This window comes from Quercus suber, unplaced genomic scaffold, assembly GCF_002906115.3.
Source record: "Quercus suber isolate HL8 unplaced genomic scaffold, Cork oak 2.0 scaffold_516, whole genome shotgun sequence".
Lineage (NCBI taxonomy): Eukaryota > Viridiplantae > Streptophyta > Magnoliopsida > Fagales > Fagaceae > Quercus > Quercus suber.
In genome coordinates, this window is record NW_027069965.1 from 137,347 (window position 1) to 280,870 (window position 143,524).

Consider the following 143,524-nt stretch of genomic DNA (forward strand, 5'->3'; position numbering starts at 1 on the left):
ACTATATATGCTGGTTTTGTATTATGTTAGGGTTGGTGATGTAAGCTTACTCAAAGTGATATTTATAAGCCAACTAGTGTTTATTACACACTATTATACACATAATACACATAAGCTGCAATTTTAAGAGAAATTTGATTATTTGTACACTTAATTGTGTGCACCAATAATTTGCACATACATACACTCATGATTGGTAATGAGATAAACTCGAAAGATTCCCTAGTCTCACATGCATAATTTGCACATACATACACTCTTTAATTTGCTTCTACCGTTAGAAAGTGAATACAAATTAATGTCTAATTTTTAAATGACAATATATAAATTGGCGTTGGTAGAGCCAAATGACATTGACGTTTTACATTCAATAATAATTTATCAGTTGCAAAAATATTATATATTCGATAATACAATAATTAAAACCGAACCTTTTTCCTTTTTAAGAAGCCATAATTAAGTGCCACTTTCATAATAAAATTCAAACTTTTTTGACTGATTGTGTTTTAATTTGCTTCTAAGGTTGAAAGTGGACACAAATCAACCTCTGCAATATAAATGAAAATAATTTGGTGTTGGTAGACCCAAATGACGATCAGACGATCAATGATTCATCAACTCGATGATAGTACAGCTAAATGATATAGCACTTCTGTTTTTGTTTCTCAACCCTATTAATAGTGGTTTTATCATTGAACTGAATTTGAGTTGGCATTTATTGGATAAATTATTTATATGGCGGTAAGTCGGTAACCTCTCCAAACTCTACGGTATTCTTTGCCTTGTAGTTCTGTTCATGCATTATGTTATAATTCCTATTTTAATAATATTCTATAGACTTTAAAAAAAAATAATAATAAAAACCTCAATATTTGTAAAATAAATGTTAAATGTTTAGTCATACTCTAACTAAAACCGAGAGAAATGGACAACAGAACAAATGTTCCTATCAACGGGAATTTGTTAATATACGTGTGAAACCCACGTGTCAATGAGACAATAGGCGCATGTGCCTGTCTCGCTCAAGATTTTTTTCATCTGAAAGAGTCTCTAAGTTCAAAACTGCATAAGCCAAGAGCCACACCACGTGTGGATCGTCAATGCACTTATGCACAGCCAGAGAAGACAAAAGCGTATGGACAACAAAAATCATGTCTCTCTCCCTACCCTCGAATATGCACCTACCCCATGAGGTATTTCAGAACTTAGCTAAATTACTAGACAAGTCTTTCAAGAACCCACAAAAGATCTGAAAAGAAAGAAAGATTGAAGTATTCAATTAGGCAAACCTAAAAATAACCAGGAATGCCATATTGAATAAGGGACCAAAAATCATAGCAAAATGATCAAAAGAGTACCAGATGAAAGAATTACGTCGTGCACTTCCATACAAAACAAAACTACAGAACTCAAACAGATCAAACACTGTCAAAAGTGTAACTAAAATTTCTGAACTCTGAAGATAAGTTTATAGATTGTTGGTTTAACTATACTGAATGAAAGTACAAAGGCTACTTTAATAGAATAAGAAAATAGTGAGCAAAATAAATAAACTCATTCCAAACGAAACAAATTAGGAATAGAAAGACTAATACACGTAGCAAAACATTAAGATAATTCATACATAGTTTATTTAAAGAGAGTGTCATACATAACAACACCAAAAACAGCTTGACATTCTAGGAAAGACTAGATAGGGAGTCACACAGAACGTTAGAAAACATTAAACAACTGAAACCAGTGCAAAGGAATGGATAATCCACTGCCTAAAATAACACTAACTCGATCAAGAATCTTACTAGTTTCCCCACAACTTTTGTGAGGATCTTCTTCTTCCTAATATTCACCAGGGTAAGATGATCAGCTATTGGGTTCCCGAAATTATAAGAAAATGCTAGTTCTGCTTGGAGTGTCTTAGGCACACGGACTTCACCGATATATTTGTCCGGGAAACAGTGAGTTTTCCGGCAAGACTTGAGCTTAACAACCAGAGCGTAGTGGTTCTCCTGGGCCTTGGTGATGTCGATGTGGAACGTAATAACTTTGAAGCTCCATGTGGGGTTTGAACCATCTACGAATATTGATGATGATAACTCCCTTGGAGAACGGAGGTTCTTTTTGATGTCCCAAAGGTAAACCACTGCTTAAGGTTTCATTTTTGTAACATGATTTACGTATGGCAACCCGTGGGCTGACTCAATCTCAACTTCTAAAGTCCTGTAACGGCAAGCCATAAGGTATAGCTTTTGGAGGGACTGGCTTGGGTGAGTGAATGTGTAACTGTGTAAGCACTGTATACGCTGGTTTTGTATTATGTTAGAGATAAGAGAGGGCGATGTAAGGCTTACTCATATTTATGGGCAATGTTTCTTTTACACGCTGTGTTTTACACTTGGTTTTTCACACGGTATACAAGGGTTTTTACTCGTTTTCGGTTCGTTTTTGCCGAGATTCTGTGTCTCACAGGTGGGCCTCTCATGTGAGAGCGCTGGGGGTACAAGAGCACATGGCGAAGTTAAAATTGTGAGAGTGCTTTGGTGACTGAGTTAATAGCCCCATACTGTCAGTGTGTAATAAATAGTCCGAAATACAGATAAATGTGTTCATTCCTTTCAGTTAGAACATCATAAATTTAATAAATGGACCTTATCAAGAATGTAAAGAAAAAAAATATAATTCTCCATATTTCGAGAATATTTAAGAATTATAGGTATTAATGCCCCTTTAACGATCCAAAATTATATATATATATATAGTGTATATATATATATATAGTGTGTATATATATATATATATATATTTTTTTTTTTGGGTAATGATAATTAAGTTTGAATTGTAATAATAATATAAATCTTATACGAAGCCTAAAGAAATGTTTATAACACAAAAAATGTACAATATTTTTATATTTCCCAATAAAATATTCATGCAAGAGTCAGCAAGACCGGAACCTTTGTTTGAGAGGTTCATTGACATGTCTTGAACCACTAAGCTACAAGCTTTAGTTGGTGAAGGATGTAAAATTATTATTAAATTTAAATAGAATTTAAGAATCAGAATTATTGAAAAATTACATAACAAATTATCCATTAAAATAAGTAAATTTTCATATTACTTTGTATGAAGAAATATATATTAACATTTATCATTTTGTTTTATCACGTCTCCTAAGTTTGTGCACACTTACAACCAAAACAAAAGAAGGAAAACATAATTGAGACATGTATACATATATAGCTACTGTTTGCTGTGCTTACTAAGGTGTGCATTTTTTTTTAATAATCATCATACAAACATGACATTAAAAATTGGCAAAAATACTCTCTAGTATAATTTGTGATCAATTGTTATTTTCATTTGCTAAATTTACAAAATTATCATTTTAGTTAATTAACTTTGATATCGCATCACTCTCACAACGCTTCTCTTCTCAATTGACCAAAATTGATTCTTCCCACCGCTGCACATCTTAAGTTTTCTTCAAACTTTTGACCCAAAGAAGAAAAAAAAAAATGCTAGAGATAGAAAATATTTTACAAAAATTTTTACAAACTGCTGATGTGGTAAATAATTATTAGTAAATAAAAAAGTAATATTAATGATGGGCTTAAATGAAAACCAATAAGAGGTTAGCTACATCAACATTTTATAAAAATTTTGTAAAATAGTTTGTGCATAAAGCATCACTAAAAAAAAAAAAGTGGCAAACTGACTTAAGTCTTTTTGGACTTCAATTTTGCACATACAGTTGCCATTCTCGCACTTGCGTTCACTATTTTACATTTATTTTTATATGTTAAAATGAGGATATTCTTGCATTTAATATAAATATACATGCAAAATAGTTGTTGTAAATGAGTTTAAGCGTATATTTTCCCCTTCTTCTTTTTTTTTTTTAGCTGTTATATTTTCCCCTTCTTTAATTCTTGCAAGTTGACTCAAGTCATGCAAATAAATTCATTTTTTCTTTTTATGACCGTGGGATTAATTAAACAAAAAAAATGCTTTATATACTCAATTAGGGGCAGTTGTACGCTGATGTTAGGGTGGTCACATGATTACCCTGATTTAGAAAAAAAAAACATTTATTAATATAAAAATTTTAAAAATTTTATGATTTTTTACCTTCAAAAAATTTGTGACCACCTTAATAAATCTTTTTAGACCCAACATAATTAAACTTTAGACAAAATTTAGCAACAAATTTGGTTGTAGACTAAAGTTACAACTTTATTTATTATATTTTTTTTTATTGAATATGAATTTTAATAAATCTACTATTGGATTTTTTTTTCTTTCTTATATCCCTCATGCATACAAAATATCAATAAAATCAAAGATCAATATAGTTATATCCTCAATCAAATTTTTAAATTTTGAGTTTTTGTAATTCAAAATTATACATAAAAAAATAAGTTTATGAATCGAATAATAAAAAACTGAGCACAAGTTCAATAAAAACAAGAATGTTCCATCAAACCTCAAATCTTTAATTTGGTGACAAAAAATTTTATTAGTTAAGCTGGTTCAATGAAAAAAAGACTTTTCCAAACCATTGATAACTATTATATCTATATCTAATAGCGAGTAAAATATTGTTGCCACGTCATTAACATATAGTTTTTGGAAATGGTGAATGTCAAAGTGTGGGGAATTACTCAGTTGTAAAACCTGGTGAAATTATTGTTTTACACGGACGAAAAACTTTACTTTTTTAATGTTTATTAGCTTCATTTGAAATTAACTCAAAATCATTTTTTGTGTTTGGTGGTATTGAAAATTGATAATATTTTTTATAATGCCAAACAGTTATATGACTATACTATACTATAGGCCAAATACATAATCAACCTTAAAATTGAAGGAAAAATTTAAAGAAAAAAGAAAAGAAAAGAATGGTCATAAGTTCATTAGAACAAAATTCATTATTTTTCTCATTAAGACATTGTTGAAAATCATAAACCACAAATGGTATCTGAAACCACAAATGGTATCTGAAACCTTAATTAGCTGCATAATAACAAAGTCTACGTACAGCGAGTTTGTGGTTTTTGTCCCTATATGCATGCATGCTGCAAGCACGTTCGAAGGTAGTGATAAAGACACAAGTGGATAACAACATAAATGTAGCTGTGGTTTCTTTAGGTCCTCTTCAGTAAAAAAGACAAAAAAAGTTTTCACTTAATTAGCTACCTTAATCAATATTCTTATCCGTATCAACATCAATCTAGACTTTATAGTAAAAGTTTTGTGGCCTTTGTATGGAAAAGTTTTGTGGCTTTTTTAATATACCCTTTGATAAGGGTAAAATTGTGAATGTGAATACTCATAAATATAGTATCATGAAGCGACGTTCAAAATATACCCATCAGCCTCACTTATCATAAATGGCAGTCAAACAACTTTAGGATGTCTACAACTTTAGGAAGACGGAGTTAACTTGTCATAAATAGAAAGCTGACACTACTAAGCTGAAGGGAATAGGCGACGGACATAACAAGGTTGTCAGCTTCACTCATGAGAGACAATCTTGTTGTAAAGTCTACAGCTCCATACCTGATGTCTGCATCTTGGGCACAGTAAGCTGAAGATTAAGTTAAAGACTGTAAGCTAAAAAATAAGCTGAAGACAGTAAGCTGAATATAGTAAGCTGAAGACAGTAAGCTGAAGATAATAAGCCGAAGAGTAAGCTGAAGGCAGTAAACTGAAAAGTAAGCTGAAGACAGTAAGCTGAAGATAATAAGCCGAAGAGTAAGCTGAAGGCAGTAAACTGAAAAGTAAGCTGAAGACAGTAAGCATAAGAGGAAGCTAATGAGAACAAGCTGAAGAGGGTAAGCAAACTTCCGGCGGGATCCATTAGTAAGTGACAATGTTAGAGAGTCCACGAAGCTCACCACATAGCCAACGAGTTGACCTTAGGAAATGAAGATGGGTAGCCGACGCTAATAAAGCTGAAGGGAGTAGGCGAAGCAGACAACCCTAACGTGGTTTGTCTTGATCACCACACATGAGTATATAAGGAAATGTCTTGTATCCCACGCTTAGTGTTAGTCTCCTACAAGGAAAGGATTCTGTAATATACGCTTATGAGGATTCTTATAAGGAAAAAACTTCTAACCCAAGGAAGAGAAGTCAACCCTCTACTACTATAAAATCCACAATACCTTTACAAACTAAGGTACACATAATTAACCCTACTCTAACACTTTAGAGTTGTGAGAAGTTCTAACTTGACCTTTGGAGGGTATTTGGCCAGTACCACACCGATACTTCTCTTAAGGTCTTCAGTTTTTGTGTTGTACAGGTGTTGTTTCGAGTGTGCGAGAATCGTGTGGCTCACTGGTGATTTTTTTTTGCATCATCACCCTTTTTAGCCAAACTTTCCACTAAAAAATGTAAAATACCCTATGTGTGAAACTATTTAAGGATATGCCCCTGTTTTAAACCCGATTTTCTAAAAATTGAGTTTCAATGAAAAAATCGATTTGGCAAAAATCAAGTTATAGGCCATCAAACTTAAAAAAATAAATAAATAAATAAAAATATGCATGAAACTAATAACTCGATTTTTGCCAAATTGAGTTTTTCATTGAAACTTGATTTTCTAAAAATCGAGTTTCAAAATAAAAACATATTCCTAAATATTTTCAGACATAAAGCATTTTGCTGAAAAGTTTGGCAGAAAGGGGTAAAACCAAGGGAGTCAATTCCGTACCGTACCGGCTGGTACCGCTGGAATATACCGTACCATACTGGCAAGCAAACCGGTACATATAACCCCCCCTATTTCGTACCCACAAAAATACCGGCCATACCGACCATGTACCGGGCGTACCGGCCAATTTCGGGCAATACCAGCCGGTACCGGTCGTACTGACCGGTGTAGAAAAAAGTTTTTATTTATTTATTTTTTTTAAGTTTTATAATTTTTGAATTTTTGTTAGAGCAGAATGGTAACTTATTTGTATTAACTTATTAGTATTATTTGTTTTCTTAGTATGCAATGGTAACTTTTAAGCTTTTTATTTTTTATATTATGTTTTTTTTTTCTTTTAATTGATACTAAAATCTAAAACCATGAATAATTAGTCCTGAATTGAGAAAATGTTTTATGCTAAAATTTTATATTTATTATAATATATATATATACACACACACATACACACACACACACACACATATATATATATATATATATTATTTATAAATATAAAAAATAGCGGTAAAAACACACACACACACACATATATATATATATATATATTATTTATAAATATAAAAAATAGCGGTAAACTTGAAACGGTACACCGGTATTGACTGGTATCTGAAATATATCGTACCGCTGGTCAAACCGGTACAGTCTCCGATACGGTATTGACTCCCTTGGGTAAAACCCAATTTTGGCCAAAGTTTCTTATCCTTCAGCTATGCAAAAATAGATGCTACGATTAAAACAATGTTACTTTTCCACACGGAACACAAAATAAAACGACACAGACCTCTCTTTTTTTTTTGTTAATAACGACATAAACCTCTCAATCAAGGTGATGGTATGAACAGTATTCATGACCAGAGAATGTAGCTGGAGCTCGATGGTTCCACCTTTAAAAAAAAAAACATCTAAAACAATGAAATCCATCACCCCACATAATTTTGAAGGGAAGCCTGGTGTTGAGTTTTAGGAACTTCCATATTTAAAACCTCCCTCATGTGCCAAAAGGAAAGGGGTTACACAAACTGTGCGCAAAAACATTGAAGAACAAATGCATACCCCCCAAGGTACCTTCAAATGTGTCAATAGCCAAAACTAAAATAGAGTCCAACCAAAAGAACAAAGTGCATAATATCCAAGCTAGTTATCTTCAAACGTGCCAATAAGCATAGTATTTATCAGAAGTACAAACCATATTGATCAACTCCAAGTAGTGATGGAACTTGATCTCAGGCGATTACCTTTATAAGCAAGTTGGCAATCATAATTTTTTTTTAAGAATATCTCCTTCATCAACAAAATATTATCTCCTTTATCTTCTTCCAATATTTATCTGACTTCTCTTTAGGTTTGTCATTTAGTCCAACTTTTATTGGATTAAGAAATTTATAACTTCACATTAGCACACGTCGAAGTTGTTCGTTCCATCAATTTTTTTAATCTCAATTTTTTACATTAAAGACTGTACAAGTCCTAATTACCAAATTTTTATAGAGGACTTACTTATCTTTCTTTATAATGATTATATTCATGAACCACTTAGCAATAAATCTCCAAAGAAAACAAATCCAAATGCTTAAGTAGCAAACTTTGGTTTTGAAATAAGTTTGTTGAGTTAACAACCCTCCAAAGGCACCCCCAAACAAGATTGATTGTAAAAACTATTATGGATGTGAGAAAGTTCTTACGAGCAAGCAGCAGGAATGAAAAAATAAATAATAATAATAATAATAATAATAATAATAATAATAATAATCTAAAAAAAGAAAGGACCACAACAAATTAAAAATAAAAAATAAAATAAAAAGCATAATAGTCACAATCACACAGAGAAGAGAGGAAAACAAGGCTTACGAGGTCTAATAATAACCTATAAGCATAAGTAGCCGTTGATAAATTATTCGTTATATCACAAATAGATTACAAAGTGTTTATATACTCACTAATAACAAATCTCTCTAATTATCTCTTCAAAGTCTCTCCCTAAGGGAGGACTCTTTGACTAAAACCACAAAACTTTTCTATTTATATGATGTGGGGTGCGGAAGCGTCAAGAAGCAAAACATGTCTACTTCTAAAAAACAAGAAATAAAACACATTTACTTCTAAAAATAACCTTGAATACACGAAAGTTCTTTGAATCCACAAGGAAAAAGAGTTTTGGAATTATAAGATTTCAATATCTATTTCTTGTCAAACAATAACTAATTAATGACTTACTTAGTTGACAACTAATAGACTATCTTTTATACCAAGGAATTAAGCACAAATAAATAAAAAAATGAGTCAAATCTCCAAACTTGATTCAAATTCTATCAAATACTCTTATTTATTTTATTATGAGTTTCACCTAATCCCAAACGGAAGAGTTATAAGTTAGGCCAAACTCAACAATACATCTGAGATTCTGAATTGAATGAAACTTCCAAGTAACTTAATATAGTGAATTTTAAAAGGACTAATACAACATGACAGATTAAATAAAGACTAACGCAGCTACAAAAGCTTCCAACACCATAACTGAAAACACTACATATTACACCACACTGCAACTCGATTACTAAATTACTAATCTCTAGAAGACATTCTTATATAGAATGACTAATACAACACTATAATGAACAGCACAAACCACGAAAGCGGAAAGACTAATTAACCCACTTTCCAATACATAGCTTTTGAGATGCATATATGGGCTTAAGAATATTCATCTTCTTCATCATCATCAGGCTGGTCATCATCATCATCGAGAATCGCCTTGCCCACCTCAGTGACCGCATCCATTAGACCAGAGCTTAATCCATTCCCCAACCCCTCAAAAAATTGACCTGCGAAGCCATTAGCGCCTCTTTTAGGCCTCTGCTTCACATTCGGATCGGTAGGAGGGTGATCCACAGTCCTTCCGAACTTATAAGAAAAAGCTAGTGCTCCTTGTGCCTCACCGTCTGAGGTCACAACGCTTTTACTCATATGTTTTTCATCTTCTGCTGCATCATCACCAAAGCATTTCAGCAGTTCTGAGATGAGCACGCGGACTTCACCAATGTCTTTGTCCCTTATACCGTGACTTTTCCGTCGTGACTTGAGCTTAATAACCAAATCAAGATGGTTCTCCTGAGCTATAGCAAGGTTGATGGTGAACTTAACGTTGAAGTTCCATGTAGGGTTTGAACCACCTTCTAAGTCAACCGATGTTTTTCTCTCAGAGGAATGGAGGACATTGTTGTGGTCGCGAATGAAAACTACGGCATAAGGTTTCATTTTTTTGACATGATTTACGTACTTCAATCCCTGAGCGGACTGAATTACAAGCTCTAAGGGACTGTAACTCATGTTGTGTGGAATTTAATTGGAGAGACGAGTATGGGTGTGAGTGAATGTATATGCTGGTTTGCTATTATGTTAGGCTTGGCAATGTGAGGTGGCTTATAGCATCACTCATAATCTACTTATAAGTGCACGAAGACGGAGATAAGGTTGGAAAATTCCTGGTAGGGTATCCCAAGTGAACCATTCAAAGATGATTTTTATAATTAATTAATATTTAGATGACAGACTTATTCAGTAAGACTTTAAAAATTATTCACTTTAAAAATTAAAATCTTTCGTAGATGGCAGACTTAGTCAAGAAATTTTATAATTAGGAAAAGTTTAGGAATTCATTAATAAATTATTTCAAAAAAGTTTTTAAAGGAAAAGAAAAAAAAAAAAAATTTTTTCAATAAAAGTAATATAAATTTTTTTTTAAAATAGTTCATTAAAAAAATGTTTTAAAAGCATTTGTAAAACACCTTTTGTAAAAGCCCGCCACAATTGAAATTGACGGGCCATGTTTCATTGTTTCATTCAAATTTCTCTTCCCTAACTCATCGTCATCACAAAACCCTATCACTTTTATTGTTAGCTTCCTTTACTTCACCTTTTTAATTTGCATTATTTTCCAATATTTTACCTTCTAGCCACCTTTCAAAAGACCTTATCAGTCAATGTAAGTCTTCTCATAGTCTCACACTAACTCTCTTCGATCTCTCTACTCTTTCATTCTTTATTTTTCCTTTTTTCCGTTTTCATTTCTATTTACTTCAATTTATATTTATTTATTTTATAGTTGATGATTTTTTTTTTTTTGCCTTTTATTTATTAAGTCCTCTTCATTACTAAAAAAGGAAAAAAAGAAATAGATTCTACAAATAAAACAAGGTTACTTTTCCACGCGGAATACAAAAATAAAACGACACAAACCTCTCAATCAAGGTGATAGTATGTAAAGTATTCATGCCCAAAGAATGTAGCTGGAGCTCGATGGTTCCACCTAAGAAAACCTCTAAACGATGAAAACCATCACCCCACATTAAAACCTGGTGTTGAGGTTTAGGAACTTCCATAATTAAAACTCTCATTTAAGTCCCAAAAAGATTACACAAATTGTGTGGAAAAACATTAGAACAAATGCATATTATTTTCCATTTTGAATATTAGCCGGTGCAATCACACTCCCAACTCTTGGGAAGAGAAACTTGAGAGATGAAGTTGATGAGCAAGTTGATGGGAATGAACATAAAAGAGGGAAGGTACACAATGAGGATGGTTTTTCAGAAGATTTATCGGCGGGGGTGGACAGCCACCCTTGCCGGAAGCAACGAGGCTATTAAGCTGGAACTGCCAAGGGCTTGGGAACCCTTGGACAGGTCGTAGCTTTCGCAAGATTGTGAGGGAACAAGCTCCCGCAGTCTGTTTTCTGATGGAGACTAGACTGGATAGAGATGGTTTTGAAAAATTATATGGTAATTTGCCGTACCAGAATAAAGTTATTGTGAAGCATCCTGATTCGGGTGGAGGATTAGCATTTTTATGGAAAAATTCTATCACATTGGAGGTCATAAACTACACGGTGAACCATGTTTTGGCTGTAGTTACAGAGGAAGACAGCTTTAGATGGTTTTTGACGTATTTCTATGGATGGCCTGAGGCTCAACAAAAGGAAAAGTCTTGGAGATTGTTGGAATATTTGAAGACATTTCTGGAAGGACCTTGGCTGGTTGTAGGAGATTTTAACGCTTTTTTACATGCCTCTGAGAAGAAAAGTAAAAGACCACCACAATATTCACAGGTTGATGCTTTTAGGGCTGCATTGGAGTCTTGTCAGCTTCAGGATTTGGGTTATACAGGATATCATTTTACATGGAATAATAGGAGACCGGGTGAGGCAAATACTAAAATAAGATTGGATAGAGCCGTGGCCAATAAAGAATGGATTGGGAAATTTCAAATGAGCAAAGTTTTGCACCTTTCCACTCATGCTTCGGATCACTTACCAATTCTTTTGCAGGTTCAATCTTTTGTTCCACAAAGAAGGGAGAGAGGATTTAAATTTGAGGAGTCTTGGCTACTTATGGAGGATTGTGAGACTACGGTAAGGGAGGCCTGGGATAGTGAGTTGATTGTTGAGGAGGGATTGGCTTCAACATTGAAGAAGATACAAGTCTGTGGTTCAGAATTAATGAAGTGGGGTTCGACAAGAACAACTCCAGATGCGGAGGCAATCAAACAAATTCAGAAGAGGCTGGACAGATTAAATGAAGAGGAGATGAATTCTGATAGCAAGGCTGAATATTTAGAGTTGAACAAAAAGATGGATGAGCTCCTCCAAAAACAGGAAATTTATTGGGCCCAACGGTCTAGAATTTCTTGGTTGAAGCATGGTGATAAAAATACTAAGTTCTTTCATTCCAAGGCTACACAAAGAAGGAGAAAGAATCATATCCGGGGTATTAAAAATAGCCATGGGCAATGGGTGGAAGAAATAGAGGAGGTGGTGGCAGTTGCTTCTGATTATTTTGAAAACCTATTCCTGGAAGGAGCATGTGACCGGATGGAGGAGTGCCTAGATGCTGTTCCACAGATGGTGACTGAAGAAATGCAGGAGGATCTGTCTAGGGAGTTTACTCCAGAAGAAGTGAGAGTGGCCTTATTTCAGATGGGACCTACAAAAGCTCCTGGACCTGACGGTATGAATGCCCTTTTCTTTCAAAAATTTTGGCACATAGTGGGTGATGATGTTGTTATGGCTGTCTTGGATTTTTTAAATAATGGTCACATGTTATCTGAGATAAATCACACAAACATAGTTCTTATTCCTAAAGTGAAAAATCCTGATAAAATGTCTGATTTTAGACCTATCAGTTTATGTAATGTGATTTATAAGATTATGTCAAAAGTTTTGGCAAACAGATTGAAACAGGTGCTTCCATATATAATATCGCCCACCCAGAGTGCCTTTGTACCAGGGAGATTGATTACGGATAATGTCCTGGTGGCATATGAAACACTACATACAATGCATGCTAGGAAGAAGGGGAAGAAAGGGGCTTTGGCATTGAAATTGGATGTTAGTAAAGCCTATGATCGTGTGGAGTGGCAGTTTCTTAAGGGGATTATGGAAAAGATGGGTTTCCCAGCATTGTGGATAGAGAGGGTGATGAGTTGTGTTACTACTCCAACTTTCTCTATTATGGTGAACGGTAAACTTTATGGTATGATACACCCATCAAGAGGATTATGACAAGGTGACCCATTATCACCATACTTGTTTCTTTTATGCACAGAAGGCTTTACAGCTCTGTTGGCAAAAGCAAAAATTGAAGGGAGAATTAAAGGGGTTTCCATTTGTAGAAGAGCACCCAGAATTACTAATTTACTATTTGCTGATGATTCTCTGTTATTTTGTCAAGCTATACAGAATGAAGGGCAAGCTGTATTGGAAATTCTTCAAACATATGCACAGGCTTCAGGGCAATGTGTGAATCTGGAGAAATCTTCAATTTATTTCAGTAGTAATACCACAGACATTCAGAGGCAACAGATGCTGCAGATCCTGGGGGTGAAGGAGGTGGAGAGATTTGAATCTTATCTAGGGCTGCCTACATTGATTGGAAGAGCCAAGTATCATACCTTTTCTTTTTTAAAAGACCGAATTTGGAGGAAGCTGGAAGGGTGGAAAGGAATGTTGTTATCTAGAGCCGAAAAGGAAATTCTGATAAAGGCGGTGGCCCAATCTATCCCCACTTACACAATGAGTGTGTTCCAGCTTCCTATGAAACTATGTGATGAAATTAATAGCATGTGTGCTAGATTCTGGTGGGGTCAAGTCGGTGAGGAAAGGAAGATCCATTGGAAGCGGTGGGACAAGTTGTCAATTTCAAAGAAGGAGGGTGGAATGGGCTTTCGAGATTTGAGAGATTTTAATTTGGCCATGTTGGCTAAACAAGGATGGCGTTTGATCCAAGCGAATGATTCTTTGCTTTATCGGTGTTTCAAAGCAAGATATTTCCCTCGGTCTTCTTTTCTAGAGGCCAAAGATTCACCTGGTTGCTCCTATGTGTGGAGAAGTATATTGGCTTCTTTGCCTATTCTTAAATTGGGTTCTTGTTGGAGGGTTGGTAATGGGGCTTCCATAAGTGTTGTAGGGGATAGGTGGCTCCCTAACCATCCCACAAATAAAATTCTGTACCCAAGAGATGAGCTGGTTGAAGATTTAGCAGTATCAGATTTGATTGATCCGGAGTTACATATATGGAGAAAAGACATGATTATGGGACTATTTCATAGAGAAGATGCCAGAGCTATTTGTAGAATCCCCCTTAGTCGAAGATCTATTCCAGATTCAATTTTTTGGCTGCATAACAGAAGCGGTAAGTTTTCTGTTAAATCCGCATATAAGCTTGCTAGACAGATTCAACTTCATGGAGATAGGGCCGAGACTTCAAGTGGTTGTGCTGGGAAAATAGTCTGGTCAGTATTGTGGAAGCTTAAAATTCCAAATAAAGTTAAAATATTTGGATGGAGAGCTTACCATGATATTTTACCAACATTCTACAATCTATCACGGAGGAGGGTCATAACTGAAGATAAATGTCACCTATGTACTAGGGAGGTGGAGACAACAACTCATGCTTTGTGGGAATGTGCTGCGGTGCAAGACGTATGGGCTGGTAGCATTTTGAAATTGCAGAAAGGTCCCTCTATTTTTCATGATACTCTTCAACTAATGGAGTTTCTAGTGGACAGGTTAACATTTGAAGAGTTGGAACTGTTCTGGATCCAAGCTTGGATTATTTGGAACCAGCGGAACTATCTTGTGCATGGCGGTCAACTAAAGGATCCTAAATGCCTTAATAAACGAGCAGAGGACTTTGTTCTGGAATTTCGGCAAGCCCAGGTGCAGTTGACAGTAGCTCGGACTGAGCAGAATATTTCTGATCAGTGGCAACCTCCACCGTTGGGTGCATACAAGTTAAATTTTGATGCTGCTATGTTTTCGGGGCTGAACAGAACAGGTATAGGTACTATTATTTGAAATGAGAAGGGGGAGGTTATGGCTGCAATGTCTGCTGTCGGACTAGATGCAGAAAACAGTGAAGAAGCTGAGTTGATGGCCTGCAGAAAATCCTTGGAGTTTGCCGTTGATACTGGGTTTTCAAGATTGATTATTGAGGGTGATAATGCTAATGTTATTCAAGCTATTTCTTCATCTCTGCCTAACAATTCCTTTCTTGGCTGCGTGGTGGATGATATTCGCCACTTGATACAGGGGTTAAATTGGGCTAGGACTAATCAAACTAGGAGGGGAGGGAATACAGTGGCACATGTTCTTGCCCAATTTGCTAGAAATTTAGAGGAGGATTTAGTTTGGATTGAGGATTCTCCTCCACCCGCTGTGGCGGCCTTGTCTCATGATATTTCATTTTTATAATTGAATGAAAGTTGCCTATTCAAAAAAAAAAAAAAAAAAAGCTAAAATAGAGTCAAACCAAAAGAAAAAAGTTCTTAGTTATTCAAGAAGACTTTGATAATATCTTTGTAGATGGCACGGTTGAGATTTGTGAAGGTGTGCTTTGGCAAAGAGGCAGAGATTTTTTTTTTTTTTTTCTTTCTTTTTGATGGAAGGCATAATTATATTTAAAACAAAAAGTTTTGAATTACTAGCATTTTTCACAATATATTGTAAATGGTCAAGCATTTTTCTACTTATAAAATAGAGTAAATGGATGAATATTATTACATTACTTTTTCATTACGTGATCTTCCGAGAAAATGAAAGAGAAACGCATCAAGTGGAAGGTAAGAGACTTCTATTCTTTTGCCTATGCACTATTCTTGGCTATATGTTCAATGGTTCAACAACCTTTAGGCTCCATCTACGCAAATCTCCTCACGAAAAAACAACATCAACTCATTGTTGAGGATCTAACTATGTGATTTAGAGTTTTATAATGATCCAAGTATAGCTGTAGCTGCATCTATACTTACATCTCAAAAGGACCAGTCAAAGTATAATTAGGGTTTCATCTGGTAAACATTCACTATGGGTCTCGTCAAATGTTCATACAACATAGACTTAAACAATCAAATCTAATCAAATTTTTACAATTTGCCAATGTATTTGCCAGTGTCTATGTTGTGTTGTAGTGCCCCTAAGCCATTTATTGTCATGTCCCCAACTGAACCAATAGGTTAGACGTGACAACAGTTGCACACTTGCAAAGTTTTTACCTAACAATTGCGCAAGGACTACATAAAAAGAAAAACTATCCTTAAATAATCAGTAAGTAAAATCAAATCCAATTATCATCAATAATTTAATTGTCAAAGTCTCCAAACATCAATCAAAATAAATTCCAAATTCCATGTGCATAAAAAACTAAAGAATAAGTGATGAAGTTGAGAAGTTCACCAATGAGTCACACAATGCCTTCGCGCTCATATGTTAACCTACACAAGACAAAGGAGAAAACCTATCAAAGGGCACCGGTACATGTGGTGCCAGCTAAATACCCTCCGAAGGTCAAGTCAAAAAGTATTCTCTCAATTCTAGAGTGCTAGAGAGGGTAAAATAATGCGTACCTTGGTTTGTGAGGGTATTGGGGCTTTTATAGTAGTAGAGGGTTAACATCTCTTCCTTGGCGCAGAAGTCTTTTTCTTATAGGACTCTTCTTGTAGAATCCCAAACGTGATGGACAGATCTTCTCCTTATAGGGAAGATCTTTACTAAATATATGAGATTTCTAAAGTCCAAGTAGCGCAAGGATTCTGTTTAGGGCCTTATGAGAATGGGCCGAAATACTCCCACTAAAGGGGCCCAACAGGCCCATGGCTAACCAGCCCACCTCTCTCCGATCCGTCCATATCAGGTCCGTCTACATGAGATCCGTCCACTTAAGGGCCAATGCAAATGACGGGTTCGTCCATTCTTACGCTCGCGGACTGTAGCCGGCCCGTACAATCACAATAGGCATCCTAGCATGTATTTTCTCCCTTTCAATAAGAAAATACTAAATGCATTCAATCTTATTTTAAAAGATTCATGAATACTTACTATTTCCTAGGAAACACTTAAAAAAATGGAACTAACGTCTCTGAAGATTAGTTTAGAGATTATTAATGCAACTGAACCGAATGAAACTACAAAGGGTACATTTCTTAGAATTAATAAATGGTAAGCATAACAACTAAAATTATCCCCAAAAGAAAACAAACAATAGGAAGACTGATACACGTAGTGTAACATTAAGATAATTGAAAGTTTGTATAAATAGAGTCACACGCAGCTAGAAAGGCTGCAAGCACAAAACAACACCCTAACACTAGTTCATTACATTAGGAACACCCTGCAATGACTTGCTTACTACAAAATGTTTTAAGAAAGGGTAGAGTCTATTACACACATTTTAGTATACACATATAGTACATGCAAAATACAATTTACAAAGGAACTTGTGACTTTAAGTTATGACTTTGAAAAATGTGACTAATTAATGTTGGGAGTTCCCCTGTAAAATATTGCTATATGTATACTTAGTTGTGTGCATTAGTCATTCCCTTCTAAATGACTATCACAACACGAAATTAAGTAGCAAATCAACCACCACATAACAAAGGACAATCCACTTTCCAATATACATTCCCTTCAGATCCCAAACTTATTGATGCTTCAGTATGCTTCTTCATCTTTAGCATCATCATACAAGTAATCAGCACAGGAGTCAACACCAGATGGGTCAACACCGAACATCAAGAAATGTTTTTTGGTTAATTCAATTAGTAAAATCTCTTTATATTGAATAAATGATCTCGATAAGAATTTTATGATCATAAAAAAGAAATCTATTAATGTCTTAATTTAATGGTATGGATCAATTATCATAAAATAGATTATATAAATTTCAAATCATATAACATCTATGAAAAGAAAAGAAAAAAACCAATTTAGTGAAAATGTCACTTCACTTCAACAAAAAAAATAAAAAGTGAAAATATTGCTAGATCGTATTATCATTAATCAAGTACATTATATGTTGATATTTACAAATAATAAAAATATACGCATATTTTTCTTTATTTTCTTTTCTAAGTGGATCCCATGATCATTGACTTTAAAAATGAACTCTTGGACTAATTGCTACAAGTTCCAAGTATATTATCTTGCAAAATTTTATTTGCATCCTTCCTTATTGCTTATTACGCACTTCTTTACAGTCCTTACACCAAATTATCTACAACATAATCATCAACGTTAGCATCAATATTCAATATTGCTATCCAATTTATAAATGTCTATCTTAAGATTGGCCTAGAGTCAGTAAAAATTAAAAAAATCACTTATGACGTCCCAGTTTTGAGACAAACAACCATTTATAAGAACAATGCTACAATTATAAATTATTTTATAGCATTTTTATAAACTATTTGTAGGGACTCAGTTTGGATTGACCCTGAGTACGAATGAGTTTTCAGTCCAATCCAGCCCAAACAATAAATTTATAGAGAGTGGGTTAAAGGTTTAGGCGCTGGCCGTCGTTCATCAAGCATGAACTTTCATTTATAAAAAGATACTTAGAGTTTCTATACAACTGGGAGGATGCTCCTCGGCCCATGGCCGAGGAAGCCTTTTTCTTTTCTTTTTCCCCCCCCCCCCTTTTTACTTTACTTGCTTTCCTTATATAGTCTTCATCTTCCTATCTCCTTATTCCATCTGTTGATCATTCACTTGCCTCTCTTCTGGCCGCCTGTCCCATCAGAGACCTTATCATTACTCGAGTGGTTCACTCTGATCAACGTTGCCCTGCCAAGAGGTTATATCCCCATTAATGCGGCCAGGGGGGTTAGGTGAATGCATTAAATGCGAGGGTGACAGCTTGTTTTGGGCCTGGTCTTTCCCGAAAGTCACCCTTGTCAGGCCGAGGATGAGGAGGTCCTCGGCGTGGATTGGGAAAAAAGGCTTTCCCCAATTTAGCCTTGAATAGCCAGTGTTCCTCGGCATGGGCCTTGGGCCTGCCACCCGATGGGCCGAGGCTATCAGGTCCACGAGCCCCACAATAGCCCCTCAAAACCCTGCTGCACGTTCCCTCGGACGGGGAGGAGGGTTTTGATACCTGCAGGCCCTCTAGACGAGTCACCCCACTTCGGTTCGTGTTAATGCTGGCGGCTTTTTGACTGCCTGATGCGTGTTTTTAGCGTTTCAAGACTTAATGGGTGCCCACATTAAATTTTAGCGGCACCACGTTCCCCACTTTCAACGGTATGATCTCTTGCTTTTATAAACAAGCGGTTACATTTGGGGAACCTAAGGGGGAGTATAAGTACCTGTTTGAACTGCCTGGTTTCATCATTTTTGCGCTTACAACCATTGATGCGTATGACTTGCGTCTAGTTCAACTTGTACTCTTCTTGAAGAGCATCGTCATACTTCTGTAAGTCTTCTTCTTCTAGTGACCCTCAAATTTTTCTTGGTTCTATCCCTTCTTTTCTTCTTCTGGAATTTTTAGCTGTCCTTGAGGGGATGGGTAAGTTTAAGAAATTGGTTGAGTCCGACGAGCTGATGAACAAATTCATTGTCGACTATGGGATACCCAATAATATGAGTCTGAAGTACTGTGAAGAAGGGGAGTGGTACCTTAAGAGGAGAGAGGGTGAAGTTGTGATCCCAATATTCGCTTTTGTAGAGGGAGGGATGAGAATCCCTATGAGGCCGGTGACCCTCAATTATCTTAGGCATTTCCGCCTGTCTCCTACCCAGTGTGCCGCGAATGTGTTTAGGATATTAGGGTGCGTAGATATCTTGAATGAGAAAATGGGGCTGAGACTAACTCACCACGATGTGAACTGGTGCTATAACCTTTATCACCTGAGGGGTAAGACGTATTATATGAAGACAAGGGACGATAGGATTCGTCTCATCCAGTGTTTTCCTGATTCCAACAGGGGGTTGACTCAAGATTTTCTTATAGTGTCGAGAGAGTGGCACAACGGCTTTCATTGCCCAACAGTAGAGGGGGAGCCAGGTAGGACATCCGAAGTAGGAGACAATTTAGGTTTCAGTATTTTCAAGTTTTATAACTGTATATTTGATTTGGTTCACTAACCATAGGAGTTTCACTTTTCTTGCCACAGATCCGCACGCTTTTGTACGTCATTTCCATCTGGTTAACAAAGCGGATTTGGAGACCGTTCTTAGGTCGGACCTTTTCCTAAACGAAACTGATAACCAGGTCAGAGCTGCTCATCACATCCTCGGATGCGACCCAGCTCAGAAATCATTCCCAGTCCCGAAGCACGTAATTAGAGCTCGTGACCCTCGGCTTGCGCAGATCACCGTGGTGGAAGATGGTTTTGCATTTACTGAGGGGTCTTATATACCTGAAGGCATTCCGCTAGCAGGTCCCTCCTCATCCCAACAAGTAACGGTGGCCGAGGAAGGACTATCTAAGAAGGCAAGGGAGGTGGTTGAACTGAGTTCCTCTGAGGACGAATATAGCGTGTTCAACCTAGCTGATTAGTCCGAGGATCCCTCTGGTGATCTAGGAGACCCTCATTTGTCCGAAACCGATCTCCAGTCCCTAAGAGTTGGTACTCAAGCCAAGATGGGTTTAAAGAGACAGCCCCAAACCAATCTTCTTGACTTACTCGAAGGCGGTTCAAAGAAGGGTGGACCAGAAGAGTCGTAGCCCCAGCCTCCAACACCTCCGCCCCAGATTTTAACTGTGCAAACTAGGTCGTCTTCTGCTCCCACAGTAACAGACCCTCCTACCGAGTCTCATGACCCGAAAAGGAAAAGACTTTCCAAGGGTAAGGAGCCAATGGATGGGAGCAAGTCCCATTCCTCGCCCGAGGAGGGTAGGTTTCGTAGGCCTCCAAAGCAACTGAAGCTCGGCGATCAACAGAAGAGTAAGAAGGCCAGCCAGCAGTCCGAGGTTTAAGCCTGGCTGCCCGCTGCCATGCTCTATGATCAGCCCCTGATGGATAACGCGTCGATGCGGGAATCTCAAGGAGCTGAGGGGGCTCTTGTAGCCGAGGCTCTGGAGAAATCTCTTCTTCTTCCCACTGACATGGCCGAGCTAAGAAATATGACTGGGGTAGAGGTTGTCCTCGACCTTAAGAAGTATCTAGGAATGGTGGGTCCTTTGGCACCTATTCACTTTATTCAAAGTTTGTCGCTTAGTACCTTTCTTTCTCTTTACGAAGTTACTTGTTTTTATTGTCAGGCTATCCAGGCTCTTTTCAGGTTAGGCGAGGAGGTCGATGACCATAGCAATGCCTTAGCGCAAGAGCGTGACAAGTTCTTAGAGGCTGCCAATACTCTTAAGAGATCTGAGGCTGACCTAAAAAATGCGATCGAGGATCTGGCAGAAATGACGAAGGCCAGGGATACTGCTGTCTCTGACCTAGCCATGGCCAGGAAGCAAGCTGAGGATCAAACTAATCGCTTGCAAGACGTTGAGGGCCAATTACAAACTATCAAAGAGAACATTACCTATATAAAGGAGAAGTTGACCAAGGTAATCCATGAAAAAGGTGTTGCCGAGTATGCCAGGGACGAAGCTGTGAGAGCCAAAGACGATGCGGTATTTGCAAAAATAGACGCTGAGCGCTCTGTGGAAAAGGCAGAGGAGGATGCTTTCGCAGATGGGGTGGCTAAGACTGAAGCCACCCTTCGGGCTCAAGTTCCTGTAGTGTGCAGGCATTACTGTTCTCAAACCTGGCATGAAGCCCTCAACCAAGCAGGGGTTGATGCCTCATCTGATCTTAGAAGGGAGGACAGGGTATATTACCCTATTGCCATTCGTGAGGTTGCAGCACCTGCTCCCGAGGAGGGATCCTCATTACCAGCGGTTGAGAGTCACGATAAGACCGCCGAGGATGCACCGTTAACTGGTCAACCATTCGAGGAGGTTGGGCCCTAGAGAGCGTTGGGGGAAGTTGTAACCGAGGGTCAGGAAATACCACAAGACGTGGTAAGTCCTCCAGCGGATCTTTCGAAACCAAGCCCTTAGGCCTTGGCCAAAGCCTTTTGATTTACTTCTTGGCTTAATGTGCCTACTGAGTTGAGGAGACTAGTATACGACATAGGATAAATTTGTTTATTTTCTCTTTTATTATTTTTTATTTATTTATCTCATTTTGTTTCTTGCCTCAGTGGCGTTGTAAGGGAGTTGCATACTTTCCACTTGATCTGAATATTTAATACTTTGCTTCCAACTAATGATATTTTTCTTTTATTAGCTTTACTATTGTATTCTGCTCAATATTCGTATTCTATTCTGGAGTTAGCCTCATGAAACCATCTGTTATCCTTCAAATATAAATCTAAAGACCGTATTATAGCTTAACTCTAGGTAACACTTTGGTTTTTCTCCAGATAGTTATTTTTCTCCATGGGTTCGAGTCCGAGGACCACACGATACCCTGGTTATGTCTAGTACCTCTATTTTTCCATAAGTATCTATTTTTCCATAGGTTTGGGTCTGAGGACCATGCAATACCTTGGTTCTGTCTAGTACCCAGGTATAATGGCGTGTATAGTTTTACCATAGGCTTGGGTCCGAGGACCATGCAATACCTTGGCTCTGTCTACCACTTCTATTTTTCTGTAAGTATCTAGTTTCCCTACAGGTTTGGGTCTGAGGACCATGCAAGACCTTGGTTCTGTCTAGTACCCAGGTATAATGGTGTGTATAGTTTTACCATAGGCTTGGGTCCGAGGACCATGCAATAACTTGGCTCTGTCTACCACTTCTATTTTTCTGTAAGTATCTACTTTCCCCATAGATTTGTGTCTGAGGACCATGCAAGACCTTGGTCCTGTCTAGTACCCAGGTATAATAGTGTGTATAGTTTTACCATAGGCTTGGGTCCGAGAACCATGCAATACCTTGGCTCTGTCTACCACTTCTATTTTTCTGCAAGTATCTAGTTTCCCCATAAGTTTGGGTCCGAAGACCAAGCAAGACCTTGGTTCTGTCTAGTACCCAAGTATAATGGTGTGTATAGTTTTACCATAGGCTTGGGTCCGAGGACTATGCAATACCTTGGCTCTGTCTACCACTTCTATTTTTCTGCAAGTATCTAGTTTCCCCATAAGTTTGGGTCCGAAGACAATGCAAAACCTTGGTTCTGTCTAGTACCCAGGTATAATGGTGTGTATAGTTTTATCATAGGCTTGGGTCCGAGGACCATGCAATACCTTGGCTCTGTCTACCACTTCTATTTTTCTGTAAGTATCTAGTTTCCCCATAGGTTTGGGTCCGAGGACCATACAAGACATTGGTTCTGTCTAGTACCCAGGTATAATGGTGTGTATAGTTTTACCATAGGCTTGGGTCCGAAGACCATGCAATACCTTGGCTCTGTCTATCACTTCTATTTTTCTGCAAGTATCTAGTTTCCCCATAAGTTTGGGTCCGAGGACCATGCAAGATCTTGGTTCTGTCTAGTACCCAAGTATAATGGTATGTATAGTTTTACCATAGGCTTGGGTCCGAAGACCATACAATACCTTGGCTCTGTCTACCACTTCTATTTTTCTGTAAGTATCTAGTTTCCCCATAGGTTTGGGTCCGAGGACCATGCAAGACCTTGGTTCTGTCTAATACCCAGGTATAATGGTGTGTATAGTTTTACCATAGGCTTGGGTCCGAAGACCATGCAATACCTTGGCTCTGTCTACCACTTCTATTTTTCTGCAAGTATCTAGTTTCCCCATAGGTTTGGGTCCGAGGACCATGCAAGACCTTGGTTCTGTCTAGTACCCAAGTATAATGGTATGTATAGTTTTACCATAGGTTTGGGTCCGAGGACCATGCAATACCTTGGCTCTGTCTACCACTTCTATTTTTCTGTAAGTATCTAGTTTCCCCATAGGTTTGGGTCCGAGGACCATGCAAGATCTTGGTTCTGTCTAGTACCCAGGTATAATGGTGTGTATAGTTTTACCATAGGCTTAGGTCCGAGGACCATGCAATACCTTGGCTCTGTCTACCACTTCTATTTTTCTGCAAGTATCTAGTTTTCCCATAAGTTTGGGTCCGAAGAGCATACAAAATCTTGGTTCTGTCTAGTACCCAGGTATAATGGTGTGTATAGTTTTATCATAGGCTTGGGTCCGAGGACCATGCAATACCTTGGCTCTGTCTACCACTTCTATTTTTCTGTAAGTATCTAGTTTCCCTATAGGTTTGGGTCCGAGGACCATACAAGACCTTGGTTCTGTCTAGTACCCAGGTATAATGGTGTGTATAGTTTTACCATAGGCTTGGGTCCGAAGACCATGCAATACCTTGGCTCTGTCTATCACTTCTATTTTTCTGTAAGTATCTAGTTTCCCCATAGGTTTGGGTCCGAGGACCATGTAAGACCTTGGTTCTGTCTAGTACCCAGGTATAATGGTATGTATAGTTTTACCATAGGCTTGGGTCCGAGGACCATGCAATACCTTGACTCTATCTACCACTTCTATTTTTCTGTAAGTATCTAGTTTCTCCATAGGTTTGGGTCCGAGGACCATGCAAGATCTTGGTTCTGTCTAGTACCCAGGTATAATGGTGTGTATAGTTTTACCATAGGCTTGGGTCCGAGGACCATGCAATACCTTGGCTCTGTCTACCACTTCTATTTTTCTGTAAGCAGAGGTTTGTCCTCAGACCGCTTTACTGGAGATGATTCCTCTTTGGGTCAGATTATGATCTTTACACGTGGCATTGATCTCGCCTCCAGCTCGAGGCCCCATCTTTTTCATTTATGAAGCGCCCTTTGTCTATTCGTGTTCCGCGCTGGACGCTTCGGTGCACGAAACGCGCCTTCATTAATGTCCTCGTGAATTAACACGAGTCCAACGGTCTACGGCCTCCTTGGAAATTGGCAGCTTCATTATTAGCCCAGCTGATAATTCTCTTTTCGAATTCTGCATGAATTAATTCTCACCAACCCCCATCCCCTATATAAAGTGAGGAGATGGTTCCCCCACAATCCATGGACCTCTCAACACAAACAGAAAAAACACATTCTTCCAGCTTCCCAAGCCCTTTTAACAACCCCGTCGGAATTGTGACTGGAACTAGCAAAAGTCGGTATGGCCGCAGCCCCCACTGGGCTTTCGGTGCGGCAGAATCTAGGCGTAACTCCGATGGCGCCCTACAAGGTGGCCCAAAGGGATGTTGTTAGAGTACCTAATGTCTCTCCTCGGAGCGTACCCCCGACGAAGAAGACGTGCGAATTCACCTCACGGGCGGTGCTCGAGTGTTGCCGTCTCCAACGGCCAACACTCATGAGGATTGGAGAGAATCAAGGGAACATCATGGGGGAAGGTATCCCGAAACCCCTGCATCTGCTCCTCTCTTTGTTCCAGCTCCGCCTGGCCGAGAAGGGAGTTGTCGGTAGCTTGGAAACATGATGGCCCTCCCCCTTCTCTGCCTTTTGTCAAGCTCTCCCATTCTCTTTATACCAATAAAGGGACGGCTTGACACTTCCCACCTGTTAGTTTTTTCTTAGGGCGGCTCCACCTGGGCCTCTGATTGTAGAAATAGCTGGTAGGATTAGCTTGTAAATTTGTGTGTGAAGCACACCTGCCTGAGCCTTTGATTGTAATCTGTACTGTTTCTATTTATGAAATAATAATATCAAGATTCTTCTTTCTCTTTTTTTTTTTTTTTTTTTACTGTCAAATCTTCTATATTTTTTTCTTTTTTTGCCAACCTACTGTAAAACGACACCAGAACAACCGCCTGGTGCGCCGGCCAGCACCCTAATCCTTCCACAGACGCGCCAATTGTAGGGACTCAGTTTGGATTGACCCTGAGTGAATGAGTTTTCAGCCCAATCCAGCCCAAACAATAAATTTATAGAGAGTGGGTTAAAGGTTTAGGCGCTGGCCGTCGTTCATCAAGCATGAACTTTCATTTATAAAAAGATACTTAGAGTTTCTATACAACTGGGAGGATGCTCCTCGGCCCATGGCCGAGGAAGCCTTTTCTTTCTTTTTTCCTCCTCTCTCTTTTACTTTACTTGCTTTCCTTATATAGTCTTCATCTTCCTATCTCCTTATTCCATCTGTTGATCATTCACTTGCCTCTCTTCTGGCCCCCTGTCCCGTCAGAGGCCTTATCAGTACTCGAGTGGTTCACTCTGATCAACGTTGCCCTGCCAAGGGGTTATATCACCATTAATGCGGCCAGGGGGGTTAGGTGAATGCATTAAATGCGAGGGTGATAGCTTGCTTTAGGCCTGGTCTTTCCCGAAAATCACCCTTGTCAGGCCGAGGATGAGGAGGTCCTCGGCGTGGATTGAGAAAAAAGGCTTTTCCCAATTTAGCCTTGAATAGCCAGTGTTCCTCGGCATGGGCCTTGGGCCTGCCACTCGATGGGCCGAGGCTATCAGGTCCACGGGCCCCACACTATTGATATGATAAATTCTTACTAGTTCTAATATGGGCCCATAACTAACATCATATTTTTTCTTACTAATAAGTATTTTAAAAATGCTAAAAAAAACCCGATCAACAATTTCTAAAAATATTTTAAAATAATTTGTATCTGTAACATTACTCTATTTATAATAGTCTATGACACTTTCAGAGATGTTATCTATGAAACTTTTGGAGATGTAATTAATGAATGTTGAATTACCATGACCATAGAGGCATAGACCATCCAGTGATCTTAGTTATATGAATGTGTTAATAATGACACGAATGACTAATCCTCAAGGTGGTTCACCTAATCTTTGGTGGTTCCCAATTCTATGGTCAATATTTGTCAGCGGTTATCTAATGAGGGTTTTAATCAAGCACTAATACGTTGTTATTATAATAAATTTGAATTATGAATTTTTTTTAATAAATGCTCTAAGGGAATTTGTTTATAATATACTTTTTAAAAAAATTATGGGAAAAGAAAAAAAAAACTAAAATTTTTTACAGTTTCTTATATTTCCTATAAAAAATTGTATCGAAACTTTCATAAAATAATTTATTAACAAATTAATATATTTTTTTTAAAGGAGGTTCGCATGTGTAATCATTGCCCTACGTCACATAGTACATTGTTATTTGGACTTTTTGGTAAGCCTAATTGGCACCATTAGTGCATAGCAAGGCGTGCCACAACTCATCCTCATTGCTATGATTTTTGCATATTATGAAGTATGATTCAATACAAGTACTTGAACACACGACCTCTTAACACTTGGTTTGAAATGGTGGGTCTTTTCAATTTTAAGAGCTTCCTATAGCTATACCACACTCGCTAAGGTTATTAACAAATATCCTAAAACCATGATTTGATTATTATTATTAGTATAGAATCAGGATAATAAGGAGAAAGTCACCTTCCAAGTAAGGAATCAGGATAACCATGAGCACACTCGAGAAATTATTGTTTTACTTTTATTATTTAAATTTTAACATCATGGAGTAGCTTATTATGATTAGGACTACAAGTTGTTTCCTAAAAGGGTTGCGGTAAACATCAACCAATTTGATTTGAGCAAGGCCTTTCTTGTATTCTATATAGTGGACAAGTCAAAATTTGATATTATTACATTATCATTATCGTCATCTTGTGGCCGTCGTTATCATGATCATAGGTTTTTGGTATCTCTCTTGCTTCAATAATTTTGATTGATTTTTTTTATATTTTTAATTTTACGCATGATTAAAGTCATTGATTTTAGCCTAAACTGTCCGAGCAAATTCAATAACATTTTTTTTTTCTTTGAAAAGCAAGTTCAATAACATTTAAAATGAGCTTATTGTGTAGATTTGGAAATATATATTCTGATATGTTTTTTTTTTTTTTTTTTACAATAGTGTCCCCTGTTTGGCTGTTTCGGTGGCTTTAATAGATACAACAAAATGTAAAATCTTTTTCACCATATCGTGATGACATTGGCGAGGATGTCATGTTAAGATACCAACAAGTTCTTTAGGTAGAATGCAAAACATGCAGCAATAATTTAATTTGACATGAAGCCAAACCCTATCCAAAGAGAATGATATTATGGGCCAGTTTGTCAATGCCGTTTAGTGGTAAGCAGATTATTTTTTCCATTACATAATCATGACTTTATAACTACCTATGATTGTTACGGACTTACGCTTCCACAATTTCTAATGAGTTTCACCANGTCTTCACTTCCTTTTCAGGGATCCTTTTTTGGAGAGGGCAAGGGGGAAGGGGGGGGGAGAACCTAAAAATTTTCACCAATAACCTAAAGCATCACCATTTTTCTTTTTGGAAACATGGTCCTACATCTAAACTGCTTAAGCAAAGTGATTCATCAAAAGCAGAAGGTGGCCAAAACAAAAAGAAAGGAAAAAAAAAAAAATCAAAACTCCAGGTAAAGAAGTAGATAGCCATTCCACATCCACAAGAAGCATAAGAAGAATAATCATTGCAATTTTAAAACTAATATTCACAAACGAATATCCTCGCCAAAACTTTAGCTCTGGGAATTGATTTTGTTTTGGAATCAATAACATAAATCTCCTTAAAATCATCAAGCACAAACTCCAGGTCATCCAACCTTCGGTTCCTATAGTTTTTTTTGATAAGTAAGAATGTTATATATACGAATGGCTACTCTATGCATGAAAAAAACATAGAGCAAACCCAGAAAATACAAGAAGAAAAACTGAAAAAAAAAAAAAACAAAAAATAAAACCAAACAACAAAATAATTACAAAAGAGAGAGAGAGCTAAGAAAAGAAGGGAGAGAATCACTAGTTGTGAGTCCCCATGCTCGAGACCAATCAAAAGAGATCCACTAAAAGAGGCAATCATCTGAACACTTGAACTATCCAAATCCTCAAAAGTCCTGCGATTCCGTTCCTTCCAAATACACCATAGGATGCATAACGGAACTAAGTTCCAAATCTGAGACGAATGCTTCCCCAACCAATTCCACCAACCAAAAAGCAAATTTGGGATCGATCTAGGCATAACCCAAGACAAACCAAAAGTTATGAAGACAAAGCTCCACAAACGATAAGCCATCTCACAATGAAGAAGTAAGTGGTCTACCGTCTCTCCACAATGCCGGCACATAATGCACCAGTCTACAAAATCCAATCCCCTCAATCGTCTCAAATTATCACCCGTTAGGATCTTATTCCAAGCTACACACCAAACAAAAAAGAAACTCGCCTAGGAGCCTTAACTTTCCATATTCCTTTCCAAGGAAAGACAATTGAGGGAGAGTCCCGCAATTTGTTATAATACGACCTAATGTCAAACTCCCCATTAGGCTTCAACTTCCATGTACCAGTCTCCCCTCCCCTCTCTTTTCCCCTCTCTGTTGCTTTACTGTTTTATCATCAAGCATGTTGGAGAAGACCGGCAGTCTATTGTTTCTCAATCTTTTCTGATTTTCTTTGTTCATTATCTATCCATACAAATAAATGAAAGGAGAGCTCCTTTAGTTCAAAAAAAATTATAAAAAGGGAGGGGGAGGAGGAGGTTGAAAAATACAATCAAGGGTTATTTTAAGCGTTCTTCCTATCAAATTTCTGATTCATTTAAATCTCCAGGACAAAAGAAATAATAGGGTGCCTGTCCCTTCCCAATACTCTTATCTCCCATCTAAATGGGCAAACATACAACGTGGCCACAGATGCTCATGCTGCTAACCTTACACGATGAACATAAGTGCAGAAAGTCCTCTGAGATTAATACCGAAACACAATCAAATTAGTAAGAAAATATGTGCATATCTACATACATACATATATCTGGACACATCATGAAGCTAGTTCACTCAGCAAGACTACCTACTAACCAATATGTCACACAGATTAAACACAAATAGGCTTTCACAGAATACATACTGGATCTATAACTTCTGTTTCAGCTAAGTTTCAATTCAAGTGTCTATCCAAAATTTTTAATTAATTACACTAACATATTAATATGTGTCTACCAATACTAAATCAATAACACCATCAATCTATAGATTTTTTTTTTTTTTTTTTTTGTTTTCCACTCCTATAACAATTCAAGCACATCAAAGGTAAATTTGCGATCATCTGTATGTACTGAAATTCACTGAGACGTATCGTCAAACACTCATGACTCACCTTCAGGTAGGAATAGTAACAAAATTCCACTTCTAATAAACTAATTAATAACTTCTATCAAAGGTAAAATTTTCACAATATTGAGAAACGGAAACCAAAAATTTACCAACCACATCTTCAGTTGATTCTGACTTCATTCAAACGTTTTGTTGAACTAAAAAAACATGAGAAAGAGAGGGTGAAAATTATAGAGAGACAAAAAGCGGTATAACAAACGTTGATGATAAAAAAAAAAATTAATAAAATTATTGTAATTCAGAAATAAAAACGCACCTGGTGAGGAAGGTAAGGGTTTGAACGAAGCATAAAAAAGAAACCAATTAGAAATTGAACACTTAGGTGGACAACTTGGTGCAAGTTACTGCTACTTTGGTTGAGATTTCGAACGGTGCTATTTGGTTTAAAGAAAGAGAAGTTACATTGAGCTTTGATTTATTTACGTGGTTGAGTGCAATGGGGTTTATGTTTAATCTGAGTGTTCGGAGGCCATGTGCAGCTATTTGGTTATGGATTGCTTTGGTACTCCTGCTATGGAATGGTAGAGTGGTAGTCTCAGATTCCAAATATTTGATTGGACTTGGAAGTTATGACATCATAGGACCAGCTGCTGATGTCAATATGATGGATATGCTAATACGGAATAGATTGCATCTGGGGTTCACTTCAAGCTCCGAGCTCGCACATCTATTGTTGCAGACCCGCAAGGGAACCGGGTAGAATTTGTAAATCTAGATGCTTGCATGGCTTCACAGCTTGTGATAGTGAAAGTGATTGAGAGGTTAAATTACATAGGGTTTGGAAAACCATATGGTGAGAGTTGAAGATTTGGGGGTGGTGTTTACAATTTGGTTTTGAGAGAGAGAGAGAGAGAGAGAGAGAGGTGAAAAGTCGGGGTTATTTTTTTTTTTTTTTCAGAGTTCGACTGTTCTGAATTTTATCGGGTTTTTTTTAGTGGACAAAGGGAGGTTTTTTAATTATTAAAATATTGTTTATGTGAAAAATTGTGAGAGCTTCAAATCCTACGTGGCAAGCTCTCAGAAAGTCAAAAATAAGTTAGAGGCTTCGGTTTTATAGTAGAGTAAGTCTAGTACCACAACTAGTTTCATAACTTTGCACAACTTTACCATGTGGCGACTTGTGAGTGGTGGAATCATGGACCCTCCATTTTATTTACACCACTTACAACTCGCCATGTGGGCAAGTTGTGGCAAAAGTTGTGGAAATTATTGTGGTAGTAGACTTACACTTTATAGTATATATAGACTAGGGAGTCAGATATGGTGTTAAATCACTGTTATTGCATTTTTTCCCCAAGTTTTGGAAATAATTACAGTTACAGTGAACTTTTGGAACTGTATAAAAATGATCATTTGGAAGATAGGGATCACTTGCTTAATGAAATATTATTATGTACTTAATTGAACAAAGAAGATTTTTATAGTTTTTGAAATAACTAGGTGATAGATTGTTCTGGGTTAGCTAGCCCCTGACTGATATTCATTGTAAATTAATAATGTTGAATAAAATTTTTGCAATAATTCATAGGTGTATTTTCATTCCTGTATTCTAATTACCTCTATCCTTTGTTTCTTTTTGGTCCTCTTTAATATCACAATGTATGGTTTCAAAACTTGTGAAGATTTCATGTTTTGGAGGATTTCAAAACTTGTGAAGATTTCAAAGCTCTGCCTACATGGGTTTACATCCAGACATCTCAACCCTGTATTTCATGCAATCATGATTTTTTTTTCTATGATAGTGCTTTTGAAATTTAAATTTTATTATCTTATTTCTACAGTCTTGTTAATAGAAAGCATGTTCCTGCAGGAAAATTTTGTCGTGGAAGATATTGATTCCAAGCATTTCAATTAAATGTCTTGGGTGTTCTCTTATATTTAACCATTGGATGTGTCCTGCGTAACAAATTTTTAATTATTTTATGTGTGCATTGCAAAATGTGACAGTTTTATCTCAAGGAAACAATCATGCTCCCAGTCAGTCATTACCACTGTGGCAAACTGCTAGCCAAGATCAAGGTACTGAATGTCAAAATCAACAAGACCAAAGAAATGCACAGAAGCAAGAACAGACTATATCTGGAATGGAGCTAAAGCAACATGGATCTGTTATTGAAAATCAGCAGCAACAGAGTGATGCCTCGAAGGAACTCAATTGCCTCCAAATGTCACAGAAAAGAACCCAAGATGATTGTCAACAGGGTCCGGCACAACAAATTTCCATCCAGAATCCTCAACAAATTCACATCCAGAATCCTCAAAAAATTCCCGTCCAGAATCCTCAAACAACTGGCATGCAGATTTCTGAAAAAACTCCTATCCTAGTACATGAGCCAGATAGAAGCTCTAGCATTGAAGGTGAATCTCAATATTCAAAATTACAGAAGATAAGTAATCAACAGGCAACAATCACAGAGCGGGCAAGCAACCCAATAAATCATAATAATAGAGCAGGGCAAGTACCATTTGGCTTGTTGTTGCCTGTCTTGCAAGCCCAGCTTGATAAAGACAGAGCCATGCAACTTCAAACAATATTTGCTAAACTGAAGGTGCGTGTGTCTGTTTGTGTGAATGAACTGAGTGTATCATTAATTTTCCTGATGAAACTAATTTCTTAACTATCAATGCTTTTCTAGAAAAATGAGATCCCCAAAGAAGGGTTTGTTAGGCTCATGAGAGGTATTGTGGGAGACCAAATGCTCAAAATGGCAATTCAGAAAATACAATCACAGGCAAGTAAAGAATACTTTTACGCTCATTCATATCTATTCTCTTAAAACCTCAAATTTTTATTTCCCCAACATTGGGAGGAATCGGAGTGAATGGAATTAAGTTTAATGAAATTTTCATTAAAACTCCCAAAATACCCTTATATACTTAGCCTTTTGTTTTAAAATATCCAAATAAGATTACTTAATTCTATTCCACTCATTTCGTTTCCATTACTTAAATACACTCCATTACATTCCTTTATGATTTACTCATTCCATCCCTTTCACCTTGGTGATCTTGGTCTTTTACACTTCGTTTGGGAGGAGGGAAAGGAATGGAATGAAAAGAATTATTTTAGAATATTCATTCCACTTCCTTGTTTGGGAGTTTTAGTGAAGGGAATGAAAAGACATTCCTTTGGCTGGTAGTTTAAGTGGAGGGAAGAAAATAGGTAGAATGGAACACTTATTCCTTCCTATTCCCTCAAAACCTCAAAATTTCATTCTTCCTAAAATTGGGAAGGAATGTAATTAAGTTTAATAATATTTTACTAAAACTCCCAAAATACCCTATACATTTAGTCATTTATTTAAAAATAAGGGTATAGTAAAGTTGTTATAAAATAATTTCATTCCTTTCCTTCTAATGTTACTCCCACAAGATTACTTAATTCCATTCCATTCTTTTTCTTTTATTTCCATTACTTAAATACATTCTAATTCATTTAATTCCTTTATAATATACTCATTCTATTTTATTCCATTTATTTATGAACTCCCTATCGAAGTGTTAGTCAGTTATGTAGTGGTTTGTAATCAAGATAAAACCAACCTGTTTTATGCCTGCAGCCAAGTGCCAACCAATTGCAGTTACAATCTCAAGTTTCGGCACGGCAACACCCTCAGCGAATGCCATCTGTTAATGCCAGTTCCACACAATTCAGCGATCCCCATTCGTTTGCACAACTTCATCAGAAGGGCACGATCTCTTCTGCAGACTCTTCGCATATTCCCTCTTCAGTTGTTGATTCAAGCTATCCAGCCATAGAAAACAATGCTCAGAAATCTCGAGAGGTGAATCGCCCGTCAGATTCTCATGGAGTGCCCGTAAGCCAAGTGACTTCTTCCAATGTGAACACTGTCAATCAAGAAAGGGAGCGATCCTCAATTCCTGCACAAGGACATAACAAGCAGCAACAACATTTGCACTTCCCACCCATTTATGGAGGTAGTGGTGGTAATTATCACCCATATTCTGGGTCAAATGTCAATACTTCCACATCTTCTGTCAAACCACAACCTCATGATGCACAAATGAGGCAAATTTCACAACATCAGAACATCAGCTCAACTCAATTAGGTGGGACAACACAAGCCATGAGTATGCCTAAGTTTGAGAGACCGAATTCTGTCAATGATCCAAAGAGAGTTCAGGGTGGATCTCTTTCTCACTTGGCAAACAACTCAACATCACAACAGAATCCAGTTCCTTGGCAATCAGCAACAAATAAAGAACAAATTTCTACCCCTTCATCATTAGTGGTTGGTGTCAAACAGGAAGTGATTGATCAGCCTACTCAGCAGCAGCACAAACTCAATTTTCCCCATCCACATGGATTGTCTTCTGGTTCTGCTGCACAGGTAGAACAGGGAAATACAACTCCTGGAACTATAAAGGAAGAATCTTCAGAGAAGCAGTCTACTAGGATGGGTCTTTCAACTTCTACGAGCATGATGCCTTCAAATTCAGTTTCTCGTTCCATAACAGCACAATTGGAATCTACTGTCCCGGTAATCTCATCTTCATCATCAATATTTCTCTATTGCATATAATTTTTGAGGTTTTGATCAATAGATTTCCCATGTTTTTACTATTGTATTTCAATTTTAAATGAAGAGTGGACTTCAATTCAAGAAGTAATCTTAATTAATATCTCCCTGATATTAATTAAGAAAATCTCCCTGATCAAGTATACTATAAGTGAAAATCTCTGGGTTTATTTTTTTGGGGGGGTGGGGGTGGGGGATTTTGTGCTTTTAATTAATCATATTGGGAAAAATTATGTTTTTTAAGTGATATTTAAGAAAGTAGGGACCAGCTGCTATGTGTGTGGAGGAGATTTTGGAGCAAAGATAGAGTTAAAAGTTGCAAAGCAAATCAATGATCACTTTGCATTTTCAAATATGGAGCTTGTAGAAGGCCAATGAGCTCTAGCTCAAATGGTATCTCCTCTCCATGTAAGAACAATGAAGGGGTGATGTCGTGGGATCAAGACCATTGGATTCCTGTGTAATGACCTATAAAAAATGACAGTGCTCATAAAGGACACTTAAAATCTGTTTACTGGCCATCAAATTCATTTGTTGTCTAATATTTTTCCATAACACCCTAAGGCAGTATTGATTGAACGTGATATGATATACTTGAAACTCTTTGAGTTGTGTCAGATTATTTTGCCAAGAAAATGTCATTGAAGTTGGACTCAAGACTCATGAAAACTCAAATTATTCTGACATGTTACATCTTGTCACTTCTCTATCATATGCTTCTTCATAATTGTAGTGTTAAGACTGGAGGTACATTATTTTCTTCCTTTTGTATGTACGTATTTATGCGTACATGTATTGATAGGAATGTTTACATTTTATAGCTATTGCTGGTCATGCAATATTATGTTAAAGTTTATGCTTTATATACCTCTAATTAAATGCTACATTTTTCCTTTTAACTTCTACTGTAAAAACCTTGTGTGGATGAATAATTTTAAAATGGACTTGCTTTCTCTCTGGTTTACTTTGTGCTGCAAAAATATAATTATGCAAAGTAAATGTATGTGTCATGTAATCATTTGTTCATAGTTGCTGATGGCTAACTTGCTTCTTGCCTCTGCAATATAGCAGTTAGGCAATCAAATCCCATCTACAACCTCTTCTGCTGGTATTAATGCCAGGACACCTCCCAAAAAGCCTTCTATTGGCCAGAAGAAACCACTCGAAGCACATGGTTCATCACCACCTCTGCCAAGGTGTATAGCTTTTTCTGTTGTACTACAACTTGAGGATGATTATCAATGGTTTCAATGTGATTTTGTTCATTTTCCACATTAACATTGTGTCAAACTCTTTCTTTACGTAAAATTTATCTGATATCCTACAGTAAAAAGCAAAAAGTATCTGGGGCCTTTTCAGATCAAAGCATTGAACAACTAAATGATGTCACTGCTGTCAGTGGAGTTAATCTTAGGGTATGTTATTCTCCCATTTTTAGTTCTGCCTATTGCAAAGTATAAGCTAATTAAGTTAAACAATTCACACGTAAAGTAGACAAGCTCAAAACTCTCTGTCATTCTGCTCTTAAATAGGAAGAGGAAGAACAGCTATTTTCTGGGCCCAAGGAGGACAGTCGAGCTTCAGAAGCATCTCGAAGAGTTGTGCAAGAAGAAGAAGAAAGGCTGATTTTGCAGAAAGCTCCTCTCCAAAAAAAGCTGGCTGAGATCAGTTAATACATTAGTTGATACCTCTTTATAAAAGTGTTCTAATTGTACTTCCATTCACTTTGTGCATGTCAACAAAAATAATAGAGCTTGATATATGGTGCATGTTTGTGTTTGTCTGTCTGGCAGTGGCCAAAAGTGGTTTGAAGTGTATAAGCACCGATGTGGAGCGATGCTTGTCACTGGTGAGATGCTAGCTATTTGGTCCTTTTTCTTTATCAAAGCTTACAAGTTACATGTTTTCTTATGCAATGCAACTAAACCTTCAGTGCGTGGAGGAAAGAATGCGTGGACTAATAAGTAATCTAATCAGACTGTCAAAACAGGTCAGGTTTTTTCCTCTTTTTTTATTCTCACTTGAATTATCGGTGATTAAATGGTTCTGAATTTTAGCGGATCATTGTAGCGGGTTGATATTGAGAAACCAAGACACCGAACTGTTGTCACCTCAGATGTTCAACAACAAATCATGACAATGAATAGGAAAGCTAGGGAGGAATGGGAAAAAAAACAGGCTGAAGCAGAGAAGCTGCGGAGACTTAATGATGTGAGTGCCCCTACACTTTATGAGACGACAAACTGAATTCTTAAAGTGTCCCTTCTTTAAATGAGCATATTGCAATATACTTCTTTTGAATGTTGTAAAATACACACACACACAAAATGTTTACTTTGGGTCTGATTAAAGTTCTATATATTTGATATTGTATGATATATCTCTCCAAATGCAGCCTGAGGGTAATAATGGAGTTGATGGTGACAAGGAGAAAGATGATGGTCGTGGTAAATCACTTAAGGTATACAGGATAATTCATTTATATCTTCACCAGTCAACCAAATATCAAAATTCTTGACTTTGCTATCTGCTTCGGTACAGGCAAACAAAGAGGAAGATGACAAAATGAGGACAACAGCGGCAAACGTTGCAGCCCGTGCTGCTGTTGGAGGAGATGACATGCTTTCAAAATGGCAACTAATGGCTGAGCAAGCCCGGCAGAAACGTGAAGGAGGGGTGGATACATCAGGTTCTCAACCAAGTAAAGATGTGAGTCGCAAGCCTTTATCAACATCTGGAAGAAAGGACAACCAAGAAACAGAGAAAAGGGGCAATGCAGCTCCTGTTGCTGCTTCTGGTAAGCGTGCTTTAATTTGGTTTCAATTTTGAAAGTTACGTAGCTGGCAATATGCTAAAGTTAATATTAGATTTTATTACCACCAGCCTCGTCCAACAGATCTGGCAAGCAAGATTTTACTTATTTTATTTTATTGTTAGTTTAGTTGATTATTTGTTGAATAAATGTCCTATATACCTTCTCTCTGTAGTGTGTTTCATTGAATTTGCATCCCCACCCCCCTCCCCAAAATTCTTTTTCTTTCAGCTGGGACTGTTAGAAAACCTGGAAGGAATCAAATTACTCTGGCTCAAACTAGGGTTGCTCGTAGCATCTCCATTAAAGATGTGATTGCAGTCCTGGAAAGGGAACCCCAGATGTCTAGGTCTTCTCTGATATATCGCTTGTATGAGAGAGTTCGCTCTGATGCCACCGCTGAATAAGGGAATCATGGTGCGAGCATTTTAGCTTCCAAGTGCATCACTGGCTTAGAATGATCCTCAGCTATTCTAGCTGAACCAGAAGATGTACTCTGAAATATATATATATAAATTCCTCACGTCTGTTTATCCCCTTGTTAATTCTTTGTAATTTAGTTAAGAAGTTTGCCAGGAAGTGCATTAGTTCTACTGGCTTGTGTTGTATAATTGTGTTTCTCTTTAGAATACAAACTCAGCTCGACCTGAAGACTTGAAGTATTGTAATGTCTCCTTTATGGTCATTTTACAGTACCAAAACTAGCATACCATATTTATTTCGTTGTAAACAGAATGACTAACCCTACAAAGCAGCAATCAATTCTATTATTGTTCCAACTTCCAAGCATATGACTTGTATTTAAGATAGAATGTGACCATCAACCAACAAATTGTGACCACCTTGAATTTTGAGCTGATTCGAACCACCTGATTATCTATTAACCGCATTGATGATGGGTGATCTTCACCTTTAGCAACCAAAAAAAAAAATTGTTGATCTTCACCAACCTTTATTAAAAAAAAATGAAACTGTCAATTTCTTTCTTCTCTTTTTCTTTTTTCTTTTTTCTCTTTTCTCTTTTTCTTTTTAAATTAGCTAAAGATTGTAATAATTGTGAATTTATATAATCATTTTTTTCCCTTATTCTATTCTTAATTTTTAAAATATCCAAATAATGGGGAAATATACTTGTTCCCCTCCCCTTAATTTTTAAAACATTCCAATAGGTAAAACATTCCAATAAGGGGAACATAGAATTATTCCCCTCCCCTCCCTTCTACTCTCTTATACTTCCCTATTATTCCCTCTATCAATATCTTCCTCCCAACTTCCAAAAACATTATTACTTTCAATCTATTAGAGGAGGATGTTTTATGGTAATATTATCATGATAAATTGCACGATAAGCATATATACATGTAATGTGGTATCACGCAGCCAAGGCTTCAAATCAGATACAATAACTAAAGGGTTCTTGGTGTACTTGCATTAATTCCAATCGGTATAAAAAATATACCTTTTGTCTCCACATTGGATCAATAATAGGGTTAGAGGTGTAATTACGTCGATATTTCCACATATTATAGGTAATGACGTAATGTAATAGACATCTCTATTAACCAGGTTTTGAATAATTAGACCCACTTCTTGCCGTCAAAACCATCTAAATCCTGTGAGTGAGTTTGGGTCAAGCAAATTCATCGGGTTGTTAGGTTATTTGGATATCACAATATTTTGATATGACAAACTATGTATAGTTGACAATCACTTTTACTTTTTTCCAGTCATAATATGAACAAAGTTGTGAAACAAGTTACGTCACTAAACTTACTAAAAAAGGTTTTAGTTGTGAAAAATAAAAATTTACCTCGCTAACAAAGGTGTTACTATTTATTTATTGTTGGCCTAATTATGTATAGTAGTTTGCACCACTCAAGAATTTCAAGAGGCAATTCTAAAAATAGAAAATTGTATATATATATATATATATATTTTTTTTTTTTTGAGAAGAGATAATAAAAAGATATATATATATCTAACGTTGGATAAATGAAGGAATCCATTTTCATTGCCGCAATATTTGGTTGTCTTAATACTATTTTTAATTAATAAAAATCACTTGCTAGAATAATTTAGTAAGCAGTAAACAGTAAACACCAATAGAAGTGGGACAGACAGGCAGTTTGGGGTTTGTGTTTGTTCCTTCTTTAGGTTGGGCCGGGGGCCAACCCAACTGGGGGTTTTTGGTTGTGGTCTTTCGGTTATCGTCAACACCAAAATATTCTACTGAATAGTGTGAAAAAACAAACACATACCATATATTTATAAAAAGGTGGTGGTGGGTGCTCTCTTTGAAACTGTGGGGGGCCAAAACCAAAAGCCATAGCCATGTCCAGGGCTCGAGTCTACGCAGACATCAATGTTCATCGCCCTAGAGATTACTGGGACTACGAGTCTCTCAGCGTTCAATGGGGGTAATATTTCTATTTTTATCATAATTGATAATACCTTATCTTATCCATTCTTTTTTTGTTTCAAATTAGTTCTCCTTGAATGGGATCTAGGGTTTTTTTTAGATGTCTTATACCACTATGTCTAGGATTAGCCTTTTTTTTTTTTTTGGAACTAGTAACTCTTTTGGTTTTATGTTTTTAAGGTTTGGTTTTATGGTATTAAAGTTGTAACAAAATTTCCATACGTAGAAGAGAGAGAAGGAACCTTGGTTTTTTTTTTTTTTTTTTTGACATGTTGAAATTATGGTTTAAATGGCCAATAGGTTACTTTTAGTCATAGGATATAGATGAAGGTTATGTGGATTGGGAACTTCCTATGTTTTTTTCATTTTTTTTTTGGATTGTTGGGTTAGATGTGATGAATCTAGCTGGGAATTTTCGCTTTTGTGATTGAAATGCTGATTTCATAGATTACTTATTTGTTCTGGTATACTCATGGAAGTGGACAGAAATTTGAGGTTTCCTTTTTTGTCATAGGTTAAATCTTTAACTGTGGAAGTTAGAATGGTACTCAGTTTTAATCAGGAAGTGGCTCTTGTTCTCTTGTTCGGCTGATTAGTTGAAATTGGCCTTGGGAATAGAATTTATTTATAGATAGATATTTGGGTATGCCTGAATCTGCATAAATAGTGAAAAAGAGAAGAGAGTAAGAAATAAACCATTTTTTGCGATGTTACTCTTATAGATTGTTGTCGGAGCCACCAGGCCCACCACCATGTCTACTGTTTTATATAAGATACCCTTAGATTGAAGCAGGATTGATGGAATTAATGCGGAATTGTTCTCCCTTAAACCATGGGTCTTTTCTCCTGTATGATTAATGTTGAGTTTATGAGATTTACATTTCTTTTTCAAATGTACATTTCCTAAAATTTTCACTTCACTTTTCTTGTACTCAGCGAACAAGATGACTATGAGGTTGTTCGGAAAATTGGAAGGGGAAAATACAGTGAAGTGTTTGAGGGTATAAATGTTACCAACAATGAGAAATGCGTTATCAAGATCCTTAAACCTGTCAAGAAAAAGAAGGTGAGTGGTCTTCTGCATTGTCCTTATACAACAGGATGCATCCAGAAACTTGCAGTGTATGATTTATGATGAGAATATTAAGCCTTTGGGTGCGGTGTTGGTCACGATTTCATGTTGTTTTGAACTCAAACCCCAATTATTGTCATCTGATAACTTATGAGTGTTGAACCATAAAGTAGCATGATTATTGGTCAATATATTAATTCGTGCATTTTTCTTTACACCTTGGTGAAACTGATGTTTCATGTTTAATGCTACTGTCTGTTACAAAGCTCTGGATAAAAATATTGTTTTTTTTAATATTTATTTATAAAAAAAAGGGTGTTCTACATTTTTTCTGAAGAATTATATTGACAAATTCATGGTTAATGCATCATAAAAAAGCCATGTTGTATGATTTCTCATCTTTTAGTGATTGTGCTATGTTATGCTTGTATTATGCTACACTTTGGTCACTATGGAAGAGGAATTACATTTGTAGTACATGAGATTAGAAATCAAAATTACTAATTATATTTGAGTTTTTCTGAGGCTCTTAACTTTGATTTTGTTATTTCTAGTTGAAGCATATGAAAGTTTAATCATTCCTGTCTCGTCACAACTCACAATTTAGAAATCTAAATTTAGTATCTTCTCCGCAAAATATGGTGAGGGTCAAGGGGGGTGGGGTACGAAAGTGTGCAGGAGGACTCATGGATGTGGCCTTTGGAGAAGCATTTAGGAAGGGTGGGAGAGTTTTTCTAAGCATCTGTCTTTTGTAGTGGGTGGAGGCACCTGTATCCACTTCTGGCATGATAGATGGATTGGGGATAATACCCTAAAAAATATATATCCTGAGCTCTTTGTGTGTTTAGCTGCTAAGGATACTTGCATCTTTGAGGTTTTGTGGATTCCGGAAGGAGGCACTATTAGAGTGTGGGATTTAAGGTTTTACAGAGCTTTCGAAGATTCGGAGCTTGCTGCTTCTTTTTCTCTTTTACAGTTTATCCAACCTCGTATTCCTCGGGGTGATAGGAGGGATACTCTTTGTTGGTGACTCAAAGGTAATGGTAAGTTTGACAGCTGTTTGTATTACCATGCAACTCAGGGTACTCCGAGTATTTGGTTTCATTGGAAGGGTGTTTGGAAACCTAAGATTCCTAAGCGAGTGGCTTTCTTCTTGTGGACAGCTGCTCATGATCGGATTCTCACGTTGGATAATCTCATGCTTAGGGGTCGCACTTTGACAAATTGGTGTTGTATGTGTTGTTGTGATGGGGAGTATGTTGACCATCTCCTTCTTCATTGTCCTGTTACTCATTCCTTATGGACTTTTATGCTTTAGGCTTATGGTATTCATTGGGTTATGCCAGGATCGGTGGCGGGATTGTTGTCTTGTTGGCATCAGTGACTTGGGAAGCACAACTCGAATATTTGGAATTTGATTCCAGGGTGCTTAATGTGGATTGTTTGGTTGGAACGGAATCGCCGCTCCTTTGAGAACTTGGAGAAGACGTTGGATGCGTTAAAGGTTTTAAGCCAGCGATGTCTTTTTGAGCGGTCTCGTTGTTGGGGTTTTACTGAGTCTTCGTCTCTTCCTGAGTTTTTGTTTTCCCTTAGATTAACTATTTGATTTCCCTCTCTTTTGTTTGGCTGTTTGTTTCTTCTGTTTCTCATTGTTCATCATCATGAACAACTTGTATTATTCTTCTTTTTCTTTTTATAATAGTTCTCTGATTATCTCTAAAAAAAAAAAGTTTAAGATAGAATAGAATGGAGGAAAAGACAGAATGACTTTGGTCAATAAAGAAGTAATAGAGAGTATAGGTGAATTTAGGGGTTTGGAAGTTCTTTCTACAGGTTATGTAGCTGTTTCCATAAGTTGATGTTTTACTTCAAAATCTTCCCTTCCATATCTGCTTGCTTAGGATGTACAGTTGCACTGCAAATGTTATATAGGTGAATTTGTTTGTTATCAGCTTGTTAATTGTGTGATTTTTTTATGCACATTAATGTAATGTGTCTTGGTACCTTGCAGATAAAGAGGGAGATTAAAATCCTACAGAATCTTTGTGGAGGCCCAAATATTGTGAAGCTGCTTGATATTGTTAGAGATCAGCATTCAAAGACTCCTAGCTTGATCTTTGAATGTGTGAACAGTACAGATTTCAAAGTTCTGTACCCCACGCTGACTGATTATGACATACGCTACTATATATACGAGCTTCTCAAGGTTTTTCATCTGATCATGTTGCAAATTACTGGCTTCCAAGACTCTTTTTTTAAACTCTAGAGAATTGTGCTTGACTCTGATATCCTGCAGAATAACTATTAATTGTTGATTAATTAGGTAAAATGCATAACAAATAAATAAATTGTTCAATATGAAAATTTTATTAATTGCTACTTTTAAGTGAAGTAGTAGGCTTCTCTTTACCCAGAATTGGTACATGCGAGTTATTGTTCATCAAACATTTTTCACCTGAATGTTTTTATTATTATTTTATTTTTATAAGTATTTTTCACCTGAATGTTATGCTAGATGGCCATGTCATGCATTGTGGTCGGATGCCCCCCCCCCCCAATAAGCACTTATAGTATATAATATTATTATTAGTATATATTAAATTTACAGTTGATTTTTTTTAAAAATTATTAAATATATAATATATTTTAAATATATATTAAATATGGGTGGGTCGGGTCGAGTTTGGTGGGTTTGTAATTTTATGACCCATACCCAACCCGACCCACTATAAAAAATTTTTTTGTGACCTAACCCAACCCACCAAGCCTTAAAAACTGACCCAACCTGGCGGGTCAGGTCGGGTTTGACGGGTTGGTGGATTTTCTGCACACCCCTAGCACTGACTTTATCATCTAAAAAGGCTTTAAAAATAAAGGTGTGAATTTCACTTTATCATCTCCTATTGTATTTCAAGTTATCAAGATGTAAGAGCTATTAGAGAAGGGAACAGTGTCAATTCATCATCAATCAGACATAATTCCAGCACTTTCAAAAATGGCTTTTGATCTTAAAGTTTCCCCCACCCCCTTTTCTTTCAGGGGAAAAAAAATCGACTATGAGTACTACAAGCTTAAAAGAGTTTGTTCAATTATTATATAAAAGAATGGTACTGTCCTTTCAATATTTAATGTCTTCCTACAGTTGACATCCAATTCATCAATAGCATTTTGAAATAGAAAAGTTTTAAGTATGGTACTGTCCTTTCAAAATCCTCAAATTGACTTCCTACGAATCAACACCTAGGTTTGCTTCAAATCAGCACCAAGCCCTATAGAAACCTAAGAATCAATGCCTAGGATTGGTTGGAGTCAACACAAAGCCATTGGAAAAAGTTTCAACTCAATTGACTTCCAAAATTAAATAAGACTAAAATAAAATATAATTTTCTTAGTGCTTCCACATCAATTATACAAGGTAATTTTGAGCTTATTACATGTTATATTTGATGGAGCATGACTTTGAATGAGACAAGCCTGAATGGACACACAACTAGGACGTGTCAACAAATAATTGGTCTAACATTGCAAACAAGATACAGAATTTCCTATTAATATTTTTTTAAGGTCTTAAACGATAGACGATGGAGCTTAAGATGATTGTCTTGAGGTCCTTGTTTGAAAAGATGAATATAACCCAGGACATTTGAGATCCACTCTTTTAAAATTCTTGCACACTTGTAAATAGAAACCTTACTGCATTTCCAGTTCGCTTCTTGTGTAGTGGAGGAGTCATTTTCTTTTTAATAAAGTTTCTTATTACTTTTTTTTTTTTGGAGCTACTCACTTCAGACGCATAGCTATTGTAGGGGCTGTAGATTGTCTAAACAGAATAAACTGCTGAACCCTACTCAGTAATTTGACCTAAGAGTTCTACAAGCATGAACACAATGCATAAACATAAGAACTTGCCTTGGCAACTGGCCATGGATTTTCAACAGACTAGTTAGGCTGGCCATATTCTTTTTTGCCATTCTATTTTACCCAAAAGTCATACTCTATTGCCTCCTTAATTGATATGTCATTGTTTACTACTTTTATTAATGTTATTTTTAGTCTTCCTCTACATTTTTTCCATTCCCTCAACTTGAACCAACTCATTCTTTCTCATTGGTGTATTAATCCATTTTCTCTAAACACAACCAAACCATTTCAAGCAATTCTCCCTCATATTTTCATTATCAACAGATTTATCAAAAAAATATTTTCATTATCAATAGGGGCCATCCCTATCTTTAAGCATATTTCTTCATTGTAAATCCTATTTTTCCTTGTACTTTCACTTATCCTTCTTAATATTCTCATTTCAACTAGACATTTCAAAAAGAATATATCTTTAAATTGCTCAAAACAATTGTTACAACTATTAGTAACAAATTCATAAATAATGGTTAAACAGGTGAGCTACCACAAAGAAATGGCTGGACTAGATAGATTCCTTCAACCAATTGTAGTTGGACTAGAGAAATCAGGAGGGAATAGGCATGGGCACTGATACTTTATAATGCAGACCAAGAAAAAGAATTTAGCATTTAAAAAAGAATAATGTACCCCTGACATTTTACTTTTCAGAATAATAATTTAAATCAATAGAGTTGTAATATACCTCAGGCATTTTGACGTTTAAATCTTCAGAAAGCTGATCAATAGAAGTGTTTGCATCCACATCAAACACTCCCTCAGTTCCACCATATAAAATCCCACTGTCTGTTTGCAGGGCATAAAATATAAGACACTGAAGCAATTCAAAATGCATATATCATTAGAAAACATAGTTGAACATTTAAGTTTAAAAACAAAAATGTTTCCCACTTGTTCATATTTCAACAAAAGAAAAGAAAAGGCACTGATAGGGACAATGTAAGCTTAAAAAAAAGTTGAAAAATATGAAAATAGATGGACAAAACTTGAAAAATGGTGGTATTAGTTTTGGTGGGTGAAGAAAAATTTCATATTTCAGACACCTCCAAAAAAATGTACTACTTGAGGTGATGGCCAAATTGAAGTATACCTTTCCAGGATAACAAAAATTTATAACATATTTGGCATCTTCAGTGTTTGGACTGATGATCTGTGTGCATCTTGCCACCTAGTTGACAAAGCAAAGAATTCTTCTCATATTGGTACAAACACTTTATTGCCAAAGAGAACCTTGTATAAGCAAAATACACACCTCCAGAGGCTTCTCCCTCAACAATTGTTGATCAGATACTAAATCCCACTGGCTTGGTGCAGCTAAGCCAGTGAAGACATTGAACAGAAAGAAGCCAAACACAAAAACAAGATACATATAGACCATGCTGTAACACACAAACACAATATCGAAAAAAGAATTTGAGACACTCTGATAAGTGACAAGAATCCAATGTTATCTCGGAGAATCATTAATAGGCAATCAAACCAGGAAAAGCAGCAACCAAGTAAATAGATGCTAGAAATTATTAAAAGGAATTGATGATGCACCTAAAATAATACATATAAAACTTGGTTATCATACTTCTCTTATTAGTACAAATGAAAGCCATTCATCATACACATAAGAAAAAGATGGCAGAGTGGACCTAAGAACATATGCAGAGAGAGCAAAACAATAATATTTTTACAATAGTCAGAACCGCTTAAATATAATTTGCAGCCTAAGATGATAACTGACCTTTTTATATTTAAATATCACTTAAATAATATTAGTTAATGTCTTATATTAGCAGCACTTCAACATAAGTATTTAAATATCTTTTTCTTTAAGATTTACAAAAAAAAAAAAAATCATAAATGAGTATTTAATTACTTCATGTGATTGGTGACACTTTAATTTTTAAGGCCTATGTAATGAATTTTGAAATATCTCTAGCATTAGTCAATTACCCTTCTTAATATTGGAGAAAAAATGTTACATATTTTTTTAAAATAAAAAAAAATCATGGCCTAAGCCAAGGGCCAGCCCAGACAGTAATACTACACCTCTCATATAGTCATCATAGTGTTATCACATTTTTTTTTTTTTTTGATAAGTAAGAATGTTATATATACAAAAGGCTACTCTATGCATGAAAAACATAGAGCAAACCTAGAAAATACAAAAAAAGAAACCAAGGAAAAAACAAAAAAGAAAGCCAATCAGCATATTAATTACAAAGAGTAAGAGAGCTAAGAAAAGAAGGGAGAGAATCACTAGTCGTGAGTCCCCATACCCGAGACCAATCAAAAAGAGTTCTACTAAAAGAAGCAAGCAGCTGATCTCCAGAACTATCCAAATCCTCAAAAGTCCGCCGATTCCGTTCCTTCCAAATACACCAAAGGATGCACAACGGAACTAAATTCCAAATCTGAGACGATTGCTTCCCCAACCAATTCCACCAGCCAAAAAGTAGCTCTGAAATCGATCTAGATATAACCCAAGGCAAGCCAAAAGTTATAAAGACAAAACTCCATAACCGATAGGTCATCTCACAGTGAAGAAGTAAGTGGTCTACTGTCTCTCCACAATGTCGGCACATTATACACCAATCCACAAAAACCAATTTCCTCAATCTCAAGTTATCACCCGTTAGGATCTTATTCCAAGCTACACACCAAACAAAAAAGGAAACTCGCCTAGGGGCCTTTGCTTTCCATATAGCTTTCCAAGGAAAGACAATTGAGGGAGAGTCCCTTAATTTATTATAATATGATCGGATGTCAAAATCCCCATTAGGCTTCAACTTCCATCTCATCCGGTCTCCCATAGCCATTGGAGGAGTATTATTTCCCAATATATGAAGAAAATGCAGCCCTTCATCCCTCTCCGAATCATTAAATTCTTTAATAAAACGAACATCCCAACTTCTTCTATCCTCTGCCCCCTGCCTTGACAAAGAAGCTTCTACAGATGCCTCCTTATCAATGGCAATAGCATATAGCCTTGGGAAAGCCAATTGAAAAGGTTGATCCTCATACCACCCATCTTGCCAAAACCTTACTCTATTCCCCAACCCAACAACAAACTGACAATTTTTGCTAAAATCCTCCCATCCCATACGAATACCTCTCCACAAACCACACCCATGAACTCCCCTACCCAGCTTTGAGGTCCATCCCCCCCATTCTTCCCCATATTTTAAAGCTACCACCCTCCTCCATAACCGAACCTCTTCCTTCCCAAACCGCCACAACCATTTCCCCAATAAGGCCTTATCGGAAGTAGTAAGTTTCCTTATCCCCAAACCACAATTGGCTATAGGCGCACAAACTTTATCCCATCCAACCAAATGAGTCTTGCTATCACCCCATAGAAAATCCCTTTGCAACTTTTCAATTTTATTAGCCACATGAGTAGGAATTGTGAATAATGATAGAAAATAGGTAGGAAGACTAGATAGCGTACTCTTGAGTAACATCAATCGACCCCCCTTAGACAAATATAACTTCTTCCATCCTGCTAGTTTCCGCTCAAATTTTTCCAAAATAGGATTCCAAATTGAAGGGGAGTTATGTGAAGCCCCCAACGGCATACCAAGATAAGACATAGGCAATTCTCCAACTCTGCAACCCAAAATTTCAGCCAGGGCATGCACATTATTAACCTCTCCTATTAGAACCATTTCACTCTTATGCACATTAACCTTCAACCTGTTACCGCCTGAAAACTAAGTAATAACAACCGAATATGAAGAATTTGCTCTACATCTGCATCACAAAATAGGATAGTATCGTCTACAAATAATAGATGTGTAACACATTCACCACCACCACCCCTCCTACTGTCAACTTTAAAACCACGAATCAAGCTTAGCTCCCTCCACTCTTCTCAACATCCTACTAAACACCTCCATCACAATCAAAAACAACATAGGAGATAGCGGATCCCCTTGTCTTAAACTCCTCGAACTACCAAAAAAACCAGCTGGGGACCCATTGATCAAAATAGAGAACTGGATTGTGGAGATACAATAACGGATCCACTTACACCACTTCACTCCAAAGCCCATTCTATTCAACAAATTCAGCAAAGCCTCCCAGTTCACATGATCATAGGCTTTCTCAATATCAAGTTTACAAATGACTCCAGGAACCCTACTCTTCCCTCGGCTATCCACACACTCATTCGCAATAAGAACCGAGTCAAGAATTTGTCTCCCACCCACAAAGCTATTTTGAGTCTCAGAAATCAATTGATCTAAAACCACTCTCAGCCTATTTGCCAAAACTTTAGACAAAATTTTATACACACTCTCTACCAAGCTAATAGGTCGGAAATCTCTAATATTAGAGGCATCATTCTTTTTAGGAATTAATGTAATGAAGGTAGCATTAAGAGATTTTTCAAACTTGCAATGTTGAAAAAACTCTTCAAAGACCGCTAAGACGTCTTTCTCCACTACTCTCCAACAATGATGATAAAATGTCATAGTAAACCCATCCGGTCCTGGAGCTTTGTCCCCTTCCAATTCACTTACAACTTGAAGTATCTCCTCTCTCTCAAACTTCCTTTCAAGCCAAACCCTCTCCATCTCCCCAATACGATCAAATTCCAAACCCTCGTTATCACATTGAAATCTTTATTTTTTTAATAAATAAAAAAATGTGTACAGCCACCTTAAAAATATAAATAAATTCTTTACAAGTGAAGATCAATAACTTCAAAAAATTTGTTTAATTAATCAGAGAAAAAGGGAGGCATATATACCACACAGATCATTGACGTTCCTAGCCAAGTCCTTAACTTCTTTCTCTACTTTCTTGATACTTGTATTATACCGACCCAAACCCTGCATAAGGGTTAACATTATTACATATAAAAACAAAATCTCAAGCACATTCACACTCATAGTCATAGTTGAACAAAGTGAAAATCATTAATTCTCAAGCTAGAGATTTGTCACATTGATTAATAATCAAAATACCCAACTGGGTTACAAAGAATAGTCCTCCTGTAAGATTACAAAGTACAAAAGATCAAATTTTTATACCCCATCTTTCTCTTCACTTTGGTTTGTTCTGTTCTAGGTTTGTTTGTTTTTATCAAAACATAAAGGTGTTTCCTTTATTGGGTTTGATTCAGTTTCAGTTCAAAGGGTGTTTTTTTTTTTTTTTTTTTTTTTTTTTTTTTTTTTTTAAAAAAAAAAAAAAAAAAAAAAAAAAAAAAAAAAAAAAGAGTTTGAATTCTTAAAAAGATGGGTTTTTCAAAGAAGCCACAAGTGGAAGGAGGGCTAGTAGGCCTCCAACAGCTAAAGCAGCAAGAATACCAGAGATATTGCCTTGCCCACCAGCACCAAGGAAGCGTAGAACTACACCAAGATGTCATTTTAATGATGTAAGGGTGTTCTTTACTCCTCCTGATTTGGACACAGTTTTCAGAAGCCATGTTGAGAGAGCTAATTGTGTTTTCAGGAAGAGAAAAATTAGAGTTGCAATAGCCAAAAGTGCCTCGCAACAAGTTTTGTGCTACAGAAAATTTTACATTGAGAAGTCTACTGTGGCAGAAGACAATTCCCCCAAAGTTTACAGGTACGGCTCGCAACATGTTTAATTTATGAATTGAAAATAATCATCTACAATATTTCATTCAAATGTGTCTTATCACGTAAATAATTGTAATAAGTAGATAGGGCTCTACTTGTGTGAGGTTTGAAAAAATTGGTAAGCAAATAGTGTTATGATGTTATCTGACTCCAAACTTTGAACATTAAAAATCATCATTTGGATAAAAAGTACTTGTCATTGCATCAAAATCCAATCCTATTTGTTTCTTATCACACAAAAACCATAAATTAAAATCAACGAAATTATATAAAATCTAAAGCATATTACATAAACAATTTGATACTTTAGATGAGAATAAAAAAAAAAAAAAAAATTAACTATAAAGTACAAAGTGTCATTAACCAATTTATAACACTTCAGATTAATACATAACAATATGTTTAAAATTTTTTAATTTCATAGTTGGGAATGAAGTGTTAATCAGCTAAGTTATATTTTGATTAAATTTCTAAAGATAAGGATTATCAGGGAAAAAAAAAAAGATCAGAAATAGAGGCAGATAAGGAATCTAAAAATAAAAAATGGAGAGACAAAAAAGGTGCACACTCAGCACAGAAAAAACAGAAACTGAAAGTCACAATCATAGACCATTATTGCAAAATAGCAAAATAGGTAGCCGCCGAAGCCAAAAAAAAAAAAAAAGCCTAACCACAACACCAACCCATTACAAAATATCTCGCCACAACAAAACTCAAACTCCCTCTCTCTGTCTATGAAAATCTCTCTACCATTTACTCAAAACCATGGATGTCTCCGTTGCCGCAACAAACTCAATGAAAACCATCATCAACTCTCCACCGTAGGAACAAAATTTCACATGGGTTTTGATCGGGATGAATAAACTTTGGGGGAAAATCGAAGCGTACCTGAAATGGGTTTTGATTGGAGCCGTTGAACTATCCTCCTTACTGAAAATGGCGCGAACAGAAAAACAATTCCTACAAATAGAGAGAGGATTGATGAGAGAGAAAGAGAGAGAGAGAGAGAGAGAGACAAAGCTTACCGATTGATGAGGGAGGCAAAGAGGCATGAGCTTTTTGGGTTGGTTGAGAGCACGGCGGCTAGAGGTTGTGAGGGCACAGCGGCGAGATTAGGGATCGGGGAGCTAGGTTGATAGAGCTGAGAGTGTTTTTCGGACACTCTTTCTAAATAACTGTAATACGGTAATTATTTTGTTATTTGGCCAGTTACGAAAAAATATGTAATATTAGCATCTCGAGTTTATAAAACTCGAGATTTGATTTAGATCTCGAGTTTTGAAAACTCGTTTTTGTTATTTTTTAATTACTGACTGGACAAAGTTTTCCACGTGAATAGCACGTGGATAGCGAGTTTCAAAAACTCGCTTTATGACTCTCGAGTTTTTAAAACTCGCTTTCTGTTTAAAATTAACAAACTTTTTTAACTTCTTAAAACGGCACTCTCACTCTCTCAGACTCCACTCTCCAGTCTCTCACTCTAAAATTTCAAACTCTCTCAGACTCCACTCTCTCACTCGAAAATTTCAAACTCACTCACTCGTAGTCCCAAATCACCCTGTGCTCTCAGCCTCCGTGGGCTCTCTTCTGCGTTGTTTGTTGTCTTCGTTCAGCTCGCTTTCTTCGTTCTTCCTTTGTTCGTTCTTCAGCTCGCTTGCTAGGTAAAAGTTCTCCGTTCCTCTTTTGCGGAATTTATTTTATAGATTTGGGCTTTTTGCATGGTGGGTTACACATTGTTGCTGCTGTTGTTTTTGTTTATGGGTTGTGGATTTGCTTGGGTTTTCAGTTGCTTTTGATACATGCCCATTTGGGTTTTGTTTGAAATTGCTTTATATTTGTAGACATAGATGTCATTGAAATCAGAATTTCGTTTTGGTGGGATTGAGAATAAATGGATTAAGGAGAATATAAATTTAACAACACATGAGATGCGAACTTGAAAGATTTTACTCAAACAAAAACACTTGTGATATGATGGATTTGAAATGACACTAGTTATTTGAAATCCACATATTAGTAAAGTTCAAATCCCTTCACAAATTTCATCAATAGAAAAAGGAAATTGTTATTCATACCCCGTTCAAGTCATTTAAATTTGAGATTGAAATCCAAATTATTCTCTTTAAATTCATTTATCCAAACAAACCACAAGGGTTTTCTTGATAGCAATCAAATAAATTTCCACAATAATTGCTTGTTAGTTCATGCAAGAAATAGAAACTTGGAATCTGGTATGCTCTTTGTATGCAATTCTTCCAATTTGAAAACCCTGACTGTTGTCAATATCAACGTCACATGGTTGGAGTTACATTGAATCATTTTTGACATGCAAAATATGTAATGCTGAGCTGCAATATTATACCAACAGGTTAGAAGGTAGAACATGGTTTTTATTTATTTATTATTGGTAAGTTACCCAATGGGTCTTGAACCCACAAGCTCACCCTCCAACTAGAATTTATAAGGGTAGGAGGTGCCAGATGAGTTAGAGCTCAGTGGTTTAGAATATGATATTTGTCCAAATATGAAGATTTTAAGCTGGTTGAATAGAAGCAGGAACAATTTGGAAAGAAGAATAATAATTTTTTATAAGCACTGATGTTAAGGTTTCATGAACTGCAAAGAACAATAAATTAATGAGAAATCGATTGTAAATGCTTAAACGATTTATAATCTTCTTCTTCTTCAGGTTCTTGGGACAGATGAGTTGAATGCGTATCTTAACAAATATCAGCTAGTGCTTGATGCGCAGCTTGATGCTCTTGTTGGGAGGTATGCCTAACCCACTTGCGAATTCTTTGCCTCTCAATTATGCAAATCATTATAAAACTTAAACAAATATTGTGATTTAGGAGTGACCATTTGCAATTGTACAATGGTGGAAAAGCAATCTATAGGCTTGGGATGGGTTTGGGGGTTTAAATCTTGTTGTTGAAAAAACCCAAGGCTTCAGCCTTTGTCCATATCATAAGGATGCAATTTTCCAGCTTCTTATCCCTCTTCTAAACAATTCTTCTTGGGACAATTATAGGTTTACATTGTATTGTTCATGTAAAGTGCACACTATTGTACACATTTGCATGGACAGTGTACAATATTGTCTACAATGTAAAGTGTTACATGCATGGTAAATTAAAAAAAAAAAAAAAAAATTCCTTCTTCTTGAATGAATAAAACATATTTCTTTAGCATGATACTCATATATGGTATGCTCTATTTATTTTAATCTACTGCAGGCACAGCAGGAAGCCATGGTCCAGGTTTATCAATACAGATAATCAACATCTAGTTTCCCCAGAGGTCATTTACATTAAAATTCGGAAAACCATTAGATTGACCTTGGCTTAGTTTGTTATGAGTTATCTTTTTAACATCAGTCTTGTTTCTTTTTTGTTTATTTGTGTGACATGCATTGCAGGCCATTGATTTCCTAGATAAGCTCCTTCGGTATGATCACCAAGATAGGCTTACAGCGAAAGAAGCAATGGTATACTTTTCTATTCTCTGTCTCTCTCTCTCTCTCTCTCATGTGTCAGTGAAGAACAGAAAATAAAATAAATCTAGGAACCAGAACCTAGGCATATTTGGAATCAGCACCAAGTAAGAGAAAACAAAACATAGGAATCAGCACTTGGGTTTGCTTGGAATCAGCACAAAGAAATTGAAGGAAGAACCTCAAACAATAAGTTTTGTCTCTCAAGCAAATTGTAGAATTATACTGAACCCGGTGTTCTATTAATAGAGTTCCAAACTTGCTCCTGGGCAGTGAATGGTCCTGGATTACACAGCAATTGGTTCTGGAGGGTGAAATTAGTTGTCTGTAGGTTTTATTGACTATAAGTGAGTCCAAAGGGCTCTTTTTTATAAAGGTTCCCTACGTTATCAAAAAATAATATAGTTCCAATCTTACTATCCTAGTAAGAAAAGGAATCAATTCTGCATATAGGATAAGAAAGCTTATTGTTGTTGGTCATTGCTTCTCAATGATTTCTAACCAGTACAAGTTTGTGATTTTATTTATTTTCATGAGTTCTCCAGCATTAAGGATATGAAATCTTATTGTTGTCGGTCATTGCTTCTTAATGACTTTTGAATATGCTGTCTAGTCGTTTATGTCTGGGCTCTGAATCTAGCAAATTTGTTTGACCAGTTTTGAGTACCCAACCTAGATGTATTCTGTTACCAGGCCATACTTCCCCATCGTCACCTGGTTCACTGTCTCCTGTATTCCTTTGTGCCCTCAATAGACTTCTTGTATTACAATTGTGGACTATCTGGATTACCCTTTATGCTTGAGATCAAGGATTTTTAAGCTTTACCTTCTCTTTCCTCTGCCTCCATCTACCTCTTACGATCCTGCTGAAGTTCAAGCATATGCTTTATATTATTTTGTTAAATTAAAATTTACAGAATCTAAACCCTAGGAGGAAGGTTGGTGGGTCCTTTGGTTCCAGTTGTCCTAAAATCCGGTCCAAAGGAAAATGGTTTCCATTTGTTTTTTAAATACTATTCTCTTGGAAATTGGTTGCAGATAGGAGGGTTTTTTTTTTTTTTTTTTGGGTGGGATTGTAGATAGTGTAGGCTAATGTATTTAAATAGACAGGCTTGTTTTGTTGAATGTTTTTTTTTGTTTTTTTGCGTGTCCCAACTGAAATCCCCAACTGAAACTAAATACTCTTCTTAAGTTCAACCTTCACTTTTCTTGATTTCAGTTTTATTCCGGATGCTGTCTAGCATTATTACCAGTATTCTAAATTCATTTATTTGTATTTCAGGCTCATCCATATTTCCTCCAGGTGAGAAGTGCAGAGAACAGCAGGATGCGGACACAATGATCATAGCCTCATTTTGAGACTCGTATTCCATTCTGGTCATTTGCATGTGTTTTAGCTCGTGTATGGTTTACTACATGACAAATACCTCACTAGATTAATTAGGTGATTGGTCAGGGGTCAGGCACAGGTATCTTGTTTGCTGGTATTCTTCAAATTGAACTTTTGACTGTATATTGTACTCTTAGCTCATAATTTTTCTATGAAGTTTCCACGACTTTGGATATTTGCTGTTTTTTTTTTTCTCTCTCCTGTATTTCCAGCTGAGTTTCTACCATCCTAGATATTAACTTATCTGGAATATCTTGGATAGCCATGAATGATTCCTCAGTCGTTTCCATCTAGTGTTAGGCTCAACAGTTTGTGCTTGGCGTTTTAGTTGATCAAAGTTTGTGCGTTCATTGCCTTCGTCCTCTGCATTTTTCTCTCTGAAATCCACTTGGCTGATATACTGCCCCAACCAACAGTTTAGTTCCTTAACAATGTTTTAGTGTATCTGACTGGAAAAAAGAGTTGGGATACCATAGTTGTTGAACGGTTGAGAACCCTTTATTTTTGTAGGTTTTAGAAAACAAACTCTGCCATGGATTTAGTGAAAGAACTTAAGTGGTTTGCAATTATAGACGAGACATTTTCTTGGGTCGAACACTGTTCCCTATTGATCAGTCCACTGATTTCTTGTGTAGTTGTATACCTTTTTTCAGCCAAATAAACTTGCGGAGCAATTTTGTTGCTTGTCTAACGCATACTCATCGCTGTAACATTGCAGAGAAATTTTGTTTCATTTTTTTGTTGGGCCTTGAAAATTGTCCCAAAACTATAGGGCCTAATAACAGATTAAAATCAGTGACTTTATTTTCTCATCCACAATAAGCAACCATTAATGGGCCATCGTGCCTAAATGAGTACTCATGCAGACAGTGGGCATAATACAACGCAGAAATCTTGCCAATGAATATTTAAAAATAAAAAAAACTTGAGAAAAAAAATCTTTCTTAGAAGTTAGAACTTATAAGTCTCTTCTTTCTCATATAAGAATGTGTGAAGGATGAGATTTAGGGTTTAAAATCTAGCGCATTAGATATTGACCTCTTAAATAAATAAAGGAAAAAAAATAAAAAGTTCAATGAAGTTCCAGGGAACAATCTCAGTAATTAAGAGCCCATGCACATGCTTGTTCAAGGCGTGCATTATTGATTATACCAATAGATTTGTTAGGAGATGGCAGCAGTATTGATTAGACAAGCTTCAATTCAAGGACCACTGATAGAATCACAGAAAAACATAAAAAGATTCTATTAAGAAATTACGGCAAAAGCATCATCAATAATTAGTGCAAAATACTCCACACAGTGTTCCTTTTTTGGGTAAGTTCCACAAATACTTTCAAGCTAATTAATACAGAACTAAATATGAGTGCAAAGCTTCATCTCTCATATCTAATTGTTACTTAATATAAAGGTTATGAAAAGCAATCCTTTCAGAGCTTCCCCCCACAAGTCTGGTGTGATTGTTTTGCATAAGCTGTAAACTTAACAACAAAGAAGACATTAGAGACGTGTAGCTTTGTGGCACTCATTTCCACAAGCACTCCTCGATATAACTTCATTTCTTAAGATGAGGGAAACATGCATAAACATCAGATTTGGGGTGTTTTGCCTCAGCATGTTCCCTGCACTTCACCTCTGATGTGGTGCAAATGAATGTCTGCATGCAAACTTTGCACTGCAATCAACACCAACCATGAATCAGAAACAAAAAAAAAAAAATAAATAAAAAAAAAAAAATTCAGATGGAAAAGATGCAAAATGTGCACTCTCTAATTGTAATCACCTTTAAAAGCTTCTTGGTCATCAATGCAACATCAATGAATTCAATACTGTTGTATCAAAATCTTCATGTTGTTAAAGGGATGGGTCTATCCGCTGATTTGTTTGAACAGAATATATAAAATTCAGAACTTATAATCATCACAATACATGCAATTAAATGTTAAAAGGATCCTGAGTGCAAAGCTAAAGTTTTGTTGTGGAGCAAAAGTTGAACTGACATTTTGAGACAACACAAAGTTATTGGGAATTTATTCCAGAGAATACCAAGAACACCATTACAAAACTTGAACTGATAAATGGTTCAAGCTAAAATCTTGTTATGGAGAAAAAGTTGAACTGACATTTTGAGACAACCTAAAGTTATTGGGAATTTATTCCAAAGAATAAAACATTTTGTACAAATCAACTGTCTTATGCCAAGCAAGACCAAGGGGCAGAGACATGTCCTAGGCACTTTATGCCCCTATTCTACTTGCACCTCACAGTTGGAATCCAAATTATTAGAAAGCTCTGGCTGAACCTTAGATCATAATTCATCCCACTATTTCTCAGTCAACCATAGACAACTGAATTCTAATGCTTATAGAAGAAGACCTTCTATGGTGCCATGAATCATTTCTTTCTCCTAGAGAGGTTATATGCTCCAACACGGTCAATAATTTTTTTTCCCCACAAATATACAGTATACTTCGTGCTACATCATTTAAAAAAAATTATTCGATGTGATAAAATTTCAAATAACTTGGTACCATGTAAACAGTAAACAGATAGATTCATGAATTAGAAAGAAAATGAAGAGAATCTTGATCCAACTGCAAGTACTTTCACAAAATCTTAGACCACAATCATTTTCCCACATGGATTTAGATCCTACCCATTTGCTTTGACATTAAGAGTGTCAATTCCTTGGGAATTTTTAGTTTTTCACAAATACAAGATACAACAACAAAAACCAAGCATCCAAACCATAGTCCCAAAATTTTAGTGTCGATTATGGATTTTCAACAGATCGAACACATTATTTTTTTCCTCTACAAATTTTAATTTCCTCGACTTGAATCAACTCATCCTCCCTCACTAGTGCATTTTACACGTGACCAAACGATCTCAAGCACTCTCCCTCGTCTAAATTTTTCATTCCTTATTTTTAAAAAACAAAGTTTGAAGTTCATATGAGTAAATCCCGTATAAGAAAAACCAAGATACCATCGGAAACAGGGTTACAAAAATCATAATCAGAAGCCCAATTTTAGTATTAAATTACAATGGATATTGTTTAAGCCTATAAAATCAAGCCCATAGAATTTACCTGGATAGACATAGCCTTCTTGTTTGACTCAAGCTGACTTCCTGCGCAGAGATCAGACAAATTATCAAATAAAAAACCAAGTAAGACAACTTATGATTGCTAAGAAATTATAACAAAATACAAAAGTGTCGGGCTTTTAGTTACTTGGGACCTGAGAATTTTATTCTAAAACCTTCAGTTAAACTGATCTTACAACTATGGACTTGTACATACATGGTAGAAAAACAAAAAGAACCAGTTATGCTTTTGTTGTAGTCTTCGAAAAAAACCAAAAAAAAAAAAAAACCTTTGTTGCCCTTTTGCTTCTCCAAGTTTCTCTCACGAGCCATCTTGGACTTCTGACCATTGCCTCCACCCATAGTTGCTACTTCTTCTTCTTTGTGATAGGAGAAAAGAGATTCACAGAGCAGAAGCTAAAAAATAGGTACCCAAATGGGAAAGAAACTTAAGAAAGAAGAACACCGTCCGTGTTAGAAATAACTAGGAAATTTCCCAAGGGTGATGATGACCTTTATATATGAACCCCACAGCCACAGTGGGAGCCAGAAAAGAGAGCAAAATGAAAATCAATATGAAAAAGATAATGGTCTTGGAACGAGACACGTGCAAACTGACGTTGGCGTTTTTGCTTCATCTATCCCGCCGTATATAAGAAGATTTCCCTTTCTGTTTGGTTGTTTGTTTGTTTTTTTTTTTATTTGACGAAATTTTACTTGATTATAGTTTTTTATCATCAAATTAAGATATTAATTAATTTTTGGTATAGCTCTAATTGAATCTTAGATCTCTTATATTAAAAACTTTACCAGTTGACTTTTAAATAGATTTTTATGAGTTTCTAAAGAAAAAAATATCTGAACTTTTTTGTAATTTAAAAATACCTTTATTAATAAAATTGTAACTTTATTTAGAAATAGAATTATAAATATCAAATAACAAATTTTATTTTGAATTCGAAAAGATAACTCCTAAAATTTAGGATTTTTTTTTCTTCAGGTTTAAAAAAGAAATTATAGTTACTGCTTATCTTTAAATTTTATCATTTTTATTTGTTTGAAAAATTCTAAATTCTAAATTATAATAAATGTAAATTATTAATCTTTACCCAAAAAAATAGAAAAGTCTCTGAGCACGTATGAATTGTGCTTAGAGGCTAGTGACATTATAATGGGAGTGGCCGAGAATTAAGCTTCACTTTTTTGCTTCAAAAGGACAAAATCATATTGTCTAAATTATTAATTAACCTTCTAAACTTTGACGTAATTTCAATTCAGATAACTTTTTCTTCTTAAATGATGGGTTTAGGAGGAAACTTCATCACCCCCATTTCCTCTCCTCTCCTAACCAAACACTAAACTTTCCATTTTTCTCTTTCCTTTATTTTCTCTTCTCACTTCACATCAATCAAACGGACCCTTAAATTTCAATATGATCTTTTCGTCCAATTCACACCGTTAAGTCCATCAAATGACATTGTTTTGAAAAGTAAAAGAAGATACTAAAACTAATTATGAGATTGGACAAATTATGAATGGAATGACTAAATTAAAAATAGATTAAAGTTAAAGACTGGAATTAAAAAAAAAAAAAAAAAACTTAAAAAGACTAAATTTAAGGGTCAAAATTAAAGGGTTTGATTTATAATTTAACCAATAATATTTCAATTTTTATAAATTTTAGGGTGAAACTTAGGTACTTTTATATACTTTAAGTTTTTCAGTTAAATTTAAAATTATGATTGCGTCACAGGTCACAGTCAGTGTTATCTTTGTAATTAAATTCAACACAATCGTGTGTTTGAATTTAATTGAAGAACTTAAAGAACTATACCTAAATTTTGTCCTAAATCTTATTGGATGAATTTTGTATTCTAGTACTCAATTAAATGGTTATACTGTCTATTTGCCCTTTTGTTTTTAGACCAATTTAAAAAGTCCATTATAATCTATCTTAAAGTGCTCCCCTTGAGCTAAAATTTGAGACCCCCCCCACCCCCCAAGCTCTAAGGCTTGGGGAGAGAGAGATACCATCTCGCCAAATAGGTGGGTGGTATCTCTATCCTTGGAAAGTAGAAAAACTAAAAGTAAAAAGTTCTTAGTAGAAGTGTATCCATTTATTTTAATATGAGTGAATTGAATTATTATTATCAACATTAATTAAATACTAATATCATTTAAATATTTGTTTAAATTATTAATCATGTGCAAAATCTATTAAAACCCTAAAGAATGCTAATTAGATTTTTTTTTGAGGAACCTAATTAGATTTAGTCATATCATTTATTTTCTTTTCTTTTTTGGGTAAAGTTATATTTTTTTTTAATGAATGGAAAATATTATACTCCTAAATAAGAATGAATCATTAAAGTTCAGCAAACCAACAAAAATACCATAACAATTAAGAATTATAATATACAATCACCGATACACAATACAACACAATGGACTTTTTTTTTTTTTTTTTTTCACCATGGCACGCAGTTGCAAAAAGACCATCAATCAAAACGGCAATACCACAACAGTGCACTAACAACAAAGAGTCAAAGACATCTGTTAATAATATAACTTCGAGTGCTTGACATCAAAATTCAAACATCAAAAACATCCCAGCATGAACATAATTTTTTTTATCCACTATAGTTATCGAATTTTGAATTTTACTCCGTTTCCTAGTAGTATTTATTTATGACATCAATTAGATCAATTTTTAAATTGAAAAGAAACGAAAAAATTAACAGATGCTTTAAGGATATTTGTGTTAATAATTTTTTTTTTAAAAAGAATTTACTCTTGAACTTAGTCTCAATTGGCACGAGAATGAAATGTTTTTTGGGTAAAGGATTTGACAATATAGTGGAGTAATCCTTATCCTATCCATACCTAACTAAAGACAACTTATTTCTTTAATTACTAAATTAATTTAATAAAAAATGAGAAAAAAATGGATAAACATATAATACTGGTTAGGTAGACACTTGCAATTATTATCCATATTTTATTGTTGGCAATATGCTTAAACAGTATTGAAATCCTTTCTCTTGATAAGCCGTTTGGTTTGCTGTGATGTATCTTTAATGTAATACATATTAAGTTGATGTAACATTAAAATTTTTTATTTATTTTTTTTTAATATTACTATAATTTAAAATTACAAAATATATCATATCATCTTTATCTTTTTACTTTCTTAAACAATATAATATTGTATTCTTATATTAAGATTACATTAATATAAAATTACGATGTAATGTAAAGTTACGGCAAACCAAACACCCCCTTAATGGCATTCTAATTTCTACCCATTTTGTTTTGTTGGGTTTGTGTTCATCCTAAGTCGTAACCACTCCTTGGATTATCTGCAAATGCGCATGCCCATGCCGTGCTTAGTTATGATCAAATCCTGTATACTATTCATAGTGCTGACTGCATGAGCAGGAACAGAAGTAGCTGGAGCTCACTATAATTTTGTGGTGACCATTTGGTCTTCGTAATTGATGGGGCCCTATACAACTCATAAAGAAATTAATGGCTCAAGGAAAAAGCCGAATTAGCTTCCCATTTTTATGATGAGTCGTTGTTGTTGGGTGGTAGTTTAGAAACTACAGCACTAATAAATTACCAAATGCCGTATACATCAATACATTATGGATATGCATAGAACATACACCTTCTTATTTTGTTCGAGGCCTATCTATCGTTTACCTTATAATTTAGCTCGTTGGACTTTTTTTTTTGTTGTCAAATTTGGAGACTTCAGTCTATCAACTCTATTTAATTTTGGGCTCTATTTAGCCTATTGAACTGTTTATTTTATTTTTTTTATTTTTTATTTTTTTTGTCAAACTTAAAGACCTTAGTCCATTAACTCTATTCTATTCTAAGATCTTGTTGATGCTAATAAGCATGTTCCTCGTTGTCTTCCTTTTATTTATACTCTTGAATATTATCATTATTTGCTAAATAATAATAATAATATGCACACCCTTTAGTTCTCATCTATCCGTGTCTGTGTCTCACTATATTTCTATGGAAATGAATTTAGTTTAAAAAAATTTATAATTTTTATCATGGAAAGTTAAATATCATTTTTTAATTGTATAGGTGCATGTATCTCCCGTCTATGACCTTTTTTAGGCACTGGCTACTTAATGCATAGGTGCTGCTAGTGCTATGGTCATGCTTGGGCAAGGTTTTCCACAACTTATTGCTCTCTACCTTTTTTTTGTAAGGAAAAGAAATTTTATTGGTTGGATTTCTTAATGGTCTCTCATACTAGTCTAGAGGTCAACTTTAAGAAATCAACTTAACGAGGGACTCTTTAAAATTCAAATCATTCATGAGACAAAATTAAGCGCAATATTATTTTAATTCTTAGTTTTGAGTTTAGATAAAATTAAATGCAACTCTTTTGTGAATAAAAAAAAATGCAACTTAAAATCAAACATTTGAGATCTCTTAAAGTAGGGCCGGTTCAAGACAATTTGAGGATTAAAGTGATAATATTAAAAAAATATAAACAATATTTGAATGCTGGGCTTTAGGGCCCATTTCACTATGAAATGGACCCTTTCCTTTGCTTTGAAATTGAGAAGGTCGTTATCCAAATTGACTTTTATGAGTCTTTTCCATTAATTAATTTATTCTCTCATTCCTATTTTGGGCCGAAGCCTCGTCATTATAGAAGGTGCCCAAAAAGTAGCTAATGTAAGGCCCAAGTTGAACATGACCGGGTCAAGGAGAAGTGGACTTTTCACCTCATAGTTTTAACTAAGGCTCTAATGTTACAAATGGACCTCAAACCTCATACTATCATATCTGAGCCCAAACCCAACTGAAATCAATATCCGTACGTTCTAGCTTCCTTTAATTTCAATACATTCAAAGTTTCAAACTCAGCCCAAAAAGAGAGAATGGAAACGGTATAAGGATAAAGTTTAGCTAGTTTTTCATCCAAACTTACTACTTAATGATTTGTAAAACAAGTTTAAATCTTTTGTCCCATTTTTCCTGCTTCACTATATACTCTACCAATAAATATTTGCCACGTATTCATCTAATTAATTAAATACTATAATTATTGACTTATTAATACTATAGTTATTAATTAAACTATTCATGTCTATTATTTAAAAAAGTTATATTACTCCTTAAAAAAGTCATGCGACTAAATTTATACATAAATAATCTTTTTAATAGCCACATAATGTATTATTAAGATAGCTATTTGGTTTAAAGCTAGAATTTTTTCAAGCTGGAATATATTAAAATTTAGTATACTCTAATCATCATCTTGCATCATTTTCTGCTCTAGTCTCCCTTCATTGCTCTTGACCCAAATTAGGGTTACATTAAATCAAATAGGATGTTTTGTCGGTTAAAATGATAAACACATGGATATATAACATTACTCCCACGTGGATATCACAACAGATTTACGTGCCTAACTGGTTCAATCTTTATCCACAATATGACAATTATCATTAGTCACTGGTCACAGTGCATGCCGTATATCCCACGCTCAGGGTAATTGACATCTCTATCTTTACACTTACACATAAAGTCATTGTTAGGACCAAAGCCAACAAAAGGGCCAGGCTTGAAGTAAGCCTATAGATTAGAGATACCAAATTACCTTCATTATCTAATCGGAATATCACAAACTATAAATTAATCACCATTTTTTAGTTATTTACATAATATAAGCACAGTTCTTAACTTCAGAAGACTACGTAACCTGCAGATTGCTTGAGTGGGTTGGACCACGAATATTAGAATTGCTTGAACTTTTTTGTTTCTAGAAAAAGAAAAGAAGATATTCCCTTTTTTTTTTTTTGTATAGAAAGTAATTTATTTTGTTAAATATGTTTTTGGACAGTTTCAATTTATATTATCTACTTTTGATGATAATTATTTATTATCATATTAAGACACTAATTAATTTTTGGTGTAGGTAGAGATTTTGGTGTAGGAAAAATTGAATCTCATATCTCTTATTTAACAATTAAAATTTTTATCGATTGAGTTAACTAAAATCCTCAAATATTTTTATTTAATTAAATAGATATGACCTACTGATGTGTCTGTCTGCATAAATTAAAAAGAAAATCCTACTCGTTGCACTCTTCGAACAATGAGAAATCTAGAATTTTTAATGATTTTAATTTTTTCTAAAAAAACAATGAAGAAAAAGAAAAAGGTGAGAGAGAATTTAATGATGTTTATTCTTTAGATAAAAAAAGGTGGCCGCATGTATGACTCGAAGCCTAATCATCTGTTCATCAAAAAGAAGAAGCCTTATCATCTATTCTCACCCACCGACAACATCATAATTAATTCATTACCATGAACACTTATGAGTGACGTTGCCACTTGGCATTTGCCAATTGCCACACCAAAAAAATAAAAATAAAAACATATTGGAAATTGGAAATAAAAAATTTTTTAAAAAAAATCTAAAGAAGCCTAAAGGGCTATATATGTCTCTATAGAGTTACCGCCGTCACAATATCCACATGGGCGGAACATGCACGCAAATGCATTCATCACATGATTTACATTCTTGGGCTTAAAAGGCAAACAAGTTCTTTGATAGCATTTCTTTTATTTTGGGGACGGCTCTTTGATAACATCTAAAAACCTACCAATGCATTTTCTTATTTGAGAAAGACTAGATACGGCTAATGTACCACACTTTTTATAATAAATAATAGAGTGTAAGCGGTAAATAAAAAGTAATGAATCTTTGTAAAAGTATTTTTTATATATATATATATATAGGTCACAAACGACTATTTCATTAATGCACTTCTTTTGTTATAAATAATTGACAGAAAGTGATAAAGAATAAGTAATGAATCTTTCTAAAAAGTAGTTATCTATCATTCATAGGCCATAGCTGAGGATTTAATTAAGTTGTAACAAATTAATGTCATGAATTAATATTCTTAACCAATAAATTTACAAGACTTTCTAATGACAGGCCAAGGAGGAAATCTCAAACCAAAATTTTCTCATAAAACATGCAAGTACAATTAGTTAAGCATATAATGTAAAAGATGAAATACACATTTATGAGTCTAGGAGTTGTGGTAACCTCCCCAAGAGGTGAGGGTAGGGGGGGTAATGGCCCCCCTTGACTTTTCAAAAATCTTCCCTCCCTCTTATTTTGGACATAAATTTAAATAAAGACCCTTTAGATTTTTGCTAAAAACATGTAATGTATTTATATATTTGATTAATGCATTTTTTGTTCCCTCTAATTACTCTTATGTCATACATAGCTCATCGAATTAAGGTGTGCTTAATGTATACCATATGTAATTTAATTATGTTTTGCTATATTTCATTGGATATCAACGAGATCTTGCCGAATATGGACTAGATCTTGATAGATCTCGATGGATTTGAGAGAGAGAGAGAGAGAGAGAGAGAGAGAGAGAGAGAGAGGAGGAGGACGAGGACGAGAGGGATGGTGTTCCTGGTGAGAGACCTTTGGTCAATTCGGTTTTTGTCGAGTTTTGAAACCCAAAATTGCTGCTCAACCCACACCCCTCGAGTTATGCTCGTCACCAACCATAGGTTGTTCTAATCAAGTTAGTCTCGGTTTGAGCAGCGTCGGATCAGTCAATTCTGGTAGGTTCTGATTTGCCGTGGACAACCCTAATATATATGTTGCAAAAATGTAAAGACTTATTACTACGCAAGAAAATTTCATATGTTGAATCAAAATTACAAACACTCTTCATGTATTAGCAATAAATAATATAGTACTTATATATATGTTTGTGTGTGCGTGCGCGCGTGTTATTCTTTAGGTTTATTTTTTTTTCATGTATATTTTGCTTGACCCTTTTGAAAATATTTTCTGGCTCTGTAACTGACCTATTCTTGCTCGAATAATCCACACCATATGCTAGTAGTATGGTTTAAAAACCGGACCAGATTGGTTGGTCTGACCGGTTCGATTAGAATTGGGTACCAGTCCAGTTCGGTAAAAATGCCCAAAATCGATCAAAACAAGCCAAAAACTGAGATTCAAAGGCAAATCTGGTTTTACTTCGGTTCGATTTCTAAAACCATGACTAGTAGGTGATAGGGGTATTTTAGGCAGAGATTTAATACTCTTGGATACATCACGCAAGGGAGTCAACGGCACCCACGGGCTCGTTAGCTCCACGGAAACAAACGAAAGACCTAGTGTGACGGTAACACGAACGACGATCCCACAATGACAACTTGACGAGTGTTTCTGTAAACCGACGAAGGATCTTTGGACAGGGTGAAGAGGCAGACGGGGTGGAGAGGTTGATGGGTCCAGCATGGCTTCGCTTGATCCCCACGAATACCTATACAAGGAAACATCTTGTGTGACATGTAAGACAAAGCCCATTACTCACCCATATCGCTCTCATATGGAAAGGTACCCTAAAATCTTGGAAATCCTAAGTGCCAAACCCTTATAATAAGGAAAGATCCCTACTTTGAAGGGATTTCGATTCACCACCCGCCACTATATAAGCACCACACCCCCACTTTTCTCAGGTAGGCAGAAAATCCCTAGCTCTCTCACTATAGAGTTCTTAAAGATTTCTCATTCGCTAACTTGATCTTCGGAGGGTTCTTGCTTGGTACCACACCGATGCCTTTTGTCTGGAGGATACCTGCCACCCCTCTGAAATAGAAGTAAGCACGATGCGCATGGCCCAAGATATGCAAATGATGAAAGAGAAGAAAGAAAAAAATGGATATGATGATGAATTCCATGAGGGGACGGTGTCCACCAATTTGGATGTGTTGGTCCACCAGACGGACTCCCCGTTCACTACCCAGGTAACTTCTTTCCCCTTTCCAGCAAAGTTTCAGATGCCGCAAGTAAAGGTGTACGACGGATCAAGGGACTCGTTCGACCATCTAGAGTCATTCAAAACCCTCATACACCTGTAGGGAGTTCTAGACAAAATCATGTGCAGAGCCTTCCCTACCACACTGAAGGGGCTAGCGAGGGTGTGGTTCAGCAAGCTTACCTTGAACACTATCTCCACCTTCAAAGAGTTGAATGAGCATTTTGTCATGCACTTCATCAGGGGACAAAGACACAGAAGATCCTTAGCGGCCATACTAAGCATTATGCAATGGGAAGATGAGAGCCTAAGGTCATACGTAACCCATTTTTACAAAGAGGCCCTCCTGATTGATGAAGCTAACGACAAAGTCCTTGTCATTGCCTTCACCCATTGGTTACGGCTAGGGGAATTTCTCTTCTCCTTCTATAAAAATGACCCAAAAACGATGGCTAAAACGCTGTACAAAGCTACAAAATACATGAACGCTGAAGACACGATGATAGCCTGGGGGACGGGCCGAGGAAGAGACAAAGACAAGATGACCCTCATCCAGACCAAGGTAGGAAGACAGCTCGAATGAGTGACCGAAGGGATGACAAGAGGTCAAGACCTTAGTAAGGGCGGGTGACGAACTTCACTTCTTTAAGTGTCCTATTGGATTAAGTACTTATGCAGATATGAGACGACGCAACATTGACCTAGCCGGATAAGCTGAAGGGCGATCCAAACAAAAGACCCCGGAACAAATACTTCCGAATGCTACGACCTCAAGCAGCAGATCAAAGCTCTTATCAAGTAGGGGAAGTTACAGCGGTTCGTCAGGGGTGGAGAAAACCCACCAAGGGACCTCGAACCCAACCAACTAGCCGAAGAAAGATCCAGAGCACTACTTGGAGAATAAGGGTAATCATAGGAGGAAACACTATGGTAGGATCATGTAAAAAAGCGAGGAATACGTATTTACGTATGGTGTAGAGTGCCCAAATCTCCGAACGGCCTCTAAAGCCAACTAGGGTTGACAACCCTGTCATCAGCTTCACGGAAGACAACACTAGACGACTACACCACCTTTATAACGACGCCTTAGTTATCAGCCTATCAATTGCAGAATTCAATACCAGACGAGTTCTAGTAGATAACGGGAGCTCGGCAGATATCCTTTACTATCCAGCGTTCCAACATATGAAAATTGACAGAGAACGACTCTCACCTTCAGACACACCATTAGTAGGATTCGGTGGCACCAAGGTCTTCCTTGTGGGGACCATCACCTTATTAGTAACCATTGGGACGTACCCTCAGTAGCTTACTAGGGAAGTCAGTTTCCAAGTGGTTGATTGCTCCTCTGCCTATAATGCCATCATTGGTCGACCCGTGCTTAACACATGGAGGGTGGCTACGAACATACCACCTGCTAGTAAAGTTCCCAACGGAGTACTAGATAAGGGAGGTGCGATGGGACTAGATGCCCCCTCGTGAATGTTATGTTGCCATGTTGAAAATGGATGATCACTTACAGGCATTAAACATCAAAGAAAGGAGGGTGAACGTAGAGCCAACGGAAGACCTAGAGGAAGTCTACTTGGACGATGACATCTTGAGTCGAACCACTCGTATCGGCACACAAGCTGACCTTTCAGTTCGCAAGGAGCTTACCCTTTTCCTAAAGAAAAATTGAGACATCTTCGTCTGGAGTCACGAGGACATGCCGAGGATCAGCCCTAGTACCATGGTACACAAGCTTAACGTATGCCCGTTCTTCCCCTCAGTTAGTAGAAGAAGAGGGTTTTCACCCAAGAAAGGGACAAAGCCATAGCCAAAGAAGTACGTAAACTGCTGGAGGCAGATTCTATTAGGGAAGTCTATTATCCCGACTGGTTGGCCAACATGGTCATGGTAAAAAAAGCAAACAGCAAGTGAAGAATGGGCGTGGACTTCACCAACCTAAACAAAGTATATCCGAAGGATAGCTATCAACTCCTACGCATTGACCTTATTGTAGACTTTACGGCTGGCCACCAATTGCTAAGTTTCATGGATGCCTTCTTTGGGCACAATTAGATCAGATTGGATGAAGCTGACCAAGAGAAGACATCATTTGTTACAAGCCAATGTCTCTTCTGCTACAAAGTCATGCCATTTGGACTAAAAAATGCGGGGGCAATATATTGAAGGCTTGTGAACAAGATATTCGCTTAGAAGATTGGGCGGAACGTAAAAGTATACGTAGACGACATGCTTTTAAAAAGTGCAAGGGAGGCTAGCAATTTAGACAACTTTCGGGAAACATTCAATACCCTTTGCCTCTACGATATGAAGCTCAACCCTAGTAAGTGTGTGTTCGGTGTGGCGTTTGGAAAGTTCTTGAGCTTTATGGTGTCGCAGCGCGAGGTGGAGGCCAATCTCGACAAGGTTCAAGCTATAATAAAGATGGCTCCGCCAAAGAACGTCAATGAGGTGCAAAGCCTGAATGGCAAGGTTGCAACCCTCAACAGGTTTGTCTCCAGGGCAACAGAAAAGTGTTTTCCTTTCTTCAAAGTGCTGAGGAAGGCTTTTGAGTGGACCGACGAATGCTAAGGGGCATTTGAAGAAATAAAGGCATACCTTACATCCCCACCATTGCTTAGTTTGTCCAAACTTGGTGAAGAACTCTCCCTCTACTTAGCCATATCTCCAATGGCTGTTAGCTCCACTCTCATATGAGAGTAAGATTGAGTGTAATTACTCGTTTACTACATCAGTCGGGCACTCTGAGAAGCTGAAGGGAGGGACCCCCTAATGGAGAAACTAGCCTTCACACTAATCAAAACTGTGCAGAAGCTCAGGCCGTACTTCCAGGCACACACCATAGTGGTCCAAATGGATAAGCCGCTACAGAAGGCAATGAACAACCCAGAAGCAGCAGGGTGACTAGTTTTATGGGCAATAGAATTCGACGAGTTTGACGTTTGGTATCAACCTAGAACTGCGATCAAAACACAAGTTATAGCTGATTTCATTGTCGAGTTCACAATAAGAGAAGCCAAGGAAGTAGAACTGATGGCATGGATGATATGGACGGACAGTTCGTCTAATCAACGGGCTGAGGGAGCTAGGGTCCTATTACGATCGCCAGAAGGAGATATAGTAGAGTACGCGATTCGCCTCTAATTCTCAATAACTAACAATAAGGTAGAATATGAAGTGGTCCTCTTAGGCCTCGACTTGGCTAAAGTAGGAGTCGAGTCAGTAGTCATACACTGTGAATGAATGAAAGAATACTTGAGCATGGTCAAAGACAAGATGATCGAGGAATTCTTGGCTAAGTTTATGCAGGTCCCAAGGGAAGAAAACGAGCAGGCAGACCATCTGGCCAAAGCTGCATCCGCAGAATATATAGACGTCACTAATCAGGTGCTATCCATTGACCAATACTCCCCTGCCATTGACAAAGTAGAGGTACAAGTTATCACCCTAAGGACTGACTGGACGATGCCAATCGTATCCTACTTCAGAAATGGGTCATTACTAGAAGACCGCAACGCTTCTTGTAGACTGAAGGTACAGTCATTATGTTTCCTAATGATTGGAGATGACCTTTACAAAAGGGGTTTCTCCTGTTTATATTTGAGGTGCCTAACCCCTGGCGAAGCAGACTATGTCATGAGGGAAGTGCACGAAGGGATTTGTGGGAACCACTCAGGGGCACGCTTACTGGGTCACAAGTTTATACGAGCTGGATACTACTGGCCTACTATGTATAAGGACGCCTAGTCCAATGTAAAGGCATTTGACAAGTGCCAATGCTTTAGCAATGTCATGCAATAGTTGATAGAGGAACTTATGCCAATAAGCGCCCCCTGGCCGTTTGCCCAATGGGGATTGAACATAGTAGGACCTTTCCCCATTGCCATATGGCAGCTTAAGTTCCTCGTCGTAGGGACGACGGCTCGTACACCTACAGGGGAGACACCTTTCCGCCTCGCATATGGACACGAAGTCGTCATTTCGGCAGAGGTTAGACTGACTAGTTATCGAGTATCTCACCATGATGGAGGAAGGAATGAAAAAGGGATGCGCATACAGTTATATCTTCTTAACGAAGTTAGAGCAACGGTAGAATAGAGGATGGCTCATTATCAGGACCTTATGGCAAAACATTACAACACCAAGGTCAAGCCTCTTCATTTTCAGGTTAGGGACCTGGTCTTAAGGAAGGTGACAACGATCACTAGAGACCCTTCACAGGGTAAGCTAAGCCCCAGTTGGGAAGGACCATACAAGATTGTCGACTGCCGTAGGAAGGAGACTTACCACTTGGAAACCCTCGACGGGCAGAGGCTCTATCACTCATAGAACATTGAGCATTTGAGAAAGTACTACTAGTAGTAGTTGGATGCATCTTATTTTATCATTTTCTTTTCGTTTTTCCATTTTTATATCAAAATTTAATGTCGAAAGATGTTAAGACTCTAAGGATGTTAAGTTTCTTTTTAGGTCTTTCTATTATTATTAATAAGACTTGGATACATTATCAGAAATGTTGCTCTACTCTACCCTTTAGTGGACCATGTAAATCGCACCAAGTCCTACCTACGGAGCGGACGGATGACCTAGGATACCGATGGGTACCTAGTCTTAGAAATTTTACTAAGTCCTACTTATGGGGTGGATGGACGACCAAGGATACCGACAGGTACCCAGTATTAAAAATTTTATAAAGTCCTACCTATGAGATGGACGGACGACCAAGGATACCGACAGGTACTTGGTCTTAGAAATTTTACTAAGTCCTATCTATAGGATGGACGAATGACCAACCAATGGGTATCTGGTCTTAGAAATTTTACTAAGTCCTACCTATAGGGTGGATGGATGACCAAGGATACCGACGGGTACCTAATCTTAAAAATTTTACTAAGTCCTACCTACGGGATGAATGGACGACCAATCGATGGGTACCTGGTATTAGAAGTTTTACTAAGTCCTACCCACAGGATGGACGGACGACCAAGGATGCCGACGAATATCTGGTCTTAGAAATTTTACTAAGTTCTACCTACGGGATCGACGGATGACCAAAGGTGTCGACGAGCACCTAGTCTTAAAAATTGTTCTAAGTCCAACCTATGGGGTGGACGGATAAGCGGGTAAATCGACGGGTACCCAAGGTCAAGTCATGCAAAGCCCTACCTATGAGGTAAATGGGTAAAATCGAATATCAACAGCACCAGTACGACAGGGGCATATAAACAAGTATAGTAAAAATAAAAATTTAAGTGTAGACAATGAATAGAAGTAGTGGGCAAACACCAAGAAAGGGAAATATTCTTACATGATATAAAAATAAAAGTTTTTACATAAAACCCGACAGAGAAGGCAAACGCCATTGTCTTACAAAAATGCTCATGGAATAAAAAAAAGGAGGGGTATAACTTATAAAAAGAAAAGATTCAAGATGAGGGAACTTGAGAAGCAGTCGGGTCCACGGGAGACAGGCCATCCACAGCAGACGGAACAGTGGCTGACTGGACGGCAGGAGTCTCCAAGCTGCTAGGAGCAGGTTGGACGACGGTCTCAGCGTCGGTGTCCTTCGCTCTTTGCTAAACAAATATGGATGGAGTCGCAAGTCTCTTTGCTGACATTGTCAACCCCTCCAGGCGTCGGCAAAGTAGTGTTGTCTATTGTGATCTGGGACAAGTCAAGATCGGGATAAGTAGCTACCACATGCTTCAAACAATCATTGAACTCGACACCAAAGTAGACGCCGCACGAATCGAAGAAGGGTTGAGAGACACGGAACTCTGCCATGGCATCTGCCTTGGCCTTCTCCATCTGCTCGCGAAGAGAAGCCAGCTCTGTTGCTAGATAGGTCTTCACCATTTTTGCCTCCTCACGCTGACAGGTCTCCTCTGCAAGCGCTGCAGTTTTGGCCGTCAACTCCTTGTTAAGGGTGTGGACGGCCTCTGAATACTGTGCCCGCTCCTTTTTCTCTATCTCCTGATGCTTGTGAAGCCGATGGAAAACCCCCCCTGTTGGCCATGTATTTGTCCTGGAGGGCCTTCATTCACACTAACGCCTAAAAAAATAAAAATGACGGAGGTTAAGATGAATACGAAAATTATCAAATTGAAAACGATGGGTATGTACCTTTAACAGATCATAAAGGGCTGAAGCTCCCAAGTCTTTGGTAGCTTGCTCACACAGGGGTCCAGATCCGTCTCCTTGATGATCAAATTGACCATTTCGATGGCATAGTCTTTATGCGTAACAAGCCTTTGGATAGGGCTGGTGATGACGGGGCCCTTGCTCGTCATCAAACCTTTACCAACCCCATGGTGTACAAGTAGATGGGATTTCTGCTACTGACCCCCCCACGGATGGGCCCATCCTTTTCTTGGGCAGACGATCGTCCTTGGCATCGTCTTTTTTCTTTAGGGCAACCTTAGGGACCACCTTAGATGTCGACCCCACGCCCTCCCCCTACTGCTTGCGTGCCACAGCTTACTTCCTTATCAACGCCCTCTGCTTGCCTATATCCATCTTTGAAGGAAAAAATGATGATGGGATGAGTTAGGAAATAGATGGACGGATATAACAAAGTTACAAACAGACGGTGGAACTTATGACGTTGTGAGGAGGTGTGCAGTTGTAGGGTTGTGGGCGCTAGCTTGGGACCTCCGTAAAATACATAGAGAGTGTCAAGAGTGACCAAATCTTTCCACTTTCGTTGTTCCAAGGGGATCTCCCAGACCTTCTTGAGGAAGTTCTCCTGCTTATTAGTTATTTTAGGACGGACCTGTGCTGAAAAAAGGAAAGCAAAGTGTTATATACATTATGAAACCGACGAGGCGACATGGAAAGGACATTGATGACTCACCAGACTCTTTATTCCCAATGTATTATCAAACCCGTCAGGCATGCCATCCCACTCCTTAGGCCTACATACCCACTCCATTCCCTTAACCAAAAAAAAAAAAAATACATATTTTTCTTATTTTTCTTGGAATCAGGCATGTCAGATACTGATTAAAGCGACGATTTCCTAGCTAGGAAGTGGTAGATGCCCTTTAATGAGGAAATCTGTTGGGGTTTGTAACAATAAAAGAACTTGTTGAGTGTAAGCCGACGACTTTCTTTGCTTAGTTGACCTTATTTTACCTCGGTGCCTATGAAAATCCTCCAGCGTTTGGAGCAATATGGCTGATGGACAAGCCGAGATAGTCAGCAAGCTGACGGTGAAGCTCCGTCAATGGCAGTCTTAACCCAGTAGTGAACATGGCATCGTACATGCCCGCGTTTGCCATCTTCCCTGAGTAACACTTCTTAAACTTCCGTGGCAGACGAAGGGGAATGTTGTTTGGAATTTGATGATGGTCACGAAAGGTGTTAAAAACTTTCAGAGTCATGGTCGGGTAAAAATCGTTCATTGTCCATATACTCAATAGAATGAAGGGCCTAGTGCCGCTACTGTCTACCTGGCTTACTGACCCGTCATTATCCTTTTTGCTCCCCGCATGACTCTCATCTTTTTTGTCATCATTTCCTCCTCCCTCCTCATCGTCTCCTTCCTGCCCCTCATCACCTTCTTTTCCTTCATCCTCCTCATAGCCCTCTTCCCCTCAGCAGGAGAATGAGTGGGCAGTTCCCTTACTGGGGACCAGGTTAAATCCTCATTGGGATCGCGCCCCTAATGGATAGACCTCATCGTAGCCCGCACCCTCATGGACTGACGATGACTATTCACTCGTCGCTTCTTTAACTATTTAACTAGTTTCTAAACAAGAGACGACAAATGAGAAAATAAATAAAAATAAAGGACTGGATGAAGAAACTTACAGTGTGATGGTTGTATGAAGTGACAGTTGTACGAAGTGACGATTGCTCGAAAATGATGGCGCGACGCGGCAGCTCTGATCTCCAAAGCTCTCAAGTAGCAAATAGTGAAATAGAAAAAATGACTAAAGAACAAGGAACTATTTATAGAATGAAGGGGCGCGGTATACGAAGCGACGCTTCTGATTAGAAACGAGGCCAACCAGCAAGTGCCACGTGATGCCTAGCATTTAAACTTAGGGCCGCCTACGCCATTTAATGACATTGTCTCTAATAAAACACCTAATAAATGGTCATAAAATACTCGTGTACTCTGCGGTCTATCAGCCAAAGCTAATGATACCACGAAGTAGGGGGCAACTGATAGAGGTATTTTAGGCAGAGATTTAATACTCCTGGATACGTCATGCAAGGGAGCCAATGGCGCCCACAGGCTCGTTAGCTCCACGAAAACAAACGGAAGACTTAGTGTAATAGTAACATGAACGACGATCCTGCAATGACAACGTGACGGGTGTTTCTGTAAACCGACGAGGGACCTTTGGACGGGGTGGAGAGGTTGATGAGTCCAGCGTGGCTTCGCTTGATCCCCGCGAATACCTATACAAGGAAACATCTTGTGTGACATGTAGTCAAAGTCCATTACTCACCCATATCGCTCTTATATGGAAAGGTACCCTAAAATCTTGGAAACCCTAAGTGCCAAACCCTCCCAGTAAGGAAAGATCCCTACTTTGAAGGGATTTCGATTCACCACTCACCACTATATAAGCACCAGACCCCCACTTTTCTCATGTACGCAGAAAATTCTTAGCTCTCTCACTATAGAGTTCTTAGAGATTTCTCATTTGCTAACTTGACATTCGAAGGGTTCTTAGCCGATACCATATCAGTGCCTTTTGTTTGGTCAATTTGTTCTTACTCTATAGGTACTTATTGGAGTGATTTAGAGCTTACAACTCATTGACGAATTTAGCACATCATCAATAGGGTTAATGTGGCCAAAAGTCTGAAACCTTTTTTTATCTTTTTTGAACTCCTAGTTAGAACGGGCATAGGTGTAGTTTTAAATGCCGTTCTGAACAAGTGTACAAGACTGCAAGTTGTACAGTACAACTACAACCCCAACACCAACACAACCCCCCTCCGCGACTTCAAGTCTTCAACAACGTAATTAAGTTGCGAAGAAAAGAATAACGGGACGGCGGGACCCATGAGGCTATATATAATTTTGCAAAAGCAAAGCAAATAGCTCGAATATGCTTTGATCGTCTCTGCAAATATCCTTTCCTCTCTCCCTCTGTCTCTCCTATACCTTTTTCTTTCTTCCTTTCTTCATCATTATATTTTCCTTTGTATATCTCTTTGATTGACAACGCACTTTCTTTTAAGTCTCAACATATCTCTGACTCTCTGTCTTGTAACTTCTTCGAAGTTTGAACCCCATGGAGCTAGTGCAGGAGCTCTTGGTCACAGCCTCTCTCACTCTCATCCTCTCTCTCGTCGTGGCTAAGCTCGTTTCCATGGCTATGTCTGTTGGCTCTGATCACGACTCGCAGGTGAAATCGACTCCAAATGCTCAAGAGATTGTCATGGAGGATATTCAGTTCTCGACTGTTCAGAGTTTCCAAAGCGAGACGAAGCTCCATGAATCCCTCGAAGAACAGGTCGAAGAATTCAGAGTTGAGCGACCTCTTCACCTTCAGTCAGGTGTTTGTGATCTGGAAAGGAAGGCCACAGAGAGATGGAGAGAGTGAGAGAGTGAGAAATCAGAAAATGGGAAGTGAGAAAGAGAGAGGCGCGTATTTAAGAGAGTTGGTAGGAGTTGGTGAGAAATAATAAAAAAATAGAGTATAATGTATATTTTATTGAAATAACTTGTAAAATAAATGAATTGATGTAGGTGTTTTGTAAAAGTGGATGTGTAAAATAGAAAAAGTAGGTTTTTAGTGTAAAAATAGATGTGTAAAATACACATACTGATGTGAATGCTCTTATTGGAGTGATTTAGAGCTTATAACTCATTGACGGTTTTAGCACATCATCAATAGGGTTAATGTGGCCAAAAGTCTGAAACCTTTTTTTATTTTTTTTGAACTCCTAGTTAGAACGGGCATAGGTGTAGTTTTAAATGCCGTTCTGAACAAGTGTACAAGACTACAAGTTGTACAGTACAACTACAACCCCAACACCAACACAACACCCCTCCGCGACTTCAAGTCTTCAACAACGTAATTAAGTTGCGAAGAAAAGAATAACGGGACGGCGGGACCCATGAGGCTATATATATAATTTTGCAAAAGCAAAGCAAATAGCTCGAATATGCTTTGATCGTCTCTGCAAATATCCTTTCCTCTCTCCCTCTGTCTCTCCTATACCTTTTTCTTTCTTCCTTTCTTCATCATTATATTTTCCTTTGTATATCTCTTTGATTGACAACGCACTTTCTTTTAAGTCTCAACATATCTCTGACTCTCTGTCTTGTAACTTCTTCGAAGTTTGAACCCCATGGAGCTAGTGCAGGAGCTCTTGGTCACAGCCTCTCTCACTCTCATCCTCTCTCTCGTCGTGGCTAAGCTCGTTTCCATGGCTATGTCTGTTGGCTCTGATCACGACTCGCAGGTGAAATCGACTCCAAATGCTCAAGAGATTGTCATGGAGGATATTCAGTTCTCGACTGTTCAGAGTTTCCAAAGCGAGACGAAGCTCCATGAATCCCTCGAAGAACAGGTCGAAGAATTCAGAGTTGAGCGACCTCTTCACCTTCAGTCCGAGGAGATCGTGGAAATTCAGACAGTTTCCGGTGATCAAATTCCTGAACTGCCGGAAAAGTCACTGGAGAGAGCTTTGGAAGAAGAGCCTCTGATCGTTGAATTTCCGGAGAAGTTAACGGAGGTAGAGATCGTAAAAGAGAGCTTGGAGAAGAAAGAGGAGGTTGAAGAATCCTTAACGGAGAAGGAAGTAGTTGCAGAAATATCTGAGGAGACGAGGTTTGATTGTAGCGAAGAGGAAGATGATTGGGAAGGAATAGAGAGGAGCGAGTTGGAACAAGCTTTTGCGGCGGCAGCAAAGTTCGTTGTGGAATCAGGGGACAAGGGAGATAGGTTGGTGAATGTAGGGGGTGATGTGCAATTGGAATTGTATGGGCTTCACAAAGTTGCTACCGAAGGTCCTTGTCGTGAATCTCAGCCTATGCCACTCAAGCTCTCTGCTCGTGCCAAGTGGTACTAAACTTAATTTCCTCAACTTTCTAATTTAAAAAGTATTAATTTGGATTTGGGTTGGTTTTAGATGTTTATTTTGTATCTTTGTTTGTTGAATTGTTTTAATCAATAGATAGTGATTGACTAAGGTTAAGGGTGAGTTGAATTCTTCTTAATTGGCTTATAGACTTAGTGATGATCACCCATTTGAGGTTAAGAATTGAGATACATAAGAAAACTCCAAAATCTGCAATTAGCTTGATAAACTTTAGTTCTTGACGCCGCGAAGCTAAAATTAGAAATGTTAGTATTTTAGTTCATAGTGGCTTTAGGTATTCGATTGGTGAGTTCGAGAATATGTAATGGCCATACAGCATTTTAAGGATTAGATGGTTCTATTTCTCAATCTTTTTGACTTAGAAAAGATTGAAAAAAATGGGTCATTCACAACCACTTAGTATGAGGGGGAAGGGTTAAGGATTTACCTAGTCTGAGATGTCACATTGTTTGAGGTTAGTTCTATGCATTCCTTCCCAAGAATCCTTACCCAGAATATTTTCACAGGCCTACAAATTCTTTTCCTCTCTTTGAATTTCTTACCAGTTATGTTCCCAATCCCAAGTAAATTGCACAAGATTAGATACACTTCCTTAGGTGCTCAAAAATAGACCTTACACAATAACACTTGTAAAATCTTTTTACCGGAAAACTTTTTCAAACTTAGAAAAAATCTGAATGTGGAGAACACTCTAGGGACTACCCTATACCAAATTACACGGTATAGCTTGATTGCTAGTCATAATAACAGGGTTGAAAGCTGCTATGTGTGAGTGATCGAGGGCACTGGTTACGTTGTGCAAGGAATGCTTGGCAAAAGCTGGGGAACATGAGTCCAGAGGTGGCAATGGAGCAGTATATCAACCTTCTCTCAGATAGAGTTCCTGGGTGGACAGAAGACAAATTTGCTGTAAGTCTTTTGCTTGTTGATCACTGTGTCTTTCTGGATTCTTCAATGACAGAATGTTTGGCTCAAGTTATTTGGACATAATTTTTTATACAGGGAGGCATTAAAGCTGATTCCTCAGAAGCAGTAGTATCCAGTACTGTTGCTGAATCCTCAGAAGCTGAAATATCCAGTAATGTTGCTTCTGATGCTAGCACATTTTCACAGCATCAACCTAATTATACAGCTTATATAGATGAGAGGTAGACTAATAGAATTTATGCCTCCATCTGTCTAAAATATCTTATCTTTGTTTATTGTGTTTCACTTTTCTTGCACATACCTCTTCCTTGCAGGAAACCAGAACAGAAGAGTGGAGCTGAGGAAGCCGATCAGACTGGAGGCTCAAACTTGGAGGACAAGGTATGATAATAAAATTGTTCACATTTAATTTACCTATCCCTCTGTTTAATTATCTCAAAGTACCATTAGGCCACGAGGTTTTGTGGAGTAGATAATTTGCAGAAGTTCATTTTACAACACAGATGGTGGAGACTGGATTCTTTATGCTTTTGTTGCTAGAGAGGAGGTAAAAAGAAAACTAGCTCATAAAAAGAACCAGTTTAGGTGCTAACTATGTTAATACTGAATCACAATGTACATAAAAAATTTCTAAAAACCTTCAAGAAACAAAGCAATATTATAGGAACCTCCTAAAATATATTGCAGTTGCAGTCCAAATCCATGATTCCAACCTCATCATTTAGAACCTTTTTTTTAGCGATACTTAGAACCTTTTGAAGGCTTGTGGATTTCAATATTTCAGTAATTAAAATGATTGTGTGGTTGGAAAAGAAGTAAAAGGCAAATAACACTGAAATAAAAGTTGTAAGAAAATTGGAGCAGCTTCTACTTTATTTTCTTCACTTTTGAAATCCCATAAACTGTGCTATATTTGTTATTCTCTAAATTTTCCTATTCCTCACCACTCCTGATATACATTTCTTAATGTTGATTGTACTCTGAACAATATGATAGCTTTAGAAGCTTTCTACCGCTTCTAGATCTTGAGTCTTCCTATTTGTAAAAGAAACTTCTATCTTGCTTTGTAGAGCACTGGCCATACATTGTTTCAGAGAATCAGTGGTCTGATATTAACTCACGTCGCGTTCATGAACTCAATTAATTCATTTATGTCAATACATTCATAAAATTAAAATTATAACAAAGCCCATAAATATGACTCTGAAGTTTGTTCTAATCAAAGCTTTGATTTAAATTTTTTTCATGATTTATAACTTATGGTGGTGCTTCCTGGTACCTTCAGCTATTTTGTACATGAATAATAGAAGAAGCATTTTAAGATTCTCCTTTCTCACCTTCTATGTCTTAACTCTTGACACTTTAGAAATTACCTCTGATGGAAGGCAAAGGAACTTACCCTTCTATGTAGTGAACCTTTGTATTGACAATTTGGGAGGATAAGTTATATCAGCTTTTATTTGGCATTCTATGTTGAATAATAGAAGGTGCCTTATGCATTGGCATTGTCTAGAGAGTGAACAATAATATTAAAAGCACTATAGATTTTATGTTTGTTGTGCTTGTTTTGAAACTTGGTCCTGATGTACATTTTTGGCTGATAAATGAACTAAAGGAAGGACTGCCAATCATTTAACTATTGAGTTAATGATTAATACGAATGTTTCTTTGGATTGAATTGGTTCAAATAGGAAGGGTTTAGAAGTTTTGCTCATATGTTTTAAGCCAATAAGCTTTTCTCAATTGTTTTCTTGACTTTTCTGGCATTTCTAGCCCTCTAGTTTTCTGCTCATATTTGATACTTATAATTTCCTCCCAGCATCAAGTTTGCTTTGATGTGTCCCTTTGGGTTAGATCTAAAAGTTTTCCCATAATATCTAATCTCTCATTTTCTGACATTTGTTGATATGTCATGAATAGTTATTTAGGAATCCAAATCATTGGAAAAAACTATATATAACATAGTCTAGTGTGAAAATTTTCAGGCGAAAGAACGAAAGAATTGCTCTGTTTATTGATCTCCCCAACCACAGGGGCTATTCTCCTGGATTTGCTTGACTAGCAGCAGGACTGATTCTTATCACCAAGTTTAAATGTGCTACAAGTATAAGAAGTTCTTGTGCTGTTTATACTATCATTTAATCTGTCCTAAGATCATCATGATGTTGTGTTGTAAAAACTTGCTATGTATGTATTGTGAATATGGGTGTGAATAATATATAATTCAGCTGCGAATCCCAAAATTTATTACCTGGCGGTTCAAGATAATATATTGATTTTACGTGGAAGTTTTTCCTTGTCTGATTTTCCCTACATTGTTTGTTGCCATTTTGTTTTGATTGCTGCGTTTCAAAGTTTTTATGCTTGACATTGGCATCACTTAATTGGAGGTTAGAATTACGTAAAGGAATGTCCAAGGAACGTTGCACAAATGTGTCTAAGATAGTTGCACCAAAAAGAGAATATTTGCTTTTGTCAAACTTGATATTCTAAAATTCATTCTCATGCAATTGAAAGTGCCCCTCACGTTTAGACTTTTGGGAAGGGTGAACTAGTTGGTTAAATTAAAGTGTCCCTATTATCTCAATGGCTTTTGGGCCGTGAAACAGAACTTGTGTTCTTGGTAGTATTTGATTGCAACGTGGGTTATCAATACAAGTTCCTTGTTGAAAAGACCGGAAAAAGTTGCTATAGCTTGGCAATTTCCAATGTTAGGCTGGAAACAGGCTAAATCCTTTGAGAAGTCAATGAAACTGTTATTTTCAATATCAGTTATTCATGCTATCTCAATAGAATAGTAGTTACCTTTCCTAGTCTTCTAGGCTTCTAGCGTAATCACCCTTTTTGTACATCAACCATAAGTAGAGTATTAAAATAAGAAAAATGCAAACGAGTACTCTTAGAGCATTGGTTAATAATCCATTTTAGGAAAGTTTTGACATTACTTTTATGGGAAATGAAAAAAGCTGTCAAAATATTAATTATTTTTTCTTTTCTTTTCTTATAAAAACTTTCTTTAACTAAATTATTAACCAATGTCCTAAAAGCACTTGTTAGCATGACTTAAAAGGCTTAGGACCATCTTTGGCGGATGATACTATGAGTTTCCCAGACAACTTTTTCCAAAATTTTCTTGAGTTTCACGTTTGTTAGGTATTGATTCCTCCTCATAATTGCTTAAGCTGCTTTTGGGTTGGATGTTCTAAATTCTAATACAACAAATGATTTTTGACAACCAATTGAAAAATTTCCAAGCACCAAATTATTGACTTTTGCAAATTTAAAAATAAAAACAAGATTTTCCATCCATGATTTTAGCAAAATAATTGTCAATTACTTGGTTTATTACATAAAATAGCTCAAGCTTCATATCGAACTTAGGAGGTAAACTAAAAAGACACATAATTGCTACTTATTTTTTTTTTTTCCTTTTCTCATAAAAACGTTCTTTAACTGGATTATTAACCAATGCCTTAAGGACACTCGTTAGTATAACCTAAAAGGCTTAGGACCATCTTTGGGAGATGATACTATGAGTTTCCTAGACAACTTTTTCCAAATTTTTCGTGAGTTTTATGTTTGTTAGGTATTGATTCCTCCTCATAATTGCTTAAGCTGCTTTTGGGTTGGATGTTCTAAATTCTAATACAACAAATGATTTTTGACAACCAGTTGAAAAATTTCCAAGCACCAAATTATTGACTTCTGCAGAATTTAAAAATAAAAATAAGATTTTCCATCCATGATTTTAGCAAAATAATAGTCAATTACTTGGTTTATTACATAATATAGCTCAAGCTTCACATCAAACTTAGGAGGTAAACTAAAAAGACACATAATTGCTACCTTTTTTTTGGTTCCTTCTTAAGTTCTGAGGTTTAAAACATTAAAACCTGGAGAAATCATTCATCCTTATTATAGCTTTAAACAACACTACTAAATTTAGTTAAGTCTTTTTTGGAGGCAAGTATGAGCCCCCACCAGAACCTGTGTCAATAACATATCCTTGATATCTCGAGCCTGAGCCTGAGCCTGAGCCAAATCCACTTCCTCCACCACTACCACCCTGACCATACCCAGGCTCGAAGCCGCCACCACCCCCTCCACCACCTCCCCCACCTGAACCATAGCCACCCTTGCCCCCTCCACTACCAAACCCGCCACCACTACCATCACCTGTACCATACCCTCCACCACCAATACTTGAACCAGACCCTCCACTGCTACCGCCACCTGAACCAAACCCTCCATTGCCTGAGCCCCCACCACCACCAAAGCCTCTGCCACCACCACCACTTCCAGATCCAAAACCACCACCACCACCACCAACTCCTCCACCTCCATTGCCACCATAACTTGACCCAATCCCACCCCCTCCACCACTTCCTCCATTATAACCACCAGCAGTTAGCCCTAGATGGCCAGCCCCTTCACTCAACCTACTATGTAGCACATGGCCTAATCCATATCTCTCACCACTCCAAAACCTTCCTTCTCTGTTAGCTTCAACTAGTGAGTAGCTAAAGAGCCCCACAACCATGAAAATGAGACTCCACGAGACCACATTATTTGTTCCCATGACTCTCCTCAGTAGAAATGCAACTGCACCCTTACAAAGAACACAACACAACACTTGCTTAGGTAAAACATCTAAAATAAATACAATAAATTGAATTATTATGGATAGATAACAAAAGATGAAATCAAAGATTAGGGCTTACCACTATATTCCCCGTTGCCTTTTAGCCTTCCTACCACGTATTGTAAGAAAGTTAACAAGCTCAATTCAGAAGAAAGTATTATCTGAGCTGTTATGATTATGTAATTAATTTGTAGCTTGTGCAATCAAAGTAGCTTGATAATACTTAGGTTTAGTGTGGATCCCAATAAAGGAGTATGCATATATATAGTGTTGTTCTTAATACTAGGAGTTTGTGGGACGTATGAGCCGTTGCAGCAAAATTAGAGGCGAGAGGGTGTGCATGCATGATGAGCCAACGCGTGTGAGCTCATTCTGGTGGATAGAGCAATTTGCATGATTTCTAAGCGTGCTACATTCAGTTGAGACGTGAGAGGAGCTATATCATATGATTCATATGTGAAGCATAAATTATTTGTTTAAATCTGTTGGGGTACATTTTTTTTACATCTAATATTATTTAAATAACACCTATTTATTTTTTTTCAAATGTCACAAACAAATTATTGGGCATGCTTAAATATTTTTTGACTACCACTATGCTAGCCCACAACCGTTATCCTTTCTATCACAAAATTGGGCTACAAATGCAAAACACTATAGGAACTAATATTTTTTCGTAATGCCCAAATTATTTATTGAGCGAGATAAAATCTAATCCTTTCTAAAGCCCAAGAATTTTATACTTAGCAAATATTCAAAAAAACCCATGATTCAAATTCATAGCAATACTATTTTTCCAATGGGATTCAACCCCATGATCAAAGCCCATGATTTAAACCCGTGGCAAATTATTCGTCAAAAAGCCCAGTTCCCACTAGCAATATCAAAAGCCCTATTTTCACTGGCAATATCAAAAGCCCAGTTCTCACTGGCAATATCAAAAGCCCAATCTTCATTAGCAATATCAAAAACTCAGTTTTCGTTGGCAATATCGAAAGCCCAATTTACGTTAGCACTATTTTGTCAAAAAGCCCAAGATTATTAACGCTTGGCAAAGAAAAAATATCATGGTATAATTATTGCTATGGCAAAAACCATGACAATCGTCTTATAAAAGCTCATAGGGAGTTATCTTGAAGATTATGTTCTCGTATTATAAGCCCATGAAACACATGGCCATCATTTGCATCACAACATCCATAATATATACCTTGAACGCTCATGGTAAATATTCAATCCCACAAGCTTATCATTTAAATTATGATGCGATTATTAGAAACTATGAACATTATTCATGATATGAAATTCATCATAGTAAACATTATTTACAAAGGTATTTTAAAACTTGTCCTATTGTTTCAAACATCACAACTAATTGCCCAAAGGCCCATTGCAAGTATCTATGAAAACCCAAAAAATATTTACTAATAAAAGTCCATGAGGAATGAAAACCCATGACAACATGTGTTGTTGATGTCCATCTTGTAGGATGCATACAACCCAGCCCAAAGGAACCAGCTTATGTGAGCAAGCCCATTACAAAAGACCCCAGCAAGAGGCAGAGGATTGAAAATGAACAACCAGCCCTTGTTTATCCTTGACCAAGGTACAGCTAGAGGCCTCTACAAGAGAACCAAGTCTTTGAGGATGAACTAGGGGCTGTCCCATCGTTTTCTGTCACCCTTTACTTGACGTGAATAGTGCTTGAGGGTTGTGATATCAACTGAAGTCTAAAGGGTGATGGAGCTCCACCATCTTCCTCAAGACTGTATCTCCAATGGAAAGGGAGCTGAAACCAAGTTATCTAAATCTCAACAAATTGATGCTATAAATGTAAAAAAATGTTCAAGACATGATTCATATGCTAAGCCCATGAATCCTAAAGGGGAAAAATTGGGAACATATGGTTTGGAGGGCATAAATGGGTCTCTAGCGGAACCTTCTAAAGTGGACTTAGAGTTTGACACCTGGCTTGGGGTATTGAATCCTACTTCTTGGGGTCCAAATCTCAGTTGCAGCATTATGATTCGTTCTTGATACTTGCCTTAATCCCATTGGTTAAACTCAGCTCCAGAAATCCTGACATTTAATGCAAAACACTCCAAAATCCCATCATGTGTCGTATATTATCCAAAGAAGCAAGGCAGCCCCAAAAGCAAATCTCTTACTTCTGGCCAAATCCTAGGATGATTAACCCTGATTCCTTGCCTCTGATCAGTCCTTTGTTTTTTGGATTCTTATTAATTAATACTTCACTAAAACTCCATTATAAAAACATAAGCACCTCAGCCCACAAAGAGACAACTACTCCCTCTGAAACTTTCTGATTGGTTGGTCATTCTGCTTGCAATTCAGCTCTCCTCAAGCTTACAACCCATTCCCCTTAACCCACACTCACCTAGCCTCAGACATTCCTTTCATCTTTTGCATAATCACAGCTCATAAATGCCCCCTAATTAGTCACAAACAGCCCACTACTCACTAAAGCCTTAACCTCAGCATTAATTCCATCCCACTCACTCAAAACAACCCACATTATCCCATTCATGCCTTATGTACTCATACTCCCCAAAATCTTAGTTTAATACTTGTTGCACTGAGCTGAGATCTCTCTCTCCCTTCACACCATGCCAATTAATCCCTTTCTTCTTCCCATGGAACCTTTAATTTTTACGTTTTGTTTTAGTGTTAAAGGATATAATGTATTTGTAACAATAGAATTCTTCCTTCACATTGACATAATGATGGCTGAAACTACAATAAATTCCCTTGACCAAGACATACAAGGACCCCCAGGACTTAACATTTTCCTAAATTTATTTAATCATTGAATGCTGGACTATGTAATTTCACCCTTACTGTTGGAAAATTCATCTTTTTGGACTTAAGTGTAATTTCACCTTTACTGCTAGAGAATTTATTTCCCTTGTACTATCTGAACAAGACTACTAATGTATTAAATAAGTATTGTAAAGTATTTTTATTGGACTTTTGTTGCTGTTTTGTCAAGTGCAGCATTTGTTTCTTGCTTGGATAGGCTTGTTATCACAGTGAAAGCCTTTGGGTACTATCTCAAGAGCCCATAATTGAGTTTCGGCTTGGTTTCCCAATATTTTATTAAGAGACATCAATTTCTCCCTCAACAAAATCTATCCCTCTTCTTTTTTTCTTTTTTTTTTTTCCTATAGAAACTCAGGTTGGAATATTATTTATATCATTCTCAAAAAGTAATGTTATATATATATATATATATAATCTATTTAGTTATTTCTAGAAACTCAAGTGAAACTGTGAAAGCTATTGAGGCAGACAACAACAATTGATAATAACGAAGGCCCATAAAGAAAATGAGCTGGGCTAATGATACGAAAATTTCAACGTTCTTGTTTAGAAAGTAACTCAACCAACCATTGGGTGAACCCTCCCAACTGTTGGCCCATTTTGGTTTTGGTATATATTTATATATATATATATATATTTTAAGAAAAAGGAAAGGCCATACTATGAGTGGAAGAAAATGTTTTATTTTTGATAAGGATTAAAAATGAAATGAATGCTTTAGTTATATGTAAATATCGTTCTGTCAAAAGATGAACTCATTTTCCAAATAAGCATTAAAGTTGTAAAAACAAGGTTTTGTTATTTTTATTTCGATAAAGTTTAGTTATAAAATTGGTTGTTTTTAGATTACATCCTTACTAAATTTATTTTTATTGGAAGTAAATTTTGACAAATTTACTATTAGATTACATCTTATTTTATATTCTCCATGCTTGCAAAATTTATAAAAAATTAAAAATCTATAATTATGTCATAAATAAATAAATAAATGAGAGTGAAAATTAGTGTGACAACTCATTTAAGCATAATTATAATAACTCATTTTCAGTTGAAGAACTAATGGTTGATAGGCCTAGAGCCTTGGACAAAGGGGGGAAAAGCACACCCTTTGCTAGGTTAAGTTATAGCTTGATTTCAGTTTATCCAAAATATTAGTGATTTCAAGTGATACATAAATGGTAATAATTATTAAATTGAGCTAAAAATCATGCCATTGCCCCAAAGGTTTGGATTTAGAACCTCCCTCGTACCAAGATGCTAAGAATTAGACCACGACTCTGAGTGGTAATATATGAGTTGGCTGAAAGTCCAATGAGTCTTTATAGAAGAATAAAAATAAATAAAAGTAAGATATAATGCCAAGGGCACTAGCATCAGTCTCACTAAACTAACTTTTAAACCAAAAAAATTAGCTAAAGTCCCCTAAAACTCTCATACATTTAGTCTCAATATTTTGTCCCAAAAATTTACAAATGAATAGTGTCTTAATAAGAGTATTGAGACATTGTTCATCAACAAACCAATGTACCCCCAATTTATATTCATCTCTCTCTCTTCCTTCGAATCAAACCTCCATTGTCGAGCTCCTCCTTAAACAAAATCTCCACCTTTCGTCACTACCATTATTGATGGCTATGTGAGTGTCATCTCTACCTCTTTCTTCAAATCAATCAGGTGGTTGTGCGATGGCTCCATTTCCAGATTTGAGTCGGGTGGTTGGGTTGTGTTTGATATGGATTTGTGTTGGTTTATGGATTTGGCTTATGTTCATGGTTTGATATGGGTTGTCTATTTTATGCGACGACATTGGTTTGTAATTTATGGATTTGGCTATTATGAGTGACGATGGCTTTGTCTTTTTGCCTAATGGCTTTGTGTTCTAAAATCCTTCGGTTGTATCAATTTGCAATGCGAGTTGCGATGGCTTTGTCTCTCTGGGCTAAAATGAGTAGAGAAATAAAGTAAAGATGGGAGAGAAAAAAAAAATTACATAAAGCAGAGAAATAAATATTAAAATTTTAATTTTGATGTTGGTATATGCTTGATAAAATAGCAAAAATGATATATATATATATATATAGATAGAGAGATGCTACGTCTACAACAATTCTACAACATTTTTACAATAAATCACAAGTGGTTAGTTGTTATTGGTTCAAATTTGAAACTAACACTAAGATTACTTTTTTGCCCCAACAATAATAACTAGTAACAACCTGCCACTTGGGATTTGTTGTAAAAATGTTATAGACATATCATTTCTCATATATATATTACTAAACTTGACTAAAACCACCTTGAAGTTGATGTAAATCAGTAGTGCTAAAATTACAATTTTGTCACAATTTGTCTATATGGTGATTTGTAAGTGGTGAAGTTGTAAATCCGTATGAATCAACTACTTTTACTCCACTATTTTTATTCCATCACTCACAACTTGATTATAAGATAATTTGTTGTAAAAATTATAATTTTCATTGTGTTCCTAGTACTTTTGGATTTAATAAAATTAAAAAGCTTAGGAAGGCCTTACATTAGCCACTCTCATTTATCATTTTTTTTTTCAGCTAATGATTCAATTTAAAAATTAAAGAAGCTTGCTCCGGCAAGCTGATGGGACTACCTTAGGTTGACCTGTCGGTCGTGCCCCACCGATATGAACACAGCCGTAAATGTCTGGTGCAATTCCAAAAAATAGCAATAAGTTGGGCATACTCCAATTCTTTTCTGAATGTTGGCTACTGCTTTTGATAGTGATGAACTTTGTACGTGTTCATATTTATTTATTAGTGTAAATGCTACCTTTCACAGTTCACTGCTTTAATCAGGTCCAAGTGCTCTAATAATTCAACTCCCATTCAAAAAAGAAAGAAAGAAAATTGCTCTAATAATAGAGGGGAAGTTTTATCTTTTTATGCCTACGAACTTTTGGGATGAGCAGAACGCATTTGAATGACAGCACATGTGTAAATTAAGTGAACTGTGTGAAAGGGGAAAATATACCATGTATTCAATGTGTGTGGATGCATGTAGCGATGCATGGTATACTTTTTCGTGTGAAAGAGGTCCTTTTGTGAACGCGAAGGTAATTTAATTAGTTGCCCAAAATATAATCAAATGGATCATTTTGCCTAAAGAGTGAGAAATATATATATCCTTAATTTTTTTTCTTTTATTTTACTATAAGAATAGGACTTTCTGGAGAGTAATTTGTTACGTAAAATGCTTTTGGTCTTGACCTTTTTATTTTATTTTTATTTTTTATATATATTTATAATTAATAGTTCGAATGATGCCATATCATAAATTCATTAAAAATTTCTTAAAATATGATGATAAATCAGTTATTAAGAAAAAGAAATCGACACATCATATTTTAATTTATTAATTAATTTTAGTTTTTCAAAAAAAAAAAAAAAAAAAAGAAAAAAAGAAAACCCAAATCTCTACCGACATCTCTTCGTCTATGTTCCACCGTCGGCACCATGGTGTTTCATGATCCCATATAAGGGAATAAACCACATCTGGGTTTTCTATTCCGGCATTAGAATGAATAAAGATTGCAAAGCAAAATTTGCAAACCCAAATAAAGATTGCAAAACAAAACTAATTTCTTATGATTAAGGGTGCCGCCAAGGAAAACGCCATTTTGGTTTCAATGGGAAAAGTACTTTTTGTTTGTTATTTATTTTTTATTTTTTGGTTTTTTACAATGGGAAAAGTACTTGGTCATGGAAAAGATGAAGTTCAAAGTAGAGCCTGCAAAAAGGACAACTTTAACATTATCAACCACAGAGCAACCAAGGACGCTGTGGGGGTTGGGGCACCAAACTTTGTTAACAAATCTAGCATTGAAAACCTTAGAAGAGAAAAGGTTTGCAAAATGCCCAGTTTCACTTTGTATGAGGGAGTTTCTAGAGCTTCCGCCATTAGAAATATGGAAGCTAGTTGATGACGCAGAGACCATAAGAAATATGGGTTCTTTATTCCAGCATGGTAGTGAGAACAGAGTGGAGAGAGATACTACTAAATCTGGCTTTCTAAATATGTTTTAAAAAAAATAATAATAATAATAAAATTAACTAGGGGTTGTTGGGTAACATTATTAAAAAATAACGTTGTTTTAATTTTTTAGAAATATGTGTGGGTAAAAATACTTATAATGTTGTTTAAAAACTATAAACATGAGTTTAAACTCATCTATTAAGTGGCCCCTAATGATTGAAAATATGATGTGCCGATATTGCCTTAAGAAAAAAATGATGTGTCAATTTGTTTTTCCTAATAGCTAATGTGTTGTACTCATTCATATTTGAAGGACTTTTTTTAATGAATTAATGATGTGGCATTATTTGAACAATTTATTATAAAGGGAATGATTAAGATTTAAAAAACGCTATGAGTACCCTAAAAATTATAAATAATCTAAATTCTTATTATAATTCAGTAGTTGGAATGAAAAATTTGAACCTAAATGTTTCCGTTGAAACTACTAAAATGTGTTAACCAATCAAGCTACAACGCTTTTGACGCTATTGTTGTAATATGTTTCTTTCTTGGGTCATGTTAATGGATTCTCTTAAGGTAATTATTAATAAACCATAATAGAAAGAATAATGTTACTGTTACAAACTATTTTATAATATTTTTACAAAATATTAACGTGACCAACTTTTTATTAATTTTCATCTAGGCCTACTATTAATATTACTTTTTCATTTATTAATAATCATTCATTACATCTGCAGTTTGTAAAATAGTTTATGGGAAATATAAAAAAACTGTCAACAACATTTATTATTTTATTATTCTCTCAATAAAATGCTTCTAAAAATAGCTTCTAATTATATACTCCCACCATCTCACTTTTTTTGTCCTATTTGAAAAGTCAAACTTTTTAAGGAAACATCATTTATTGTTTTGTTCACCTTTTAAAAATGTATAAGTTTCCAAAACTACTCTTAAAAAAATTTATCAAAAAATTGAATTAGTAAATTAATAGGGCTATAATAGGAACATTAGTAAATTAATGATTTTTATTTTTAGAAACAGGACAATATTTTGGGACATCTTAAAATGGAATAGAGGACAAAAAAAATGGGATGGAGGGAGTATATATATATAGATATATATGTATGTATGTATGTATGTATATAAAGAATTTTAATTTATGGTGTATGCTTGATGTTTTTGATTATTGCTCTTTATCATTAGATTAAGAAACCAATTAGTTTTTGGTGTCAATAGGAATCTAAAGTTTTTATCATTAGACTAAGATATCAATTAGTCTCTGTCGATGAGAATCGAATTTTAGATTTCTTATTCGACAACAAAAGACTTTATTAGTTGAGTTAACTATAACTCATTAGTCTAGATCTTAATCTTGATTGTCAATTGAGCTACAATGCTCTTGACAGCTGAAGAGATTCTTACTTTCCTACAGTTGTAATTGTTTCTTTCTTAATGATAATTTTCATTCCATAGACCATAATATATACATACACACGCATACATATATTTTAAAGTGGCCATAGTGTGTATTCTCTAGTTTTTAGACGTGTCTAACATTCCAACTGTGTCCTATTTTCTTTGAATGAGGACATATGGTAGTCTAGATCCTAATATATATATATATATATATTTTTTATAAAGAATTTTAATTTATGGTGCATGTTTGATGCTTTGATTATTGCTCTTTATCATTAGATTAAGAAACCAATTAGTTTTTTGTGTTAATGAGAAACTAAAGTCTTCATCATTAGACTAAGATATTAATTGGTCGGTGTCAGTGGGAATTGAACCTCTTACTTTCCTATAGTTGTAATCTGTTTTTTCCTTAATGATAATTTTCATTCCATAGTGTGTGCTCTCTAGTTTTTAGACGTGTCCAACATTCCAGCCGTGTCCTATTTGCTTTGAATGAGGACATACGGAAGTCTAGATCCTCTTTTTTTTTTTTTTAAAGAATTTTAATTTATGGTGCATGTTTGATGCTCTGATTATTACTCTTTATCATTAGATTAAGAAACTAATTGGTTTTTAGTGTCAATGAGAATCTAAGGTTTTTAATTTTTATTATTAGACTAAGACATTAATTGGTCTTTAGTATCGATGGAAATCGAACTTTAGATTTTTTATTTAACGACAAAAGATCTTACTAATTGAGTTAAATAAAACCCATTAGTCTAAATCTTAATCTTTACTGTCAATTTCACTCAATATAGGTCATTGATAATTAATGTAAAAACAAAAGTCTATTGACACAACTTTTGTCGAAACCCGCTTATATATGACAAGTTTTAAATGGTGGGGAAAAAGTGGTAGGTTTATAACTTTACTACTCACTACTCGCCGCATAGACAAATTGTGACAAAAACTATGTCACTTATTTTGTTATGGCAATAGACATTTTGATCTAGAAATTAGATAAAAACGACTTTAATGAGTTATGAGTTATGATCTCTTTTTCAAATTATATTAGAAAGTATCAATAGAGAAACTTTTTCTTTTTAATAAAAAATAAAAATAAATGACTTTTTTCTTTGCTTTGCCTTTATTAAAGAAGGAGTAGTAACGGGAAAAGGCACATGTCATTATGGAAAAAGTTTCTAAAAGTAAGCTTTTTGCTTTTATTTATTTTTACTTTATACAATAAAATAGTAAACAAAAGCATTTTAATATTTTTTTGGAAAATTTCGTAAGAATAATCAGCTAGAATGTTTTTAAATGCAAGTTGTGATTAAGCTGTGAGTTTGGGGTAATTTATTTTCATTTGTGTATTTTACTTAAAAAATAAGTTGAGTTATACCTGACTAAAATAAAACTTAAAAAAATTCTACTTACAATAGTATTAAAAATAAAGTGACTTATAAACTAGACAAAACCGAACAGGTTTGTCGTATAGTATTGGAAATTAGGAAAAAATGGGTAAGGGCTCGTTTGGTTTGTATTTTCAAATAACATTTTACGCATTTTAATATACTTTTTCATCCACACGTATTTTAAAATTATGTAGCAAAATACAAATCTTTTCAAAATATTTAGCAAAATGCTACTTTTTTTGAACTTAATTTTAACAAAATCGAGTTATAAGTGGAACTCAACATTAGCATATTTAATATCAAGTTCTACTTTAAAATACACATAAAACTCAATTTAGGAGCCATTTTGCTAAATGCTTTGAAAATAAATATTTTTTGCTATATAGCTTTAAAATTAAGGCTATTTACTCTTTGCCCAGAAATTAATCAAATTACAAAGAAAAATGGCAGACAACCAGATTCCAGAACCAATCATAGTCCAGATTCCATCACTAAACTCTATTGATAGAAAATCATCAATAATTCTAACAGTAAGGCAACAACCAATCAACTTTCTTTCATTTTCTCACTGTTTTTTTGCCTTTAAGTTTTTTATTTTTTATTTTTTTTTCCTTTTCATATTACGTGTTTTATTGATGGACAGGGTGACTTTGAAGTTGACACTTGGAACTGATAAGATACCAACTGAAAATTGAGAAGGAAACATCCAGAATGGCATATGGTCCAAGTTCACATTACTTTCACATAATAAAATAATTTTGATTTTTGAGCATCGTGTTCTTTCAGAAAGCAGAAATGATAGGACATTGTCTCCTGTCAAGATCTGTATGCATCAAGAAAATGTTCAGGCCTTTCATTTTTGGATCCAGGAGTTCAAATTCATCAACATTTTAATAATCTTTTGCAGCTATTAATTCAACCTTCAAAGTCAAAATTAGTTAGGCAAGCGTGGGTTCAGAAAGCTGACTGTTTTGCATCACTGTAAAGTTCAAAGGCAATAATTATGAGAGCTGTCTTTAACGATAATTGCAAAAAAAATAGTGTCTTATTATTTTGAAGCGACAAAAATAAGCTAAATTTGAAGGTGACAATAAACATTAAACTAATGGAAATCACTTAACTCATCTCCAATCAGCAATAATTAATTAGTGGCGGGCCCATGCCAGCTAATTTTCTCAAGTGAGTGGAGTGGGAGAAGATATAAAGACTTCTATTTCAGTCCATGTCAGACAATACGATAATTTATTTTTTTAGCTCAATCATTAGCATGATTAACGAAGGAAAGAGATTAATTTCTTATTATCTTAAAATTTTGCAAGTATAAAAAGTACAAAGAGAAAATATTATCTATCAAATTTGTCAAGATACACATCTTATAAAAAATAGGCGAAAATACTATTTTGATTCTTACATTTTAAAGTCATAGTCAATTTTTTTTTGAGAAGGTCACAGTCAATTTGATCCTTATTATTTTTAATTTACAGTAGTTCATACCGTTAACTTATTAATAAAAAATGCTTTCGTGACAAACAGCATGCACAAGTGGCACACTTGAAGTTAAAGTGGCTAAAAAATAATAATTAATTCATGTTAAAAATACCACCTCAGCATTAAAATTTTTTATAAAAAATATTCTAAATCTTATTTTCTTTTCTATTTTCCTGCCCTTTCTTACTAACCCAACAAATCTAAATTTTGCATGTTTCTGCAGATCCAATAATCACACAAATTCTTACAAAATTAATCACACAAATCAACACATGGCGACCAAACAGATTTAAATTATATAAATAAATAAACAAATCTAAACTCGCTTAATTTTTTTTTTTCATATTCTCCTATTACTTAGACTCCCATCCCAATCCCAGACCATACAAAAACAGATTTTTTTTTTAAAAAAAAAAAAATTTCATTTCGAACAACTTCTTCTTCTTCTCTTTTCAATATTTTATACACACTAAAATTTCTCTTCAGTGTCTTTTAGAGGAGTAAATTTTTTTACTACGAACAATTTTGCTTTTAACCTTTTTAGTAGATCTCATCTAACTTCGGGTTTAGCACTTTTTGAAGTGAAGATTCTTTGTTACATTTGGTTTGCATGTCATTCTATCACTAAATCTGAGATTGCAGATTGAAAGGGGCAGGAAAGATTAAAAGAAAAAAAAGGATTTTGATTTTTGATTTATTTATTTCAAATGATGAGGTGTAATTTTTTAATGTCAATTAATATTTATTATTATTATTTTTTAGCCACGCCAGCTTCAAGTGTGCCACTTGTGCACACTGTTTATCATATAAGCATTTTTCGATAATAAGTTAACGATAGGGACCAAATTGACTGTAAGTTGAAAACAACATAGACTAAATTGACTGCTACTAAAATGTAGGGACCAAATTGAATATAACTCCAAAATGTAGGGACTAAAATGGAGTTTTCGCCTTAAAAATATTTATCAAATATTATAACATTATCAAAATTATAGAAAGTATAACTTGAACCTAACAAATCTATATATCTATATATCTATGTATATAATAATAGGTGAATCAGAGAGAAAATCTAATTAGATTTCAATTGGATTCTCAATTTTGCGCCACTTGTCCTAACCAAAACTAAAAAAAAAATCTAATTAGATTATAAATTTGACTCAAATTTTGTGTCATGTATCTTATCTAAATTTTCTAATTTTTGTGCCCAATAAATGATGCATTAATATTTAACACGGAAGCCAAGAAAACCACAATGATAATCTATATATCTATATATTTAATAATAGGTGAAGTAGAGAGAAAATCCAATTAGATTTCAATTGGATTCTCAATTTTGCGCCACTTGTCCTAACCAAAACTCAAAAAAAAATCTAATTAGATTATAAATTTGACTCCAATTTTGTGTCATGTATCTTATCTAAATTTTCTAATTTTTGTGCCCAATAAATGATGCATTAATATTTAACACGGAAGCCAAGAAAACCACAATGATAATTTATATATCTATATATTTAATAATAGGTGAAGTAGAGAGAAAATCCAATTAGATTTCAATTGGATTCTCAATTTTGCGCCACTTGTCCTAACCAAAACTCAAAAAAAAATCTAATTAGATTATAAATTTGACTCCAATTTTGTGTCATGTATCTTATCTAAATTTTCTAATTTTTGTGCCCAATAAATGATGCATTAATATTTAACATGGAAGCCAAGAAAACCACAATGATAATCTATATATCTATATATATAATAATAGGTGAAGCAGATAGAAAATTCAATTAGATTTCAATTGGATTCTCAATTTTGCGCCACTTGTCCTAACCAAAACTAAAAAAAAAAAAAAATCTAATTAGATTATAAATTTGACTGCAATTTTGTGTCATGTATCTTATTTTAAGTTTTCTAATTTTTGTGCCCAATAAATGATGCATTAATATTTAACACGGAAGCCAAGAAAACCACAATGATAATGCTCACCTAAGTAAGAAATCTTACCTGCACACTTTTATGGAGATTATAAATTGGACTTCAATTTTGTGTCATGTATCTTATCTAAATTTTCTAATTTTTGTGCCCAAATAAATGATGTATTAACATTTAACACGGAAATCAAGAAAACCAAATGATAATACTCATTAGCTTAAGCAAGAACATCTCACTTGCACACTTTTATTGGTGATCTCAATAAAGTCTGGAGCTCTTCTAATCCCCCAACCAAACCAAAGAGTCCAACAAGAAAGACTATAAAAGTAAAACATCATCTCCTCCTAATTTCATATCGTCATCCCATGTCTCCTCCTCTCTCATCTTCTACCAACTAGATCCACACACTACCCTCTTCTCCTCCTTACAGATTTCTCAGAGTAAGGCCGGGTTCAAACACAATGTTCAATCCCACTCTTCCTTACTTCACACTCTCATACATTAGCGCTTTATTGGCGCCTCCTAGAAGATTCCAAGCTCAATGATTAGTTTTTATTTTTTAATGTCCCTTTATATATTTTAAATAATAAAATGCAATATTCTTTTTTTTCTTCACTGTAGCATCACTTAAATAATAAAATGCAATATTCTCTTTTTTTTATTCATTGTTTTATCTAATGCTATCCTATATATGATAAACCAAAAAAGAAAAGAAAAGAAAGACCAATAGCATTACTTAAATAATAAAATGCAATATATATTTTTCATTGTTTGATTTAATTCTATCATCCGTGTGATAAACCCAAAAAAACAAAAACAAAAAAATGGGCTAATAGCATCATTACAATTAACCAGTCCCGTGCGGTAGCACGTGATTACATACTAGTATATATAATTTATTTATTTATTTATTTTGGTGGGTGTGATACCTCTGCTAATAATGTACTTATGAAAGTAATTTTATTATATCCCTTGATAACTCATGTTAGATGCCAATAATGAAAAAAAAGCTTTTATCTCAAAATTTTAGTATGAGTGATGAGACCTTTATTAAATAAATTGACTTGTTCTTTAGAGAACATTTTTTGTTAGCTAATGTGGCAATATCTAGCTTCAAAGTTCAAAAGATCTGGCTAATTATATATACTTCTATCTAATTATATACTCTTCTTTTATTAGAAATGCAAATCTATAGGCCTAGCATAACCTTAGCTTGAGCCTACCTTCACACACCTTTGTTATTCTTTAGGAGGCATCAATCTCAGATAAACTACCCACCTCGCAGTGTCATCCCTCCTACGAATTATTGGTGCAACGATTAGACATCCTTAGACGAAAGAGTGGTCTTTCAAGATGGGTCATTGTGTACCACCACCTCCCACCTATCCTACACATACCATCAAGGCTATCACTATATATGAAGCAATCGTTTGAACCCAAACTCTCATGAATCTAATGAAACTTTGAGAAATACTAAAATTGACCTCCTAAGGGTCTGTTTGGATANTTGAGACCTTTATTAAATAAATTGACTTGTTCTTTAGAGAACATTTTTTGTTAGCTAATGTGGCAATATCTAGCTTCAAAGTTCAAAAGATCTGGCTAATTATATATACTTCTATCTAATTATATACTCTTCTTTTATTAGAAATGCAAATCTATAGGCCTAGCATAACCTTAGCTTGAGCCTACCTTCACACACCTTTGTTATTCTTTAGGAGGCATCAATCTCAGATAAACTACCCACCTCGCAGTGTCATCCCTCCTACGAATTATTGGTGCAACGATTAGACATCCTTAGACGAAAGAGTGGTCTTTCAAGATGGGTCATTGTGTACCACCACCTCCCACCTATCCTACACATACCATCAAGGCTATCACTATATATGAAGCAATCGTTTGAACCCAAACTCTCATGAATCTAATGAAACTTTGAGAAATACTAAAATTGACCTCCTAAGGGTCTGTTTGGATACAATTTATTTTGCTGAAAATTAAAAACTGAAAACATTTTAGTAAAATAATTCTTAAGTGTGTGAATAGTGCCGTGGGACCTATTTTTAATATTTTTTTGAATAAAGTAGATGTGGGTCCCGTGAATAGTGCTGCTACAGTGCATGAACAGTGATAATTGTCCCCTAAAGCAAAATGCGTGAAAAAAAAAAAAAAAAAAAGCAAAAAATGCAAAACGCAAACGCAGGATACTCTGAATCCAAACAGATACTTAGAGTTCTTCAAGATAATATATTATACGTTGAGTACCTTGCCTTTGTATATTCACAGATCATTTTATATAAGGAAAAAAGTAAATATACTTGTTCAACTTTAGGTCAAAATTAATCTAACCTCAGATTGTTTTAATTTGGAATTTTTTTTAAAAAAATATTGATCTTTGTGAAAGACCAAGTTGAGCATTCTATTGCCATTTTTGTTAGCTAAGCGGGTGGAAAAAGCAAATAATGTGCAGAATACATGATGTGTTTATTTAAAAATTCATTTCTAGAGTAAAATTTAATAGAGAACTATTTTTTTTACTAAAATTAAATTAAAAAAAGTAAAATTATAAATGATTTTGTGTTCAATAATAAAAATAAAAATAAAAAGGTTATATAAAATCTCATTGATCCTTCATTGCCACTCTCACCTCATCATCACCACCACCACCGCATAAAGCCCTCATTTCCTGCATCACCATCACGAACAAACCCATCAAAATCCAATAGGCCTCAAAGTCTTAAACCAATCAAAATTGGCCAAGGTCCCAATCCCCACTTCAAAATTGTGCCCTTCAATAGATTATAGAAGGACCAATTTCATCATTTCTCAAAATTCATGAGTTTTTGACTTCAAATTAGAACAATAGGCATCAGTTTAATTTTGAACCAAAATTTTGTTGATATTTTTATATTTTTTCAGTTGCACTATACACGGAAGAAGAGGTAAGATTCAAACCATAAACATGAAATATTAAAAAAAAAAGCATTAACATAGAGCTATTACTTAAACAGTTAAACCCCCACTAACTCCATGATTATGGAATCATAATTCTCGTAGTTCATAATTGATTCGTGGAGAAAATGTCTTCCAAAAGGAGCCAAAAGTAGAGCATTATCCATGAGATGTGACAATTAGTGGTGATTCCACTAAATCCAATACGGATTAATATTATCTTGATGTGAGTGGGTTGTTGGACCCAAAAAGCATAATCGATTCACTTATTAAAAATAAAAACACGTTCCATTAATCACTGAAATTGAAGTACTACTACCTTTCCTCATGAAACTAATGGTCGGAATAAAGCTATGCCGGAGAGACAACATTTGAGTCCAATAGCTAGGAGCCTGGGATACCTCTTTTACATAATATAATATATGTAGTTACATGACTTACATTTACATCATCTTAATCAAAAGTTTACACTCATATATTTGAGTCTAATCAGGGCCGGCCCTAGACCTAGGCCACTTAGGCCATCGCGTAGGGTCCCTTACTAGAAAAAGACCCCCAAATTTTGGGGTAAAAATTAATATATTTTTTTGAAAAAATATTTTTTTTGGAGATATATATATATATTTACTTTTAAGAACTCCCAAATAATTAAGTAATGCTAGAGATAATACAACTTTAAATAAATGATTCCTATAAATATATATGTCATTAATCACAAGAAATAATTTAGATAGGAAAATGTAAGAAATATATACTATAAGTTTTACTTCAAAGACCTTTACAAATTAATGTGACAATTAATATGATTTGTGGACGTCAACAACTTATTAAATGCATTTTTAAAATACATTTTGTGATTGGTGATATATCTTTGTAAGCCTCATATTATAAAATTTATAATATCTCTAACATCATTCATTCAAATACTTATTTATTATCTTCTTGAGGTGTTACTAATAACATTCATTACTACATCGTTTCTAAGTGTTTTTGTAGTAAAATTTGTTGTAGTTTTAGCATTTTTCCAAAAAAAGAAAAAGCATATTAGAAAATAAAAAGAATAGAGTTTTGTTATAAAAAAAAAAAAAACAATGATATTAAACAATAGTTAAATATTATTTAAGTGATAACAAAAGAAACCCTATTTAAATATATTGCCTTAGGCCTCCAAATTTGTTGGGCCACCCCTGAGTCTAATAATATTGTACATGTTGTTGATTCTTGTGACCACTACATTATCTAGGAGTATTTATTACACTTGTATATTTTAGTAATATCTTGTTTATGTGTGAGCCTCTATTACCACATTGGCCATACTCCTCTTGAACCAAATCCTTCAATATCTACACACCAATGTTTAGAGGTGAGGACATGAACACCACAAAATTAAGATTTATATCAAAATCTCTCAACCCTGATACGACCTTTTATTAAGTAAGTCAACACAATATTTGTTTATCAAACATGTTATATGGGTCGAATTTGAGTTGACACGGAAATAGCTTATTTTTACAAATTTATTAAACAAGTTGTATTGGATTGACAAAAATATGATCACTTTCAACCTATCTAATAACTATGATCTAAAAACTAACATAATTAACATATATTATTTTTAATATATTTTATAAACACATAAATTATAACAATTATAAGCAAAAATTCCATGCAACTTATATTTCACAATATTGTCAATTAGAGTACTAATAGCATAAAATTTTAAAGTTCTTTTTGAATCCAATGAATTTCTATCAACATTTAAACTTAGATAATTTAGGAAAAATAAAATTATATGAAGATATTTTTTGTTTTGTTTTTTGTTTTTTGTTTTTTTGTTTTTGATTTTTTTTTTTAAGTAAAAGATTTGAGGACTATAGGGTTGCATAAAAGAAATTACCAATATAATTATAAAATTTGTTTAATACTCAATTTTATTTTTAAAATTCAAATTTATGTTTGATAAAAATGATACTCATTTATATGGGATAAATGAGTTTGTGTCAAAGAACTTCGGTCCATTTTAACTTTATTAATTAATTGAGTTATTTGAAGGTTATTACAAGTAATAATAATAAAAAAAAACATAATATTGACCAATTTGCATATTTCCACTAAAAGCTAATCGACAAACAATACCATGTAATGTAAGAGCATCCGTAGTAGATGTTCTATAAAAAATGCCATTTTAACACACCAAAAGCCTATTTTATTATTTTACCACATTATTTTACAACATCCCATTTATCAAATGTTTTATCATTCAATTATATAATTAAAATAATATTTACTACACATTAAAATAATATATTATCTCCTCCCTATCATCACCATCAACAACAACGGCACATCTACCACTGCTGCAACAATAGCCACCAACAGCAACAACACCGACCAGCCACCACCGGCACAAACCCACATCCACCAACGCCACCTTAAAAAAAAAAAAACACACACACACACACACACACACACACACACACACAACCAGAGAGATCGGCACAACCACAAACACACACACACACACACACACACACACACACACAACCAGAGAGATCGGCACAACCACAAATCTCAAACCCATCAGCACCATCTCAAATCTCAAATCCACAGCACCATCCCAAAATCAACCAACCACGACTCAACCAATTCCACCACCCAAACCCAAAACTCAACCAACAACCCGCCAAAAACCCCAACCCAATTGACCTATCTATTGTCTCAACTAATCACGACCCAGTCCATAGCTCTGCCGCTCGATAAAGAGAGAAGAAAGAAGATTTTTGGGTTTGATTTGAGGTGCAAAGAGAGAGAAAGACGATTGAGGTTGAGGGAGGAGCTGGGAATCTGATCTGAAGAGGAAAGAACACCGGTTTGGAGAGAGAGACAGATTGTGAAGAGAGAGAGAAAAATCAATTAAAGTAGTGAGAGGAGAGAGAAAAGTCGAATAAAAAAATAATAAATGCAAATGCCATTCTTGTCCGTACCGTGTCAAAATTGCAACGGTACTGTTCAATGTTGCAAAAGTTTGACACATTTAACACATATGATAAAACTCCATTTTTGTGTTTGGTGTGCCAAATGTGCCAAATATTTGGCATTTGGCACATTTGAGAGAGTTGCTACGGATGCTCTAAGGGTCGTCAAACATTGTTACCCTTACCAATGCCAAATGCCTAATGCACCACACACTAGTAGTCACACTATCGAACTATCTTGCATTTTTTAGGATTATTTGTTAGTGTGAACTTGTGGCTTTTCCTATATACAATCCACATTTGACTTTGTTTTAAGTTAATTATAAAATATACCCTGTTACAAATTGGAAAAGGTTCCTCTTGAGCTTGGCTTGGGGAAAAAAATTAATGAAGTTTTTTTTATTTAAGGCGAAAACCACATTTTCGTCCCTATATTTTCACGCGATTTCCACTTTGGTCCATATCTTTTATTTTTACCGCTTTTACTTCATATTTAAGAAAACGCCTTCCATTTTAGTCATTTCCGTCAGTGCTCTAATGGCAAAGTCCTAGGTGGCAAATGAAGTGCATCGCTGGCACACTAAATGCTAACATCAGCATTAGAATAATAATATAATATTTTATTTAGCATTTTAAAAATGCCACGTCATCTTTTAAAAACAAAAAATGAATTTATGAATTTTAACTAAATGAAAAAAAAGGAAAAAACAAAAATAAAAACCAAAAATAATATAAATTGAGATCTAACTTTATTTTGAGTAAGAACAAACAAGAATACAAACCTAGTCATTATTTTGTTGGCAACCAAACACAATATCAGCTGAAAACCCAGTCATTGTTATTTATTTACTTATTTTGCCACATCTTCATCTCTCTCATCGAACTCTCTCATATCTCAAACTCACTCAAGCTGAAGACCCAAAACCTCTCTCTCTCTCTCTCTCTCTCTCTCTCTCTCTCTCACAGATAAGTGTCTCTCTAAGATTAGTGGTTCTCTCTTTTAGATCGGTGGGTCTCTGCCTCATATCGGTGGGTGCTTTGGATCAGTGGGTTGTTCTTGTCTCAAATCGGTGAGACTTTCTCTATTTCATCTCTCTATCTCTCAACTCAGAGGTGGAGATTTCAGTGGAGATAGGTGGTGGCACACTCTGATGGTGGGTTTGTGGCTTATGATTTTTGTTGATCTGGGTTTTCGCTTTGTTTAAATCTGGGTTGGTGAGGAGGGCTTAAGGTTCGATCAAAAGGATTTTTTGACAAAAAGAGTTTGAGGTGTGCTGGGTTGATGGTTTTGTGGGTATTTCGTTCAAATCTGGGTGGGAGTTGTGTTTGATTTTTTGGGTTTGTGCTCGTGTGTTTTGGGTTTGATTTTCTTTTGTTCTAGTGTTTGATTTTTTGGGTTTGTGCTTGAAATTTTTGGGTTTATGTTAATTTTTTGGGTTTGTATTCTTTGGGTTTTGAAAATTTTGGGTCCTCAATCTGGGTTTTTTTTTTTTTTTTTTTTTTTTTTTTTTTTTTTTTTTTTTTTTTTAAAAAAAAAAAAAAAAAAAAACCAATCTATGGTATTTCTGGGTTTTGGTTAATCGTGTGTGTTTGTGGGAGTTCTTCTTGTTTTGCGGGAGTTCTTCTTCTTTTGCTTTGGGGCTTAGCGAGAGAAGATGTGGAAGTGAGAGTCGGTGGAGGCAGTGGTGGTTTTGGGAGAGAAGAGTGAGATTGGTTCAGGATCGTTGTTTTGGATTGTTGGGGTTTGATCATTGGATGGGTTTTAGGTCTTTAATCTTGTGTTCTTATTTTCTGAGTTATTTGTGATTTTTGGTTTTTAATTTTGAGATCTTAAATCTGGGTTGATGTTCTTGTTCAAGATACTTTAGATCTTAATTCATGTGAATTTTGATTTTTAATTCTATTTTGATTTTTTTATTTAGTTAAAATTAATAAATTAATTTTTTAAATTTATATGTTGATGTGGCATTTTTTAATGCCAAAATAAAATTTTATTATTATTATTTAACAAAGGGCACTGACGGAAAGGACTAAAATGGAAGGTGTTTTTCTAAATAGGGAGTAAAAGCGGTGAAAATAAAATATAGGGACCAAAGTGGGAATCGCATGAAAATATGGGACGAAAATGTGGTTTTCGCATTTATTTAACAAATGAGGCAAGGTCAAGCCAAGTTTAGAAACCATTATTAAACGAGTGAGGCTTAAACATAATGTGTCTGTGAACAAGTTCATGAGAATGAGGCTTAATTAAGTATGTATGGACACGTTTTACAGCCCAAGCCCAAAGTATTAGGGATGTCGGCCTAATGAGCCCAATACAATAAATTTGTAGAAAGTTGGTCAAAAAACTAGGCTCTAATGAATTTAACAATGGCTAGTATGGATTCAGAAGATGATCAAGTAAGAACAAGGAACAAAGAATTGAATGAATTCACTGTCCGATGAGGTAAATCTTCATATAGATCAATTAAGTTGATTATAGGTATAACTTTGATTGTTACAATATTATTTCTCTGTTTTTCCAATCCCTCCCTCATGGAGGGTCTTTTACATTATATATTTCCCCTTAGACCATCTTGATCCTACACTTGTCGATCATTTGAGCCTTTACTTGAGTGGTCATCCCATCAGACACCCTCTTTGGCTTTCTGTGAATTGTGGTAGCCAAGGCAGTACTGTTCAGGGGTTTTCTCCACATAAATACAGCTAGAAAAGGTGCTGCAATGTATTTAAGAGATCTTATGGCCGCAAGGGGCAAGGTGTCAGTTTCCAAAGAAGCCACTAAGTCCCAAATCCCAGCTAATCCTCCACCTTTCCCTCCTTTACTCGTGACTTTAGTTGGGCTGCTCCCTTGCCCTGATTTGAAGAAGAAGAGGAAAGTGCCAGAGGTGCACGACGTGGAGGAGAGCGAGATGGTTCCTCTAAAGGGGGAGAAGCAGCCCAAGCACGCCAAAGACAAACGGGCTTCCTCTGTGGAGAGCAGGGAGGACTCTCAAGGGGTCGATGTATGCTGACCACCGCGTATTTGGTCCCCTAGGCTGGAGGTGGATGGTGACCCCATCCCTTGGGATGCCTCAGTCCAAAACTTTCAAGGGGGCACTTGGGCTATGTTGCTAAGGCCCTTGAGCAGCCATTTCTTCTGCTGGGAGATATGGATGCTTACAGGCGCTTCAAGCAACCTGACATCTTCCTGTCCTTGAAGAGGGACACCTTGCCATGGTAAGTGGTTACAGGTTTTTGTGGCCGAGGAGTGGGTCAAAGATGCCTGCAAGGAAGTTAGGGTAAAGCCCATTTTCGTGTTGAGACCGAGAAAATCTTGGGGGCTCTTAAAGAGAAGCATACTAAACTGACCAACAAGCTGACTGCCTCAGAAAGGGAACGCCTGAGTGCTCTAGCTAGTCTAAAAAGCACTGAGGCCCAAGTCAAGGAGGACCAACGTAAGCACCTTTACACGACGGAACTTGAGTTGGCCACTCAAAAACAACAAGTTATGGATTTCAAGGCTGAGTTGCAGAAGGCCAAGGAGGCAGCCCAACTGGCCAAGGAGGCACTAGAGGCTGAAAAGCAAGCGTCTTATCAGCTCGGCATGGAGGAAACGCAAGTGAGGCTCACTGAGGAGCTTTCTGAGGTGTGCAGGGATTATTGTAACGTATCATGGGATAGGGCCCTTGACGTTATAAGAGTCCCTGCAAACTCAGTCTTGAGGCATTTTGGGAGCATATACTACCATCCATACATCCGTGAAGTCTCAAATGCCACCCCTTCTTCTGCTAACCATGCTCTAGAGACCTCGAAGCAGCCTTTGACCATCCAAGCTACTCTCCCTCCTCCTGAGGCTTTCATGGGTCCAGTCAAACTGGTGATCAAGGCCAGGGGGCCGAGGGGGCAAGGATAGGAGCAAAGGCCAGGAGAACAAGCCCTTAGTAGGAGCTAAAAACGCTGCCAAGGCCAAGGAAGCTAAAACTAAGGCAAAAAAAGCAGAGGCTAAGGATAAAGATGTTGATCCTAAAGCCAAGGAGGGTGCCACCTCCTAGCCGAGCCAGAAAGAAGACCCTCCTGCCCCCAAGATCAAGGCTTAGCCCTTAAGATTTTCTTGTAAATTTTTTTTTTTAGTGGCATTTTGTCACAGAATATAATGTACTCCCTTTTTTTGATTAATGGATAGACTTTTCTTTCTATCACTTGTGTCTTTGCTTTATATGCTTTCAAGTTTACTGTTATTGCAAATAAACTTGAATTGTTGCTACTTTAATTTTAATAAAAACTAACAACAGTACCTTGGCATTAGTGTAAGTAATATGAATAAGTACCAGCAATGAAGAGATTTACCCCGTATTTATGCTGTGAATTGCTCTTTAAATAATGAAGGCTGAATCTAATAAAGATAAGTAATAAACTTCATGAAGAGCAAAAAGGGGGAAATATTTTTCACTTTGCTCAACACTTGGGTAAATAATTAAGAACTTCAATTTACTCAGAGCTACCAATCTGAGGAGTTGGTTATAATCTTGGATCTGTCTTGCTACTTAGTGAGAAACAAATAGATATCATAGAATGTTAACTTCCCTAAAGCATCTGATCCGAATACCCAGGCATGACTAAGGTTTTGTTTAAACACTTATAAAGATGTCGTAGAGTGTTAATTTTTTCCAAAGCATTTGGTCCGAAAACCCAAGCATGACTAAGGTTCTGTTTAATCACTTATATAAAGATATCATAGAGTGTTAATTTTTCCAAAACATCTGGTTCGAGGACTCAAGCATGACTAAGGTTTTATTTAATCACTTATATAAAGATGTCATAGAGTGTTAATTTCTCCAAAGTATTTGGTCCGAGGACCCAGGCTTGACTAAGGTTCTATTTAATCACCTATATAAAGATATCATAGAGTGTTAATTTTCCCAAAGCAATTGGTCCAAGAACCTAGGCATGACTAAGGTTCCGTTCAATCACTTATATAAAAATGTTATAGAGTGTTAATTTCCCCAAAGCATTTGGTCCAAGGATCCAAGCATGATTAAGGTTCTGTTTAATCACTTATATAAATATGTCATGAAGTGTTAATTTCTCCAAAGCATCTGGTCCGAAGACTCAAGCATGACTATTGTTCTATTTAATCATTTATATAAATATGTCATAGAGTGTTAATTTTTCCAAAACATTTGGTCCAAGGACCCAGGCATGACTAAGATTCTGTTTAATTACTTATACAAAAATGTCATAGAGTGTAAATTTTCCCAAAGCATATGGTCCGAGGACCTAGGCATGACTAAGATTTTGTTTAATTATATATATAAAGATGTCATAGAATGTTAGTTTCCCCAAAGCATCTGGTTCGAGGACCCAGGCATGACTAATGTTCTATTTAATCACTTATATAAAGAAAGAATAATAGAAAGCACAATGCCTTATATAACAAATGAATGCATTAATAAAGGAAACTTTTATTAATAATAATATATTTTCAGATTGTTTATATTCCAAAGGTGTGGTATCATATGCTCATCTAAGTCTTCCAGAAAATATGTCCCTATGCCAGCCACTGAGGTGATGCGATATGGTCGTTCCCAATTGGGTCCTAACTTTCCCCACGCTGGGTTCTTTGTATTACCTAGAACTTTTCTCAATACCAAGTCACCAGGAAATAATGGCCTCAGCTTTACATTGTCATCATAGCCTTGCTTGAGTTTGTGTTGGTAGTATGCCAATTGAACCATTGCATTTTATCTTCTTTCCTCAATAAAGTGTAAGCTCTTTTCTAACAACTCATTGTTACTGCTTGGGTTGAATGAGCTGGTTCTTAACGTTGAGAAGCTAGTCTCTAAAGGAATAACAGTCTTAGCCCCATAAGTCATTAAGAAGGGGGTCTCTCCTGTTGATCTACGAGGTGTGGTTCGGTATGTCCAGAGGACATGGGACAGTTCTTTCACCCATTTTTCCTTCGCATCGTCCAGCCTTTTCTTGAGTCTATTAACTATGACCTTGTTAACAGTTTTGGCTTGTCCATTTCCTTGGGGATAGGCTGGGGTAGAATATCTATTTGTAATTCCCAAATCACAATAGTATCTCCTTAAAGATTTGTTATCAAATTGAAGGTCATTGTCCGAAATGAGGGTACGAGGGACCCCGAACTAGGTGACAATGTTTTTTCAGACAAACTTCTTGGCATCCACATCTCTAATATTAGCTAAGGGCTTAGTTTCAACCCACTTAGTGAAGTAGTTTGTGTTGACCAGTAAATATCTTTTGTTTCCTGCTGCCTTGGGGAAAGGACCAACAATGTCCAAGCCCCACTGAGCAAATGGCCAGGGGCTGGATAAAAGATTAAGGACTCCTCCTAGTAAGTGTATGTTTGGTGCGAATATTTGACATTGGTTGCACTTTCTTACATATTCTTGTGCTTCTTTTTGCATGTGAGGCCACTAATAGCCTTGAGTGAAGGCTTTACATGACAAGGATCTCCCTCTAGTGTGGCTTCCAAAAATCCCTTCATGTAACTCCTCTAGGAGTAATTTTGTTGCTTCAGGGTGTATGCATAGTAAGTATGGCCCGAAAAATGAGCGTTTGTACAATTTCTGGTCCTTGGACAGCCAGAATTGATATGCCTTTCTTCGTATTTTGTCAGCTTCTGACCTCTCCTTGGGTAGGATATCTTCCTTTAAGAATAATGTTATGGGGTCCATCCAACTAGGCCCCATTCTAACTTGGTAAACATGAACCCCCTCTTTGCTCACCTCTATGGGTTTGCATAAGTCTTCCACAAGGATGACCTAGGGTAAGTTTCGCGCCGAGGAGGTTGCAAGTGTGGCTAGGGAATCAGCATGCGTGTTTCCATTTTTGGGGATATGCACTAGGTTGAAAGATTCAAAACTTGACTACAAACGTCTAACCTGACTCAAGTACCCTTGCATTCTTTCATCTTTGGCTTCAAACTCTCATTTCATTTGGCCGACGACCAATCTTGAGTCCAAGAAGACCTCTACAGCCTTTCCATCCATTTTTTGAACTATGGCTATTCCCATCAGCAGAGCCTCATATTCGGCTTCATTATTTGTGGTCGAGAATCCCAATCTTAATGATTTCTCAATGGTGATTTTCTCGGGTAATACCAGAACTAGCCCCACTCTAGACCCCTTTTGATTCACTGCACCTTCGACGTATACTTTCTAGGATAAGGGACCTTGTTGGGAGATCATGCCAACCGATTTTCCATCCATGTTTTGATTCTCTGTTTCTACTTCCAACGGGGATTCAGCAAACTCGGCTACCAGATCTGCGATGACTTGACCTTTGACAGATGTGTAAAACATGTATTTGATGTTAAAAGCCTCTAGGTTCGTGCCTTATTTAGCGATCCTCCTCGTGTAATCAGCACTTCGAAGCAGAGCTCGAAGCGGGAGTTGAGTTAGGACAATTACCGTGTGTGCCTGGAAGTAATAGGGGAGTTTTTAGGTAGCATGTATTACCGCTAAAATGGTTTTCTCCAGTGGCAGATAGCGAATATCGGCCTCATGTAGTAACTTGCTTACATAACAAACTGGCTTTTGTATGCCGCTATCAACTCGTATCAAGACCAAGCTTATAGCATGAGGGGCCACAACAATATAGGTAAACAAGACTTCATCTACGTCAAGACTGGACATGATAGGTGGTCGAGAGAGATAATACTTAAGCTGTTGGAAGGTTAGGGCACATTCTTCAGTCCACTTAAACCCCTTCCATTTGTTCATCAATAGGAAGAAGGGTCTGCACCTATCTGCTGTTCGAGAGATAAATTGATTCAAAGTAGTAGTCATTCCGGTCAGCTTCTGGACTTCCTTAGGAATCTAAGGTGGTTGTAAATCGTTGATTGCCTTAATCTGATCAGGATTAACTTCAATTCCACAATGAGTAACCATGTAGCCCAGAAATTTGCGATCCCACACTAAAAGAGCATTTGAAAGCGTTAAGGCGCAACTTGTACTTCCTCAGAATTTTAAAAATGTTTCCAAGATCTCTCACATGCTTAAACACTACCTAACTTTTCACCACCATGTCGTCTATATAGACCTTGATACTCTTGCCCAACTGTGGTTCAAATATTCTAGTCATCGTCCTTTGATAGGTAGACCTAGCATTTTTCAAACCGAATGGCATCACTTTGTAGTGATAGTTCCCAATAAGGGGTGACAAAAGCTGTTTTTTTCCTAATTATCCAAGGTTAGCAGTATTTGGTGATACCCTTGAAAAGGCGTCTAAGAAACTCATCCGAGAATGGCCTATAGTTGCATCCACCAGCTGGTCTATCCTAGGCATAGAGAAAAGATCTTTTGGGCAAGCCTTGTTTAGATTTGTGAAGTCTACACACACTCGCCATTTTCCACTCTTCTTTTTCACAACTACAGTATTGGCCAGCCATTCAGAGTAGAACACCTCCTTGACAGCCCCCGCTTGCTTTCGTTTCATCACCTTATTCTTGACTGCATTGGAATGATCTTTGGATGATCGCTGAGGTGGTTGCTTTTTGGGGGTGATGGAGGGATTAACGTTTAAATGATGACAAATGAAGCTTGGATCCACCCCTAGGGCCTCGTAAGCATTCCATGCAAACACGTCAACATTTTTTCTGAGAAACTCTATTAGCTCTTCCTTCTCTAGAGGAGGTAGTTGAGCCTCGATTTAAAAGAACTTCTCCGAATCATCACCAACAATGACCCTAGCTAAATCCTCACATTTCGCCTCTGTGGCCAATCCGTTGGTAGGCAACATCAGAGCTCTTAATTGCTATAAGCCACCTTTAGCGGATGCCGAGGACTCAGCTTTGGGATGATGTAAGATGACAGCCACTAAGCATTGCCTAGCCGTGGATTGACTTCCCAAGATCTCCTTAACCTGGCCCTCAAATGGATATTTCACCTTTTGGTATAGAGTAGAAGAGATGGCTCCCAAGGTATGAAGCCTAGGTCTGGCCACAATGTTTGAGTAGGGTGAGTAAACGTCCACCACGATGAAATCCACCTCCACCATTTCTAAATCAATCTGTACGGGTAGTCTAATCTGGCCCTTCAAAATAACAACTTTCCCATCAAAACTTACCAAGGGCAAATCGTAAGCTGTTAGGTTCTCGGGTCTCAAATTTAGCCCTTTGTATAGGTCGGGGTACATAATCTCAGCACCACTGCCCTGGTCCACTAACACTCTCTTCACATCATACCCCCCAATTCTGATTGTGACCACTGAAGTATCACCATGGGGTTGGATGGTTCCGAACTTATCCTCGTCTGAAAAGCCTAGAACTGGTTGGATTTCTATTCTAACCTTCTTTGGCTTCAGATTAATGTCTTCGGTGAATAGCCGAGCCACAGACATCACTCTAGAAGGGCAGAAACTAGTCCTCCCTAGAGCAACGAAAATGACATTTATCGTTCCCAAGAGCAATCTTGAAGAATCATCCCTCCGGGATTCCGAGTTTGTCTGGCCCTCCTGGCCACTGGAGTGATGCAAGAGTTGCTTTAATTTTTCTTCGCGGACGAGCTAGTCCAGATGATCCCACAAATTTCTACAATCTTCTGTGGTGTATGCTTGGTCTTGGTGGTATTAGCAATAAGGTTTTGATTGCGCCTTGTGGGATTTCCTGCCATCTTATTTGGCCATTTGAAGAATGACTCATTCCTGATCTTTTCTAGAACCTGATGCATCGGTTCTTGGAACACAGCATTGACCGCCTGAGTACTGGTAGATCCTGACTGCCCAGCAAAATCTCTCTGTGGCCGGTTGTTTTTGTATCGGTTTGACCTAAAATCCCTTTTCTCTTGAGGGATAACCTTATCCTTTCCTTTCCCCTGCTACTGGTCTTCCTCAACCCTTTTATACTTATCAATCCGGTCCACGAGTTGGTGCACACTGGTGACAGGTTTGCCAGTCAAAGATTTCCTCAAATCGTGCTCGGCTGGAAGGCCGACCTTAAAAGTACTGATGGCCACATTGTCAAAGTCACCATCTATTTCATTGAACATCTCTCAGTATCTATCCGAGTACGTTTTCAGGGTCTTTTCCTCCCGCATGCTTAAGGACAGTAGGGATGCCAAGGGCCGAGGAACCCTGCTACAAGTGACGAATCGAGAATCAAATGCCTGGGTAAGCTCCTTAAAGAAACTTATGGAATCTGCTCTCAGGCTATTGAACCATCTCATTGCAACGGGTCCTAGACTAGATGGAAAAACCTTGCACATCAAGGCTTCGTCCTTGGAATGGACAGTCATTCTCTAATTGAAGTGGCTCACATGCTCTACAAGGTCTGTTTTACCATTGTATATGGTGAAAGCGGACTGGGAGAATCGTCGAGGAAGTTTCGCCCCCTCGATTTTGCGCGTGAAGGGCGACTTGGAGATTTAGTTTAAGGCCCCGCTCATAGCATCGTTTTTCACGCCTTTACGAGACGGGTTTCTAACCTTCCATTCACGATGGTGCTCCTCCTCATAGGAGAAAGATTCGCTAGGCGAGGTTCGAGATCTTCGCCTATAACTGACCTCCTTTCCGTCATCAGAAAAAACATCAAAATTGGAGGGGGTTCACCTTCGCCGTGCATGGCGCAACTTCCTCTTCAACTGGTCAATCTCCAGTTGCATGCCCTTGTTACTCTTTGCATGGGAGATATGACTCCCACCTTGAGGTTGACTCCTGTTAGTATGTGTGGTATGCACACTTCCTTCACAGTCACCTCTCTGCTCAAGGTTGACAAAGGGGTCACTGTGCTGGGATCCCAAAGACTCTACTTGGTCTGGACTTGATCCTACCATAACCAAGTGTTGCACTCACTATTGCACTAGTAATTCCCACAGATGGCGCCAATTGTATAGACACGTTTTGCAGTCCAAGCCCAAAGTGTTAGGGATGTCGGCCCAATGAGCCCAGTACAATGAATTTGTAGAGAGTGGATCAAAGAACTAGGTTCTAATGAATTTGACAACGGTTAGTATGGATTCAGAAGATGATCAAGTAAGAACAAGGAACAAAGAACTAAATGAATTCACTGTTTGAGGAGGTAAATCTTCATATAGATCAATTAAGCTGATTATAGGTATAACTTTGATTGCTATAGTATTCTTTCTCTATTTTTTCAATCCCTCCCTCATGGAGAGTCTTTTACATTGTATATTTCCCCTTGGATCATCTTGATCATACACTTGTCGATCATTTGAGCCCTTACTTAAGTGCCCGTCCCATCAGACATCCTCTTTGGCTTTCTGTGAGTTGTGATAGCCAAGACAGCACTGTTCGGGAGTTTTCTCCACATAAATACGGCCAGAAAAGTAGCTGCAGTGTATTTAATGTGGTGATAGCAGCTTTTTCCTTAGATATTCTTGGGTTCCCTTTCTTCTCGTGGGTTCTTGAGGCACATCTCTATCACTGGACCTTCTTGGAAGGTCACTTTGATCTATGGGATATACATCTGTTTTGTGTTTAGCTTATCCAAGGAGGTATTCCTCCTCGGACCACAATCCCATTTGCATCTGACTCCTTAAGTCCTGAGTCTAAACCATTCATTTCTATTTCGTCCTTGGACTACTCATGCTCTCGCCCAAGGCCCAAGGCCCAAGGCCCAATATATGATTTAGGCCCTTAACCCTACAAAGTATATAATAAATTTTATGTTTATATATATATACATGTAAAAAAATTTATTACACAGACTTGAAATTGAATTTTGTAAGTTTATAAGATATCATATTATTATTTATAATTTATTAGTAATATAAATAACCAATTTTGTAGTAAAATTGCATCTATTTATCTATAAATTAGTTATTAAATACTAATTTTGAAGTGATAAAAAATTTATTCGTTATGTTTTCTATGTTAGTGAAAAGAACAAGTTAACCAAAAAAACCTAAGCTTGAGCATGCAATTTAGCTTCATAATAAGCTCAAACTTAGCTCATTATCAAGCTAACTTACATGGTTGGACTTATTATCTATATGAGATAAAGGAGTACCACAATATTATATTTCATAAGTATTGAATAATTACATATCCTCAACAATGCGAAACTATTTAGTTTTCTGTGCACCTCTCACATAAATGTGAGTTTCACATGTGTGTTATGCACATTAGACCTACATTTATGTAAGAACGAAGAATAGTAGTATGCTGAAAATTTTCTTCTTCAAATCATAGTTTTAAAAAAACTAAACTGTTTAACCAAAAATAAAAAATAAAATTGTTCAAAAAGGAATTTTTTTTGTGAGGTTCAAAGTTTTGGGGTAAGATATATACATATATATATATATATATATATGTATGTATGTATATATATATGTTGACTTAAGATATATATTTTTACACTTTATTAATTATGATAATATTAATTAGTTAGTTTTTTTTTTTTTTTAGTATATCAAATATTTGAGTAAATTCATAAAATATCTCGAACCAAACAAACCCGTTCCTAGATACTAGAGTCCAGGGCCTTCGTTCTCTTCTTGGTTTTATTTGGTGGTGTGTAGGTAATAAAAATAAACCCAAAGTTCACAACTCAGTAACGCCTACTGAGTTTCATCTTTTCTTTGGTTTTAGGCAAAAGAGATCGAAATTATATAGCTTGTCTGGTGGCAACGAACGGTGAGCTAGACATCTAGACCGAGATAAAAATGAGGGTAAAATGCAAAATTGACCTTCTAAATTTCTTCAAATTTTATTTCAGTTCTTTAACTTTCAAGTTTATTCAATAAAGGCTTTTCCATCAACTTTTATTATATGTTGTGGTTAATTTTTCAATTTTATAAATTTTTCTTCAAATTTTTTAAATTAAAAAAATTCAATTAAAGATTGAAAAATATTTTCCAATTTTTTTATTTAAATTTTAACAAAAGTTAACAGAAAAGCCTTAATTGAATAAATCTAAAACTTGAAGGGCTGAAATGAACAAAAGTAAAGTTAGAGAACTGAAATGAAATCTGAAGAAACTTAAAGAGTCAATTTTGCATTTTAACTTAAAAATTTATAAAAATTTGTTACATCAATAGTTTATAAAGAAAAAGTTTATAAAAATATTATAAAATAATTTATTTATAAAAATGTTGTAAAACTTTCTTAAAAAAATATGTTGTAAAATAATTTATTTATAAAAATTTATTTGCGGTTTTAAAAACCTGTAATGGTGTCCTGTTGGATGTTAACCCGGTCCCCCACCTGGCAGTCCGGTCCGAGTAAAAAAACCCATGTTAAAAACCCCCAGACTATGACAGATGCATCTACGCCATATCCACTAAAACTTAAACACGCAATAGCCTGAAACTCTCTTCTCAGTCTCACAGAGACACCGCCAGAAGATGAAGATTATGGCTTTCAGGCTTCTACAGATGGTATTAATTCTATTTCTAATGTTTTCCTACACATACGCAGTAGCAGAAGAGCAAAACCAGCAATCAAAGCAGACTTACATAATTCGCATGGACAAGACGAACATGCCGTCGAGTTTCAATGACCACTCTCAGTGGTATGCCGCATCTTTAAAGTCAGTATCAGACTCAGCAGACATGCTTTACACCTATGACACCATAATCCACGGCTTCTCCACACAGCTAACAGCTGAAGAAGCTGAGTCACTTGAAAAGCAGCCAGGAATTCTGGCTGTCCTACCTGAAGAGAGATACGAGCTTCATACAACTCGGTCACCAAAATTTCTTGGATTAGACAAAGCTGATGATACTCTCTTCCCCACAGTCGAGCAAGCGAGCGAGGTGATTATTGGAGTATTAGACACAGGTGTATGGCCCGAGTTAAAGAGCTTTGATGACACGGGACTAGGTCCGGTACCAAGTGGCTGGAAAGGTGAATGTGAGGTTGGTGATAACTTCAATTCATCAAGCTGTAACCGGAAACTTATTGGTGCAAGGTCTTTCTCAAAAGGGTATGAAGCAAGAAACATAAATATTAATGAACAGAAGGAATCGAAATCACCTAGGGATGATGATGGCCATGGAACCCACACCTCAACCACAGCAGCTGGGTCAGTCGTAGAAGGAGCTAACCTCCTTAATTATGCTTTGGGGACAGCTCGTGGGATGGCTCCACATGCCCGAGTCGCCATATACAAGGTGTGCTGGCTTAGTGGATGTTTCACCACAGATATAGCAGCAGCGTTAGAGAAGGCTATTGAGGATGGAGTCCATGTTATATCCATGTCTATTGGGGGAGGTATAAACTCGTATGACAGAGACATCGTTGCCATCGGAGCTTTCAAAGCAACATCCCATGGAATCCTAGTATCTTGCTCGGCTGGAAATGGTGGACCAACTCCAGAAAGCCTAACCAACGTTGCGCCTTGGATAACCACTGTGGGCGCCGGAACTCTGGACCGTGATTTCCCCGTTGAAGTTAGCCTTGGAAATGGGAAGAATTACACTGGTGTATCGCTCTATAACGGGAAACAGTTATCAGATTCTCTAGTACCACTTGTTTATGCTGGTAATGTAAGCAACTCTTCATATGGTTCTCTGTGCTTGGGTGGCAGTCTAAATTCAGGAAAAGTTGCTGGAAAAATTGTAGTATGTGATCGAGGCTTAAATTCTAGGGCGGAAAAAGGTTTGGTAGTTAAAAAAGCTGGTGGTGTGGGGATGATATTAGCTAACACAGATTCTTATGGTGAGGAGCTAGTTGCCGATGCACATCTCTTGCCAACAGCAGCTTTAGGACAAAACACCGCCGATGCCATTAAGGCCTATATCTCCTCGGATTCTAATCCCACAGCTACAATTGGTTCTGCAGTCACAAAATTAGGAGTTCAACCATCACCAGTGGTTGCAGCATTCAGTTCTAGAGGTCCAAATCCGCTTACTCCAGGAATACTCAAACCAGACCTTATAGCACCGGGAGTCAATATCCTAGCTGGGTGGACGGGTGCAGTAGGACCAACGGGGTTGGACGATGACAAGAGGCATGTGGGCTTCAATATCATTTCCGGAACATCCATGTCGTGCCCTCATATTAGCGGGTTAGCAGCATTCGTAAAGGCTGTTCACCAGGAATGGAGCCCTGCAGCCATTAGGTCTGCCCTCATGACCACAGCTTATACGACATACACAGATGGGGAAACCATAAAAGATGTTGCTACTGGAAAATCATCAACACCGTTTGACTACGGTGCTGGACATGTGAATCCTTTGGCTGCTCTTGATCCTGGTCTTGTATATGATGTGACAGTTGATGACTACCTATACTTCCTATGTGCCTTACACTATAGCCCAGCTGCTATTAAGTCCATCACAAACCTAAATTTCACCTGTGATTCAAGCAAAAAATACAGCCTAGAAGATTTTAATTACCCATCTTTTGCTGTTCCTCTAAACACAACTTCAGATGAAAGGGGCGGCGATGGTGCACCTAGCAAATCTGTTAAATATACTAGGACTCTGACTAACGTGGGCACGCCGGCAACATATAAGGCTTCTGTGTCATCACAAGATCCCTCAGTGAAGATCTTGGTAGAGCCAGAATCACTGACTTTTAGTGAACAGAATGAGAAGAAGAGTTACACTGTTACTTTCAATACCATTTCTATGCCATCTGGTACAACCAGCTTCGCTCATTTGAAATGGTCGGATGGGAAACACATTGTTGGTAGCCCGATTGCTTTCAGCTGGACATAATCACGAGCTCTGAGGTGCTAACAATGTGTAGATGGCAAGATGCTCACCCTCCTTGTATTAAGATTTAGTTTGTCTTGTTGTTTTCCTTTTTCTTATGTTCCACCCCCAGGCTTACTTCAGATGCTGTTAAATCTAGGGAAGGAAAGAATCTAGAAAAAATAATTGTACAGCAAACCTTGTAAGGGATTGGGTTGTGAGTTTTAAATTTAATTACTATGTTGTAACATTTCTAGAAGTCTCTCATCTTGTCTATCATGGTTCACAAAATTGAAGAAAAAGAGGCTGGTTTTGCAGTTTACCTTGATTTTGTGATTTACAAACAACTTCCACAATAGGATTACCGAAATTGTTATTGTAAATAAGGAAGCACAGGAAACTGCTATTTCGTTACAGTCACGGCTTCATACTCTAAATAGTAACAAAACCAATACTGAGTTAGAGAGGTGTCTTGTACATCTGGCATCTACATCACCTCTTTTACTGCACGTAAATCCATGTAAACGACTTGTAGTATTTAATTATGGGCCTTCCAACTGATTATTGTTATCCTGGCTTTTGTAGGATATTTAAGTCCTTTGATTGGTTGGAAGCTTGCTATTAGTAGTACTCGTGGTTCTCTAAACCAAATTACAACCCACACCACACCCCCACCCCCCCCCCCCCCCCCCCCCCCCAAAAAAAAAAAAAAAAACCCTCAAATTGCAATAAGAACTTTATGGGCAATAGAACAACATAAAGACCATTTCAGGTATCATCCTACACCAATTATTGGAATACCTGCTTTCCCATAATTAAGCCATGTGCCCTTCCACTTCCGTGAGTATAGCTATAAGCATGCATACTAAATCTGCAAGCTATTGTCAGCCACTATGTAATACAATCTGATATGCTATACAAAATTCTATTATTATTTTATAATAATTTCATCTCAAATTAACATAATGAAAAGATTTAACTTTGAACCAGAAAAAGTATGCTTATGCGGTTCTTTCACTGAGAACAACTTAAGAGGAATTTGTATAATTTCAAAACCTTATTCTTATCTTGGAACTCAACAGATCAAGGAAAAACATATTAAGGTGTGGGGGATCGGTTGCTACTGTTTTATTGCATTGTCTATTGTATGCCCGCTACTCAGAGTGCAGAACAATGGAACACTGGTTTTAGATGAAATTGATAAAGAAATTGAGGGAACCATGTGAGTTTTCTTTGGAAGAAATATCCTATCTGTTTAAAGATCACGGTCAATTGTCTCCTGTTTCTTTATAGCTTTGAGCAATTTCATGGTTACTAAGAACATACAAAATGAATTTATCAATTATGTTTCCACTGCAAATTCCACATCCCTAATACATTCTTGAACTGATGGTTTCAAGTTTCATTGCCATGGTAGGCTCAAATCAATAAAAATGTGATGCCATATATTTCCAATATGTAGAAAATTCCACGACTATTATTTTTAAGAGGATTTTAACCCTACAAACTCATAAATAAAAGGATAACACAAGCATCAAAGAATACTGAAACTTGTTTTTTTTTTTAATAAATAAGTACTTCATTAATTAAAAAGGAAAAAGACTTGTAACTTGTTAGAAGCACTTCTCAAATTATCCGTAAAAAATAAAATCAAGCATCATTCAGAATCCTGCATTGACTGACAAACAGGAAGGTAATACGTATCAAGCTGCCAATATTTGTGTTTCACACCTTCCCAAACTTCTTCTCCTAAGCAATCCTTAACAGGCAAGGGTATCAACTGTGTGGAGTAGCCCAAATTCTCAAGTTCCAGAGAAACTAAATGACAGTAGACAACATGGAAGAAAGCATTACCTCCACAAAGGCCATTGAAGAATGAGTAGATTCCCCCAGGCTTCAATAACATAGGAAGATGTTGATGGAACTCTCTCAAGTCTTCATAATACTCTCCATAAGTATCAAAGAAAATACCTGAAAGCTAACATGTTAGAGAGTTATCATATAAACATAAGGCAATACAGGTTTGTCATATGGATACATGTTGTACCAATGATTGTGTTTTCATTCAGGAAAAAATATGTCATATTTCAAAACTTACTAGCAAAGAAAATAGACTTGCAGATTTACTACGACAGGTTGGAAAGTGGAATTAATTTAGTCAACTACAAGACAAGAATAACTGTCTCAATTCATGCAAGTTCATTATGCCCCAGTCAGAGAAATCTCAGATACATTGAAGCATATGAATCAACAGTCAATTGAGTGTGCTTAGTCAATTCACTGGCACCCAAATTATACCCATATAATCTTTTTTTTTAATTTTTTAATGAATATATACCATATAATCTTAAGAGACACATTGATGTTTATTTCCTTCCCCTCACAAACTGAGCCACCAGTTCACTCATCCTCTTTCTCTCTGCCCCAATCCCATCTCCAGTATCAAGGATATATACAAGTGAACAGCTACAAATGTCCTCTGCAGTAATACATGTTAGGCTGATGAAAGTTATGCGTAACTTATATTTTGTATAGATAAACCTTGATTGGGGAAATGTTAACTAGTACAGAAAAAAATCATAATTGGTATAAGGAAATAGTGAAGATTAAAGAATTCAGCTAATGTTTTGAAGACCTCTGAATCACCAGTTTAAACATTCTCTCTCTCTCTCTCTCTCTCTCTCTCTCTCTCTCATATAATCAGCATGTCGTTACCCTCACACCTAATCAAAAGCCCTAGCTTCAATCTCATCTTCTCCTAAAATTCCTCCAAATTGACAGCTTTAACTTACTCCAATCCTATCTCCAGTATCAAGAATATATACAGGTGAATGGATACAGATTTCCTCTCAAGTAATACATGTTAGGCTGATGAAATTTCTACGTAACTTATATTTTTCATTAATAGACCTTGATTGGGGAAATGTTAGCTGGTACAGAAAAAATCATAATTAATACATGGAAATGGTGAAAATTAAACAATTCAGCTGATGTTTTGAGGATCTATGAGTTAGTAAAAAAAAGAACAGTGGAAATTAAACAATTCAACAGGAGTTATTAAATTTAATATTCCAGTCAGCCCTCATATGAATTGCACATATAGTTCAAACACAAAAAACATGCATACACAGCTTAACGCACTGAGATAATCTCATAAAGAGAAAAGCCAAAATAATGTAGTTGTGGTGTTATTGTTCCATATGTGTGTGTGTACACTTGGACATGAGTGTGCACTAGTTCATGAAACATAAAACATAAAGAAGCACATGTATAAAGCCAAAAGGGCAACTAAGATTCTGGAGTTACCATCATAAGATTCAAGTTGAGAAAGAACATCTTGCCAACGGCCAAATATTATCTTTACATTATCCTTATCGCCCCAACCAGTACGAAGCATACGCTTATAAACTTCAGGGTGAGCCTCAACAATAGTGTGTGTTACAGGTGCATATTGCTGAATGGCAGTATCCACAAGACCCATTCCAAATCCAACGTTCAGAATGTGACCAAATAGTGTGTGTTACAGGTGCATATTGCTGAATGGCAGTATCCACAAGACCCATTCCAAATCCAACGTTCAGAATGTGACCACCTCCTGAGCAAACAGCTTTGGCATGAGCTTCCATCAATGGTTTCTCCCAAGCCATCATGACAGCCTTGCTATCAGAGTCCATCAGTTTATCCTCACTAAAAGTAACCCTGTCTTCCAAGTAAGCTCCATCAAAATCACCATTTTCATTTTTTCTCCTCGCAATTGTTCCTAGGACCAATTCAGCTTGAATCCCTGTTCATGTGCAAATACACTTTTTTATTTTTTATTACTTAAATTTTTTATTGGTAAAGTTAACCTCACCCTCCACCCCCTACTTATCTGAGGGGAAACGTGCCATTTGAGCTGAAGCTTATTAGCTTCGTATACAAACATAATTAAAGAGACTAACTCTGCTTTCTAATTCGAAAGTAACAATGGGGCTAAGAAGCACGGACATGGGTACGGGTGCGGGTACGATATGGTAATGCATCAATTTTTGAAAAAATAGGACAAGGGTACGGCAGAACACGTCTATTTAATAATTATTAAATATATTTTTATTTTTATTTTCTATATATTATTAAGCATTTTTTTGTCATATAATGTTATATATATATATATATATATCAAATTAAGAGTAATAATAGATAATAAAGAAAATCCATGACTATTAAAGGATATTTAGAAATTAGAATGCAAACCAAGAATAAAGATTTATTAATTTTCAAATGCACTATTACTATTAAGAGCATGAATGCTCTCTTTGTTTTGTAAAAGAATATTTGATTCTTCTTGTTCTTGTGTTCTGGCCGTGTTCTGCAATTTTTTTTTTTAACAAAGGACACGAATGGGACACGCATGTAGATATGGCACCCCAAATGAAGTGTTTGTACTTCCTAGCAATGAGGGAGGGGGATTCGAACCCTGGATATCTTCATTGGAAACACTAGGAAGCTAGTTGAGAAACAAGGCTCTTTGCGAGACTAATTCTATTTTGAACTAAAACAAAATATATCCATTGTGTAGTTGTCTAGAGAAGCAACAATGGGCTCCAATTAGATACAACCATGTCATTGCATTGACCAACAAACCACATAACTCAATTTAATTGTTGTTGGTGGAAGATAACAATGTTTGTGCTGCATTAGCCAATGAAGCCACACATGTTTGAATTCAATTTAGAAATGTACATAAGCTAAGAAACTGTACCTAAGTTACCCAAAAATTTATTTGATATAAAACTTTCACTATAATGTAAGCGCTGCCTAAAGTGGTAGCATATAGTAGCATAAATCATTGCCTCTTAAAATTGACAAGAAAAATTCTAGAGCACCATTAGAGAGAGTAGCAAAGTGCGTACCAGCATTGACGAGGGTATCATAAGCTTCCTGGTTGGAAGCTTCCATGGCGAAATCGCCGGCGGAGAAGTTGGAGGGAGAGAGGGCGTTCCACGGCGCGCCGGCGTCGAGAAGGGTCTTGACGACGGCGGCGTGGCCGTGCTTGGCCGCGTGCATGAGCGGAGTGAGGCCTTCACCGTCGAAATAGGACACGTCGGCACCGGAGTCTATTAGAGCTCTCAGATTGTCCAAGTCGCCGCTCCTCGCGGCCTCACATAGTTGCTCCCCTTGTTCCATGTCGAGCTCAGCAGTAACTAATGAAAACGTAAACTATAACCCTCTGCACAAAGTTTCACTTTCAAAGGATAAATAATAAATTAATTAGACTTACCTCCACTGAGGTTTTTTTTTTTATTATTGAAAACCCCCTGCTGATTTTTTTATTTTATTTTATTTTATTTTTTTATTTTCCCACCCTTTCACTAAAAATGAACTCTACATCCTTTAAAATTTAGGTGAATTTTTATTTGTCAAGAATTGGTGGAAACATTCATGAGAATTTTCTCTTGAAAAATTGAGGCAAAGCTAATCCTAAATCGATCAAAAAAAAAAAAAAAAAAAACTTGAGAAGATTATACTTTGCTACCCTAAACTATACTTCATATTACACTTTGCATTATAAACTCTTCGAATGCAATATTTGCACCTTAAATTATAACCCTTATTACACTTTGCACTCCGGCATTAAGTTTGATGTTAACTTGGATAAAAGTTCAAAGTTTAAGGTGCAAAGTGTAATCAGTAGTATAATTTAAGGTAGTAAAGTGTAATTTCTCATTTGTTTTTAAGGGATTAAGAAGATGGCCAATTAAGTCTTTTCACATGGTGCCATATTTTTCTATTAAAGTTAACAGCAAACTTGATGTTGGGGTGCAAAGTGTAATCGATGATATAGTTTAAGATAGATAAGTATAATCCCCACCACCCCCCCCCCCTCACCAAAAAAAAAAAAAAACTTTGCAATCAATTATTTACATATAAAAGACCTCACTACTCACATGTCAAAACACACATGTATTCTAGAATTACTCATTATAATCACTAGAAAAGTAATTCTTGATATGGAGTTCTTAAAAAGGAGAGTAAGCAATGCCTTCTTCTTCTTCTTCTTCTTCTTCTTGAGAGAGAGAGAGAGAGAGAGAGAGAGAGAGAGAGAGAGAGAGAGAGAGAGAGAGAGAGAGAGAAGAGAGAGAGAGAGAGAGAGAGAGAGAGAGAGAGAGAGAGAGAGAGAGAGAGAGAGAGAGCAAACAATGTCATTGAGTTATAAGTTCTTTGACGTTTCAGGTACTTATTTAGTATTTAACAGTCATATTATTAAAGATAGATATATGACATTGTGTAAATCATCATGGACTAAATTTGAAATTTAAACCTTATAAACTAAATTAAAATGACCCAAATTTAGTGAGCGTACATTGCATAACATTATAAGTCCCGTGACATTTCAGGTACTTATTTAGTATTTAAATTAAAGGTCACATTATTAAAGACAAAAAGTTGACATTGTGTAAACAATCATGGACTAAATTTGAAATTTTAAACCTTATAAACTAAATTAAAAAATGACCCAAATTTAGTGAGCGTAATGCATAACATTATTTTTTTTTTTCTTGCAGGAAGAACTTCAATTAAGAATATAATTCAATTAAAATAATGAAGAGTGACTTCATCTTAAATGGTTAACAACTTATTGTTTAACAGTATCATGAATTTCCTCTGTTGTCATTAACAACATGATACAACATAGGCAGCAGTCCAGTCTAGCGATCCATCCATATAATGCAACGGAGGCTCTTTCCTTCTTGATGCAATTCGAAGGCTTTGTTTATGTCTTGGAAGCCCAATTCATGCGATATGAACTCGTCCAAACGAAGCTCCTGCAGCACAAACAAACATCACTAGTAGCACACAGTATATATAAAATAATGAGCAACACCAACACCATGAGTAGTGATTGCCTGATAGTTGATGTAAACCATAAAAGAATGCCAATATTGCCAGAGTAAATAAGTGAAATAATGTCAACATACATTGTCTAGGTATTTCTTGGCGAAGACAGGGATATCAGATTTGGGTTTGACACCTCCAAACAATGAGCCAATCACGCTTCTACCGCGGAGAAACTCGTAGGGGTTAAGACTCACTTGCGCACCATGCGTCTCCACTCCAAGTATCACTGTCTTTCCCCAACCCTGGCTTTATCAAAAACTAATCATTGAATCAATAAATACTTCAACACCAAAACGAATAGGAAATTATTAAATGATAGTCACAACTAATTTGGTAACAAGTGGAAGACAACAAGTGTTTTAAACAACCTAGACAGTTCAGTTTTTCTAACGAAGTATCCATTATTACCTAAAAAAAAAAGAGCTAATTTGGTCAGCAACCATTACATTAATTTGTTTACTTTTTTTCACGCAATACACACATTATTTTCCCTATGGACACATTACACATCACATGTATGATGTATGGGGGATTTTAGGGTTATCTTTTACCAAGTAAACTGTCATCTGATGTGTCTTCTGCAACTTCTTGGAGTAAGACAGCAACCAAAACTTATGGATTCTCTCATTTGCATGAATGAAAATTAATTAATAATGTTAGCATATGAACCACCCAAATCATGAAAAGATGCAATGGTTCTATCAGATCAATAGGAACCATCTTCTCAAAAAAAATAAAAATAAAAATAAGCAACTAGTAAGAACATATCAAACATAAATCATGAGACGTTTAGAATTCAAATCCTTACCCCAACTATTGAATTATATACAGATACACGCTACTCCTTGGACAAGTGTTTTTCTATTTTTTCTCTAAAAAAAACACAAGTTGAGAGAGAGAGAGAGAACCTTTCGGCTACTTAGAAAAGCTTCTTGCATTAATGATGCCAACCCGATGCACTCAAAGCAATAGTCAGCACCCCCATTTGTTAATTCCTTAATCACCTGATTATCAATGTCACAAAAAAATAAAAAACTCCAAGTGAGCACATACTATCAATACAATCCGACAACATAATGAACTTTATAGCTTTGTTTTGCATTTTAAAAGGTGCCCCCTTACCTACCAGGCTATTATAAAAAGCATTTTCTATGCAAAATGTTAGAAGGGATTTTATTCTTTCAAAACCATTTGAAAACTGAACATTGGTAAGTAATCATAATAATAATTTCATTAAAAAGAAATCCCTACCTCACTGACTGATTTTTCTCCACAGGTTTCAGGGTTTACAAAATCAGTGACTCCAAATTTCTTTCCTGCATAGATTAAAATAAAATAACAACCTTGTTGAGCTTTTAAATACTCCTAGCAGTTTCAGAACAAAATAATAATGATAATAATAATAATAATAATAATAATAACTAGCTTACATTTCTCCTTTAAAAAAAAAAAAAAAAAGAGCTTATAATCCCTATATGTTAGATGCAATTAAAAATAATTACAATTATATATATAGTATATTCTAAGTTTAAATGCATGAAATTTCATGTAATTATATTTGGCTCAAAAATAAAGTTTAATTCGAATAACACTTAGCATGAATTGAAAATTTAAAGGAATTTGACATCAAATTATTGTTCAATTAAAATGATATTTAATACAAAATTAAAGTGCAATTAGAATCCAATTTAAATTCTGGATTGAACTTTTACTCTAAAGTTTAGGGGTGTTTGGATTTTATACTCTTAAATTCTGAAACTTTAAGGTGTAAAATCCAAAAATCCCGAAATTTTATGAAGTAAAATCCAAATGCCTCCAAATTTTAGGGAGGTAAAATCCAAATTCTAAAACATTAGGGTGTACAATCCAAACACCTCCAACTTTCAGGAGTAAAATAGGGGGTGAAGTTTAATTGGATTCTAATTGCACTTTAATTTTGTATTAAATTAAAATCCAACAGTTCTATAGGGGTATAGTTTGCAATTTAGCTTATATTTATATACTCATTCCATCCCAAAATGTTGGTCATGTTTAGAAAATCAAACTTTTTACTGGAACATCATTTAATCCATTATTTGTCAATTAAAATGTACAAATTTCCAAAATAACTCTCATTAATTTAAACTATAGAAAGAATGGCATTGACTTTTTAAATAAAGTAAAGGGTAAGTTAGAAATTTTATTTATTAATTTTAGAAAGAGGACATCATTTTGAGGCATTCCAAAATGGAATAAAAGACCAACTATTTTGAACCAAAGGAGTATGATATATTCATAAAGATGATAGATATGTCTACAATATTTTTACAACAAATCCTAAGTGGCAGATTATTACTGGTTATTATTGTTCGGGCAAAAAAATAATCTTAGTGTTAGTTTCAAATTTGAACTAATAACAACTAACTACCTGTGATTTGTTGTAAAATTGTTGTAGACGTCGCATCTCTCATTGATAAATGATAATGTAGAAAATAAAAGGAAACCTTAGGTTAATTAATAGACAGCTTACCTATGTCGAATTTTTCAGGATTCAAATCAACAGCTATAATCTTTAAAGCTCCTCTTTGTCTTGCTCCCTCCGCAACCTGTTATCAATTTGTGCTTCTTAAATTCATTTAAATTACAATTACTTTTGTTAGGTAGTAATTCTTTTTTTTTTTCCCATTCGGTATCAATTATTTAGAGGAACGAATTGATAAGTGGATTTGATACCCATTCCCTTTGAGAAAAGACATCCGCGATCTAAAAAATTCTGTACTTTCTAAAAAGTCACCTAATTGGCCCAATCTTGATTTGTCTGTAAAATGATCAAATTTGTTCTGAACTTTTTGTATTATTATTTTTATCTTGGTTTTGTTTTTTCTTTTTTGGGGTCCCTTGTGTTGTGTCTTGATTTTGTTGGGACTTTATTTATATTGGAACCCAACCTGGTTTAGCTGTGGATATATATATATATATATAAAATATAAAAATTATACTCCATCCTAATTTAAATGTATGTGTCTTGATTTTGTTGGGACTTTATTTATATTGGAACCCAACCTGGTTTAGCTGTGGATATATATATATATATATATATAAAATATAAAAATTATACTCCATCCTAATTTAAATGTTTATGTCCGTAAAGCTAAGATGCACGGTGAACAAACCAACTATGAACTTGAAACGTTGAGCAAAATTCACATTAGCCATTGAGATCAATAAAATCTATTTACATACCGCAAGTCCTACTGGTCCAAGCCCAAAGATAGCCACCGTGGATCCCTCTTCCACCTCAGCTACCTTCCACGCTGCTCCAATTCCTGCAACCACAGGAAAACCTGTTAGTAGTAATCTCTTCCGCTTCGCAAATAACACAAAGAAAATTAGGGAAAAAAAAAAATTGTAGGGAACCAAAAAATTTTAAAAACCAAGTTATCCAATTATTATTGTTTTAATAATTTTACAATTGAACACCACAATTAGTCAATTTTAGTGGATGTAGGCATCACCATAAAAGGGTAGGTGGTGCAGCATCATGATTTATATTAATGATTTTGATGGTTGGTGGTAACATGACAGGTCTTATTAACTCTTGAATATTGGGTTTCAAATAATGCTAAGCTACCACAAATAATAATAATAATTATTGTGGGGGCTAGATAACCAGAAGGTACTGTTAAAATTGTATATATTGGGCCTATGGCCTAATCCGAAGATATTTACTTGTCCGAGGATGGTCAAACAATGTTATTATGGGAATGGTAGAAGAGGAAGAGATAAGGATTGTACATGATAGTCCAAAAGATATCTGAGGAGAGAAGTTATATTAGAAATGTGGATCCAAGATCAGTAGGAATGTCCTACCGTCCTGAACATCCTATCAGGTTGCATCACGGTTAGAAGTCAGACATTGGATAGGAGAGGAGTAGAGGAAGGCAACAAATATCTACAAAACCTACTACCTTCGCATTAAATGCTTTACAACTAACTCCCTGGCCGCATTAATGTGGAGGTGATACCTGAATAGTGCATTTCAGCCTCACAGCTACTAGATGAAGACTTATGGGAGGGGTTGATGAGACAAGTATCAACACCAACCATCTTGCATACACGTGGAAGGTGGAGATGAAAAAGAAAGGGAGTATATAAGAGAGGGGTGGCAACCAGAATGGGGGATAGAGAACTCATGAGAAGAAACACTATAGCGTTTAATAAACAAACTTGTAATTGAACCTGAGAGTAATATAGAAGATCAGACCTCCTCGGACTTTGCCAAGGATAATTTTTCTCCAATACGTGCCTTTTTCTTTTTGTTCTTTTATCATCTGGATCCATTGAGTGGTTGTTTGATCAACTACAGCCAGTATTCAAACCCATTCTCCACAAATTGATTATTTTGGGCATTTTTAGGCCTAAATTCATTCACACAGTGGGCTTGAAATTCAAACTTGGTCCTTATAATAATAATAACAATTATAATTAGAGAAACATTATTATTATTTTACTAACATTAATTATAAAGTTAAAGTAATAATTTAATGATGATAATGATAAAACATGTGGCACGCAGTATATTCCAAAAATTGATGAATCAACATTTGAATCTTTCTCTCTTTTGAGAAACTATTTGACTAGCCAAAGACTTTGCAGTTGAATTGGCATCTCCTCATGCACAAAGTGCTTGGGGGTTTAGGGGAGAAAAGAGTTCGAGTTACGGAATTAGCAGTATGTTTTAATTATCTCTCCAAAAAAAAAAAAAAAAAACTATTTGACTAATTGTAAATCTAAAAACATCTTATTTGCAGTTATCTATTTGTATAGTCAATGTTATTTTTTCAAAAGATATAGACAAAGTTTTAGATTATTTGAAAAAATAAATTAAAAAACTAGGTTTTTTTTCTTTTTTTCTTTTTTTCTTTTTTTTAAAGATATATAGTTTTAGATTATTTGAAAAAAAAAACTAACTTTATTTATAAAAAAAAAATATCTAAAAGTTTTAGATTATTTGAAAGCAAAAAGAAAAGGCCAAAAACCTTTTTCTTAATACTCTAAAAAACTTTTTTTTATTTTTTTATGAGAGATTGTTTTATCTTACAGTTCTTTATCATCAGACCAAGACATTAATCAGTTTTTTATGTAGATAGAGATTGAACCCTAGATCTTTTATTTAAGAATAAAACATTTTACTAATTAAACTAACTGGAACTCAGTAATTTAAAAACCTTAATAACATAAATTCTAACCCCAAACCCACCCTCAAGACCTGAACCAATGAAAGCGAACTAACAAAAGCGAGCCCATAAATACCTCCATGACTTCATGACAAGGGAAGATACCAGTACCACTTCACCTAACATGGCAGTAGGTTGTGGTCCTTATCTGCTTTTTGGCCAAAATCCAAATTTCACTAATTGATTGGAAATAAAACTACAAAAATAACCTAGACTTGCTCTATGCAATGCAGCATTCAGCAAAGTGACTTTACCACAATGGCCGACAGGTTGATATAACTCTAGAAGTCATCGGTGGTTATCGATTATCAAAGTCTTTCTGCTCTATTTCCTGGCCACCACTTGATTGCTGGTTGCTTATGCTTCACAGAAAACTACGATTTATTCTCCATTTTTCAATTATTAATTAGTTTCAAAATAATTAACCAGAGAAGAAAACCATTATTCGGTTGAATATGACCAGAAAAAATGTTACTCCATTGAAACTCTTTGAAAGATTGTACAATCCGAAACTCTGGCCAAATATATTATATAGACAAAAAACGAACAACACAAATGATAATAACTTCCTAGTACGGCCCTTGTCAATTTGATGGTCTATAAAAAGTATGTAGTCAATTCATGTGGAAATTTTCAAAGACTAACCTGTGGACACTCCACAACCAAGCAAGCAAGCCTTATCAACTGGAATCTCAGGAGTAATCTTCACTGCATGGGTTACATCTACCACTGTATACTCAGAGAAGCTAGACACCCACAAGAAATGGTGCAAAATCTTACCATTCATGTCCTTAAATCTACTAGTACCATCCCTAGGCATTTCAGGGGAAAAATTGTTCTCAAATATTGAGCACATGTTGCTCTTTTGAGACTCGCAGTCGCTGCATTCATTGCAATTCGGTAGGAACACTGGCAACACTGTATCTCCCGCTGTAAATTCTTCTACATGCTCTCCCACGCTTTCAACAACACTATATATCACCACCAAAAAGCCAAAACTATAACACAAGCTATAAATTCATATGAAGAATAATAATTCATAAGGATAGGTGGAGTCGTATAAAATTACCCAACAGCTTCATGCCCAAAAATTCTTGGAAAAATTGCAGCAGGTCCCTAGAGAATAATGCACTAATTCCATTTAAAACTTTTGGAAATTTACGTTGGATAGTAATGAGTAGACTTAATAGGAGAACTATATATTTGTTATTTCTATGGTGGGGAAGAACTTACTGCTTCCATTTTCCAAAAGGTGATATCAGTGTGACACAGGGATGTGCATATAATTTTGATCCGAATCTCCCAAGCTTGTGGGGGGTCTACTTCAATGTCCTCTATCACGAGTGGCTCTCCCGGAATCCTGGAAATTGCAGCTGTTCGGGTTGCAAACAAAGAAACAAAATGTAGTTAATATATAATAGATATCCAAATAGCCTAGAAAAGATAGAAACTAAAGCTGATAAATTAATAGAAATGGAATGTAAATGAAGAAAGAGTACCTTTGCATCTTAAAACTTTTCCTGCAGTTTCTGATTTGTTATTGCTCTCCATGGCAATGGATGAATTAAACTAGATTCTATATATGACTCTTCTTGACCAAAGCTCAGAGAGATGAGAGAGTTCTTTGCTTTGATCTTCTTTCTACCTTTCTTTTCAATTGATCTGTCTATGGAGTTGAGTGGCAAGTCAAACATTTAGAAACAAGTACAGATTTTGATATAAAATTGATTTGTGTCGGTGGATTCTCAACCAAAAAAAAAAAAATATATATATATATATATATTAATACAATATAAAATTGATTTCCATACCTAATTTTATTTTCAATGGGAAAACGGTATACAGGGAAAACCTACTGTATTATGTAATGCTTTGTTTTCTTAACTTTGCCAATATAACACAACCTCTTAAAAAAAATGCATTGAGAAATAAGTTATAAGTCATGGACAACCACCCTCATGTAAGCCTATTATTAACATTATTTCTATTGTTCACCATTTATAACTTGCAAATCTCAATATATATGTTGTGAAAAAAATTGTGTGGCCAAACTTTTGTTCCCTAGGTATGTAATGATTATGGCTTGAATTAGGAATTCAACTCCTTGTTGGATTTGGATAAAGAAGAAATTTTATTCCTTTTGGGTTACTGTTGTTTGAAGTTATCAAACTTTATTAGAAGTTTTGTCTACCACTTAATTTTGAGTTCTATTTGGAATAAGAGCGATTCTCTTTTTGTGTGTGGAAAAGAAGTCTAGTCCTTTTTGTTTTTGGATTACTAGCTAACTCAAGTCTCCTATATAAGCATAGTGCTGCTACAGGAAATTAGAGAGAAAAATGAGAGTATGTGAGAAAAATGCTCTCTCTTTATTTGGTTATTTGATATTTGCGGGTTGTAATTTGGAATAGTGAGAGAGGTTTGTTGTCGCTTGGTTTTGATTTTGCGGTTTGGTGATTTGCTCTCTCTCTTGGTGCATTGCAACTTTTGGATTTGATTTGTGGCTCTTTCTTTGGTTTGTGTGCAATTCGTATTTGGTATTCGTATTTGGTATTTGTGAACCTTTGGTTCTTTGGTTCATATTTGGTTCTTTGGTTTTGTATTTGTGAGAGAGAGTTATTTGGGTGTATTTGGGATTTGGGTTTATGTGAATTCCTCTACACCAATTTTTATTATCCAAATTTGTTATAGTGAAATTTGTTCGTCGTTACCTGTGGATGTAGACTATTACTGAACCACGTAAATTTTGGTGTTTTGTGTTTATTTTCTTTTGGATTAATTTTCTTCTTTCCTATTGTTAGTTTGAAGATCTTTCACAAGCCTAAAATATTTTCACAATCAACCTTGGTAATTTGAGCTTCCACTATTTTACAACACATTGAGCACTTATTTTCTTAATTTTGTTATCAATACTATTTTTTTTTTTAGTAACTTGTTGAGGGAATAAATTGTGAGGAGAGGACAAACATTTTCACATTATAAAAACTTGGTGTCTCTAAACTTATTCTATGTTTTTTTACTTTATATTGATTACTAATGAACTCGAAAAAATGTCCTTTAACTTTTTCTTTAAAAATAAATGGTTGAGAAATTGGAGGTGGTCATCTTCATCGTCCCCACCTCCATGTGATAAGCTTAACCTTATCACGCTTCCTTAATCACATTTTAAAAAGTTCATGAAAAATGTTGTTAGATGGTCATTAATTACTCTGTCACTTAACATGTCAAGCTGATTTATGGCAGTCGTTAACTTGTTATGGCAGTGATACAACGGAATTTGAACCCTCACAAAGTTCCCTACATTTACAGTTCTACTTTGAGAGAAAAAGATTTCATTCTAAAAGACCTGAAATTTTTATGACAATGTAGGTATTTGTTTCAGCATTTCGAGCACTAAAGAAGTTTGTTATTATATAATTTTAGAAAATAAAATTTTAGGAGATGCTGACCAAAAAGAAGCCACCAGCCTAAGGGAATAATCGGCTCACTCTCATGAGCCCATAAGAGCCAGATCAATCTAGGGTCCATTACAAGAAGTTATAATAAGCCCGCATCGTTCGGGAAGGCGTTGATTGTTGGTCACGTATGGCTTGCTCTTGATATTGAATTGTAAAACTACCGCATACCCTTAGTACGATGGTCACTTTACAAGTATAAGTGCTTGTGGGGTGTGGAGGGCAAGAGTCGGGGTTCAAGTTTCCAGAAGAGAGCTTTACACACATATACACTTAGATTAGGCTAGAGTAGAAATTCTATTTTGTAAAAAAAAAAGTGATATTGTCTTTATATCTCGGGGCATTCCTACCAAAAATATTCATTTTTTTAGTTTAGAAATTTTTTTATAATAGAGTTTGTGGGAGGGTTTCTTGTTTCAACCTCCAATTAGTAGGTATTGTCCTCTTTGGCTCCTGGTCTCAAAAATTTGCTCAATCCCACATTGGGGAGAGACGCCTCTCACATGTGCCTTATAAGCTTGAGTCCAAGACACATGTGTACCACTACTACACGCCTTTTAATGTGGAAGGGTTTCTTATCTCAGCCCCCAATTAGTAAGTATTGTCCTCTTTGACTCCTGGCCTCAAGGATTTACTCAATCCCACATCGGGGAGAGACGTCTCTCATATGTGCCTTATAAGCTTGAGCCCAAGACACATGTTAAGGTAATTAAAATTGGAGTACATATTCATTATGGATTTTGGATATATATTGTACGATTTGACTGTATTTTTTGAAAAATGTATAAAATATTATTTAATAATATATTAAATACATCTTATCATTGACCTGAAGTCATTTGTTAACAACGTTTTGTACATTTATAGTACATAGAGTAAATAAAACTTCTATATTTATCATCAAAACATAAAACGGTACCATGATGGATGAACTTTTGAGGAGTTCAAGAGGGGCAACAAACCCCTCTCGCTCCTCCTTGGCTCCGCTCCACCAGTGCAATCTAGTGATCCATCCATATAATGCAACGAAGGCTCTTTCCTTCTTGATGCAATTCGAAGGCTTTGTTTATGTCTTGAAAGCTCAATTCATGAGATATGAACCCGTCCAAACTAAGCTCCTGCAGCACAAACACACATCACTAGTAGTAGTAGCACATTATATTCAAAATCATGATCAACACCATGAGTAGCGATTGCTTGATTGATGTAAACCATAAAGGAATGCCAATATTTATCCTACACTTTCTTTTCTCTGGACTTGGTAGTTATACAATAATAATTTTAAGAATGGGAGTTATTTGTTAATAATTTGATATGATATAAATTATTCGATTAAGACAAAGGTATATAATAATTTTGAGTAATAATATTGAAGAATTCAACAACAAACAAAAAAAGAGCAATACTATTGAATTAAAAGGGGAAAAACTGAAATTAATTTAGAGGGCAACCAACGTAAATTAGTGAAATAATGTCAACATACATTGTCTAGGTATTTCTTGGCGAGGAGAGGGATATCAGATTTGGGTTTGATACCTCCAAACAATGTACCAGTCACGCTTCTGCCGCGAAGAAACTCATAGGGGTTGAGACTTAGTTGCGAGCCATGCATCTCCACTCCAAGTATCACTGTCTTTCCCCAACCCTGACTTTAGCAAAACCAATTTTTGAATCAATAAATGCTTCAACACTAAAACGAATAGGAAATTAAATGATAGTCACAACTAATTTGGTTACAAGTGGAAGGCAACAAGTGTGCTGATACACTTGCTAGAAGGTTAAAGGGTGTTGAACAAGCTGAAAACTTTGTGATTTTTGATACACATCCTTCTGATGTTTTTTTCTTACTGCATTTGGATAATTTGAGTATGCATTGTGAAAGAACTGGCATTTATTATTATTATTATTATTTATTTATTTATTCTAAGATAGAAATCTCAACACGATTTAAGTATATATATGTGTAAAATTTTCTCCTAATAACTTGAACATTAGCCCTTATTTTCCCTTTTTCACCTTATAAGAACTTATACTTGTTAAATAAATATTATGTCAAGGGTATATGGTGGTAGAACCTCGTATTTTAAACAAGCAAACAATTTAGTTTTTATAATGAATCAATGAAGTATTCTTAATTACCACCATATAAAAATTTAAATAAAAAAGAAAAAGAAAAAGAAGAAGAAGCTATTTTAGAACAGTAACCACCACATTTGTTTATTTCATCAATTCCTTACTTTCACGCAATATTGCACACAACACTTTCTCTATGGACACATTACACATCACATTTATGATGTATGGTGGATTTTAGGATTATCTTATACCAAGTAAACTAAACTGTCATATCTGATGTGCCTTCTGCAACTTCTTGGCGTAAGACAGTAACCAAAACTTATGGATTCTCTCATTATATGGTTGAATGGTTCTATGATTCTATCAGATTAACAGGAACCATCTTCTAAAATAAAAATAAGATTTACAGGGAACCATATCAAACAAAGAGTAGAAGTTGCGAGAGAGAAAGAACCTTTCGGCTACTTAGAAAAGCTTCTTGCATTAATGATGCCAATCCGATACACTCAAAGCAATAGTCAGCACCCCCATTTGTTAACTCGTTAATTACCTGATTATCAATGTCACAAAAAATGGAAACTCCAAATGAGCACATACAATACAATACAATCCAAAAACATAATGAACTTTTACCTGTTTATGCCAACTAATATGTTTTATTGTTTTTTTCCTTAACGAGTTAAATGAAAAATGAAAAATGATGTGAGATTCCGTTTATAGCTTTGTTTTGCACTTTAAAAGGTGCCCCTCACCTATCAGGCTATAAAAAACTTTTTCTATGCAAGTATGCAACACATTAATTGGAGGGGCTTATTCTTTCAAAATCATTTGAAAACTGAACGTTAGTAAATAATCCTAAAGATAATTTTATTAAAAGAAATGTTAATAAGCACCATGTGGTGTTTGTTAAGATTTTCCTATATGCATCCCACATAATAAAAAGGACAAAAAATTATTAATAGAATTGTCAAAATGGATAATAAAAAAAAAACTACCAAAAATTGTCAAAAATGACAAAAGGCTGCAAAAAGTAGAAAGAATGTTGCAAAAAGTTGTTGTTAACAAGCACCTTACGGTGTCCATTAACACAACCCTTTTATTAGAAAGGAATCTCTACCTCACTCATTGACTTTTCTCCACAAGTTTTAGGGTTTACAAAATCAGTTACTCCAAATTTTTTTCCTGCATAGATGAAAATAATATGACAACCTTGTTGAGCTTTTAAATACTACTAGTGGTTTCCAAAAAAAAAAAAAACTTATAATCCCTATGTATGCATAGGAGTGACACTAAGCATTTTTTTTTTTTTTTTTGAGGGTTAGGAATGACACTTAGCATGAATTGAAAATTTAGACATATTTGACATCAAATTAATGTTTGACTAAAAGGATATTTAATACAAAATTAAAGTGCAATTAGAATCCAATTTAAATTATGGACTGAACTTTTACTTGAATATATTACATACTCATTCCGTCCCAAAATGTTGGTCATGTTTAGAAAATCAAACTTTTTACTGGAACAACATTTAATGCATTGTTTGTCAATTAAAATGTACAAATTTTCAAAACTACAATCATTAATTTAACTATAGAAAAAAAAAATGGCATTGAATTTTTAAATAAAAAAAAGTTAAAATAGAAATTTTATTTATTAATTTTAGAGAAAAAAAAAAGACTTAATTTTGAGGCATTCCAAAATGAAATAGAAGATCAACAATTTGGGATGGATGATGTATAATATATGGTAATGCTGAAAATAATAGAAATCCTTAGATCAATTAATAGACAGCTTACCTATTTCGAATTTTTCAGGGTTCAAATCAACGGCAATAATCTTTAAAGCTCCTCTTTGTCTTGCTCCCTCCGCAACCTGTCATCAATTTGTGCTTCATAAATTCATTTAAAATTACAATGACTTTTGTTAGGTATTAATTCTTTTTTTCCCCATTTCGGCATCAATTATTTAGTGGATTTTGATATCCATTTCCTCTGCGAAAAGTCACCATCTGCGATCTAAAAAAAAATCTTATAACTTCTAAAAAGTCACCTAGTTGGCCCAATCTTGATTTGTCTGTATTCTGTAACGATCAAATTTGTTCAGAACGTTTTTTATTATTTTTTCATCCTGGTTTTGTTTTTTCTTTTTGGGTCTCTTGTGTCGTGTCGTGAATCTGGATTTTGTTGCGATTTTTTATGGACGTTGGAACCCAACATGGGCAAGCTGTGGGAGGAAATATTAGGTCCACCAAGAGGACGACTCCCTCCTAACCAATGAGATAAATTCATATATGTAAATGTGTGAGTGAACCTCCTAATCAGCACAAAGAATAAAAAATAAAAATTACTAGATAATGTTACATTTGCATAAATAATAATATTTTACTGGTTGGGAGGTCAGGAAAGACCACATCAACAATCTTCTTAGTGGACCTAATAATTTTTCCAACCGTGGACTTTGAAACATAGAGCAAGATCTGCAAGCTGACTAGTCATTGAGTTAAATAAATTTATTTACATGACGAGTAGTTTTAAGATCACAAATTAATCACCGCGCATTCTTGGTGCAGTGATCACTCCACAAATATAAATACTTTTGGGATGTGGAGAGTAAGGGTCAGGGTTCAAGTCTCCAGGAAAAAACTTCACACACACATACACTTAGATTAAGTTAGAGTAGAAATTCCATCTTGAGAGCGTTTGGGTGTGGCATTTGCGTTTTGCGTTTTCTGTTTTTTTTTTTTTTTTGGTTTTCAAGAGTTTCAGGTGTAGTGCGGCTACTGTTTAATGAACAATAGCCGCATTATTTGACTTTCGGCCAATGAACAGTGCACCGAGCACTGTTCACGGGTCCCACAATTCTCAATTTTTATCAACTTTTTCATTAAAAATAGGTCCCTTGGTACTATTCACACATTTAAATATTATTTTGTTACAGTATTTTCAGTTTTCAGTTTTCAGCTGAATCCAAACGGACCCATTGTATTTAAAAAAATAAATAAATAAAGGATCACAAATTATTCTACAATTTTGACGTGGCAAATTATAAACAGTTAACCTTCACTTACATAAAAACCCATCATTTTTTCTTCACCAATCACACTCTATCACGTCACAATTATGACAAGGAAAATGTGAACATTTTTTTTAATACTAGACTTTTACTTACATACCGCAAGTCCAACTGGTCCAAGCCCAAAGATAGCCACCGTGGATCCCTCTTCCACCTCAGCTACCTTCCACGCTGCTCCAATTCCTGCAACCACAGGAGAACCTGTTTAGAAGCTTTAAAAAGAAAAAAATTTATGTAAGAACCTGTTTATAACTTTGGTAGTAACCTCCTCCACTTCGCAAATAACACAGAAAATTGGGGGAAAAAAATGTAGGGAACCAAAAGATTTTAAAACATCATGTGATCCAATTATTATTATTTTAATAATTTTACAATTTAACAACACAATTAGTGGAATGTGGGGCTCACCATAAAAGGCTTGGTGGTGCGGCATCAATGATTTTGATGGTTGGTGGTAACATGACAGGTGTGATTCACTCTTGAAAGATGGTTTCGAGTAATGCTACCGCACACTTACACAAATTTAATAAATACAATCTTTTTTTATAACAATCACAACATTATTTTTTATTTTATTAACATTAATTAGTGTTTAAGCAATAATTTAATGATAATGATATTAATTGTGACACACTATATTTTCCGTAATTCAAAAATTTTCCTATCAAAATATAAATCTTTTTTATATTGAGAAATTATTTAGTGTGTTCTAATTAGTTCAATTGATAAAAAAAATTTATGGTTGAATAAGAGATCTATTATCAGAAGCGGACGTCATAGGTTGAAAGTGTCTCTAAAAAAAAAAAACTATTTGACTAATTATTCATATAGAAAACATCTTATTTGTGGTAATTTATTTGTATAGTTTCTATCAAAAGATAATATTTTTGATAACTTTAATGTTTGTGATAAAAAACCAAAAATTAATTTATTTTCAAAAAATCTAAAAGTTTTAGATTATTTGGAAAAAAAAAAAGACAAAAAAAAAAAAAAAAGAAGAAGAAGCCAAAAAACTTTTTTTTAACACTTTATAAAACTTTCTTATTTGTGTGGAAAAAAAATGAGCGGCCAAATTTTTTTCCCTAGGTATGTAATGATTGATCATCTGAGCACTTGTTTTCTTAACTCTGTTATTATTTTATTTTATTTTTTTATACAAAATAGAATTCTACTTTAGTCTAATCTAAGTGTATATGTGTGCGAAACTCCCTCTCGAAGACTTGAACCTTGACCCTTGCCTCCCACACTCCACAAGCACTTATACTTGTGAAGTGACCATCGCATCAAAGATGTGTGGTGGTAACTCTATTATTATTAAAAACTTGGTTTCTCTAGACTCCCTCCCGAAGACTTGAACCCTGGCTTTTGCCCCCTACACTCCACAAGTACTTATATTTATGAAGTGACCATCGCACAAAGGGTGTACGGTGGTAACTCTGTTATTATTAAAAACTTGGTTTCTCTAGACTTGTTCTCTATTGTTTTACTTCATATTGATTACTAATGAACTCGAAAAACGTCTCAAATTTTTCTTTAAAAAGAAATGGCTGAGAAATTAGAGGTGGTCAGGATCTTCATCGACCCCACCTCCATTTAATATGCATGACCTTCCTTAAACACATTTTAAATATTTCATGAAAAATGTTACTGTTGGATGATCATTAATTTGTCACTTATCTTGCCAAGCTGATTTATGGCAATCGTTATCTTATTATGACATTGACTAATGGAATTTGAACCCTACCAAAGTTCCCACCATTTATAGGTCTAGCTACCGAGTGAGAAAAGGTTTCACTCTAAATGACCTGAAAATTTTATGACAATGTAGGCATCTGTTTCAGCATTTTGAGCACTAACGAAATTTGTTATTATATAATATTTAAAATATATATATAATTTTAAGAGATGCTATGGGCCTATTTGGTTTGTGTTCAAGTTGTATTCATTTTCTATACTCAAATCTTGTACTCATTTTTTGTTTCCATCTATTTTTTTGTTTGGTATTATTTTCTGCTTTGTCTTCCCCTTCACTTATTTTTTTTTTTTTTTTGACAACCACCAACAAATAGAGAGAGTGTGTTCTTTGATGTGACAAGTTAGTGATAATGGAATTCACATATTTGATTTTTTTACGAAATGGCACTATATTCATTTTCAAGAAAATGAAAACATCAAAAAGTTTTATTCAGTTTTTGTATTCAAATCCTTTTTTTAGATACTAAAAATGATAAATGAAAACAAATACAAATCCAAACAAAATTTTTAGTTATGCGTCCCATAAAAACTGAAAATGAATACAAAATACACCATTATTTGCTCAAACCAAACAAGCCTTATATGTCTCATCATTCTAAAAATAATATATTGGAAGTAAGATGTGCTTGGCTGACCCATAAGAAGCCACCCAGCCCAAAGAGTCATTGCGCCCACTCTCATAAGTCCACAGAGGCTAGATCTAGGGTCCATTACTAGAAATTACAATCAGCCCGTACAATCAAGAAGGCATTGAGGATAAGTTATCTCATGTATTAAATATATACATTCTCTTTCATTACATGTGAATTTATAGACATTATGATAGAGATAAGCATGTACCCCTTGCATGAAATGATTAGAGGCTGTTTGGATGAATTTTTTTCATCACTCAATTTTCATCACTCATCACTTAATTTTTCACACCCGTTAGGCACCATTACTCACTTTCCATCACTCATATATTTTCACACTATTTGTGGGTCCCATAACTATCACAAATGCAGCTTTTTTTTTTTTTTTTTTAGTCTCCAGAAACCTGAACTTACTGAAGAAAAAAAAAAAAAAAAGAAAGAAAAGAAACCCAGGAGAAGACCGAACCCAGCTGAAGAAAAAAAAAAAAAAAACCAGGAGAAGAAGAACCATACCCAGTAAAAAAAAAAAAAAAAAAAACCAGAGAAACCGACCAGTGAAAAAGAAGAAAGGAAAAAAAAAAAAAAAAACCCAAGAGAAGACCGAACCCAGTGAAGAAAAAAAAAAAAAAAAAAAANTTATAAAACTTTCTTATTTGTGTGGTGAGTTGTGGCCCCTTATATTTTATAAATTCTAATAACCTAAACTCTACCTCCAAGCTCACCATTGGGCTCAAATGAACAAACACGAGCTCATGATACTGCCAAGCCCTTATGGCAAGGGGGAGATATGTAAAGTTTAGAAATCTTGATAACCTAAACTCTACTCTAAGCTCAATCTAGGCTCGAACAAATGACCGTGAGGGGGAGATACCACTTTGCCCTTTTGCTAAGGGGAAGATACCACTTCACACAACATAGCTGGTTGGTTGTGGTCCATATTCAACTATTTTTGGCCAAAATCCAAATTTATCCGATGGCCAGAGGAAACAATTATTCGGTTGAATACGACCAGAAAAATGTTACTCCATTGAAACTCTTTGAAAGATTGTACAATCCGAAACTCTGGCCAAATATAGCCAAAAAAAAAAAGGACAAGACAATGACTTCCTAGTACAGCCCTATCAATTTGATGGTTTATAAAATGTGTGTAATCAATTCATGTAGAAATTTACAGAGACTAACCTGTGGACACTCCACAACCAAGCAAGCAAGCCTTATCAGCTGGAATCTCAGGAGTAATCTTCACAGCATGGGTTACATCTACCACTGTATACTCGGTGAAGCTAGACACCCACAAGAAATGGTGCAAAATCTCACCATTCATGTCTCTAAATCTGCTAGTGCCATCCCTAGGCATATTAGGGGGATAATTGTTCTGAAATTTTGTGCAAAGGTTGCTCTTTTGAGACTTGCAGTCTCTGCATTCATTGCAATTCGGTAGGAACACCGGCAACACTGTATCCCCCACTATAAATTCTTCTACATGCTCTCCCACACTTTCAACAACACTATCGCCACAGAAAGAAATTGAATGTAACAAAAAAGCCAAAACTATAACACAAGCTAGAAACTTACGTGAAGAATAACCATTCAGGAAATGGAAATAAGGAAAGGTGAAGTAATATAAAATTACCCAACTGCTTCATGCCCAAAAATTCTTGGAAAAGCTGCAACAAGTCCCTTGAGAGATAATGCACTAATTCCATTTAAAACTTTTGATAATTTACAATGGATAGTATTGAGTAGACTAGATAGGTGCACTATTTGTTATTTCTATGGTGGGAAGAACTTACTCCTTTCATTTTCCAATAGGTGATATCAGTGTGACAGAGGGTTGTGCATATAATTTTGATCCGAATCTCCCAAGCTTTTGGTGGGTCTACTTCAACGTCCTCTATCACAAGTG

General features: G+C 35.8%; 12 protein-coding genes across 21 annotated transcripts in view; 4 read left to right on the forward strand and 8 right to left on the reverse strand.

The window, feature by feature from the left end:
• Positions 1-9,409: 9,409 nt before the first annotated feature.
• On the reverse strand, positions 9,410-10,045 carry LOC112017925 (protein SRC2). The gene has a single exon (XM_024050380.1). It carries the CDS (start codon positions 10,043-10,045, stop codon positions 9,410-9,412), a length of 636 nt encoding a protein of 211 aa, XP_023906148.1.
• Positions 10,046-32,037: 21,992 nt separating this feature from the next.
• On the forward strand, positions 32,038-38,262 carry LOC112037104 (transcription initiation factor TFIID subunit 4b). Of its 2 annotated transcripts, none has more exons than XM_065763603.1 (12): positions 32,038-32,679; positions 32,767-32,862; positions 33,691-34,632; positions 35,740-35,867; positions 35,999-36,086; positions 36,204-36,339; positions 36,465-36,520; positions 36,605-36,661; positions 36,742-36,882; positions 37,067-37,132; positions 37,213-37,468; positions 37,715-38,262. In XM_065763603.1, exons 1-12 carry the CDS (start codon positions 32,053-32,055, stop codon positions 37,888-37,890), a joined length of 2,769 nt encoding a protein of 922 aa, XP_065619675.1. In that variant the 5' UTR covers positions 32,038-32,052; the 3' UTR covers positions 37,891-38,262. The 2 variants fall into 2 exon arrangements, with proteins under 2 accessions (XP_065619675.1, XP_065619676.1); XM_065763604.1 differs by having other exon boundaries at positions 35,743-35,867.
• Positions 38,263-39,651: 1,389 nt separating this feature from the next.
• On the forward strand, positions 39,652-55,529 carry LOC112037053 (casein kinase II subunit alpha-2-like). Its single transcript, XM_065763608.1, has 7 exons — positions 39,652-39,900; positions 40,839-40,968; positions 42,986-43,234; positions 53,155-53,243; positions 53,708-53,771; positions 53,890-53,958; positions 55,247-55,529. The coding sequence occupies exons 1-7, from the start codon at positions 39,815-39,817 to the stop codon at positions 55,304-55,306; spliced, it is 747 nt and encodes a 248-aa protein (XP_065619680.1). The 5' UTR covers positions 39,652-39,814; the 3' UTR covers positions 55,307-55,529.
• On the reverse strand, positions 43,765-51,700 carry LOC111998307 (26S proteasome regulatory subunit 7 homolog B). Of its 4 annotated transcripts, none has more exons than XM_065763613.1 (5): positions 51,360-51,700; positions 49,637-49,718; positions 46,145-46,271; positions 45,983-46,060; positions 43,765-45,706 (listed from the first exon to the last, which is right to left on the reverse strand). In XM_065763613.1, exons 3-5 carry the CDS (start codon positions 46,268-46,270, stop codon positions 45,533-45,535), a joined length of 378 nt encoding a protein of 125 aa, XP_065619685.1. In that variant the 5' UTR covers position 46,271; positions 49,637-49,718; positions 51,360-51,700; the 3' UTR covers positions 43,765-45,532. The 4 variants fall into 4 exon arrangements, 2 of the variants coding, with proteins under 2 accessions (XP_065619685.1, XP_065619684.1); XR_010625038.1 differs by having other exon boundaries at positions 43,772-45,706; positions 46,145-49,718; positions 51,360-51,431; positions 51,497-51,700; XR_010625039.1 differs by having other exon boundaries at positions 43,772-45,678; positions 45,983-49,718.
• A 1,046-nt stretch (positions 55,530-56,575) lies between the features above and the next one.
• On the reverse strand, positions 56,576-58,963 carry LOC112037054 (uncharacterized protein At2g23090). The gene is made up of 3 exons (XM_024069870.2): positions 58,731-58,963; positions 58,445-58,485; positions 56,576-57,028 (listed from the first exon to the last, which is right to left on the reverse strand). The coding sequence occupies exons 1-3, from the start codon at positions 58,801-58,803 to the stop codon at positions 56,909-56,911; spliced, it is 234 nt and encodes a 77-aa protein (XP_023925638.1). The 5' UTR covers positions 58,804-58,963; the 3' UTR covers positions 56,576-56,908.
• Positions 58,964-77,401: 18,438 nt separating this feature from the next.
• Positions 77,402-81,577, forward strand: LOC112037077 (acyl-CoA-binding domain-containing protein 3). The gene is made up of 5 exons (XM_024069895.2): positions 77,402-78,325; positions 79,166-79,271; positions 79,365-79,510; positions 79,604-79,670; positions 81,275-81,577. The coding sequence occupies exons 1-5, from the start codon at positions 77,610-77,612 to the stop codon at positions 81,305-81,307; spliced, it is 1,068 nt and encodes a 355-aa protein (XP_023925663.2). The 5' UTR covers positions 77,402-77,609; the 3' UTR covers positions 81,308-81,577.
• A 1,658-nt stretch (positions 81,578-83,235) lies between these two features.
• Positions 83,236-83,868, reverse strand: LOC112037092 (putative glycine-rich cell wall structural protein 1). The gene has a single exon (XM_065763609.1). It carries the CDS (start codon positions 83,866-83,868, stop codon positions 83,236-83,238), a length of 633 nt encoding a protein of 210 aa, XP_065619681.1.
• Positions 83,869-111,694: 27,826 nt separating this feature from the next.
• On the reverse strand, positions 111,695-112,279 carry LOC112023920 (uncharacterized). Its single transcript, XM_024056543.2, has one exon. The coding sequence runs from the start codon at positions 112,277-112,279 to the stop codon at positions 111,695-111,697; it is 585 nt and encodes a 194-aa protein (XP_023912311.1).
• A 3,856-nt stretch (positions 112,280-116,135) lies between these two features.
• On the forward strand, positions 116,136-118,858 carry LOC112023923 (subtilisin-like protease SBT1.7). Its single transcript, XM_024056547.2, has one exon. It carries the CDS (start codon positions 116,242-116,244, stop codon positions 118,558-118,560), a length of 2,319 nt encoding a protein of 772 aa, XP_023912315.1. The 5' UTR covers positions 116,136-116,241; the 3' UTR covers positions 118,561-118,858.
• Positions 118,859-120,078: 1,220 nt separating this feature from the next.
• Positions 120,079-123,765, reverse strand: LOC112023925 (protein arginine N-methyltransferase 2). Its single transcript, XM_065763617.1, has 4 exons — positions 123,429-123,765; positions 122,121-122,320; positions 121,843-122,038; positions 120,079-120,507 (listed from the first exon to the last, which is right to left on the reverse strand). The coding sequence occupies exons 1-4, from the start codon at positions 123,700-123,702 to the stop codon at positions 120,194-120,196; spliced, it is 984 nt and encodes a 327-aa protein (XP_065619689.1). The 5' UTR covers positions 123,703-123,765; the 3' UTR covers positions 120,079-120,193.
• A 1,323-nt stretch (positions 123,766-125,088) lies between these two features.
• Positions 125,089-132,461, reverse strand: LOC112023924 (alcohol dehydrogenase-like 2). 3 transcript variants are annotated; one of them, XM_065763620.1, is made up of 11 exons: positions 132,443-132,461; positions 132,131-132,297; positions 131,865-132,004; positions 131,701-131,747; positions 131,277-131,602; positions 128,638-128,720; positions 127,925-128,000; positions 126,667-126,731; positions 126,324-126,419; positions 125,496-125,657; positions 125,089-125,342 (listed from the first exon to the last, which is right to left on the reverse strand). In XM_065763620.1, exons 2-11 carry the CDS (start codon positions 132,180-132,182, stop codon positions 125,226-125,228), a joined length of 1,164 nt encoding a protein of 387 aa, XP_065619692.1. In that variant the 5' UTR covers positions 132,183-132,297; positions 132,443-132,461; the 3' UTR covers positions 125,089-125,225. The 3 variants fall into 3 exon arrangements, with proteins under 3 accessions (XP_065619692.1, XP_023912317.2, XP_023912316.2); XM_024056549.2 differs by lacking the exon at positions 132,443-132,461 and having other exon boundaries at positions 131,277-131,339; positions 131,412-131,602; positions 132,131-132,350; XM_024056548.2 differs by lacking the exon at positions 132,443-132,461 and having other exon boundaries at positions 132,131-132,350.
• A 2,373-nt stretch (positions 132,462-134,834) lies between these two features.
• Positions 134,835-143,524, reverse strand: part of LOC112023922 (alcohol dehydrogenase-like 2) — a 9,082-nt gene continuing 392 nt past the window's right edge. Inside the window, exons 2-10 of one of the 4 annotated variants that reach the window (XM_024056546.2) lie at positions 143,412-143,524; positions 143,252-143,298; positions 142,801-143,126; positions 139,332-139,414; positions 137,956-138,031; positions 137,277-137,341; positions 136,614-136,709; positions 135,567-135,728; positions 134,835-135,201 (exon numbers count right to left, since the gene is read on the reverse strand). The exon at positions 143,412-143,524 is cut by the window's right edge and continues 27 nt beyond it. In XM_024056546.2, coding sequence (XP_023912314.2) covers positions 135,085-135,201; positions 135,567-135,728; positions 136,614-136,709; positions 137,277-137,341; positions 137,956-138,031; positions 139,332-139,414; positions 142,801-143,126; positions 143,252-143,298; positions 143,412-143,524 — 1,085 coding nt within the window. In that variant the 3' untranslated portion in view covers positions 134,835-135,084. Of the gene's footprint in view, positions 135,202-135,566; positions 135,733-136,613; positions 136,710-137,276; positions 137,342-137,955; positions 138,032-139,331; positions 139,415-142,800; positions 143,127-143,251; positions 143,299-143,411 lie in introns of all 4 variants that reach the window. The other 3 variants (XR_010625041.1, XM_065763619.1, XM_065763618.1) reach the window with 3 other exon arrangements.

Bases quoted from the DNA above. Each gene is read 5' to 3' on its own strand.
- LOC112037092 (XM_065763609.1), bottom strand. From the start codon at position 83,868: ATGGGAACAAATAATGTGGTCTCGTGGAGTCTCATTTTCATGGTTGTG.
- LOC111998307 (XM_065763612.1), bottom strand. From the start codon at position 48,551: ATGGTTCTAATAGGAGAGGTTAATAATGTGCATGCCCTGGCTGAAATT.
- LOC112023920 (XM_024056543.2), bottom strand. From the start codon at position 112,279: ATGTCTGTGGCTCGGCTATTCACCGAAGACATTAATCTGAAGCCAAAG.
- LOC112023925 (XM_065763617.1), bottom strand. From the start codon at position 123,702: ATGGAACAAGGGGAGCAACTATGTGAGGCCGCGAGGAGCGGCGACTTG. The intron at 122,321-123,428 runs GTACGCACTTTG...GCACATGAACAG, and splicing joins TGATACCCTCGTCAATGCTG to GGATTCAAGCTGAATTGGTC. The intron at 122,039-122,120 runs ATTCTGAACGTT...CTATTTGGTCAC, and splicing joins TTTGCTCAGGAGGTGGTCAC to ATTCTGAACGTTGGATTTGG.
- LOC112037104 (XM_065763603.1), top strand. From the start codon at position 32,053: ATGTGTGCATTGCAAAATGTGACAGTTTTATCTCAAGGAAACAATCAT. The intron at 34,633-35,739 runs GTAATCTCATCT...TCTGCAATATAG, and splicing joins AATTGGAATCTACTGTCCCG to CAGTTAGGCAATCAAATCCC. The intron at 37,133-37,212 runs GTATACAGGATA...GCTTCGGTACAG, and splicing joins GTCGTGGTAAATCACTTAAG to GCAAACAAAGAGGAAGATGA.
- LOC112037054 (XM_024069870.2), bottom strand. From the start codon at position 58,803: ATGGGTGGAGGCAATGGTCAGAAGTCCAAGATGGCTCGTGAGAGAAAC. The intron at 58,486-58,730 runs GTTTTTTTTTTT...ATCTCTGCGCAG, and splicing joins GAAGCAAAAGGGCAACAAAG to GAAGTCAGCTTGAGTCAAAC. The intron at 57,029-58,444 runs GTAAATTCTATG...TGTTGATTGCAG, and splicing joins AGAAGGCTATGTCTATCCAG to TGCAAAGTTTGCATGCAGAC.
- LOC112023924 (XM_065763620.1), bottom strand. From the start codon at position 132,182: ATGGAGAGCAATAACAAATCAGAAACTGCAGGAAAAGTTTTAAGATGC. The intron at 128,721-131,276 runs GTTAGTCTTTGA...CTGTGGTTGCAG, and splicing joins TGGTTGTGGAGTGTCCACAG to GAATTGGAGCAGCGTGGAAG. The intron at 128,001-128,637 runs GTATGTAAATAG...AATTGATAACAG, and splicing joins TTGGACCAGTAGGACTTGCG to GTTGCGGAGGGAGCAAGACA.
- LOC112023923 (XM_024056547.2), top strand. From the start codon at position 116,242: ATGAAGATTATGGCTTTCAGGCTTCTACAGATGGTATTAATTCTATTT.
- LOC112037077 (XM_024069895.2), top strand. From the start codon at position 77,610: ATGGAGCTAGTGCAGGAGCTCTTGGTCACAGCCTCTCTCACTCTCATC. The intron at 79,272-79,364 runs GTAAGTCTTTTG...TTTTTTATACAG, and splicing joins GGACAGAAGACAAATTTGCT to GGAGGCATTAAAGCTGATTC. The intron at 79,511-79,603 runs GTAGACTAATAG...TCTTCCTTGCAG, and splicing joins ACAGCTTATATAGATGAGAG to GAAACCAGAACAGAAGAGTG.
- LOC112017925 (XM_024050380.1), bottom strand. From the start codon at position 10,045: ATGAGTTACAGTCCCTTAGAGCTTGTAATTCAGTCCGCTCAGGGATTG.
- LOC112037053 (XM_065763608.1), top strand. From the start codon at position 39,815: ATGTCCAGGGCTCGAGTCTACGCAGACATCAATGTTCATCGCCCTAGA. The intron at 39,901-40,838 runs GTAATATTTCTA...TCTTGTACTCAG, and splicing joins TCTCTCAGCGTTCAATGGGG to CGAACAAGATGACTATGAGG. The intron at 53,244-53,707 runs GTATGCCTAACC...AATCTACTGCAG, and splicing joins CTTGATGCTCTTGTTGGGAG to GCACAGCAGGAAGCCATGGT.